The following is a 121,647-nucleotide window of genomic DNA, read 5'->3' on the forward strand; positions in this document are numbered from 1 at the left end:
TGAGGTTGGCATTAACATCTCTGGAGGAGGTGACACTGAGCTAGTGGAGGGAACGATGGAATGAGATTTAATGGAGTTGACCAGCAATGAGGAAGAAGGGGAAACTCCTACACATTGTAAGTAACCAAAACACAGCATCTGATGGCAGAGCAGATGTAGGATTCCTGGAAAAGAGTAAGGCTCTTGTGATTATAGATCTGGATTACCTCTGACAAGGAAAAATATGCAAATTCTATGTACAATATTATTAACACAAAACCTCCAAGGAGCTGTGGGGTTTCAACTCTTTTTTTTCCACTTGTTTGATTTCAAGTACATGGTTTTCATGTGTTTTAGCTGCAGTGTTCAGCGATTTGTCTTGTGGGTCCAAGCAGTCCTCTCTGGACCTGAAGTAGCTTAAGAGTTTGATGCTGAAGGATGATAACTGCAAGTACAAATAGCTCCTTTCACCCCTTGAGAAGTGTCCAGCCTCTTTTAAAGATCAGAGCCTGCCTGGACTCAGCTGTGGTTGTCTATTAACAGATGAGATTGCTGCTCTGAGATGAGATCCTGCATATGCTGCACCAAAAGGTTAGTCTTGGGGTGGTCACAGGTATGTGAGTCTCTGTGCTTGTCTGCCTTGGCACATAAAGCAGCTTCACTGAGTTAGATACTGTGCTACCCTCTCACACATGGTCCCAAGCATCCATTCACAGGTGCTTGCAGGACCACAGTACAGAGAATGAATAGATCTGCCACAAGGGAGCCTTGGCCTTCCCATCGGAGGTAGCACAGACATAGCCTCTTTTTTTTCCTGATGGGATTTAGCTTAAAAACCCTTAAGCCCCTCTCTTTGTGACTCTACTGGGACTTCTTATGGAGTGACCTAGAGGAAGAGAAAATTAATAGACTGCCTGTAAACTCCCTGTGAGGAAAATGAGGCTTGGTGGTGGGATGCCTAACAAAAAGCTTAATGTGACTGTTTTCTTGACGCTTTTATTAGTCTTCAAGTGTTAATGAGCCTTTGAGTTTGGGCAACTCTTAATCAGTTCTCAGTGTATACTGCAGCATAAGGGATCTCCTTTCAAGAACAGAGATGGGTTCATGAGTCGATGTGAAAATCAAACATTCCCTTCCTTATTGTTATAACAGTTCCTCTGTCTTAATAATCCCTCAAAGACCAAAGCAGAAAATGGTTTGCTCCTTGTAGGGGAGCAAAGTTCAGAACCATAACATTCAGATTACTTTGAGGCTTCTGTCTCTCTGACTTTACCAACTGTCTGAAAATGAGATGACATCAAAGAATCACTGGAAAGGGGCTTATTAAATTTTGAAATTTATTGGGAATTGTCACATGGGGTTGTAATGTTAACAGCTGCTTTCATGTCACTTTACCACCGGAGAGAGTGGTGTTACACCTGGATAAGGGTATAAAAGCTAAAGCTATGAATTCTGATAGAGACGTAAGTTGAACCTCCAGGGGTATGCAATCAGTTAATTCTGCTGTCTGTGCTGTGTGTGTTAAGGGCTAAAAAGTGCAGGAGATTGATTTATTATTTTTTAATAGTACTGTTACAATAAACTAAATTAGTTCTTAAATTAAACCAAATAATTTTACTTAAAAACTATTCAAATGAGGTATGCAAATAACAATCTGTCCTAACAAAGAGCTGGAAAAATACCTATTTTTCATGCTTCTTTTTATGAGACCATGACAATACTTCCATTCAATTTTGAGTTTTTTTTCTGTGCAAACTTGGATCTGGGAAAAATACAACCCCTTTTTGGGAACAGAATGGGGAAACACAGTTCTTCAGGTGCTCATTCAGAAACAAGAGACCTAATTGTAAGCTGGCTGAGAGATGACTAAAACATACCCGTTTCCGAAGGCCTTTTATGATGGTGGGTTTGCTCTGCTGCATGAGCTGACCCTGCCGATTGTCTCATCTTCCAGTCAGGTGGCTTTTGTAGGAAATGGAAATGCTTTATAGCAGTCATTTTAGAGTTAAATTCTGCAGGGTACTTGGTTGTAATCTTCCAGTTGAAGTTAACACTGGTGTGAGGATCTGAATAGTGATTTTTTACTGTATTTGTCATATGAGTTATGTATCCTTCGCAGGTTGGATCCCTGGAAAATGATGTGGCAATATTTTAGCAGTTCTTTAAGAATATTTAAAGTAAAAGAAATGCTTTCACAGAATCAGGAACTGACGCAAGGTGAAGGAGCACACAGTAAACCCTGTGGAAGTGTTTAAATGCGTCATGGGAAGCTCAGCTCTTCTGTAATTTCTATAGGTTGATATGGGTCATAGGTTTTTAGGAAAGGAACCCCAAAGAGGGAAACCAGTTGCATTAATAATCAGCTGCAAGCAAACATGCCTGAATTTTGCCCATAAGGTCTACTCCAGTCCGATTTACTGGTCCTTCTCCACTTGGCTTGAGTGGTTACCACACAATTACTGGATGCCTTGAAGGATTTTTGGAAGGCAGACTGAGAAAATACTTCTCTAGTGAAGCAACAAGATTCGATGCTCAATGTGTTTCAGGATTATCAGAGGCCTTGGGCATGCAGTGAGATACAGGCTGTAGGCCAAGTGCTTTCAACCCCTATGAGTGTAATAACCCATGCAAAATGTGCGTTCTTACCCATCTAATTCTACAAATTGAGGAGAAAGAGTAAGAAATCAGAACTAAAACTGTGCAGGGTGTATCAATAACTGGTTTGAAAGGATAAGGTGTTTCCAAATTTTCACACCATGCTATATGAACTAAAAGACAAGCTCCTTTAAAACCACTTTTAAAGTCAAATAAAACTCATGGTGGTTAACAGTTCTCCACAGTAAGACTTTAACAATATCCATGGTCCATAAATCATGTGCATTGGTGGGATCCCTATTAGATTATATCTGAGATGGCACTGGGGATTTGGGTGTTCTGTTTGTTTTAACCACATGTGCACCAAAACTGACGTCCTTATAACAGCACCACAAACTGTGCCCTAGTGAAAAATCATATCATGGTTTATCTGAGAGAGTTTTAAGCCTAGTCATTCAGCATTCATTTAAAGGAGTCCCATTTATAGCAGCAAGTCCTGTCTTGTAAGAGCTGTCACCACCCCCCTAGAGCTGGGACAGTGACAGAGGACAAGATCACTCACCTGATGCCTAGCCTGTCAGGAAAATGGTCTGGGATGTGAGAGAGCAAACACAGGCTGAGGACAGCCTGTGGGAAGACTTCCAGCTGGACAGTACGTTTGCCATGACTTTGAAGGCTTGCCCATCACTTGCCTTTGTGCATAGGATGCTGTTAGTATTACAGCTTCCTCTCAAATTCTTCTGGAATATTCAGTGAAGATGCTGAAAAAGCAGCTTCCCTGAGGGCGTTTTGCAATCTGCTATGTGGAATCAGAGCTCAAAGAGCCTGTCCAGTGGGAATGGGTTTGTTTTGTGTTATCCTTCCAGCAAGGGTTTATCCATGTTTGCTGGAAATTACAATATTAAATGCTCCAGCATGGAAATTTTGTGTGAGGATTATCGGATTTAGTTTTCTCAGTGTACTGCAGCCCAGGCCTCCTGCTGGCACAGGAGTCCTCTGGAGCTTCCTCTGCAAAGGTTTGTGCCTGAAATTAAGAAATCTGAACTCTGCTGAGGAATAACAAACAAGAATGTTTTCTCTGTCTTACTCCTCCTGCGTGACAATGCCTATTGAAAACCTTTGCTCTTCTCTCATTTTCCTCAAGCAATGTTTCCCAGCTGAAACGGAGCTGTAGCATTGTTTCAAGTGGAATTGCTTTGTTTTCTTAAATGCCAGACGTGAACCTTGGAAACAACAACAAAAACATTATTCTATTGCTTTTATTTCTGCTCCAGATTTTCACCTTATATACACGTACAGAGAAGACTGAGGTGTTTCAGGTACTGAGTGTATTGGCACTCTCTCCTGAGTCCGGTCAAGGATGGTTATCTGCAGATGAAGCAGAGGCTGCTGCCTCCTCAAAGCAGAGCTGTAGTTGCTTGCTGTTGCCACCTGTCTCTTGCTGGGGACAGCTTGACACATTCAAGGTCAGTCTTTCCCATTCTCACAACGCGTGTGTGTGTTTGTGAGCACACTCATCGATTCCTTGGGATCAATTTGCTGCTCTAGTGCTGAGACCTGAGGGGATGCCACACATCCAGTTTTAAAACAGACCCTCCAGATGTTTAGTATCTGAGTGCAGTGTGATTATTTAGTCAAGAATATGTTTCTTTGGGTTTTAAACAGCATCACAATTGTGCTGTATTTCTAATTCTCCGGCTGTTTCAGTGCATGCAGCCAGTGCTGCAGCGGTGGAAGGCAGTTGTTTTTGAATCCATGTGATGTATCACTGCCACGTGCTTGGTGCCTTGCTACTGGCCTGATCCTGTGAGGTGTTCATCACAGTCCAAAAATAAAGCTTGCTCACAATGTGATGTATGGAAGGGAGGAGAGCTTTATTGCTTGTATCACTTGACATTGGGACTACATGAAAACTGGAAAATATTGCGCCATAGTAGTAGCCTTTCAAATCATCTCTGGCTTTGCCAACAGCGATTACAAAGATTTATAATCCATTATAAAGCCTTTTTTTCATCCTTCCATTAGCTTTAGTTTGGAGAACTTCATTCTTCTAGTGAATGTCAGGTAGTCCTGAAGGGTAAAGGGTCTGCGTGTGAAATACAGTGGCTCCCGTTTCTGATTCTCATGGTCTGTAAAAAGGTTGTATTTATAAACAAATTAAATTCCATCCCTTGGTTACACAGACCTATCATGTCACTGCAGACAGTCTGAGCAGTAGCTATGCCTCTTCAGCCTTTCTCTGCTGAGGCTGCAATGCTCACACAATAAAACAATTGGTCACACCTCATTATTGAGGTTATTCGTAATAGTGTGCAAAGAACCTAGTAACAGATGTTTTGATATGGCTAATCAATTGCTATAGATTTAATTAAGTTGATGCCTGCACATCTTTCCAATCTGCTTTTTCACCAAAGCTAGGGAATGGATCTTAATTACAGATTCAGGTCTCTGTGAGACTCAAGCTTTAACTTCAGAGCATAGATATTGCCTGCATGCAATGATGATATTCTGTTTTGGCCACGTGCACTGGAGTTCTATGTCTCTAAGCTTCACTCTTAGAAAGCTACATTTGGACTTAGATGTATGACACTTGTTGTTTGGAGTGACACACACAAATCCCCACACACCAGAATGAAAATTCAGCCCTAATCATCAAAGGGAAGTGAGAACTAAATGAATGTGTGTCATGCGTATCCAATTTCCCCACTGATCTATGCAGAGAAAATAAATCACAGTAGATGTCCTTCCATTTCTTCTTTGTTTAAACAGCTAGAAGGAGCTCTGTGTAAAATCACCCTGGGTTTCTCCAGGGAATACTGAAATAAATTAATATTGCTTGATTAGAAGTTTTGACCCATATTAAAGCCACTGGAACATGATAGGCCTATTTTGTCATGGCAACATTCCAGCTTTTTTTGTGTGTACTACTGGGATCAGAGGATGAAACTGGAGGAGCACATCGCAACTAAACTAATGAACGATTTCACCCATTTTTAATGAATACTTTTCCTGTGACTGTACACTATGGGATAGACTTCCTGTGCATCAGTCTCACCATGATGTCTTCTGTCCACTGTGCTAGGACATCTTCCCGTTATGCATCAGAAAAGACAGCAGAAGTCATCCACAGAAGAGAGAAAAATGGGGAAAGACAAAGGTCAGGCTTGGTTAAGGGGAAAGTTTAAAATGGCACAATTACAGATGGGTATGTAAGTCACAGTGGTTTTCAATGAGAACAGGATACAGTCCCTCATCTCTCTGAAATGTTCCCTTACACCCCGAGGCAATTTAATTTGGAAAGAATTGCTGGAAGAAATCTGATAGGTGAATAAAATGAGCAGCATAAAAAGCATGCTGTCACAGCAAGGGCAGTGCCCCAAGACTCAGAACCTGCTCAGAAGTCAATTGAAGTCAATTGGAAAGATTTCTGTTGACTTAAATAAGCTCTAGATGAGCCCTTGGTTTCAATACCCAGGTTTACTGCAAGTTTCTTAACTTGCCCTGAGTCATAACCAGAACAGGGACCAGATATTGTGATGGGATTGCTCAAAGTGGGGAGCACATGAAAGGTTCTTCACAAAGATTCACTCTTTCAGGCTCTTTTCAGAAGTGGATTATGAGCTGCTAATGTAGAACAAGTAATACCTATTTAACCTGTGGGGCTTATAGTTGTAGGATGCTGTCAAGGCAATTGAAAAACATTTTGAAAACGAGGATTAGGCATTTAGGATAATAAGGACAGCATCTGTAGTCAGATTAGCTGGATAAAATGTCAGGGGCCACTAATCCTCCTGTTTCAGAGTATAAACTCACCACCAACTGGAATAATGAAGCAGATTCCTCAGTGGAACAATATGTCACTGTTAACCAATTTCCGGTGTCATTTACTGTGTGCTGTCACCCCGCCATGTGGATGCTCCCTTGAAAAGGGTTCTCACTGCCTGGGGAATGGCAGATCTGTCTGTAACTCATATAACTGGGGCCATTTCCCTGAGGTGATGGAGGCTCCTGGTGAGTGCTGCACCCCCCAGACTCACTGGGCTGGGTCCTTCTGGCTGCTCTGACCTCTCATAAGCTCTAGCAGTGGTCTTGGTGCTGCCAAGAGGGCTCTGCAAGCTACAGGAGATGGAGAGTGTCTTGTGGGATGGAGCTTTATTTGTCTGACCTGGTTTAAGAAACGTAGATGTACACATCCTTATGTTGCTCTGGGGTCCTTGGTTGGAATGGCCCTTCAGAGCACCCAGCAGGGAGGCTGTTCCGTCAGCAGATGGGCTCACAGTCCCTGGGCTTTGCGTGGCCTTAACCAGCAGCAGCAATTGTGGTTTGGGAAGATAGGATGAGCATCAGCAGCTCTGCTGAAGCCACTCAGCACAGGCTGGGTATAGATCACCACCAGCTGAGTCACTGATGGCTCAGCTAAATTCTATGGGGGGAAAAAGGGAGGAGATTATTCAGATGACTCAGAAAAAACTTTTTTACATAGCATTAGTAACTAAGCCAGAAGAATTACCAGAAAAGAAAGTTGGAATTTAAGGAAATTCAACACAGAGATTGCAATTTTTCCAAGTTTTTGTTCATGAAGGATGGAGAAGGAACCACTAATTTCTGAATATTTTTAATCTCCTCTTTAAAGAGATTTTGTTGCTAGGTAAAAGTTTACTGACGTTCTCCTGGGTTGCCTGAGGCTACTCAGTGAGGCTGGTGCCAGCTCTCTTTAGCATATCTAACAAATGTTGTCTTCCAGGCTGTGGTAATGGCTGCAAGCCCAGCATAGCTAAATTAATGAAAGATCAGTCAGAAGTTCACTGGGGCTTTTGGCTTTTCCTATCTACATCAATAACAGAGCAGAAGAGATTTCTTGGAAAATACAGTTGAGGAGGAAGGATAAATACAAGCTATCAGACTGCAATGTTTAATAGTTTGAGCATCATGATCTGTGCCAGCAAAGCAGGATTTCTGGGGAACTCATTGCCTAATACTGATGTACCTCTAGTGATGACCCCACTGAACCTCAGGTAGGAAAAAGACTAAGAGTGGTTGTATCTCCTTACCTCATTCTAGCTCCCTGGGATGGGACACCAAGTGCCTACAGGTTGGTGTGCTGCAGCCAGTGCAAGATGAGCGGCCGTAGTTCCCACTGCCTACAAATCCCATATGCCTTTTGCACTTAACAGCCTTCTAGGAAGGGTCGTGGCTGACTTGTGTGCTTGCTGTTGATGCTGAGGCAGATAGGGTGTGTCAGATAAGCCATGCTGAGCAAACTCACCCATTTGTACTTAAGAGGGCTGCATGTTTGTTCTGTACTGACAACCCCCCAACATTGTTTCTCCTACTCCATCATATGCCCTGGAAAAGCAAACAAGAAGAGCAGTTTTATCTCCTGCCTTCTTCATGTCTCTTCTCCACAGTGTGGAGCTGCTGAATTTCTTGACACAAAGCCTGGGAAGTTGTTTTTTGCATTGTGAACCAAATACTACATTGTCCTTTAATCATGTCCTAGGAAAGGACAGGCATTTTAGGTGGAGACCTTCAAAAAGGTCTAATACTGGGAGCAAATACTGCAGCCCAAGAACTGCTTCTGGTCATGGGCCAAACTCCATTTTCACTCAGCTTGACCCAAAAAACAACTTCTAGGAGAACATTTTGACAACTGAAGGATTTGGTTGACATGTTTATTCCAAACCAAAATAATCTCTAATCTTGTGCAAGCTCCAACAGATGGCAGGCCTAGGGAGAGGTGAGAGGCATATGAATTGAATTCCCGGTGCTTTGTCTTTTGTGTGTTTATTTAGCTAAAGTAGCTTCGATGCAAAACCAAAAAGACCAGTCCCAGAAACTCAGAAGGTGGCTGGTAATTAGGGTATCTTTGGAGAGATGGAAACCTGCAGGTCAAATTCATGCTCTGAAAATGTAGAGGAGTTTGAATTTTCCCAACATTTAAAGTCACAGAATCATATAATAGTTAGGGTTGGAAGGGACCTTAAGATCATCAAGTTCCAGTCACCCTCCCATGGGCAGGGACATCTCACACTAAACCATCTCACCCAAGGCTCTGTCCAACCTGGCCTTGAACACCACCAGGGATGGAGCATTCACAACCTCCCTGGGCAACCCATTCCAGCCTCATCACCCTAACAGGAAAGAACTTCCTCCTTATATCCAATCTAAACTTCCCCTGTTTAAGTTTGAACCCATTACCCCTTGTCCTGTCACTACAGTCTCTAATGAAGAGTCCCTCTTGAGCATCCTTGTAGGCCCCCTTCAGATACTGGAAGGCTGCTATGAGGTCTCCACACAGCCTTCTCTTCTCCAGGCTGAGCAGCCCCAACTTTCTCAGCCTGTCTTCATACAGGAGGTGCTCCAGTCCCCTGATCATCCTCGTGGCCTCCTCTGGACTTGTTCCTATTTTTAATTATTTATAATCTTATCAAACTGGACTATTCAGGATTATTTTTTCCATCAGTGCCTGCCTCACCTTCCCTCTGCCTGTCCTTATCACTGGCTTTTGTTTATACCACAGGGGTCCCGAGAACTTTCCTTGCTTCTCTCATGTGACATTGCCTGTAACGTCTGTGCTGCTGCTCACAGTTTTAGTGTCACTTTTGAAACTCAGAGGGTAAGGACACGATTGTGCCTGGGAGAAAAGCGAAGACGAATGGTGTCATCCTGTCAGTTCTTTCAGGAGTGTTACCTTCCTCATGGGCAGAGTTCAACAGGTGCTGATTGACAAGTTTGCCTGAGGCTGCATTTCTTCAGCAATTGATCTGCTTACTGGGGAAAAGTGTGAAATGTCAAGTTCTCTACAAAAAGACAAGTGGAAAGGGGAAAACAAAGAAGAGGAAAGGTATGGTTATAAAAGCTGCTTTGTTTTTGTTACAGATCTTCATCCTGCAGCTGCCCAGTTAAAGAAAAAAAATGGAAGTCTGTCTGTTGTAGCTACAACCTAATTAATTTCCTTGTAAGCTATTAAAGTAAAGGAGCTCTCAATGCCTAAAATGGATTGTGTATTTCCTGTTTCAAGGAGAGCACTGTGTGTTTTTCCAGTGTTATAACTGAACAGTTGTGGAAATCAGAATTAATTTCATACATGATTTCAGGTAAGGATTGTCCCTCACTGAAGGGTGTTTTTGTTTCTGCTTGAGACTGAACTAATCCAATGGCTTTGCTTCAGTCTGTTTATGGACTGTATGGTGTTGTTGCATTACGGATTAAATGTGTGTAATGTTTGGAAGATTGTAATGATGTGTTTTCACAGCCAAGGGCAGTCCAAGTAAAAGCTTTGTGGACTGTGACTGATGGGTGGGTTTAAGTCGCTTCTTTCACCCCAGGATTACCAGCCACATTCTCATCACATCTTTTTTTAACAGTGGAGGGAAAGGGGCTGGGTTTATGAGTGGATTAAAGCATATGACACTGTTCAGATAGGATTCTTTTTTAAGTGCAGAGTATCCTGACATGACAGTACTTTGTATAGGGAGCTGTGGCTTCTTCAGGGCTCTTGCTTAAACAGATACAGCCTATTAGCTAAAATATGTATAATTCATGCTTAAACAAGCATGAGGTAAACTAAGCTTTCATTAGGCTCTGGATGGAGCTGCATTTAAGGCACATTCTGTGTATGAAATCTTGCTGTCTGTAAAGGGCCTGTGCCTGCGATGACTTCTGCGTCTGGGAGAGGGATGCATTTCTTAAGACACCCCATGATTTACCTTCTTACTAGGTACAAATCCAAATATTCTACATGTTTGTATGATCTCTACTTCTGCCTCTCTCCCACTCTCTCCCATTTTCAAGACTCTCTTTAGGTGTGCGGTTGTGCTGTTTATTAACACAAACTTTTGGCCACCTTAAAACCTCCTGGACCGTGGGCTTGTAAGGACTGTGAAGAATTGCTGGAGCCTGCAAACTACAAAAGTTATATAAACTTTTGCACTTCTTGCTTTCCAAGGGGTCTTGGGTATTTTATTGCCACCCCGGAGTCTGTTTGCTCCTGTAATCATGGAAAATGGGACATTTTGGAGCAATCTAATCTCTCCTCTTGCCTGAAAGGTGGATTGTGGTTAAATCATTCCTGACAGATATTTTATGCAACCTATTTTTACAACTGCTGGTGTCAGGGGCTTCAAAATCCAGCACATTCTCATTTGCTGTGAGGAGGCTTAATCTGAACTTCTGTTGCTGTGATTTAAGCCTGCCTTCTTCCATCTTCTTCACACTGCGTATCCAAAAAATATTCCATTGTTCTTTAAACGTTATTTTTTGCCTTCAGTCTTCTCCTTTCTAGACTAAACAATACCCTTTCATCATCCTTTTTTTGGTTTTGTGGCTCTGCTTTTGTAGGCTTTTGATTGATATTCAGCTCTGACCCCTGTAATATTCCCCACATCCTGTTCAGAACAACTGCTATTTGTCTAGTCATTCCACATCCTGTACTTTCACAGACAATATTTTCCCTTCCTAAGTACAGGACTTAGCACCTGTTCTCACCCAGCTGAATCCTGTGTTTTGCAGACTGTTCCTCTGATCTCTCCAAATCATCCTGAAAACTCTTTCTCTGCTCCAGTTTTCGTCCATAACTTTTCCCCACATGCAGATTTTGGATGTGTGATCTGTTCCGTTACCCAGGCTGTCAAATAACAACATAGGAAAAGGACTTAACTCTTACAGGTTCCCAAATGATACGCTTTTCTAGTTTGACAGCAAACTACTAACACCAGCTGGGAGAGAAGTCTTCCAAGGAGCTGCGCATCCATCTTCTTGTAGCCTCATCTACAGCGTGCCACTGGTTTTCTTTTATGAATGTTATCTGAGACGGTGAAGCTTTTGATGTGTTGTCTGTGACCATAAGTTATTGCTCTTCAACTCATGTTTGGTGTTTGGTTTTATTTGTCCTTGCTGCTCCTTTTCTATGCCCTTTCTATGCTGATAAGGAAAAAGGTAAGCTTGCTACTAAACTGAGAAGTAACAAGGGAGAACCCCTTCAGAGTTCAAGTCAGATGTCTGTAAATTCTGATTGTTTCCCTATCCTAGATGTCGGATATTTCAACAAATGAATCTGTTAACACAGATAATAATGGTTACTTCTTTCCTGCATAAAATAATGTTTTGGGGTTTCTTTCCCCCCATAATTGCCTGTCTCTCGAAACTGCTTTGTCATTTTTCAGTACTTATGATACTTATTTACAAAATCTATTTCTACAATCCAGTGGATGTTCTTCAGATTCCCAGTAGGAATGTGAAGGAAATGTTTAAAAGCCCTTTTAGCTTTTCTGAAGGGGAAGAATCTGATGAAAGATTAGCAGCTGTGATAGCTCAGTCAAACAACAAGAACTGGAGGTTCTGAGTCGAAAAGCTAATGTTAGAAGATGACCTCAACAGGTGAGCAGATCCTTTCAAGTAACTTCAGAGTCCTCTTCTTCTCTGCATTAAGTGTCAATGTGAATCTGTTTGTTGAGTCTTACTCCAAATGTATAGATTTCAGGAGCCAACTTAGATTCCAGGTCAGCAAGATCATGTTTTCCACGGGAAGCATTCCAGATGATGCTAAACATCACCAAATAACTTCAGGCTCCCCACAAATGTTGAAAGCATACCTCACACTTGAGGGGCATACAGTCTCACCTACCTCATCTAAATGCCACACTAGTTGTTTGAAATCACTGTAGCATCTGCACAGCAAATGCTGCATGGATTTAGCACACTTTTGCAAGACATCTCTTTCAACTGCAGAGCTGGCCTTGCTGCTGTAGGCTGCCTCGCATTACACAGCTGCGGGACAGCACGTCAGTGGATTCCCCACTCTTCTGGTTCACCCAGGGCCCACGGTTCCCTCAAGAAGGTTGTCTCAATGTAATGGCTCAGTGCCACTGTCTGGCATGCAGAACATTCCTGGTTTGTCTCTGGAGATCCGCAACGCAAGTGCTGACATGTAACACCACAGCTGTGCAATTTGTCAGCAGACAGGGGGTAAGGAGCTCTGCCTCGCTCCATCAGGAGGCAGTGCAGCTCTGGCGTTGGCGCTGAGTAGGCTTTGCACCTTCCCCCAGTCAGAGCACCTAGGCAGGTCACGCCAGCAGACAGGCCTCGAACAAGTGCCCTGTCAAAAACTCAGCCCTGCAGAGCATCCTTCACAAGTGAGAGGTCCCAGGAATAGATCTGTTTGCCACAGAGCAGATCAGCATGTGTCGGTCATTTTAGTCCAGACCAGCCTTCCTGACATGGATAGGTCTCTCATCCCTGGCTACTTTTGGTGGTGGTTATCTTTTCCTATTGCCCATCACATGCTAGGCTCTCAGGACACCAAAGCAGAGCTTAGGTATGATAACTCCATTGGTCGCCAGATGTTTCAAATATGTGGGTCTGAGAAAGTTTTCATCATAAAAATAATCATTTTGTGTTGGAGGCAGTGCACCAAGAACAAAGCCCCCATGGACTGTACTTCTGAAGGAAATACAAGGTTTTCTCTTCTTTCTTGTTTCAACCCCCAGATGCTTTAAATGGTCATTTAAATAGATTAATAATTTAAATGGACATTTAAATGGGTTATAATTTAAATGGACTTTAAATTAGTCGCCGATGCTGTTCAGCAGCAGTAGCAGTGTACAAGAACTATGGATAACTAAGTTTGTCTCCAAGTGAAGAGGGGTTTGATTTGATACTAAAATGACTTGCAGCAAAATCCACGTGGGACTTTTACAATGAAATTAGTATACTCTACAAGATGATAAAATCACAATGGCCAAACATCAGTTGTAAGTGCATAAGACTGCGCAGTGTTTGGTTCTGTGTTCCTTTGGCATCCTTTTAAAGATCAGTTGTCTTTATATAAAATTTAAGTGGCCCTACTTTGCATTGTAAATTATGTTCAGTTTGTCCTTGAGCGCTGGTAGCATTCATCTCTATCAGTTGGTACTTAGCAGTTTTGCAATAAATCAGCATTGTTCCATGGGGAAAGAAAATATTAGGGTTTAGACTTTGCCTCTAGCTATGCATATATCCATAGAACTTGCATACACATGAAGAGTTAGTATTTAAAAGCTTGATAAATTAAGCTTTCTAAGGGCTGCATATTATTTTTAATCTAATATGCTTAAAACTTAAAGATGACTGAAGTAAAATCTATACTAAATGTGATAATTATGGTTATATTCACTAATAGTAAAGGGGTAGTAGTTACTATCCACAGCTTTGGGGGTGAGAAGAAGTCATCCCCAATATAAGCACACATGCATTAGAAAGTGGCGTGGGGTGGTGTGTGTGGGTAAAAAACCTAAATAAGATATTATTGTAAATTCTCTCGTGCTTCTGGGGTCATGAAGGATGAGAACCAGAAGTGAGGATGACTGGAAACAGACCACTTGTGCCATGATATGAACTTGAAGTATGCAACAGTGAAGGCATGAAAAGATAAGTTGGGCTATTAACATGCACAGTTTGGTTATCTCAAGAGCCAAAAGTAACATCAAGGATTTTTTTAAAGCACAGTTGTTCTTCAGAGTAATTTAACATTCTTTTTTTACTGTGCCTATTATGCTTTCTTTAATTCCTTTTTGCTTTTCTTTAAGCAACTGGCTAATGTAGCTAAAATGGTAAACATTTGCCATTTCTGAAGCTAGAAAGGAGCATGACACAAGCCATTAATGACATAAGGCAGTATTTTGGGATCAAACAGCATGTGTAAACATCCTAGGTATGATCAGTTACACATTCCAATGTTTTCTAAATTTACAATATGTGAATTGAGGATTATACTGTCACCGGCCTGAGGTGCTGAGCTCTTCACAGTAAATGCGGAAGGACAACATTAATTTATTCCACGTTGTTCTGCATCAGGACTAAAATCTTACAGTATTTGTCTTTCATCAGCTGGCCGCCGCCACACATTTGAAAGTCTCAGCTATCCATGGCTGAGTGTCTGCTAGCTTGTCTCCTTTTGCATCTTGATCTGCTAGAATCTCAAAGGTATATGATCGTCACTGCAGCTGTCAGTCCAGCTCCTGAGTTTTGTCTTTCTCCCTTTGCAGATCTGGGACAAGGCTGGTGCATCATCCATAAGCTTCATTTTCTGATTGTTCACGGGGTGGTTATTCTGCTTCCAACCTAAATTTAGTCGAATTCTTCAGGTGATGCTGTTCCCCCACAAAAGCATCAGCTCTATGGACAAACACCTTTTAAAGCACAAGATCTCCCCTGTATTTTCTTTCCAGCCATTAAGAAACTTTCTGGTACTTTCAAATGTCAGGTCATATTTTTGTTGTTTACAAATCAACCTGTTTACCTAGGCTGAGTTTTACCTGGTCCTTTGTAAATGTGCCCTGAGTGTTTCTGAGCACCACCATGCCAACTGGCATGCAGGCATGGGCAGTGGTGCTCGCACAGGTGCAGCAAAAAGCAAAGCAAGAGTAACTGCAGGAAAACCTACCAGTTGTTGCCAAGTGTTTCCACTCACACCCAGTGGAAAGAAAATCACCAAAAAGAGCAAGTGAGAAATGATGCTGACTGAAATATTTCTCAGGAGTAGCTGATACCAAAAGCTCATAAAAGCAAACAGAGACTTACCCAGGAGGCAGATTCCATATACCCAGGCACTGGAAATTTCTGCTTCACTCTCCAGCTTCTCTATCCAAACAATGATCGGAGAGAACAAGCGAACACACAGAGCAAGCTCCAGAAAGAGGGCTCAGCATAACCTGGGAAAAGCTAATGTGTTAATAGCCATGATCTGCCAGGCCTGAAGTGTTTTTTCATCCCTTTTTTCTGTAATTTATAGCTATTTTCCTTCTTTAGTTTTAGAGTCGAGTAAGAGAGCTCTTTCCTGCCTCCCTCCACAGTGTGCTAAGGAGTACAATGTTGCCATTCTTCCTAGATGAAGTCTTTTATTCCTGCAACTGGATACTTATGTTACTTCAATCCTATTTAAGAGCTGACATCTTATTCTTTATGAAATCATTTCTGTATTTTAATGACTATTGCTTCTTGCAAAACCATCACAACACTATCTACATCGCTATCGAGATCACGCTTCATAAACCTGAATTAAAATTCCTGTGCACTGTAGGAACAATAAAACCCAAAGTTTATTCTCCATTATTTCTGGGTGCCTTATCCATTTTGGGAATAAGCCGTATTACACATGCAGTGGTACCTAAGCTGGTTCTGCACTTTGCAGCTTGACCGAGCAGGACAATTATGAAGGGGCACAACACTTAGGAGCAGACCAACCCTGGTCCTGAAGTACTGCTGTTATCCTGGTTTTCTGTCTTTCAGTTTTTCCAGCCCCCTGTTTCCCCTGATAATGGAGAGTTGATTATATATTAATTTCACAGGGGTTTACTTTTAGGGTATTGAATTCACAAGAGATCAAATTTCAGGTTGTAGAGAAACAGGTTCAAGCATGAACCGAAGAAAGGTCTTAGTAACACTAACAGGCACATTGACTTCATATAGTCCTTTATTCTTAGATGTGTTTCCTTGCTACTGTATAACTGTATGGTTAAGTGAGGTCTTAAAGCAATGAAGTTACAGCTATTTTTGTTATCTGATGCTGAACTCTTTGGGAACTCAGTATCCTGTGCATGCTTTTTCTGCTTTACGGTCCCTTTCTTTTTTCCCTGAGTTCTGCCTGTGCCTTTGTTAATCTGCCCTCCTAAAAATTAATATTCTGAATGTGAGGCCCTGTTTACCAGAGATCTGCTGCTGATTTATACCCATGCAAGTTACACCAGCAGTTAGATCAGGAGCTCAGTTTTAGCATGCATACTCCTACAACTGGCGAACCAAAAAAGGCATTGTAAAAGGTGAGGGTCGTTTTTAATTACACTGGAAGATGCAGTATGCATATTCAGCTCAGCTGAAGCTATTAGCTAGGAGTGTTTGTTGCATGAGTGCTTGCTAACACCCATGGCATAGATACCTTGAAAAAATCAACAGTTTTAATCTAAAATTATAGACAATGAATACATTGGACATCAGCAACAGGGAAGTCAGCGTTTTGCCAGGTTCAGTGCCCAAATCACCATTAGCTGACCATTACACTAACAGTATCCCACTGTAGCTGAGGAAAAAACACTACACCTACTATTTCTTCATGTGTGTAAGTAACCACATCCCATCTTAAGAGAACAGGAACTTGTATAGCAGTTTGCACTTGTTCAGTTCTACTGCAAAATCCAGACCCTAAAACTATGCTGTTTGGCCTAGGTACTGTTTGTTCTTTCTTGGGGCATTGCTCCAGAAATACTGTAAGGCTTGGACAGAAACCATTTATGTTGATTTCTTGAAGAAGAGAGCCCATGAACTTTAATCTGTGCGTGTTTACAAGCAGTTATACACCTGTCCATTTATATCCATGTAGGACAACCAGTGAAATACCTTGGCATCTGAATGAGACTTGTTCTGCTGAGTTCAAGTGTTCAAGGCCAGGTTGGATGGGGCTTGGAGCAATCTGGTCTAGTGGAAGGTGTCCCTGCCCATGGTAGGGGAATTGGAACTGGATGAGCTTTAAGGTCCCTCCAACTCAAAGCATTCTGTGATTCTATGGAAAAGGAGACTTGGGGATGAGGACTGTGGCTTTAAAAGGAGTGAATGGCAAAGATCTTTGCAGAGCTTTTAGAGCCCCTGCTGAGGCTGAATGCTGAGTTGTACATTGTATGTATTAAATGCAGAAATAGTGCCTAGTAAAACACGCTTGATCCATTTTTACAAGTGATGTAATATAACTGTCTGTGTGAAGTAACACGTTCTTGTGACTATCCACCTTCTAATCCAGGGCCATGCATTAGTGTCATAGCTGTGCTCTTGCTGCCCTCGGAGCCATGAGTCACCATCTTTCACTTCCTCAAATAATTAAGGCAGCAGAAAGTGGCTGTTGCTTGGTCTCAAGGGCTTTATGTGCTGCTGTAACAGGGAGGAAATTCACACAAAGCTACTTTTTCAGTGGATGATCAGGGGACACCTGAGACTCACTTTAAACTTAAGGCAAAGACAGCACTGCACACTGAACTGCTTGTTACCATGCACTGCCTCACCTGTCTGCCAGATCTTACCTTCCCTTGGCTGGAGGATCAGCCATCTATTCACTATGCAGCACTGACCAGCCCTTGGCTGAACCAGAAACCCATATAGCCCAGTTCTCCAGCACTTGGTTAGTGCTCTCCATCTGCAAAGAGCAAAGGACGTGATAAATGCAAATAGCTTAACATTTTCCGGTCCCTGGTGCTAGTATTTTGTACCCATTTACAAAGCTACATACTTGTAAATGATTACACCAGGTGCAGAGGGGACGAGAACCTGACCCTCGCCAAAATTAATCTTTCCCCTAAATCAGGATTAATTTTTCAAAGACGCCAGGATGTTTCTGCTTTCCTTGGTGCGTGTGTGAGTGTGTGTGTTGGGGGGTGGGTGCACAGCATACAGAGGCAGTGCAGGAGCAAGTACTGAAATTGCCTTTGACTCAGCCTTCTTTAACAGAGCGCATTACAAAGGGTGCAGTAAGACCTGGAAGGAATGTTTTCGTGTTATTTATTTGTTACAAGCAGCACATCTGAAATGTCCTCTCAAAATATGCACAGGTAAAACCCTATCATCGTGCTGCAATGCCAGTCCTCAACCCTGTGTTACTATGGCAGTGGGTAAAGCCTTGCTAGGTAGGGCTCAATCCCGCTCATGCATGTATTTGGAAGAGGGCAGCCTAAAATTGACATCCTTCGTTAAAAGCAGGTTCTCTGGGTGGGCCCAGAGTGGAGATTTGCCTTAGGGATGACTTGGTTACATGAGAAGGTTTATAGGGCTGGCTGCGGCGTACCCTCCTCTCCGTTTTGTACCAGCTGACAGAGCCTATGTCTGACAAATGACTAATTCCATTTCTGCAGAGATGTTACTGATGAGGGATTAAACCAACGCGCACACTTTTTCCCCCCGCCCTTGGGAACGGGAAAGATCCGGTGTTTGTAAATCACTGCCGACAGGTGCCGCTTGCCCTGTACCGCACCGGGCAGGTCCAGGTGCGCCGGGCCGGCACAACCGCTTACAGCGGTGCTTGCGGCGGCAGGGAAGGAGGGAGCGAGCCCAGCGCCTAGGTGGGGCCGGCAGGAGAGGCGAGAAGGGGAGGGCCGTGCCGGACCGGTGCTGGTCCAGGCCGCCCGCCCCGCCAGCGCCGAGGAGGCTCCCGTGCGGCGCCGGCCGCCTCCGGCCGGTAGCGGCTGCCCTCCCGCAGGGCGGGCTCAGGGGGCTGCCTGTCCCGCCGTCGCCAGCCCGGCGAGGGAGGGGGGGGCTGCGGGGGCAGCGTGGTTGCCTCCCGGGCCGGTGCTCTGCCCCCTCCTTCTTTCCCTCCCTCCCGCCCGCCCGCCCGTCCGTCCGTCGCCGCGGCGGAGGGGCTGCGCGGCCGTGCGCGCCTTCCGCCGCTGGGGCCTCCCCGCATGGTCCTCGCCGCTGCCATGAGCCAGACCCCGGCCCCCCGCGGCGCTGACCCGCCGGAGAGCGATGCCCGCAGCGGGGCCCCGAGCCGGGGCGCCGGCCGAGGGATGCCGCCGCCGCCCAGCCTGCCCCAGCTCCTCCACAAGTAAGAGCCGCCCCGCGATCCGCCGGGCCGGGAGGGAGGGAAGGAGGGCGGGCGCGGGTCGCTCTCCCTCCCCGGCGGCGGTGCCCCCCTCCCCTTCCCCCGGGCAGACTGACAGCCGGCGGGGCCGGCCCCGGCCGAGCGGTGCCCCGCGGGGCTGAGCCGAGCCTCTGCCGCCCGGTGCTCCTGCGGGGCACGATCCACCTAAGGACCGGCGTCGGTCCCGCTTCCCGGCCGAAGTTTCCAGCCCGAAGAGCCGCTCGTGTTGGCGTCCCGAGGGCTCTCCCCGGCACCGCGTCTCTTCCGGGCGGGACCCGCTCTGTCCGGAGAGTTTTCCTTGCCTTCCCGCGGCCGCCCTGGCCGCACTGCCTCGCCTTGGCTGGAGGGCTGGGGCAGCGTCTCCGGCCTGGGGGTCGGTGCTCGTCTTGTGCCAGAAGCAATCGCATCGCTGCAGAACTGTCCCAGAAAAAGTAACCTGTGCACGCGTGGAAGGCTGATTAATGAGGGCAGCGGTGCCAAGGGCGTTTCGCTGTTCGGTTTCCTAGCTGAAAAGAGAGGGGAAAACTGTGGTTTTGCTACATAGATGCAGTGGGGTGAGCGATACTTTTCTGGCTAAATGAGAAGCTTGAAGAGAAACTGCAATGCTCCATAGTCGGTACGTGAAGTATGAGTAATGCAGAAGTTGGTCCGTGCCGATTCAAGATGGTTGCATGCACTGTACGTGATTTTTCTCAAGTCGTAACGTGTTAAAAGACATAGGGGCTTATAACGGAGCACTAAATTGACCAGCGAATGCCCAGTTACGGGGCCGTTAGAATTGCTCTCTATTACTTTAAGATCTGCTGCTCGAGATGACGAGCGGGACGCTGGGTAGGTCGAGAATCGCTTTTGACATTGGCCACGAACTGAACGGGGCCCGTGTTTGGCCGCCAAGCAGAGCACGAGTAGGACAAAGCACAGTTGAGCTGCGGCGGCCTCGCTCCTGGGCTTGCGCCGCTCTCCTGCAACACCCCTTTATGGAAGGCACCAGCTTAGGCATCTCCTGTATCAGTTTGTCAACAAAACCCAACAGCGCAGCTAACGGAGGAAACACTTTCAGTTCTCTCACTTGTATTTGCAAAACACATATGTGCACGTATATAAATACTTATGTGTGTATGCTTTAACGTTGCAGCAAGCTCAGAGCACAAACGTTATTTTAAGTCAGGAATAGCGTTATCTTTTATAAACACATATGAAACTGGACTTTTAAAGTTGCTGTGGAGTGTGGCCCATAAATTTCTTGAGGCTTGGTTTTCCTTTTGTCTGTTTGCTTTTAAATCATGGTTTGCAACTTAGTCATGAAAACGTTAATGGTTCTTGTTACCCATGTTTCCTAATTGGAAATGCAGACTTGGGAGTTTGCATTGAAAATGAAACGCTAATGGTCACCTCCTAAATCCACTGGGCAGCTGAAGTGCAACCAAAAGGTAATTTACACTTTAGTCAAAACCAGTCTTAAATTCCAAACTGCCCTCTCAGAGGTTGGTCCTTATTTGTTCATGTTTATAAAGACCTTATATGGACCCGAATTGCGAGTTATATCAGTGAAGCTGTCAAGACTGCTTCATGCTTGCATTCCCAGTGTGGCGCACATTATGTAAAAAGGCATCCTTTCTTTGCCGGTTATGCCTGCTAGGGAACTACATAGGTAGGAAACCTTGAAGCGGTTTCCCTTTGAGCCTATCTTTAGTGGAAACATTTGAGAGAGGTGCCATGTTCTTCTTTGTCATGGTAATATGACGCAGAATGGCAGATGTCAAACAGCTCCATCTACGGTCCTGCAACTTGATCGTGTACTTTTTGCAACAGCGCAGCATAATTTGATGTGGGCCTATGTGTTTATCTGATGGTTAATAAATTTTCACCCTGCGTTTAATTGGAAATGTAGGCAAATTCGGTTTTGCTTTACTGATAATCACTTGGTGGTTTATATAATCTGAATTGAATATTCAGTGACTGTTAGGAAAGGAGATGTTAAGGCAAATCTTCAGTTGCTCTTCTGAGTTTATTTCTAATAGGCTAGAACAGGTGTTATGACTGGCAAAACAGGATGGAAAGGAAAGCAGCGATTGCCCTACAAAATGAAGTTGCAGTTTCGTTACCAGGAAAGAAAACACTGACCTCTTTTCCTGAGCATTTTGATTTTCTTGACTCTCTTTTTCACAACTGCCATCTTTTTGCTTTGGGAGCTGCAGTAAACAAGCATGCAGTTGCAGAATGCTAATTTGGAGCCTGTAGGTCTGAATTTTGCATGGTGCTTTGCTGGATCTCACTGTTTCAACACATCTATTTTTCATTATACCGTTTAAACTTAGGAAGCTCTTTGGATTCCTTGTTTCTCCCCCCACAGTGCTCTTGTTAGAAATCTGTACAGATGTTAGCTGAAGATCAATATGATTTAAAAAATGACCTCCTATACGGGCGGCTGGTAAGCTTTCACTGTGAGCACTGAACAAGCATTCACATATAGTGAAACTGGAGATCTGAAGTGTTTCTGGTAGCAGCTACAATGGCTGAACTTGTGCGACGCAGGTAGCACGTACCAAATGCATTAAATGCTTCTTGGCTTTAATAATTATAACTTTAATATTAAAAAATAATGCCTACGTTGACATTCCATGCTGATATTACCGGAATACAGTAAGACATAAATTGAAATATGCTCTTTATGTGTTGTATTTCCCCCCCCGAGTACCAACATTGTTTTGGTTGATAATAAAGGTCCGATCGTAAGATTTACAGAGCACTTAAAGCTTTCCATCTATTCAGGTTATTGTGATGTTCGATGGCAAAGTACTTATTATTTTCCTAGAGTAAAAGCCTTGTTGCAGTCAAAGCCTGTAAGTTGTAGAGCTGAGAATGAAAAGCAGGGGGGAAGGGAAACGTGAATTTACACACTACAGAGGAGGACTTACAAAAGCATACACTCACATATGAAATAAAGTGAAAGACTGAGAAGAAGGACAGTCGTAATGGTGTTCAGTAGTGTTCACAACCAGTTTCTGCTGCGGTGGTGTGGAAGGAGTGGAAATGCAGGGTAAGGTCTATAGTACCGGCAAGTGAAATATGTATGGGAAATCTCTAAGAAGACCTCAGATACCTGTTTTGCATAGAAAATGAATGCGGTTTTGGAACTGCTAGTTTCTTTTAATTCTCCCCTCCCTCCCCTTTTGGTAAGTCTGCTTTTATAAGAAAGTTTTTATTTGTAATGTAGAGGGTTTGTTTGTAATTTGCGATTACATTGCAAAACCTAACTTTTAGCTGACAGCTTGGTGTGTGACACGTTTTGGCACCTGCTGTTAGGCTGACCGGCATGCTGAAGCGCTGTGAGTGACTACAGACTACTATTAATAATTCCAGGTGTGATTCATTGCAATCTGATGGAGCAACTAGCTGGGAATAACCAAGAGGAAGGACCGAGGGGTGGCTGTGGGCTGACCGTAAAGATGTTGCATGAATAGTGCTTTCTGTGAGAGTTCTTGCTTAAAACGTGCCACAAGTGAACTCCGCAATTACAGGAGACCTGGTTGTATTGAAGTGCAATCTCATTGTATGTTTTAATGGCTGGTTCCATGCTTTTGGTTCTTATGATTTGTCATGGGTAATAACATCTGTCCAGGGGAAATGGAGCAGTTTTTAACTCCCTGTGTCGATACAGGAGTAAACGTTTGGTTTACAAATCAAATAAAGATGTCTTAAAACAGCGGGGGGAAAACCAAAGTTGATGTTCTTTTTTTTTCCTAAGGGGTTGTGCCCTGGAGATTTTGAGCTCCTGGGAAGAAGGTGGAATTTCCAACATCTGCGCCCGGGTCGTCATCAGTTGGTGCCAGTTCTGGGGGCAGACAGGAGTAAGCAGGCTGGTGCTGAATGCTTTGAGCCTTTTATTTCCTATTGCAGCAAGGAGGAAACCTGTTGGGAAAAATAACCTCCAACTTCTTAATTGTTAACTTAAACCCATCACATTAAGCGTTTTCTTTTAATTTGCTTCCTTGTGTGTTTATTTTGTGCAAAGTGTGGGATTTTCTGATTCCTTTTGTTTTCTTTTCATAACTCAAGGTCTCTCAGGAGAGATCAAATATGAAATGTGCTCCCATTATATACATTAGTCATGGCAAATAGTTCGGCGTATATGGCAAAGGCTAAGCTGATACTTCACAAGGGGATGTTAGGAGAAACACTGGTTTTACTGTTCCTCTTCTTACTGTTACTGATCTGGGTTTTCCATATTTATTTGCCTTTTAAAGTACATCTCCAAAATCTGAGTTGCTTCCCTGCCTGACAGAGCCCTGAAAACTCACGGAGTTTGTGTTGTACCAGCTGTATAAGAGCCCTGAATGGAGATGAAATCAAAACAGAAAGCGCTGTAGCTGTCTGAGCTGAGAAGCTTTACCCAAACAAGAGCCAGGAGCTGAAAAAGCAGACTGCATGGTGTGGGACTCAGCACAGAATGTGGGAACTAAACCCGCATTAGTAAACTCCTCCTTCTGTTTCCCATTCATCATCCCTGTATCTTGTGAAACACATGGCAAGGGAACCTCATTTTCCTTAGAATTGTCTGGCTCCTTGCTGTGTAATTATTGAGACTCTTCTTAGACCTCACCTAGCATCAAAATCAGGACTTGCAATGTGTGTGCCACATGTGAGTGTGCGTGGAGGGGTAGGTACATGGATGCCCGTGGGGTGCTTAACTTTCTGTCTAGTTCAGTTGCTCACAAAAATGATCAGCAGTGATCATTACCTTCAAGTCAGGTAACAAAGGTTTCTCTTTTCTCTTAACATTTCCTTCTCTTAACATTCCTCATTTAAAATACTTAAAAAAAACCCCAAACAAACCCAAAACTTATTTTTTTTTATGGAGGCAACTGACCGTTCCTGTATCTCAGGTGTGACCCAAAGCCTAAAGATGAATTAATTGTATGGATGTTCTCTCTTTTAAACAAAAATTACTGAAAATGTGGGTTTCTTTGTCTTGAAATCTTTTGTGTTTGTTTTTATGTTTGTTTGGTTTTTACTCTTATTTAAGACCCAACAGCTTATTAAGAGGGCACAGAGATACAAAGTGGAAAGGGGTCAGAAAAAAGAATTTAGGAGGAATGCCTTGCGTGCAAACATCTCTGTGTAATTTGGCTTGTGTTATCAGATATCAGTCCGTTCTGAGTTGCCCAGAAATGTCAGAATTCCTTCCTATATTTTAGTGGAGAGAGAGGTAACAGCAGTGATATCAGCTTTAGTAAAAAGGCAAGTAATACGTACTTGGTAACAAGCAGAGTACTTAGTGGGTTTTGGAGCATGACACATGGCAGTGGAGTCGTCTTTACAGAAACTGTGTTGCCTGGATGTTGCTTGTTTATTGGAAATTTAATACTCCTGTTCCCATCAATGGGGAGACTGGGAAATGTGGTTTTTTGGTTTTCCTCTTAATTCAGCCCTTGCCCATTCAAAGCTGAGCGTGCTTAACAGTGAGCAGTTACACGTGACCTGCTGAGCTACTGCTCCGCTGTGGTGATGATGCAAACATCTTTCTGACTCTGTTTGGAGGCAAGGAAAATGACGATGTGTAAAATCCTCAGTAAGTTTTAGTTCTGATCCTTTTGGGGGACTGTCAGAATGGGAGGAACAAGATCTTCATGGATATATTTGTACTTCATAGATGACCGCAGAAATTATTTAGGAGGGTAAAAAATGGATTGTTTGCATGAAGTAACAATTTAATCACTTTAAAATACTCCTGCAAATAGAAGCTGCTCTTTCTGAAGAGTAAGCTGTCCTGATTATTATTTTTGGTTATTTAAATGAACTCCTTTGATCTGATTTGCAGCTAGACTTTATCAGACTGACTTTATTCCCTGGAATATACCCTCTCCTTTTTTCCTCCTCTTCATCCTTTGTAGCATTTTATAGTTGATTTAAGGATGTAATCGCTCTGTTGCCCTCTGCCCCTCCATGTCCAGCTGCTTTCTCTTTGTCACGCTAATGACCCGTCACAGTGAAGCTGTCACTTGACACACGGGGTGAAACCAGAAAACTTGCCCCTTTGGGTTTTGGAAACGTTTAATATCTGTCCTGTTCTGACAACTGAAGCCTAGACAGTTTTACAAATGCCTCTTTAGAAAGCATGCCAAATAAAAGCACAGGGTATTCTGTTGCAGGAAGGGGGCAAAAGCTTGTTTTCTCAAAGGATCAGCATTTATGAGTGCACAGGCAATTATTTTGTTGCAGATTCACAGCATTTTTGTGTGCGCATCTGAATTTGTGCAATGCACGTTTAACTGATATTAATTGTACCGGAAGCTGCGTATTTATCTCGTGCATCTGAGGGACTACAAGGAAGATGGATTTGATGTTAGTTTTCTGTGTGTCTGTGTTGGGAGATGAGCTGAGCTGAGAGCGGGATTGCGCTTTGTGGCTGTTGCACTAAATGATGCCGTTCAGAGTTGTCCTCCATCATCTCTGTTAAAGACATTCAGGTCTCTCACCTGCCTTTGCAGAATGCTCCAAAGTTTCCCTGAGTGCTGCCTGACTCTAGGGGTGATACAAATCTGTAGCTACACTGGTTGTGTAGTCTATTTCCTGCATGTTTTTAACTCTGATGTCTGTGTTATATGAGGTCTTGCTGATGGTGACTGCTCTAAGAGGGATGGGAGAATACTCTGGTCATCACTCCTGGATATATTTCTTGCTAGGAAAAGACAGGGACAGAATAAGGAAGTGTTTAACTCCTGTTTCCTTGAGTAATGTCTTCTGCTGGCTAGGATGGACAGAGAAAAAGGTACTATGAGCAAGCTCCCTAGCTTGATTTCTGATCACCTGATCCCTTCCTTTGCTTACTGGCTTTGAGATACCAAGAGCATCCGATGTTATCCTGTATTAGCTTTCCTCAATTTGCTACAGATCTCTTGATTTTCTGTACAGTAGGCTGCAGAATGCTAGAATCCAGTCAATGTAAAATGTCTTGAATTCGGTAGTGTCAAAAGCTACAGCTCTATGTGTTGTGGGGTTTTTTTTCCTGGAGGAGAAGAAATGTGTGAGTTGATGCTGTCTGTGAGCCAGGGCCACGTCTTTGGACGTGTGCATGAGTTGCTCTTGCATCTTTACTTACAGTTGAATCTTTGTCTTAAGAGATAGACTTGAAGGACCTCTGCAGGAAGTGGCTCAATGGTTTCCTTTACTGAGATAGCAAATACTGTTTTGCATATTGTACAGTTGAAAAGCAGCAGTAAATTAACCAGAGTCTGTTTCTGCAGTAGGAAGTATTATTTCTGTCTGTGCTGATTCATGTGTTCTCCTCTTAGTGGAAGATGTGCTAAGTAATTTCATTAGGCTTATGATACATACAGTTCATTTCACTGACCAACTTTTATTGTGCTCTTTTTGACCTTGGTTTTTAAAAAAGCCGTAAAATAAAATTGTTTGCAATTTTACTTTTAGAGTAAAATTTTACTTATTGAGAACAAAATGCCATATTATGCTTTAATAATGTCACCCTGCTTTCTGTTCTGCCTGGGGCTGGAGTGAAAGCAGATTAACTTCTCCTGCAGAGAAGTGTGCTGCAGACGCTGCAGAGCTGTGTATAGCTATGTGTGTTTGAGTGGCTTGAGGTCTGGATGCCACTCCAATGATTGTCAGAGATTCTCTTTGCTCCCCCACATAAAATTCTTTGCCAGAGATTATGCACAATTCAGACTGAGGTTGAGATTTGGAGAAAAGATGTTTCCTGAAGCCATAGGCAGAAATATTAGCAGACTAGGGTGAGAGGTTTTTTTTTTTCAGCCCTAGTCTCCTCTTATCTTTCAAACTCTTCCATTAACACATCTTAACATTCACACTCTGCGCCATCCATTTGTGCCCCACTCATGGCACATTCTTGTAAGGTCACCTACAGCTTTCCACTGTCCTGCCAACAGGCAACCAAACATTGGGCTCTTTGCTTTATTCACTGCTTTATTCAAGGTTGCTATTCTATCCTGCAGCAACACCTTCTCCTGATGGTACAGGCAGGGCTTACACTTTTGCTGGCATCTTTCTGTTGACTCTCTTTGGGATGGCCCAAGAGGTTTGCCTTGGGTTACTCTGACATGCATTACACTTAGGAAAGTGCCCTTGATGTGTTCAGAGGTGAACATGTTTATAGGTAGTGCAGAACAATAGTAGTTGCCTGGGGTGGTGTTCATGGATACCTCTGTTGGTAGCATGGGCAAACAGGTCATGGGTAAAGTGATGTGAACAAAATGTAAGTTCTGTGGTACAGAATCTGAGTCAACTCTTGTGTTCTCTGCACTGGTTTGGATATTATTCGAGCGTGCCTTCTCTTTTCCAGCTCCCGGAGAAGTAAAAAGTGCTAACTGCCTGCTTCAAATTTGACAATAAAATTTAAGTTAATCATGTATCAGCGTATCTTTAGTAGATCAGACTTCTAAAAGATGAAGGCTCATTGCTGTTCAACCTAGGTTTTGAGTTTTCTGCATTACAAAGTATTAAAGGACCGAATTTCCTTCCAAAAAAGGGAGTAAAATGGAAATTTGCAAGGGCTAGAAGTGACCTAATAATTTTGCTTAGATGGTTAAAGTATATTTGTGTAAAGCAACACGTTTTACATATTACATGTTTAACTTAGGTGGCCAAGCCAGTTTGCTTGTCAGTGGTACGTGAGACTTAAATTCCTCTTAGGATATAATGTATATACTGTGACACTGATCTTGCAAAGCCTTCTTCATGCATGTGAGAGTTATTTATGTAAGGCTTTAGGGGATCAGTTCCTATCATCTAAGTGTGCAAGGCTTCATGACTATTTGCTGTGTGGGTTTGTTTGTTTGTTGTTTTTTGCCAGGTCACTGGGAATCCTGGAGGGAAATGTTATCACCAGTAACTGTTGACTAGAGAGACCTGGTACAGTAAAAGCCAAAGAAAACAATAGAAAGATGCCTTGTGTTCCACCATTGAAGCTACTCTTTTAAAAGACAGCATGGAGTTGTGCAGGGAGGAGTAAGGATCCATGCTCCTTTGTGCCTCTTAATAGCATATTAATGGTCTGACATGTTTTAAAGCCAATACTCTGGAGTATTTAAGCCTCACTAGCTACAGGGATTTGCAGAGTCGGAGGTGGAGAGGGGTTTACAAAGAGCCCATCAGCTCCTCTGCACAGCACTGTGCTTGCAGATGACTGTTGCAGATGTCTTCCAGTGTACGCTGACTGTTTGAGAGGAAAAAGGCAATCTTAACCTCTAAGTTGGCCACTTCCTTTGTTTTCTGTGTAAATTCCAGGGTTTTTGTTTGTTTGTTTTTACATTTGCTGCAGGTTTTTGAATGGAATAACATGAAAATAACGGATACAATTTTGTAGTGTTTTCCTTTATATACTAAGCAGCTTTTATAAATCTTACAAAGTTCTAGTTTTATCCTGATCCATATAGCAAGGACATAAAATAGCAGCAACTAACTCTCTGGATTGCTGGCATGATTTCTGCAGGGAATCTGCTTTAAACTGCAGGACAGCCATTTGTAGCCTCATCTGTACCACACTCTGCCTCTTGTGCATCTTGGTAGTACTTGGCACTGCTTTCTTTGTAATCTCCTCTCACTTTCTAGAAATAAGACTCTTTTCCACAAAGAGAAACGTGCAGAAGAGACTCTCGACACGTTTCTTATTGATCTGTTCAGTACGATAGATTTTTCTTCTGCGTGTCCTCCTTTGAAGCATTAAAAGCTACTGTTCTGCTCTGGTGCTTCTACAGTTTCAAGCTGTATTATGTGAAAGTTGGTAGCGGCGTTCCAAAGCTGAAGACTTGATTGGCAAGTTTTAGCTGTGAGTAAATTTTCACAGCTGATCCATAAATCCCCGACAGACCATTAGGAGCTTCAGAGCAGCTCTGGCAAGCTCCCCTACAATAATTGTAGTTTTAAGTTTGTTATATTTAGTTTTCTCACCTCTTAGCTGGCTGCCGGGGGACCTCGCTAGCAGCAAACCAGCTCTGTATCTACTTTTTCCTCCACGCTGTCAGTCAATATGAGTAGCTCGGCATGGCAGGAAGGCTTGCTTGTTGAGTCCCAGTGGACAAGGCTGAGGCTGTCCAAAGGTGTGATTTGTGACAAATGGACCCCAGATCTAGGGTTAGACATTCCAGTAACTCGAGCAGTACATCATTTCTCACTCCCCACCTCCAGCCCTTGCTCTTAAGAAATCAGAGAATCGTCAAGGGAGCCAGAAAGAAAATGCTTCTTCAAGCTGCAACAAGGCAGAGTTGTATATAACTGTGTGAGACAGAGGCAGCGCTTAATTTAAATTCCCTGAGGTAATTGTACTTATTTATCTGGAGGGAAGCTGGCTGAGTGACCGCTGCCCTAAGAACAGAACTGCATGGATGGCAGTGGTGAGAACAGCAGGCATGTCAGGGTGTGCTGGTAATGATGTTGCTGGAGCCCCTGGAAGCCTGGCTGCAAGACCGCATCCCCTTTAGGCTCACTGCTCTGTACACGTGCAGTAAAACCAGTTGCTATAGTGACTATATTGCATCTTTGATAAACCCTGGAGAACACTTCTTAGACACTAGGACCCTACCAGACAGTGTAATAAAGCCAGAGGAGATGTTCCTATTGATTCCTCGATTTGGATCCTGCTGGATGGGCTCTGGAAGTAAACTCAGACTTGGCTGCTTGTTCGAGCAATTGATGAGTATTTTGTATGTTTCCTTCTTAAATCTGAACTGCTTTGCCAACGATGTATTACCACTTGGGGAAGCCTGGTGTATTACCTTGTTGAAAGGACCAGGGGACCACGTAGGAAGAAAGGGTGTGTCTGCATGGTAAACTCTTCCAAAAGGATATTTTTTTCCCCTTCTAGAAGAGGGAAAGATAAATTGAATAATGTTTATCTTTTGCAAATAAAACCAGCCCCTCATACTTGCAACCCTTGAATGATTTCCTTACACAGGAGTGTGATAGAGAAGCTGTTATGAAAAGAAAAGGAAGAAGAATTGGTGGTCTTTTAATTGAATTTTCTCTCTTAGCTTTTAAGAGCAAGAAAAGCAGAAATCTCATTCATATTAAAGCTCCTTCAAATAGAAAGTCCTTCATGTTAATATTTTAATTTAGGAGGATCAGAAGCTTTGTTGATTAGGGTCTTCTTAGGATAAGGATATAGTAAGCAACTATAAATAGTGATACAGTGAGTGATGATCTCACCCTACAAACTTTGTGTTGAACTGAAGCAGGAGAAAGTAAAAATATCAGCTGACAATCGTCTTGCAAGGAGGCACCTCTGATTAAAATAGAGGGTTCTTCAGTAAAAGAAACAGAATTGGTCATCTCTTCAGTCCTTAGTTTCAAGTGCTTTACTTCGTTTGATGCAAGAAGTCAAGTGGAAGGTGTCATTACTGTGGTGGGAATAGTGTGCTGTTGATGCCCAGGCCAGTTTTGGTATCTGATGCTCTAAAGTAGAAATGCTAGGGGTGATAAGAGTAAATGAGCTAATTACATGTGCGCAAACGAAATGCAGAGCATGCTTTAGCTGGAAGAAAAGGTGATCCCTGTCATCTGCTTACCGTAATGGATAAAAGTTTTCAGAACAGTATGGAACTTTTAACATGAATTGGGTTTGGGGTAGGATTGTGGAAAAAAATAGTGATTAAAAATGCAAAACTTAGTTAAGAAACAAAAGGTGTCAGTGATGTGGGTGTAAGCAAACTACATATGTCTTCCTAGGCTCATCTGTGTGAGTGCTGTGCTCTGCTTTATGTCCTCAAGAACTGAATGGATGAGAAGCAGGTCACCCAGAGGACAGCATGGACCTCCTATGCTCCTGGGCAAACAGTTCACCATGGTAGTGGGCTATAGATAAGAACGACAGGGCATCCTCTCCTAGTAATTGCTGACCAGCAGGCTGCTAATGCAAGCATCCACTAACTCACATTTGGCATCCTCGGCAAATAAAATGCAAATGCTTATTTGCTGGAGCTGCTGGAGTGAATCAGTGACCAGTATTTACGCATGTGAGAAGCTTGCAGGTGGAGCCCAAGGTGAATCCAGAGCTAAAGGCTAAACATAAGAGGGTGGATGAATCTAGAGTCTTATTGCTGATTGTTGCTCTAGAATACAAGCGAAGGAACGCAACTGTGGAAGTCAAGGGGGAGTTTAGCAGGCTTGATTTCACCGCAGGGTTAACTAGGGCTCCTGCCAAGGTTTTAACCACTGCCATCCATCAAGCAAAATTAGGTAAAAACGTGCTTTTGAGACAGTGGAGGATTCTGGGGGGAATCTGACCTTCACTTGGATAGCTGACGCTTTGGGAAAAAAATGTTGGAAAAATAATGTGCATGCAGTTATCCTCCTTTTCCACCATTCCCTGAAGGACAGAAACGTTCTCCATGTGGTGCTGTTGAGCAGGAAGGGCTTTAGCCCTGCTCTGCTCTGAGAATTTGACAGACTGAAATGGTGTTGAATGGCCTGGGAGCTGTTATGGGGAAACTTGTGCTTGGGTTAGGTTAATCAGAAATAAGGTGAAGTGTGTGAGGGAGCCATTCCCAGGAGAATAATCAATCTTTGTGTATATGGGGAAAAGCCAATATACTTCTCCCCAGCTTCTTTGGGACAGCCTGGGCATTATGCTGGTGTTAAGTCGACCATCTTTTCTGGGTATTTTTCCATGCTTTCTCCATGTAGTCTTGGTCTAGCTGACATCAATGTTTTCTTTCCCAGCTATTAATAAAAATGAGAATGAAGTTCAGCTTATCTCAAGGTGCAGACTCAGTCATTTGCTTTTCCTTCCTCATGAGAGGGAAAGCGGCTTGTTTACAGCTTTAGTAATTGCAAGAGGTGAATGATGGGAAAGCTCAATAAGTGCCTTTTCCTTTGTGGATGTTATTTACCTGTGCAGTGACTGGGAGGTTCTGTGTACGTCTTTGGGAGTACAAGTGATTTGAAGCAGCAAACCAGGTTTTTTTCCTGGTTGAAAGGGTGCGTAGACTTATCTAGGGCTACAGCAGGGTATTAATAGCACATACTGCGTTTCCTTTGCATAAAAATACGAAGGGCACTTTGCTGAGAAAAAATCCTGCTGTGCCTTTATGTCTTTGGGACCAGCTTATCACCCAGCTAAAATTAAAAGGTGAAGTCAGGCAGTTCTTGCTCTCTATTTTTAAACTGCTTCAGCATCTGAATGTGAGTGTGAAATCTTTCTTTAGGCCTCTCTTAACTTAATTACCTACTTATTTAAAATATTCTCTTCTCAGATTGCTGAACTCTGTCTTCATCTTTTCTGTGGATGCACTTTAGTTACTCGGTGTTTGTTTAACTGGTTGTGTGCTTAATTTGCAGTTCTGTAGTTATTTACAGTGATGGAAGCCTCGTGGTAAGTGTTTAAAATCTATTTTGATCTGTTAAAGAATTAGCAAGTAGATGATGTTCTTGTCTGTCTGCTCTGTGCTTTTCCTCTGGAAAATGTCACAAGGAATCCCACTTAAAAAAAGCAAAACAAAAACCAAACCAAAACCAAATCAGTGAAAAGAATTAAAACGAATAATTTTTATTTGATCTTCATAATAGAAAATGATGTAACAACAGAAAATGTTTTGGTACACTTTCATTTATTGAAGCGTTTTGTTCTGTGCAGGCTTATTCCTATTTTATTTTGTTTCTGTGCCTTCTGTTTGGGTGGAAGGGGTGATGTGGGCGCAGCACAGGAGGTGCAGTGGAACTGCTTATAAGCCATAGATTTGTTCATAGAATTCTTCTATGAATTCTTCTATAGAATTCTTGTTCAAAGAAGCATAGAATTCTTCTTCCTACATTTTGCTGAATCTATGAGAAATCCCTGTCAACCACCTTTGAAATTACATTGAGTCCTCTTTGCTTGCATAGAGAAATAATGTTTTCCAGTCTCGTAGTTTCTTAGCCTGCAGAGGGTGTGCTTTCCTGCTTCAAACCGCCATCTCCCAGTGCGGTGCCCATCACTGTCTGATCACACTGCACTGAGAGCTCAGCACTGCACCCAGAGGTAGGAAAGGAAAAGGGTGTCTGTCTCTGTCCTCTGTGACATCTGTCCATCGATTCCTTTGACTCTCAGCTGAGGCACAGGCTGTGGGACTTCTTCCCCACTGATCCCTTTCACAGTGAAAAGGACACTTGTGAGACAACACAGTGTTTCTCTGCATCCTCCTTTTGGCTATTGATCCTAAACGTACTACAAAGTGTTCTTTTCCTTCTCAGTGTTTTCCTGGTTCCTTTGCTTTTGTCAGTGGGAGCAGCTGTAATACTAGAGATCTCGGGAGTCTTTCCTGCAGTTTCCTATGTCTGGTCAAGCAGTGATTAGGCTCCACTGTGCTGGTTTGTGTTTTGCCAGGTACCTGGAGCTGGGTGAGGTGGTAAGCTTTGAAAGCCTTCAAATGTTCTTGGAGTGTGCAGATGGAATTCTGTATGCAATCCTAGCTTTGACAGCTGGATGAGTAAACCAACTGTCTTTAGGGTGGCTGGTACCTGGGGATGGCAGTGAGTGTGGTTATATCTCCCCAGGCAGATCCCTCATGCTCTTGACCTGACTGTTATATTTCACATACATCCCTCCCCCCCTTACCAGGAATACTGGAGATCTCATAGGTTTGGGTGTTAGATGACAACACATTCATATTGCTGGTGAGAAACATGTTGCTATTCATGGTGTTTAGTGGCAGTATAGTTAGATAGCTAGACAGTGATGTTAAGTAACAAACCTGGAGCCGCAGTCTTTTGGACGCATCTTCCTATGCCAATCTTAGTACCTGGAACAGTTTGTGCGTTAATTTGTTCCAAGCTTCCACCCCCTTCTTGCCCTCTCCAGAAAACCCTTGGCAAACCATCTCTGCTGTAAACCCTCCTGCCTCAGTTGGCCACTGCCCTTTGTTGATGCTGTCCTGTCCTGTCCCACTCCCCTTGATTTCAGATTGAAAACTTTACAGCACAGAGGTTTTTATGTCTTGTAAAGAAATGCACATACCCCTTCTTCTTTCAGAGATGAAAAGTTGTATTTTAAGACTCTAAATATGGACAGGATGTTCATCTAGGTGATGGGGGTTTTTTGTATGGCTAATTATGTTCATAGATTTTCTTTTCTTCAACCAGAGACTGCACTCCAGTATTAGCAATGTTCTACTAACAGTACCCACAGAACTTCTGCTGCTGTCATTTTTGTCTGCATCTTCTGCTGCTTTTTAGCTTTTAAATCTGATTGGTTTTATAAGTTTGCATTTGTAAATGAACATAGATACTGTGCACCAGTGAAACATGTTTGACAAAAGCATCTTGACAGAATCAGTGCGTTTTAACCTTGTTCACATGCTTGTGTGCTTGAAATGGAGCCTGGAGAATTTGTCCTCTGGAATCTTACATTATGTTTTGGCTGGTGGAAATGAAGCACCTGACAGCATTAAGCTATCAGAAGGATTTCCAGTCATGGGCAAACAGCCATTCTGCATATGTTAATCCATGGCAGGAGATTTGGACAGCTCTTGATTTACTAGCGCTCATCTGTTCAACGTAAGCTGGAGATCAGCACAGCAGTTACCTTTAGCATTGATTGAAGAGTACTGAAAGGGATAGGAGAATTTTATGGGTATGGTGCAAATCTAGCAGAATTGCTAATTGTACTTCTGTGTAATCCTATCGGTGCATTTCTCAAGGTGGCCGAAGGAACTGTTTTATAATTGCTATGCTTGTTTAAAACTATCTTGCCAGCTTTGTCTCATTATGAAGCAGACTAACTTCTCTAATGTCCTTTTCTGTAGATTGGATTAAATAATGGGAGAACTAGAAACTGCATCTGGGTTTTAGCAGCTTGAACATTCATACATTGGTTTGAATGCTGCAGAGTTTACATGAACGGATTTATTTGCTGAGATAAATATATGGATTTAAAACTAGACTATAAAAATTCTTATGTTTTCTTCATATTGTGGCTTTGAATAGTTTTAATAATAGACTTTATCTGAAGAATTTGAAGCATCCTCATTTTTATTTCCAAACCGGTACATAGAATCAGAGAATAGTTAGGGTTGGAAAGGACCTTAAGATCATCCAGTTCCAACCCCTCTGCCATGGGCAGGGACACCTCACACTAAACCATGTCACCCAAGGCTCTGTCCAACCTGGCCTTGAACACCACCAGGGATGGAGCATTCACAACCTCCCTGGGCAACCCATTCCAGTGCCTCACCATCCTCACAGTACAGAACTTCCTCCTTATATCCAATCTAAACTTCCTCTGTTTAAGTTTTAACCCATTACCCCTTGCCCTATCACTACAGTCCCTAGTGAAGAGTCCCTCTCCAACATTCTGTAGGCCCCCTTCATGAAATGTATTTGTTTAAGCGGGGAATAAAGCTAAAAAGACAGGTCATAAAGCGGTGTTCACGAAAACATAAAAGTAATACAAAGATTCCTGTCATGTGATCTGGTATCAAAACCAGAGGAAATAACTGTCTTGTGTAGCATAACACTCAGGTGGGATAGAAAACGTCTATCTCAGTATTAATAATAAAGACGTATGCAATGTATCAATGTTTTTATGTATGCATGGGGTTTTTGGTATGTCTGTATTTACACACTTGCATACAGTTTTACTTATTTAAGGACATCATTCACACTTATATGTAGTTTTACTTAATTTAGAGATCATTCACAGTTTTAGCTATTGCTATTGCCAACTTTTCCCACCATATAAATGCTCCATTGTGGTCTCCCAGACAGCTGTTGTGTCCACCAGAAAGACCCACTCTTCTTTTAGCAGGGAATTGTGTGAAAATGGGGCTACGACAGTGATGTATGTGACAACCTATTTTGTTCTAGAGGTCCATTGGTTTCTTACCACATTTCTGGGGCTGTCTGGATGAAAGCATTGGCATGATGGAAACTGTCTTTACATTTCCAAGGCATGATTTTAAAAACAACCAAACAGACCTGAAGTGTTTGAAATTCAGTCCAATGCTTTGGCTTTTCTGTCAGCTGAGATTTCAGATTATTTCATGGCCTGTGGCATGACCTAACTTTTATAGAAGCTTCTATAAGATACTCCTTCTATAGGCTGTACCACACTTGTAATATATGTGTGATGAGGTTAGCCTGGCATGATTTCTTTTGAGGACTGTGGGAGCTGAGAATGTTATTAGAGCATGGGTTTGTATAGAGAATGAGTGTGTATGTATGTAAACATATTAGTGTCTATATACACATGGAATCATAGAATAGTTAGGGTTGGGAAGGACCTTAAGATCATCTAGCTCCAACCCCCCTGCATTACATATGTTTTCATGAGCTGTGGATAATAACCCAGTTGCGTATCTCCTGAGGGATACTGAATATTTGAAAGCAAAATGGGGATGGCTGCCTGGGAAAGCCAGTCCGGAGGTTTCATTTGCTGAGCTCTCTGCAGGTTGCCCTGTCAAAAAATAACACAAGGGGCATGGTGGGATATGTCAGCCCAGGGCTATCTGTAAAGGGGATCTACAGTGAAACTGAACGGCTGTGTGTTGTTGACCTTGTTGGCTTTCAGCCATGGACCAAGTTTCACACAAACGGATCTAAGTGCTGTTGTATAAACTTTGCTCCGTGTGTCAGAAGTGGTGCTAGTCCCTTGCTGGCAAGGAGCATGTCCAGCTTCTTCTGCAGCGAAAGCAAGAACTGCAGCACATGCATCATGGGCCAGAAATAAGACAGGATCCTCATGGGAAAAGTGGGTGATACTAAAGGCAACTGTGACTATACAAAACACAGTATTTGGCTGCTGAATTGTTCTTGGTGCATTCTTTGGGCAGCATTTCTCTTCAGCAGCTGACCATGAGCAGTATTTTCTGCCCCTGCCTGCACAGGAATAATATATAGCCCCCATGACTGCAGTGGCTCTGCCTCCTGCCAGCCTATTCCACCCTATTCACTGAGCTGTTTGGGGCAGCGACCTTAAATTTCTGTGTTGCTGCTGTCAAATGCCAAATCACACTCTGAATCTCACTGCATATCTAGCAGAAGTTGCTAACCAGTCACTGGAAAATCTTCAAATCACCTTGCTGGTTCTGGAGAGCTGTATCCTAGTGTGGTTTCTCTGAGCTAACTAATCCACTGCAAGACAATTTATCAGTGGAGAATTGCATTGGTGTGTAAATCAGTTAAGGATATAAGCTGAGCTTCAGATTTGTACTCTAGGTATGTTTTTTATTAAACACAGTACTCTACTTAGGGTTTCAGTAACATATTTTACAAATCACTGTTCAGATGCTCTTTCTGCAGCTTGAATGGTTACGTTATAAATGAAGAACGGATTCACAGTATTAGTGATTACCTTGTAATGTTTTCCAGATGGCAGAACGTGATGTATTCCGTACTGCCCAGTTTGTTTCACTGCACTCTATGCTCTAGCATACTCGGTAACTAACCAAGAGACTTCAAGAAGCTCATCAGGCTGTTACGACAATAGCTGGTTAATCCACACGTTGTTTTATTGTGTTATGAAAACTGCAGATTAAAAGCCACTTGGTGAATGCAGGAATATTGGCTGGTACTCAGAGCTCTGCAAGAACTAGATCTGCAACTCGGGTTAGCTTATTCACCCAAATGTAGTTTGAGATAAATGCCACTTTACTCAGGGCTGTGATGTAGTTTACATCTGCTCGGTTGTAAGTTTCTCCAGCAGCGCTGGGCCACGTTGATTGCTTTTCTATGGAGAAGTGATGGGAATGTTTGTTTGTTGTTGATTGTGTTGTTGTGAAATAAAACTGCAGCACTAGCATCACTGGTTGTGTGGGCACGGTGGCTAAGGTCACAGTAATTGCGGCTTGCAGTTGCTCATAATTCTGCCAGAGTTCGTGCAATAATGTTGTTTACTAACTGGAGCTTTTATTAGGCCGACAGACCATCATTTGAAAGGCAAACCCATCAAATTTAAGTAGGCACTTAGCTCAGGATTTTCTCAGCATTAATTGAAGGCGCCAGGGGTACTGCGCTGGGACAGGTGCAGTCTTGCTGTGCAGAGGCAGGATTTGAGGAGAACATGGGGAATGAAAGCTCCCTGTGCATCCTGACATCCAGCCGTGTACGGTTTCTCACTTGAACACACATCGAAGAAGGCTGCAGGGGAGATTAGGGCTGGGGAAGAAGGTTTCCCTCTACTGGCAATTATCCTGTAGAGTAGACACTTCTTTGGGTTATCTTACCCGTTTGTTAAGCACACAATAATGGGCTGGAGAGAAGAATAACAAGAGAGACATAAATACACAGTGTTAACTAGCTTCTGGGAAGGAGGAGAAAATGTCTTGAAGTGGGTTTAGTATCTTGTGATAGCTCATCATTTGTGGGGCAGCTGTCCCTAGGTTGCCAGTGATAGGACACAGATTACTGGGCTGGTTGATCTGATCTGGCTTGGCACTTCCTGCCCTGTCTGTGTGTGTTTGGATGAGGAAGGTTGGAACAGGAGTGGGATGCACTGTAAAGAAGAGCAGTTTCCAACACAGTTGTCATTTTGAGAGTTGTGCCATGTTTGCCTGTGTTGCTGTTTCACCCAGTGACTTCCTCATCTGGTTTCTATCATGCATGGCATTGCCTGGCTGATAGCTGTTGTTGTTTTTCCTTTATCATGTGTGGGGAATTCCACAGTTCAGTGTCAAAACATCCCCTGGTAGGGGAGGCGGGAGGAGGAGAGGTTTACATGATGCACATGTCTCCTTTTACAGTTTCCTGATGATCTTCGCTTTGGCTGCTTGTAGGGAGCATTTGTTGCTCATAGTCACTCAGTCCTGGCTTGTTTACTGACTCAAGCTGTCTGTGCTCACTGCGGTATTGCTGGTGATTAATGGGTTTTGCCGTTCTGATTTCTACAGCTTGTCCCATGGAACAAAATTAATGACAGTGGCTTTTGGAAATTGAGGAGTAGCAGAGACCTGATTACGTTTTCATTAAATACTCATCCGAGTCCAGGGCAGGGCTGTGTTGCTCAGTTTTACACAGCCTCTTTGCCGCTTTCTCTGTGTCTTTTGAAAGAGTACGTGCAAAATGGGATCACCAGTGAAATAAGGGCTGAGAGAGAGGACAGAGGAGGGCTAGAAGTCCTGACAGGATGGAGTTTTCATGCCTTTCCACTACAGCTCTTCTCCCTATCTTCCCCTATTCTTTAGCAGCTTTTCCTTCAGGTTTTGTGCTACACAAAACCTTTCCAGTCATCCCGATGTCCTGTCATGTCCTGATCTGCCAGATCCCTAGTTTCTTCTCCACAGAACTTTCACTAGTTTTAACTGCTTTTGTGTAAGAATTGGCTGCTTCTTCCTCAACAGCTAAACCTTGTGTATAAAAGCACAAAGAAGAAATATCCATTGCTATTTCCCATTGGCAAGAAATGCCACATAGAATCACAGCAGAGTGACACCGGGAAAGGATTTGTTCAGAAATCCAGCCCGCTGACCTGGTTTAAGATGATGGGAATGGAATTGCACCACTTGTTTGTGTGAGAGAGACCAGAGATTTTCAGAGGTGACAGAAATAGAAAACTTTATGTACTGGAAATGTAACATTTATCAAAGGCCAGGAAGTGCTCCATTAACAGCGCCTTTCTGGCACTACGGGGTCTGTACTCCAAAAACGTTTGACTTTGTGGATGGAGGGATCAACCGTAAAAGACATTACCTTCCTGGGGAGGAGTAGGGAGCCCTTTCCTGTATTTTAAAGAGACTATAAACCAAGTCTAAATCCTACCTCGAAGGGCAGAGTGTTGCTGTAAGCATAGATTTTGTGTTGGCTCAGCACACAGAGCGTATCTCTCATAGCCGTAAACACGAAAGATCAGGGTTGCATTTAGCCTATAAAAATCAACCCCGTGATATGTTATAGAAACTTGAGAAATTTGTGAAGATATTTTGAGTTTCATTTTGATACATTGGGACAGCTTTTAACATTCCATCGCTGTTTAAAGTGGTGCTGCCAGTGGGAAAGTCAGTTCATTGAAATACAGTGTCTGAAAAGATTTTCTTCGTCTTATGCTTTTTGTGAATGTACAGTCACCTTCTCATTTTAAGAGAAAGAAGTTATCTGTAAGCTCTCTGTCTAGAAGTGCATTCTGTTTCCACTTTATGGCTGAAATACTCCCATGTCACTTTTCAGTTGCAGTGGTACAAGACCATTTTAACAGTAATAAGTTAAAAAATGATACAAGTGAGATTTTTTTGCAAATACTCCTTTAAAATTCTTAATTTTAAACTGTTCCTGCTGTCCGTCTGTCAATCGGCTGTGATTAACGTTTTTCTTTCTACCTCAGCCCCCAATTTCTAATTAATCCCAATTAGGCAATTTTTGTTCACGAGTAGTGTGGTACCATATTTTGTTGTTGTTTCCTAGGAGCTGTGTTTATCTGAACCAGCAATGTCAGATTTTAACGTTTGTAGGAAAGCTGCAGAGCAAACCATAAACCACTTCAACATAAATCACTTCTTCTAGTCTTTAAATGTCAGGTTGTGCGTATTCAATTACGCTTTTTCTGTTTGAAGGTGGAGGTTTTATGAAGCAGCCGCATGGCATGGTCTGGTCAGTCTTTTGTTCCACTTAGAGAAAAAAGAACAATTTTGGCAGGAATTGTAGAGCAAGGATATCAAACTGTGTTGCTAATTTCACCCCACTGAGAATAGATAAGCTGATAACCATGCAGGCATCTTGTTCTGTGCAGAGACTCTTTGGGGTCAGTTCGGGGAGTGTGATGGAACACCCCAGTGTGGATGGGACAAGCAAAATGAATAATCACTGCAGCGATTCAATGAGTCAACAGTAACGTTTTGTGCCACATCAGACAATTTTACTGTAATTAAATATTTCCTAGTTAGATACGTTAAACAAAAGTTGTCTCACAATTGTTTATGTTACAGCTCATTCTTGCTCAGCGTATCAGTGCAGTTCTGCTCTCAGAGATGATTGCAAAAATGCCCCATTTTTGTGCTTATTCTCTAGATAATTTGAGCACAGAAACATAAATCATTAGCTCAAGAAGCTATTACTTTCCAAGAGATACTGGCTAATTTTTACTTTAAATTGTTTCACATTCTTGTATATATATGTTGTGCAGAAGGAAAAGACATGGTTTTGTCTGTATTCTATTAGGAAGATTTTATAATTGAGAAAACTGTCTTCCAAAAAGCAGGAGTTAATTTTTCTGGCAGAGGAAGTCCGTTTGGGGCTAGAATCCCAGATTGGATTGGCAGATCAAATTCTTTATCGCTTCTAAACTAAACATATATAATGTGAAAGCTATTTAGAGATGTCTGAATCTCCATGGTGCTATTTTGAATGATTTTTCAGAGCACATATAGGAAAAACCTTGAAATTTTTCTTACGTACGGTGATTTTTGCATATTTTCTTTATCACACTGGAAATAGCTACTTTGTTTAATTATGTGACTACAAATCTTTTAAATAAGAAGCAGTGCACATTCAGGTACAAATTTTAGGGATTAATGCTAATTTCATTTGGTTTAGTAGGGATATTTGTCTTGTTCTCTACACTGATACTTTATCAAATGAGAACAGTTAAGTACTACCCAATAATACCTGTCCTTTCGCTTACTATATACAGATGATTCCCCCCCTTGACTGAAATTTCTGTTCTCTCTGCAACTGTTCAAATCCCACTATACCTGAAAGTCTTGAAAGTCAAATACTAATTATTTCCTAAAGCTTTCTTTTAAATATCAAGGCTATTGGTAAAGTTTTCTTTTAGTAAAAATGTTGAGTGAAATGCAAATGGAAGATTATTTTCTTGTACAACATTAAAAATCACTTTTCCATACTTCTTATAGTGAAAATACCTTCATGCAACAATGTGACTTAGTCACGATGCAGAATTCCTAAGCTATTACAACTTTGAAGGTGTTTTTAAAACTTGGTTTCTGATCTTGAATTTTGAAAACACAGAAATTCACGTTATTTTATAGTTCTGAAAGAATCTCCCAGCTCTCAGTTTATGGTGTCTAGAATGTCCTGGTTTTAAATAGAAGCAGATTTTCCTTTAAAGAAAAAAAAAAAGCTTTGTTCTGCTGATTTGCAAAGGAGCCTGTGTGTCTCGGCTAGAACACGCACCCCATTTTTATTAATTTCTAATATCTCAGAAACTGGTTTATTTAATGTTGTCAGGAAGTTATAAAATTGTGCAGTGGAGAAAGTGTGAGTCCGATACCTGCCCATTCGTAATAGATCAAATGAGTTGATTAATAACGTCTAGTGGAACCTGGCAGATGATCCTGTCCATGCTTGTACGTGATCATTAATCTACGTACTGTAACGTAACATTAACTTAACAGGCTGTCGTGGCCTTAAGTTCTTTTTCAAGCACCCTGTTCCCTTTCAAAAGATAAACCTTCCATAGGCCACTGCTTACCTGTGTGGCTTCCGTGGTGGCTGAGATTTCAGTGGGCAACGTGTGCAGTTGAACCTTGCTCGCTTATGTGCTGAGCAAGAACATGGGGAATTACTGAACTTTTTTCTGTAAGAGGAAGAGCTCAAAAGCAAAGATAATGAATCAAAAAAGGTAGTGTATCCATTTAACTTGATGATACCCATTTGTTTTAATGACTTAGAATAACGTTTAATAGTTAATGCTATTTTTTTCCTAGGTCCATGAAAAGGAAGACAGCATAGGGTCTCTTACTGCTTTGCGTGCCTATGCGATCTTTTTGTTAGAAGCATTTGTGCCTCCAATGTGTAGTATCATTGTGTGGAGTAGCAAAGGCAGATGAAGGTCTGTGTTTTAAATCTTACTCTGAATGGGGTGGTGGTGTTTGGGGATTTTGTGAAGAAGACAACTACTTCTATTGAAAGCATAATGCACAGACACAAGAGAAGGGTCTTCAAGGGTAGCAGTTGTTTTTCTTAATTGATGCTGTTGCCATTGACAAACACGCTTTGCCTCAACCACAGTTCAGAGCTGTTCCCAAATGAGTTACAGCAGATACGGCTGGCGTTATATGTGAAGAGCTTAATGTGTTTTGCAAAAACAACTAACAATGAGATAACCATGGAAATGTTCTCTGCTGCTTTCAGATGCAGACAGTCTATTTTTGACCTGGAGACCTATATCAAGCTCTGGATTTTGTCAGGTCAGGGGGTGGGCATCAAAGACCTTATCTCTTTTTTTCCTATTTTGACAACATACCCTTATCCTTCCAGGGTCCTGCGGTGACTGCTTGATAGTGCTGGTATTTGAATCGCCTAGATAGGGGAAGTCATGAACCTTTTCTATTTTTAAGGATACTAGTTTCTAGCAAGGCTTAGTGAGCCGCAGGGGTGCAGGATGAAACTGGGGGAGAAGCCTGCTACTGAGCCCAGGGGCCATAGAAAAGTACGTTGCCTTCAACAGTGCTTTGTTAAATAGAGCTGTGTTAAAAGTATAAACTAGTGTTACATAAGCAAAAGCAATTTGGAAGTATTAAATATGTTATTGTGCGCTTCAGTTATTCAATTGTTTTTGTTTAATAGTTGCGAAAAGTGCATTTTTCTGGTGCATTTGGAGAATTTTCAATTAAATATTTTGCTTGTTTGTTTTTAAGGAGCACCACAGCAACTACATAGTGTTAAGGAAAAGCTATTTTTTGTGCTTTCTAAAAGATTTACAGTTTGATAAGCATATTAAGTTAGATAAACTCAATTATATACCTTCATAAAGGTAAGGAATTGAAGGAATCTTCAAAATAGCAAATAGAAGGAACATTAAACTCTGTGCAAACCATTAGAACACATAGAGTGCTTGGTCCATGTTGGAGTCTGGTAGTAGCCAGGTTGACTCACATTATGTTAAATGGGTTTTTTTTTTTTGTTTAACCATTTAGTATCTTGGCTTGACATCACTTCGCTGCCCCAAATTCTTGGACCCTGCAGTGTTGAAAAGCAGAGCAGTTTAAACTGCTTTTTAGTAACTGCAAAGTTACTCCTCTGTCTCTCTTGGTGGGTTAATAATGAAGCATTACATAACTAAGAAACTAGCTGTTTTCTTTGCCTTTATTTAGGATGGGATTTAAAAGTACAACAAAATACTGTAACCAAACTGTAGCTGTGAACATTTAAGAAATCTGAAGTTATAAATAAGGCACAGTTTTCTGGAAGAAATGATGAATTATCTACTCAAAAAATCTCGTAAGAGGTTGTGCATAACTTACCATTATAACAGTGTCATTATGGATAAATACTGGTGGTTTTGGCAAAATGATAGTTTCTTCTCTGTTCTCAGTCTCTCATGTCATAACTCTACTGAAGGGGAAGGGGCAAGGAGAAAGAGAAGGAACAATTTACTCACTATAGGCATTTAATTGATAAATGGTTCCTTGTCTAAAGACATATTTGTAAAATTTAAGCAGGAATTTGAAAGAGGAAGTGAAAATGTGTGAATTTCTGTGCTAACAAAAATGAATGCTCTTTCTTTTAGTCAGGTTGTATAAAAATGTGTTTATTAATAACCATTTAGTTGCCTCTGTCTCTTCAACTTAACCAGACCATGAAAAATGTATTGCAGGAAAATATTTTCCTTAGGGAAAATATGGAATTTTCTCTCTTCACAGCGGTTACTGAGAGTTTTTTGTGCCATTTGTTTGCATGCCTACCGACACGAACAATCGTTGTGTAATCGGCAGCGGTGGTGAATTATACCTCAAAACAACATTCAGGTCACAAATAATATGTATTTGAATTTGTGTTAGAGAAGCCTGTCGATAACTAGTATTTAACACCTGCATCTATATAATCTTATTAGGCAATGGATGCAAATCTCTGTATGAGGAGGAAATACTGCTTTGAACAAAGGAAAACTGAAATTCTTTCATCTTCCAGTATAAATTCTTAATCAGAGAGAGCATGGTCATCACAGTGACAGTTCACACAGTCCAGTAACTCATTTGTAAGGTCTTCCCTGGACATCTTCACTGTGTTAACTGCTGTATGTCTAGATGTTTGTTATCTGCTATATTAGTCTCATGGGGTTTTGTGTGAACTGATTTAAAATGACTGGAAAGAGTTTATGAAATCTGACTAACAATAACCTGACTTGGAATATTTCCGTGATGAATGGAAAGAAGTGCTATGTGTTGGTAATGAGTAAGATGAAAAAGTAGAAGAGCTGAACAGATATTCCTTGGTATCGTACTTCTTATTTCTATCAGAATAATTTCTCAGTTACAGTCTCAGGTGAAAAACAGGAATTAACTTACAACACAGAATGAATCATAGTTTAATTATGCCAGTTTTTTCCTGCAGTGACAAAGATCTTCATATTCTTTCAGAAAATATTGACAGTGTATCATCCTTATTACTAATTTGATAAATTCTTTCTGTTGCAGTCATTCCCACGAGTGTCACTCCTGTGTTAAATACATGTGCTCATAGTTGTTGTGTTAACTAAAAAATCCAAAGTCACTCTTTGTCCTAGGAGTTCGTAATTCCAGCTACATAGACATGTTAAATTGTTCTATAAAAAACATAAATTTAGCTGCTCTGAAGAGGATCTTGTGGATTTTAAGTGTAGATTAATCCCCAGTTACTCCTAGGACTAGAGGGGTAGATATGGAAATGTTTACCTGTTAAAAAGTGTACAATCCGTTTTATAGTTAATTGTATGTGGTTTCTGGTTAGAGGTCTGTAAAGCTGCCATATGGAAGTGTTTGTCTTTTTTAGTTTCATTCACCTGTCTTGAAATTGTCACAAAAAAAAGAAAGGGAAAAAGCTTACAGAGGAAAAAAAGAAGGAAAAAGAACTACAGTGCAGAATGAGCTACTTTGGTCCCAACCAGATCCACTCAATCTCTCCAGTTAGAGAGTTGGGATTTCTTCTTTAAGCCATTGATGTTCAAGGGTTTAAAAAGCCAAAATGTTCTACCTGGTAGTAGAAATGGCTTAACATCTGCAACATGTTGGTATTTCCTCTGCTAATATTTGTCATGGGGACTTCCTAAATTTCCCCAAATCCAGCTTGCAGGCTCTTCACATATCAAACAGGTAATACAGGTCATTGTATCAGGCAGGTAATACAGGTCAGTGCTGAACGTTATAGATTCCTTCAGTTGCATTTTGCTGTCCTTTCACTTGGAGTTTTCCAAACCAGTGACACGTATTTTTCTACGTGTGTTTTAGCTGGATTGAGAGCTATGGAAATTGCTTTTCAGCGGATTTTACCGCTGATCTTCAATATGGTTTGAGTATAACGTTTCTCAGTAAATGGAGCAGCAAAGAAAATCTGATAATCTCATTGCTGATGCAGTGTTGTATGTCCGAAGATTGGAGTTGCTAAACCACGAGCTAAACTCTTCAGTGCTGGCAGCGACCTGGTGTGTACAGCACTGAAAGCAAACCTATGAAAGAATTTAAGCTGCAAATTACTCATTTGCACAATATATCAGGAAGGAATTATCTTCCTTAAGAATAATTAGCTCTGGAGCAGTTCTTCACATGTATGTTTTTTACTCAGTGCCTATACATTACAGGTATAAAACTAATCTATTGTTTTTAGAAATCCTTTTATACCAATAAATACATTCCATTTTAATATGCCCAAAGAGCAGCAGCGAGCATGAACTCTTCCAGGAACATGTGAATACATTTTCTATTCCTTTCTGTATCTTCATCATTTATCACAGTGAGTTTGTACCCAAAATTAATATTTTAGAGACTCCTGTTTGATGCTTTTTGAACTGCAGTTGCATGCAAAGTTGACAAAGGCATCGTTTTGGGGGTTTCTGTTTGTTATTCGTTGATCCTGCTGGAGCTTGAAAATTTCCTTTTTAGAATTAGCTCTTTTCTTCGCCTTTCCTTAAGGAAACATGCCAGGGAATCCTCCACATGCTTTCTGGCATCGAAGCAAACTAGATGCTAAAGTCTAGTGTTAACCTTTGTTAAACAGCCCAAAGAATGTATAAATACTGTATTTCTCAATAAAATGACTGACGAAAGAATAGGAATCTTGGCTTTGCTGAGCAGGAAAATAATCTTATTGTGTTCAGTTAGTGATTTCAAGTACTGTGTTATGAATAACTGATGTGGAACAATTTGAAGCCCAAGCCTGATTAATTCTCATCGATGGGTGTTAAATCTTAGAGCTGTTACATTCATGGACATTTGTTCACATATATTTTGGGGCTTGAGAGAAAAAGCAAACCAAAAATAACCTTAAAATAAACCAACTGATGGACCTGTGGAGGTGCTGATAATCTTGGCCACTGTCATTGAAAAGTGCCTCCTAAAAAGCCCATGGAATTAGGGATTTTTTTCCTTCGTAGCACAACTGGGACACAGAAACCCCGTTTTCTGTAGCGAGAATGCTTGGACGCTCTCCAGTCGAGTGGGAACAAAGAGTTGTCTGTCAGGGTCCCAGGGAGCCCCCGCATCTGCTTTTTGAAACAGGATGTGGGGAAGGGTAGAAATCCTCTCCATCTGTGACGCTAGCATGACTTTGAGAACACCTGGAATGACTATACCCGGTATTGGAAGCTTATCGCTGGAGCTGATTTCTGATAGATTAAATGCCTTTAGGGACCGAGTTCCCGTGTTGTGTGAGAGCTTAGTGCTGGGGCAGATTTTCCACTGGAGGATCTGGACCCTAAAATCTGAACCCAGGACTCCTTTGGGAAAATGTACAATTAATTCAACAAATAAATTCTGGGCGATATTTGGTTTGTTTCACAAACAACAAAATAACAACAACAAAAAAACCCCTTTGAGTAGTTTTAGTGTATTTCACTATCCACTCAGAATTCTGTAAGCAAATGCATCAAATTTATGCCTTTATTTTCGTTAATTGCTTTTTGTTTAACTTGATTTCACTTGGGTGAATATCCAACAAGCACACAGCCAGGTTTGTTAAGGGAAATGCCTTCTGTGCTCAAAAGAGTCTTAAAAAAATACTTGTGCATTTTTAGTAGAGCCTGAACGTGTTTCCTCTGATCTATATGCAGTGAAACCAGCCTGAGTACATCATGTCATCAGTCAGCTTTTAACAGAATGTAATTCAGCAGTTACTCAGATAATTGGCTAGCTAATAAAAAGAAATACTTGGGTGGACAGTTTGTGAAGGGAAAATTGTTTCTATTTTTCTTCATATTAATTATTTCTCTGTCTCCCTTTTCAGTTAAAGATGCTGTTGGTGAATGCTGTTGACAATTTCAAATGAGTAGTGAGTTTAAGTTGATCAAAGCTGTCTTAGGTTTCTGTATCACGTTGAAAAGATTTGTTGGGTTTCTACTGTTTGTTTCATTTGCAGTAAGGAAGCAATAACAGGTTACCATGTCCCGGCTCTAACACTTCCAGATTTCAGGAATAACAATAACAAATCTTGTCTGGGCAACTAATAAAAACTTTGCTTTCTATTTCAAAGATTGTTTGTTTAAATCAGTGGCATAATTAGCTGCAGATTAATAAGTGTAGAATGAATATAAAAATAAAGAATCTGCTTCAGAATGGATGTTACAATATCGCTTAGAAAGCAGTGCTAATAAAAAATATTGTTACAGTCATCTTTATTTCTGGAATTTCAGAGTTTGCCGGAAAACTCTGAAATGTGGAAAGTTTGCCAACCGTATTTGTAGTAATGTGTTCTTGAAACTAGTAGGTGAGTAGATGACTGCGTTTTGTATTCACCCCTCATCATTTATGATAGCACATAATCTTAACAATTTGTCAACTTGTGTTTAATGCTTTTAATATTGGAAAAACCCCTGCATATTGAGGATATGCAGTACAGATTGAGAGGAAACTGAGCATGTTGTTTTGTTGTTATGGTAAATCTCCAATGTTAACGATGCTGATGGCTTTTTCGATCAGCTGAGATTTTGCTGTGTTTCTCAAGTACAAGACTGAATGATGTGCTCTGAGTTATAAAATCTGATTGTTTTGGAAGTCATCTTCAGTTACTAAGGATGAATGTTTAATTTAATCTCTTGTATATATATAGTCTTAAAAGAAAATCTTTAAATTACCACAAACTACGCTAAAGTGTCAGCTGAGTTGGTGACGTGCTTCGTAACAGAGAAGTCTGAGGAATACTGAAATTATAGCACTGGGCATATCTACTTCATAAGTTCGAATAAAGGCAACGATAGGTTTGTTTGAAATATTGCTCTTAAATTTAAAGAATAGAGGATATTTTAAATGAGGAAAACTTATGAAATTGGGAGGAAAATTCTGGCAACAGAGCATTTGTGTTAATCTGGCTCAAAGTTTGCCTTCGCTCTTACTTCTGAGGGTCTTAACGCTGTGTAATCCCCCATAACCTAAAACCAGGAATACACTGCTTGTTCTGTGAAATAATGTATCAGCTAGCAAGGAAAAAAGGAAAGAAAAAAGAAAGAGTAACAGTTATAACTAAAAAAACCCTATATATAACAGAGGTTTTTCTAAGTATGTGGGAGAAAGTCTCCTAGTTGCTGTAACTTTTAGAATAATACTACATTCCTGACACTGCTGACAATCTCTTCAGCAGTAGTATTGGTGTTTCTGTATTGGTGTTCCGAGAGGCTTGAGTTGCTGCGACACTGTAGGCTTGTAGGAAAAAAAGGACAGTGAAGATCCCCTCAATGTTGGTTGTTACAGTAAAAACATCTTCTTTAAAAGCCTTCTTTCTGTGTGAATGCTCTAAAAGTAAGTCACTTTTTAAAAATAGTAACACCTGGCTTAAATTGATGCTTTTTAAATCCTTTTCAGTCAAATCTTTTCAAAGTCATTTTAAAGTGTATTTCTGTATGTTTCTAAGAGGTACAGTCTAACAAAAGTACAGCAAAAATGAGGGACCACTGGATGGTGGTAAGGATAAAACAATCTCTTGAGCAAGGCATTTAGTCAATATGTGTGAGCAGTTGAAGTGTTAAATAATTGCTGTTCCTTTGAAGTGAGTATATTCAGATTAATGCTGGCAATGAAGTAAATTTTCTTGTAATTGCCGCTGAGCTCAGCAGCATTCTGTGCTGTCCAGGGAAGGAATGCAAAGGCATTTTGATGTTATAATTAAATGTCAGGACTGCAACGGTTGAACAATATGAGCATTTCATGTCAGTCAGACAGTTCTTTGGTGTGTTTTGCATTAGATTTTGGGGGGGTTCTGTAAAAGGTGTATTACATAAAGATCATTAATTACCGTTAATCCAGATATCATAATTCAGAAGCCACTTAATGATTCTGTTTATAGTGTTTTTAATGTTGCATTTTAAAATTGTAAGGGATAGAAACATTTTCTTTTGCATGCATTTAAATACTATAAAATAAAATATCTTAGTTTAATTTTCCTTCAGTTGTATAGCTGTACCTACCCCTTGTGGAGCCAGTTTTGTTCTTCTAGTTTAGGGAAAAGTGCCACACAAAACCACTGCAGTGTGTTACTTGTACCCTTTAAAATGGAATGGAAATACAGAGCAGTCGCATACATCGTAAATTTACTCTTTAAACACATACATCTCATATAATCTCTTCTTTCTTTATGTGGTGATTTTTTTGTTGTTTTTGGAGATGAATTTAGGAGGCTTGAACCTAGCTGGCTTTTTTTTAAAGGTAGAGTTTGTATTAGTTTTGATATTTATATCCAAACTTATTCTTAGTGCTTTGTTTTCAAGTACTTTTAAGGGACTTGCAAAACAAAAATACCTGGAAAATATCTGGTAAGTCCTGTAAGATCTGTTGAAGAGTAAAAACTGGAATATAAAGAGGATGAAATTACAGACAAGGCAATAATCTACCATTCTACTGCAATAACTAATTAAAAATGTAATAGCTAAGTAAAAGCATGAGGATGTTGACTTTCCCCCAGTATTTCGGGCAGGAACAGCCCAAACAGTCGGAACAGCAGAAGCAGTCAGTGCTAGGAAAGGAGTGAGCAATTGCACTAAACCTCTTGAATTACCCACCTGGCCACAGGCTGGGGACTTCATGCGTGAGGACTCTGTGGTGGCTGCGCCGATAGCCTCAGAGCCGGAGTTCTTGCCCTTGGTATCGCTAGGGCTTGGATTGCGCCGAGCTGAGAGATCCCTGTGTTGTTCCCATAGGCGCTGTGCAGATCTAGCAGGAGTGGTCGCCTCTACCTCAAAGACTTTGTTAAGGATTAGAGGGCTTTAGCAAGGATTGTGTGGTTTCGTTGCTCCGAGCGTTGGAAAATGCAGTGGTGGATTACGCTTACAGTCCGGTTTGAAAGCTGAGCTACAAGAGGTTCCCATAATACTGTGAATTAAATAATGGGAGTTGAAGCACAACCGAGAAGATAATAAACATGGAGAGAGTGAACAAGAAGAATAACACCAACAAGTGAACAGGGCACACAGACTAGTTCTGGGAATACTTGGGTTGCCTTGATAATAATAAACAATGTAAGAGTAATTTGCTAATATATATTTGGCTACTGGTAAGGCTTTACAATGTCTTACATCCTTTTTCATTTACATATGGATTAAAAATAGAACATGTTACTCTCTCTTATGTAAATGAACCAGGATATTCCCTAGGTGCAGTTTAAAAGATCAGTATTATCATTTCAACCATAGAAAACACAGGTGCAGAGAACATAAATAAGACTGCACATGCTTTAGCGATTCCATATCATGAAGTGCTTAATTACCCTTCTTTGCTTGTAATTGAATATAGCCAAACCAGGCTTGTGTTTATGAACAGCAATGGGTGATATTTCTTATGAGATTCCTTGATGAGGTTGCCATGTTATCTGACACTCTTGACAAAAAGTCATTTTATTACCTCCTAGCCTGTTAAGACCAGTAGACTTTTTCTTTCACAGCTTGATGACAGATGAGACTAGTGTGCTGCACATTGGAATCTTCTTTGTGCTAATATGTAAATGAATGAGTTTTATAGCAAGAGAGTTAAGAAGGCTTGCTCTATGGGTTTCTTAAATGAGCATGAAGAGTATTGATCTGGGTCATTAATGGTAATAGTCAACTGTAAGGAAGAGGCACCTGCCTGGCTCCTTCATGGGGATAGGGAAAGGCTGTCTGTTCAGGCCGTGCTTTTAAGTGTAAACCCTGGTTGGAAGTCACTAAGTTTGGGCTGTTTTGGTGACTCCTGCACAGCAAACTGAGAGGTCTGATTTGGATACCCAGTTAATAAACCTCTGTGTCACAACTCCTGGTTATTGATCTTGGCAAAGGGAGACTGTGTTACTTTAACCTCTTGAAGGAGTCAACGTTCTTGGTTGTGTGGGAGCTACTTGGTTTTACTTTACCCATTCCTGGCTGTGTTGCTGCTGTTTGATACATCATTAGAAACCTGGTGGCCAGGCTGGTTGTGTTTCCCAGTAGACTGAGGACCTCTTTTCTTCATCTTTCTGGACAACCAGGATTTACGTGTGGGTTTCAGTGGCCTTCTCAAGATGCTGAAATAGCCATATTTTTGTCTGATTTTACCCATCTTGGCCAGTTGCAATTGAAAGTTCTCCATAACTTGTGTAAAAGTGTTAGAGAGAAAGGAAATATGAAAGAGGGATGAAACCCCTGCTGAAACAACTGGACTTCTGAAGTCAGTGTTAGAATTGCAGTCAGTTTGCTTATGAGTAATGAAGAGTGTCATTTGAGAAGTAACCCACCCAAAACCTGAGCTGCCATCCCAAACAGGAAGAGAAGCATCTCATTTGGTGGAAGTTCAATATGTGGAAGTAACTCATAGGCTTTTATTTACCTATTTCAATTTTGGGAGGCACAGGGTTTATTGAGGCTGGTGTTAGGCTGGAGAGAGGTTTGCAAAGAGGTCACCAAGCTGTTGGTGGAATTACTCTGCCATCACTCCAGTCAGTGGGTTTGTCACTTTGGGGCACTGGAGTGACAATGTGGCTGCTTGATCACTTCCAGAAACCGTTGGACTCCAAGAATAAGTTTAAAGGTTGTATCATTTTATGTTGTATCATTTACATAACTTACCTGTCAGTAACACTTCCCATATAGTCAAATGCGTGGGTGTCTATATATATTCCTGCTGAAAGGATCAGGTTCAAAGGATAAACTCTGACAGTGATGTGGACTCAGTCTGACCTTGTAAAAAGGTAAGTGCTTCCTCCTTGGTTGTGCTGCTTTCCATAAAGAAAACACAAGCACCTACATCAGCCAGTTCTTCTTCCCCTACACAGGCTATGCAGGGCTTCTTGTAAGAAAAAGAGCAAATCTGATAATAGCCCTTGCCTTAAGCTTGTAACAACAATCTGGTTTGAGTTTTATTTGTAAGCATTTTCTGTTTTGAAAGACTTGACTCACAATCAGGATAAACAGCTGGAATAACAAGGATTTGGGTCACTGTTCGTAGCAGTGTCCCTAAGTGTGGCTTTTCACTAGGCTTCATGCCGTATTAATCACAAAGTCTGAGAGCAGTGGTGGGATCTGTCTCCTCGCTGTCATTCCGTGCAGCCTGTGCGCAGGATGTATCAGCACAATGCCCCTGGCAGATGGAAGAGTTGCAGTAAATACGCACCGTTATGGTTTAAGTGAAAAAGCTGTGGGAAAGGAAATACATGAATCCATTGCGGCTGTTTGTTCTTTCAAGTAAGCCTCTGTAATAAATTGCAAGTTTTCCCTGGACTTACCCTTTGTATTTCTAAATTCCTTTCTTGGGTAGGGGAGGGAACAGAAATGGAAATGAAGCATAAAAAATACAAAAATACAGAAGCAACTGAAAATTAAATTAGGTGCTGCATGTGGAAAGATATCCTCTTCCCTACAGTCTCTTCATGAACACACTTCAGGAAATTCTGGTCTAGCAGACCATAAGATGCACATTATGCATACAAGTGCATCATTTGTTTAGGGGATGGTGTAGAGGGGATGTTTAGGAAGGGCTTTAAAGCCGCAAGGAAATGAATCCCTGAATCTGGGAAGAACTAAACTTGGTGAATGATTGAATACAGGCTTGGTCCTTGGAAGTGTATTGAACATTTTGTCTTCTAACTCTAAGGGGTTTAAATACTTTCTTCTTACACAATCATGTGTGATCCTCTTTCTTTGATTTTTGCAGTTTTAAGAACATTTGGTGCCAATGGCCAAAAAGGAGAGGGTGTTGGATATTTTACAAACCTTTTTTTTTTATTTTATTTTAATTTAAAATTATTAGACTAATTTGTAAATCCTTTTGTTTCTCAGGTGCCCGATTTTCGTTGTTCCATAGGCCATCATTTGGTTGTGTTTCCAGTTGTTAAAATTTTTCTATCTAGCAGGACCAGGCATCCTAAGAAGGCATTTTCCTGTGCCATACAGATGCAGAGAAAAAGCATGTGTTTTTTCTCTTCCGTTTCACCTTCTCCCTTAGTTGTAAATCATCTTTTAGGTGCTTGAAAACTTTATTCTTTACTTTTAAAGATCCTATGCCCCCTGCTCAATGTGGCAGTAGTGCAGGATGCCTACTGTGTCTCCATAGGGTTACAAGAGAGGGATTTAAGCTCCTGCTCTCCGCGGATGCCCCAGCTGCTGTTGCGGTATGTGGCACAGCTCATTTGCCTGTTTGATGTTGTTGTGGGTGTTGCTGCAAGGGCTGGTGACAAGAGGCTGTGCAGTGAGGATAGGGGTAGCAGGCGTCTAAGCTTCCTCTGTGGAAGCACTATTAAAATGGAATAAAATTCCTGCTCAAAGATGGAATGATGCTCAAAGAGCCTGCACACAAATCTGAGCTCAGAGGTGGGCACTGATCCCAGCCTAACATATCAGCAAGCTGTGCAATTGCTTTTGGTCCTTGCTGGGACAGATGAAGCTATGGCAGAGCTCTGTGTTGTTACATCTAGACCCATTTCTTGTGCTCAAGCGAGTTTATTTTAAGCTAGCTTGAAATACCTCTATGCTGCACTGTAGTGGGTAGTGTATGCAAAGACATGTATTTCAGGATCAGTTGCAAATGACTCTTCTGTCACATGGAAACCTTACAGGGGAAGAAAAGATAAACAGAAGTAAATAGTGTGAAACTGTAACTAAACTGTTGCTGACTCTTAAATATTGGTCTCTTGCTTTCCAGAAATCTTGTGGAAGCTGGAAAGGCTCTAGGAAGGTGGGCAGCTAAGGACACTTGGCTGAATTAAGCCATGGCTTATGTGGGTTCAGTTGTGTCAGTAATTTCATATCCTCCTAAGAGCTCGTTGATCTTCTTACAAGGGTTTGATGTGAACAAAGTCGGGGCAGAAGCTGATATAAAATATGTATTACACAGCCAAGTCATGCACGGCAAAATGGGTAAACCCACATGCATACGTCCTGCGGGTGCCTGTGTGTTGGTTCAGTGTTATTTTTGTCAGGTCTGTCATGCATATATGTATGATCAGGTTTGTTCGCCTTCTGGTGGCTTTCCAACATGGAAAAGTCATGGAAAACTGGCAAATATTAAATTAATAAGCTAACACTCAGAAAAACTGCAGCAGAGCTGATTTTTATTTCTGTTTTTAATGTCACTGAAGTACACTGCAAGCAGAATAGCTTCACGTTCAGCTCTCAAAGCAGTTTTTGTCCTTGGAGAAAACTCTCTTCCAGAGGAAAAGTGTGTGCTGGCTAGCGTTTGCTGTAATGCGGATGGGGCACCTAATTCCCTTGTGAAGGAGAAATTGTAGCCATGTAAACAGGAGGAGATGCAGATGTTTTCCATGTTCAGATCCACTCCTCAGATAATGCTGCACTGTGCACCATGTGTGCACCGCGCCATGTGGAAACTGCAATTCTCAGAGGGGCTTGCTTTAAGCATACACTGCAGCATTCCAGAGCTATGGCGGCATGGATGCCCATCCCAGCCCTTAGCCTTCATGCGTCATTTCTGGTGCTTGACCAGTGCCAAATACATAAGTATCTTAGGAATGAAGCCTTTACAGACTAACTTCCTCTGCTGCTTATTTTCTCATGTAGATTTTATTCCTTTTCTTGCGTGAGTTGCAGTTGTTTATTGCTACAGAAAAGGTGCAGTTTCTTGTTCACAACCGAGGGACTGCAATCTGAAGTTTCATTAATGTTTGTGCAACTTTCTGTCCCCCCATTGCATTTTGAGGTGGAAAATGTGATTCTCTTCTCCTCCACAAGCCGATGGGTTACTTTTTAAGTGTTTAATTTTTCTGTTGCTTGTTAAAGTGAGATACCTCAGATGTTTCAGCCCTAGCAGAGACGGGGAGAAGCTTCCTCAACCTCAAGAATGCAAACTCCTGTTTCTTGAAAGACACAGCCTAATATTTTAGTGGGGCAGTAAACCATGATTCTGGTGTCTTGTCTGGGTGCTTTGAGAGCAGTCTATCTAATGGAAATACCTGCTGGCACATGCGGAGACTGAAACGGAGGACAATGCTGCCTCTGATGCTGTTTCATCAACAACTTCATCAGCTGGGGGAATGAAATCCTCATTCTGTTGTATTTTGGAAAATAAGCTTCAGCTTAATTACTTGAAAACATTGTTGAAGCCCCTTTTGTTGCATCAGGGGATGAGAACACAGATATCTTACACCAGCTGTCTCTTTGATAAATGTCCCTACATAGACTAGCAGAAGCTGTGACATTCCTCTTACCCCCTCTTGACAAATCTGTGCTGGAGCATCTGCTCCGGGGCAGTACTGTAGGAACGTCAGATAAAGTCTGTGTTTCATTCCCTGGTGGATACATTAGCCGGGAAGCTCTGCAACAAGCCTGTGTGGGAAAAAGGGCTTACACCAAAACCTAATGAGCTGTCTTCCCAGAAAATTAGGTATATATTAATGGCAGTGCAGAAAGATATTGATGACTAGATGAAATGGGACTCATGGCATTACTACATTATCTAAGAAGGAAATCTTATACTAATCTTCAGAAGGAGTATTGTAAGCCCACTGTATAATCCCTATATATTATGCCCGAGCCCTGCTGCACATGAGCTGGAGAACTCCACTTTGCTGGGTGTTTAGTTTTCTGAGGACTCTAAAATCAGTAGTTTTTCTTGTGCTGCCCCAAAATTTGGGGCCTCATTGCACTACAGAATAAACCTTCTGAGTTTGGGGATCTTCTGCTACCCTGTTACAGCACATGGTGTTGTACCCAAAATACAGCATCCCTGTGCTATGGAAGCTTTTATTTCAGCAGATTTCACTGTTGGTTTGGATTTTTTATATGAACTTGTAGGTCTAGCAGTACTGTTCTCATCACATCCCAAAAGCAGCAGGAGCTCTATGTGTTCACCTGCACAGAGTGGGACCCCCTTCACCCTTAGTAAAGCAAAACTGAAAGCACGAAAATGAGTTTAGGGGACAACAGAGACAGGAATCTGATGTTCAGGAGATACAAATTACCCTACACATACAGAGATCTTACTGCCAAAAGGGGTTTTAGTCTCCCAGGCATCCTGAGTGCTGGGTAGTCAAAAAGACGAATAGCAGCCAGTTTCAGTTTCTTACTATTGGTTGTCTTGATGTGTTTTACCTTGTTGATGAGAGGGCTGTGAGGCTTTTAGCCTCCCTCTGAAGAACTGGCCGTTGTTCACAAATACAACAGAAGGTTTGTTCATCAGAAAGTGAATATTCATTGTAATGAATGAAATTAATTATGTTGATTAAATAGTGGTTGCAGCAATCAGTAAGTTCTAGCAAAATTAGCTTCAAATGCCCTATTTTTTCTCTTGATGAATCAGATCTCTGAGAGCCTGTTACCTCTCAGTCTTTCCAATGAGTTAGCCTGCTCTTTCATAAAGATGTGCCTCCAGGTGTCAGTGACATCTTGCCCTTGTTCACCTCTCCTGTGCTCTCTTAGTATTCAGAAGCTCTCCAGAGCTCATGGCATTGCTCTTCAGCCAGTTATTCAAGTGTGCTGGAATGCAAAATGACCTTCGCTCAACTAATGCTATGGAGATCAGTGGAAATGCAGCAGTGTATCCCAGCAGTAAATCTGGCATCCTTAATTTCAGTTACATGTATTTTTCTAAATCACTTGTGCAACCAGGCTGAAGTTTGGGATCTGTGTGGCCCAGGAGTATAAGTTAATTCTAGAACTGTGAATAAATCTTACTTTTCAAAGTCTTCTTCGGTTGAAGAAGAACATGGATTTTGTAGATACTTAACTGTGTCAATAAGCAATTGGATGCAACAGTCTAAAACTTCACTTAAAAGGTGGGGTTTTTTTTAAACAAACTTAACACCTGGCATAAGACCTCCACAGCACAAAAGTATGTGAGAATGGTGCATTATGATGTTGTTGCACAATCCAAAGTGCTTGCCAAGGAGCAGAGAACTGGAATCTTCATAGAAGAGGCAAGACAGTGAGCTGGTAATGTATTTATTGTCCAAGCTAATATGTGTAAATATCAGATTATTTTGAGAGGTACATACGTATGTGAATATATGTAATAAATGCTTTCTCATGTGTTCCATTGCAGGAGAAGATTATTATAACATGCTGGTTTTAGCACAGAAATGAAATCATTTAGAAGAAAAAAAACAGTGCAGAATGCGTCAGCTTGCTATTCAAAGCAGTGTGCCTCTATGAAAAAGCACAGCCTATGTTGTGTGATCTGAACTAATGGGCTTTTTCTTGCAGGCATTTAAGATATGAAGTTTCTGACTGGTCATTTTTCCTCTCAAATGATGCAGGCAGGAGCTCCCTGCTTGAGAGAGGCACTGCCTCTGCATCCATCGCTGTGTTGCAGCTGAGATCTTTGAATTGCTTTGGCCCTATATAGCTCAGGAGGCTGTGGGAGGAGGAGCTCTCTGCAGAATGAACATGAAATTCCTTCCTCCGTCCTTTCTATGATTACTAGACTGAGCTGTAGAGCAGCTTTTCTGGGCTGAAATGCAGTCACCGTTTAATAGAGAAGGAAAGAACCATCATAGAGCAATTGAGTCCTGATCCTGTAAATCACTACCTGTGATCAAATTCTTGTGGCTGCCCAAGCCTATTGAATTGAGATCTTGTTGTCCCTTACAGCTTCCTTCAGCATCCTACCCAAAGCAGTCAGCAAGGGAGAGGTGGGCCAGGAGACTTCGCTAGAAGTTCTTCATGAGTTTGCAGTATAGAGATGATGACAGACAACAGGAAACTGATTCAAACGGAATAGGTAATAAAAGCAGTAGAAGAGAAACATGAAAATGCTGGGCAAAATAAATGGCTTTGCATTTTCTATCTGAATATTCCACAGGGACTGAGAATTATTTGCAGGGTTAATTTAAGGTGAAATTATAGTGAAATTGATAAACGTGCAGTGGTGGATATTCAGTAACGTATCCAGTTCTCAGGTCTGGCTTCTTGGCTTCGTTCCACCATCTTCTGCAGATGGGCTTGTTTGATTTTCCAGATACATTATCTGCTGTCTCTGGGAGGTTTCCTGGGGGGGGTTGGCTCTGCATGTCTAATTCGCACTTCCCACTGGAAGACCTGAGCAGCATGGAAAGCTTGTAACTCTGATGTCAGCAATTCCCCTCTATGTTTCTGTCGGCACAAGGATTAAAAGACATTCCTGAGAGGCACCACAAAGGTCACTGCTGTAGTGTTTGCTCAGGACTTTTATGACTGATAGGGAAGGGTTAAATTTATTTGCCTGTTGGACACTAATAAACAGTTGCTGCTGATAATAAATTATCTAAACTGCAGGTGGTCTTTGGTAATGACAAATGCAGACTTTATGACCTATGTTCAAGCTAGTAAACACTTCAGTGCATCTCTGGGCTAAAAATAGCCCCTAACCCCTGTGAAATCTACTTTAAGGATTTCTATGCTTAAATAGCATTTGTGTTTTACTTTCTGAACTGCAAGAGAGAATAAGAGGGGAAGATCAAAATAGGTAAAGTCATTATGAAAAATAAGAAAAGTCTGAGAGAAGAGTGATTACAGCAGCCGCATGTGAAGGCTGATGGGTGACACTAAAGATTTGTTTATATTTGTATCCTAGAATTATGGCAATGCTAGAAGCAAGGAAGCAATTTCTCTGCAACATCTGTAATATCTCAATCAGCAAGATTGCTGTTTGCTGTCAATCGCTTCTCAGTGTTTAGATTATTTTTATGCTGCAGGACAGTTATTTTTATGTGATCATGAGTCCAATTAACTATTAGAAATCTTAGAACTTATGCATATGGTTTCTGGAAGTCGCAGTTATTTGCCTTGTGCATCGTTTCAGTCAATATCTAGATAAGCTTAATGAACAATGAAAACCTTTGCTTCTGAGCACTATTTATTTAACTTGGGGGAGGTGGATGAAGAACTGGCTGGATGGCCGCACGCAAAGAGTTGTGGTCAATGGCTCAATGTCCAGTTGGAGACCAGTAACGAGTGGTGTCCCTCACGGATCGGTGTTTGGACCGGTCTTGTTCAACGTGTTTGTTGGTGACATGGACAGTGGGATTGAGTGTGCCCTCAGCAAGTTTGCCAATGACACCAAGCTGTGTGGTTCATTGATACCCTGGAGGGAAGGAATGCCATCCAGAGGGACCTCGACACACTTGTGAGGTGGGCTGATGCCAACCTCATGAAGTTTAACCAGGCCAAGTGCAAGGTCCTACACCTGGCTCGAAGCAATCCCAGGCACAGCTACAGGTTGGGCAGAGAAGAGATTCAGAGCAGCCCTGTGGAGAAGGACTTGGGGGTGTTGGTCAATGAGAAACTGAACATGAGCTGGCTTCAGTGTGCGCTCACAGCCCAGAAAGCCAACCGTATCCTGGGCTGCATCAAAAGTAGCGTGACCAGCAGGTCGAAGGAGGTGATCCTGCCCCTCTACTCTGCTCTTGTGAGACCTCACCTGGAGTACTGTGGAGTGGAACAGGAAGAATTAGTTCTGTGTAGTACTGACCAAAACCTCTGTGCTTTGTCATAGCTGGTGGGCACTAAGGCAGGATGTATTTATTATTTCACTGGAAAGTCCGCTATCTCCATGCAAGCAAGGAAGTTTGCAGAAGGGGTTCGGTGAGACTCAGTCTCATCTTTCTTCAGGAGCACACTGAGGCTGATGCTTATCCCCTGGTGGGAGTGGGAAGAGAGAAGGAAAGTTTCTAAACCTCAGTGTGGGGAAGTGCTGGGAGTATTTTCAAACAGTGATTTTGTTTCATTTACATTCTCTATTATAAATTAATATTCACCAAAGTGTTTGGCCTAACAGACAGGTTGGTCTATTCACACTTCCTTATTCTGAAGACTCTGTAGCTGCTAGGTTGATGCTGTGTTCATTCCAGTGCCCAAGAGAAAGGCATCCATGCTCTCTCTTTTACCAAATGGTAGAGGTTGCCAGTAGTTGTTGACAGGAGTATGGTCCAATGCCCTGCGGATCTTGGTAATCCACGCCTGTCTTTATCCACAGAGCTAAGACATTATGTTATAAAAGCAGAAGACACAATAGATGTTTGTTTGTATAGAATCAATATAATTTGGGTCACACATGCTCCACTGTGAAGCAGTGAAAAGCATGATTGCACATCTGCTGCAACAAGGGCATGTAAGACAGTTTGTGGAATAAAACTATTCCTATGCTTTTACCTCTGCAGGATTGGGATGTAGGTGTTGAGCTACTCACAAATAGGTTTAAAATAACCCAAAAGGAAGGGGTATACTGTTTCTATCGTAAGGTTGGCCACAGAGAATTTTTGATGAGATTTACCTATCCTCTTACAGCACTCAGAATTATTTATCTTCCTATAATTACTTTGAATGGGGAACTGGAGAGAAAGACACAAGTTCCTTACATTTTCTTGGATTTGTGCTATTTCAGTGTACCAGTTTAACTCCTTTGCTATGCTCTGCAGCTTGTAACAATCACCTGCTGCCCTTCTTGTGGGAATGTGCTATCCAGTTCTGCTAGGTCTGTCTTGACTCCTGGGAAGCTAAAAACAGCTTGCCCATCAGCGCGTAAATGTTACACGCTGCGAATTGCCCACGGGCAAGTGAATCCCTTTTTGCATCTATATCTGTGAAAGGTTTGATGTTCCAGGTTATTTATATCCCGCAGTTATTGCCAAATATATGATGTAATTTCCTAACTTGCGGCCTCATGACTACTTGCTGATGTTATTCCATTTCACAAATAGCATGAATGAAATACAAACTTCATACACCTAAAAGAAAACTTGTCTCGTCTGCTTCTCCCACCTGTTGTCTCTCTGTACCCACAGACGATGCTGCTGCCATTGCTGGCTATAGAGATCACACGGTGAACTGCTCCTCCAAGGGCAGTTCTTGTATATATCACCCTCTGAGATATACAAAATGCCTTTTCTCTTCTGTGCTTTTCTATATGTTGTAGGTTCAGGGTCGGGTACATCCCAAGATGCTGGTGCTCATAGTTTTATCTGTTTACATATGTATTTCTCTCTTTCCGATAGCCTTGTGTTTCTTGAAATGGTGGAGTCAGGCAATTTTAAATCCACGGCCCTTGTAAAAACAATGATTTTATGGTTCATTGCCGCATGGCGTGTGCACAGTAGGCTAAGCTGATTGGTAACACCAGGGTTTCCCGTGAAGCTGGTGGGATTGACAGCCACAGCTTGATGATGAAGACAGATGGAAATCTGCTGTGTCTGCAGGCGGTCATGCCCAGCAGGTTTTAAGGCTGCAGCTATGTGAACACCAGTCACACAGCAAAGTCAAGGCCCCAAACCTCTGGTCCCTGGAACTGGTGGGATATGGAAGAATGAAAACAGCTTTCCCTTGATGCTTCTTATCATTAGGCTTGCTGCTCTGGAGAGCTGATGTAAGATGGTTATATTAAGACAGAGCTCAATTAGTGCAGCAACTGCATTGAGGTGAGGAGTGAAGCCTGGATGTATTTCTCCTTTTTTCCCCAGTGAAGATCTAACCTACACCTACTTCACTTCTGTTGTTGATGCATTTGCTGAGCACATGTCAGGAAAAATTGCCATCACTTGATATGGCTTGTCCGGAACGATTGTTGCCTCCCCCTGTGAACCAGGGCAGGCAGTGGCTGGGATTAGTTGTTGTGTGTGGTGGTGTATCAAGGTTGTCTCTTCTGGGGCACTGGGACCTGAATACCAGGTTTAGTCAATGCAAAGGAAGTTTCCTTTATTCCTCAGTGTCTTTAAGTCTTTTAGGCTGAGAAAGTTGGGGCTGTTCAGCCTGGAGAAGAGAAGGCTGCGTGGAGACCTCATAGCAGCCTTCCGGTATCTGAAGGGGGCCTATAGGGATGCTGGGGAGGGACTCTTCATTAGGGACTGTAGTGATAGGACAAGGGGTAATGGGTTAAAACTTAAACAGGGGAAGTTTAGATTGGATATAAGGAGGAAATTCTTTCCTGTTAGGGTGATGAGGCACTGGAATGGGTTGCCCAGGGAGGTTGTGAATGCTCCATCCCTGGCAGTGTTCAAGACCAGGTTGGATGAGGCCTTGGGTGATATGGTTTAGTGTGAGGTGTCACTGTCCATGGCAGAGGGGTTGGAACTTGATGATCTTAAGGTCCTTTCCAACCCTAACTATTCTATGATTCTGTGATTCTAGGTAACCAGAAGTGACACTTTTTTTCCAGCCAAGAACAGGAAAGATTTTGTTTCATACCCATCTCTCATCTGCAGGAACGTTTAAAAAAAAAAAAAAAAGTACATTATGCTCATTTTCCTTTGCATTTCACATATTTTATTTGATTTTTCCTCTCCACCAATTTTAAATCAAAATATGAATCATGTGAATAGGAAAATGGATGTTTAATTTCTTTATATTTGCCTCCTTTTTAACTTAGAGATGCTGTCACTGTAAGTATGTGACCCTGTAATACAATTATTTACCTTTACATATTAACATCCATCCCTTAGTTCTGGAAGATGGCTTTAGTCCCTCTATCATCATCTAATTTTAGGTTTGCAGATTTGACCCTCTTAGCTGTCTACTCTTATCTGCACAAGATGTCTCTAGGTGTAGCTAAGAAAAAAATCCTGTTCTTAGTTCTGCTCTGTAACCAAAAGAGAAAGGAAGAAAAATACGCAGCAGCTTATAAACTGTATCTTAGAAACTGGAAGGCAAAGCCTGTCTGGACATTAGAAGAAACCAATATGAAGGCATCGATCTAACATTTAGTTTACAAGACTGTGTTCTATCGCTAAGCCAAATGCACAAACTAAGCTCAGCTTGCTGCAACCAAATTGATCCCCTATTGCAATATATGAGAGAGAGAAATTGCTCGCATAGCACTGATGGGCTGCGGGGGAGCAGCAGGAGGGAACTGATATTGTCAATGATTTTCAGAAACGTGTCTTGCTGAAATCTTGGGGAACTATTTGCGTGACTAGGGTCGTAAAGCCCATGGAATACTTCAGTGGTTGAACCAGGCCCAAGTAACGTTATCTCCACTGAACGATGGCTTTGCGCACTAGACGCAGCTCTTGCAACAAAGCTCACCCGGCCCCAAGGGAAGCAAAGTATCATCTGCCCAAGAGAGGGCTCTGTCACCGTGCTTTCTGCTCCTTGCCTTGCTGTAGGGTGCCCATTCGTTTCTCATGCTTTCAAATGCACTGCTTGTTTATGTGTGTCTGGTGTAATGCAGTATACTGTGGGGTATGCTCTACTCGTGTGGTAATCCATACTCTTAGAAAGGACAAGCATAAAAAAAGAAATGATGCTGTATGCTACAGTATTAAAGAACTAATGAGTAACTCATATCCACTGAGTTTTGACTGCATAAGGATTAATTTGATAACAAATTCTGGAAAAGAATCCATTAAATAAAACCAGAGACTGGTGGGAACCAGTCAGTTGCATGGCAGCATGTGGGAGGAGAAGGAGAACAGATCTGGAGTATTTTAAAATGGGCCATTCAACAGAGCAGAGATCTGATGCAGGCAATAGTAGCACACTTGGCAACACTAAAACCAGATAATAATTTCTTCATACAAAAACCACAGCACACAATGCCAGCTGAATCCATTACAGACATCATGAACAGGGATGCAGATGAATTGATCAAGGGAATGAGATTTGGTGGTTGCCTAGGGACTAGCGAACATGACCTACTTCCCAATGAAGAGGCATATGCTGGTTTGTATGGTAACATGCTCATTTGGTGTTTGGGAAAGGTTGAATTTCATCACTGGGGAAAAATCTTAGAGCAAAGTTGCTTGAGAAGAACAAATTAGATTTTGTTAAGAAGCACTTGCAAAATCTCTGCTGCACTCCTCCCACTCAAGAACCAAAAACCAACAGGGACATTTAACTCTGGGAAGTTAAAAATAAAGCAGTAAAATCCATGGTTGGTGGAAGAATTTAGATGTTTCAGGAAAATGATGCTAGAAAGCAGAGAGGCCCAGTACCAGATAACGACTGTAAAGGGACTAGAATTGATGCAAGAAAAGCAATATTGATGCTGTGCTATCAATAAATATCTCACTTTCCAGTAAATACTTCATTATCTCTTTGGAAATGAGCAGGATAACCTATGTATATCAAATGAGGCTGATACAGTACGCTGGCATCAGTTTGTAATGAAGATATGGTAATGTTTATCCTAGTAGAACTGCACTAAAAATCGACCCATCTGGTTAGGTGCACCGAAGAATCCAAAGAGCGGGATCTGGAAGTCCCCTGTGACTTTTGGCCTTAGAGTTTAAAAGATCAGGGATTATGGGAATAAATCTAGACTGATGAAGAAGGGGTAACCATTGAAAAATGATGATCAGGGTGGTTGGTGTAGCTGTAGTGGGGTTAGTCTGATACAAGTAAGGGACAATATAACAGGAATTTTTAAGGTGAATACAATTGATGAAGACTAAACCAACAAAAGCTTAGAGGATAGAAGTATAATTATGTCGATCAACTCCTGTTAGAAGTTAGTTTCCTTCACATAGGGAGTGTCATACCATAGAGGCTTGGAAACAGTCTTATTCAGCATTTTCACCAGCAGTTTGGAGTAAACCTAGACGCTGTTCAGCAAAGGCATAAAGGTTACTGCAGTTTTAAAGAGCAATAAGACTGTGACCTCAGTGTGTGTAGCAAGCTGGGCCCTTGTTAACAAGACATGTTTTAATGCCAAATCCAAAGCAGTAAGGTCAAAACCAGGTATTTAAATTGGAATAAAAATTACATCTTAATAGTAATTGTAATTAGCCACTGCAACATATCAAAAAGACACAAGCCCAATCGATTCTTCCTCTCTCAACTCATTTATATCAAGACTCCGGTGTTCTTCAGGAAGTCTTGCTTTCAGGCAAATGCATGTTATAGGGGTAGCTGGGTGAAGCATCCCAGGCTGTGTCACACAAGGTAGCTCAGGATGACTCAGTGGCCTGACCAGGTTTAAACATTACAAAACTGATTTTGTGCAGCGTTATGAAAGGATGAGTGGACAAAGCAGATGAGGGAGAGGGTCAGGACTGGAGCTTGAAAAGGAGGAAAAGCTTAAGCAAGCAGTTTCCAGTTAGAGACAGGAAACTTGAATTGTATTTATTCAGCAGGGAGGCAGTGAAAGGATTAGAAAGGGAGAAGTGGTAAAAAGGTATAAATCTCTCATCACCCCAACTGCTTTGCTCCCTCCTCTACTTTGATTTCTGGCTCACGAGCAATGATTTTCACTAAGGTCCTGTTTCTGTTCCTTTTAGAGTCATGGGAACAGCTCCATCACCAGTTGTCAACACTGCGTACTGGCTCCTCATGCTGTGGCATCAAACCCTGTTGTGTTGCTCATACCTGTGTGATAACTAAAGTCAGGATGTTTTGGGGATGACCCCAGTCTGTCTGTCTCGCTCGAGCAAAGCAAGTGGTGCATGAGGAATGCTGAGATATTTGACAGTTCAGGTATGCTGGTCTCCAGGCTCTCGCAGAGGGGCTAACTTGCAGTGATTTGTGGTTGCCATAAATAGGGCTGTCCACACACTAATGTGCTGCCTGCGATGGGATGTAATTATAAAGGTCATAGGTCTGGGAGTCTGTCTGGATCTTGTGTGTTCACTGTCGCAGTGTCAGAGACTTGTCTGTAGTTTCCCCTGACACCAAAGATCTTTAGGTTCTGTAAGGGCATTTATATAGGACAAGTGGCCATCACATAAATATTGTATACGATAACTCAGCTGTCGTACGTTGTCTTTGATATGGCCGAGGCTCATAACTCAATGAAGTGTGAAGAGATGCTTAACTAGCCCATTTTGCTCATACTGAAAGATTACAAGGATGCCAGAGAAGGAACTCTCTGGGGTTGAAACTAAATGATCTTAAGGTCCTTGCAAGCCCTAACCATTCTATGATTCTATGATTAGCTCCTCTAAAGTAAAGAGTGTGTACATGTCACTGCTCGTATTTTTGCTTTCTTTTCCTGAGCACTTTATCCTACAGTAAGGGTGGAGCAAATGCTGCTCTGGAGTAAGGATGTAAATATAATACCATACTGCAGAGCTTTGTTGACTTGTAGTCACCAGGGCCTAAATCCACTGAAGAATTTCACTACTGCTTATACTGGAAGAAGCAGAAGTGGTTATTTGAGTTACTCCACTAGCTTAAACTCATCAGTAGCCCACTGAACGTTAAACACATGCTTCAGTGGCCTGAAAGAATTATTGGGTTAGCAAATAACCACTTGATTTTTTAAATTAAAGTGTTTTATGGCTTTTTCTTTGACAAGTTTTCAGCTCTTTTCATGGGTGGTAATGCTGCTTCAAAGATACTGGAATGTTTTGTGCAGGGATTTTATGAGCATTTGACAATGAAATCTTAAGTTTGTGGCCTATTAGGGAGTTCAATTCAGCATTTGGGAGGGGAGATACGTGTTTGTAAGCTGTGAAACATCAGATCACAATTATCAAGTTTCCTCTGTGCTTCACCTAAAGTTACATGGAGCTGAATGGAAGTCTAGGGCTGAAATAGCTCCAGTGGTGTAAAGGAACCTTGTGCTTTTGCTGAGGATGTAGATACTGTGAAACAGTGGGAAGCCAGTGGGCTTTGCGCAGGGGCTGGGAGGTGAAGCATTTGCTACTGGTAGACCAAACAGGTAAGTCATAATTCAGAGCTCTAAGACCTTTCACAGGTACAACCTCCATATTCTTGTTAGGCTTCTTGAAAACATTGAGATCTTTTGCACACCCTGCTTCTCAAAAAGGACTTAACTTGTAGGCTTCAGATAAGCTCTTCTCTTTCTTCTTTGGACAATACTATGTACAGGTGAAGGAAGAAAAGAAGCCCTCTTCAAATAACTTCCAGTATTTTAAACTTTGTCTATATAGATCGTTTACAGAGTTTGCTTTATCTGCACACATACTACTAGTACTGACTTTTGAGTGGGCTCAGGTCTTTCACTGCTCATGCTATGACAACTGAAGCATCAGGTGGGTTGTCAAAATGCACAATTTTATCCTGTAACTTTTTTATTTCCTTTTAACTTTTGTCTTGGGTTCAAGCAAATGAAGCTTGACCAGATACTACATTACATCCAGCTCATCTGCATCTAATATTCTAGTGTTCACAGACAGCTTTTTCTTTCTCCTCTGTTTCTGCAGTAAATGGCTGCTAGGCCTCCCTATTGGGTCTTTTAAAGAAGAAGAAAAGGTCAAATATGTGTACAGAGTACTTCAAAATCACAAAAGAAATGAATCCACAACATTACCCAGTTGAAGAGAAGTTGTATTGTTCATAAACGCTTCCACTCGCTGCATGCAAGTCCCACATTGGAAAGGGAAAGCACAAGGGCAGTATTGTTCTTATGTTCTTAGCATAAATCTCTGCCCTTGCAGCCCCAACACCCTGGAGCAATGCAGAGGCAATTGCAATGCAGGCAAATTACTTTTTGCAAGCATTTCAACTGCTACTCGTAGGAAACGAAACTGCAGAAGCGGTTTGATTTTCTTTCTTATAAATGAAGCACACTCAGAAGGCATTTCTGGTGGGGTTTTGAGTCCCGGTGATTTCACACTTCCGCACCTCCCTGTACAGATGCCAGGGTACTGATCTTGAATGCTGGCCCAGAATTCCCATGGGGCCAGTGCTCTAGTGCTGGATGTGAGTTACGAGGCTTCTGCAGATGGTTGCAAGGTGGTTTTTAAGGCACTTTTGGGAACGTGAGAGCTGGCACCAAAATTATTTTGGAATGCAGTCTGTCAGAAAGATGTGATACGAAACAGATTTCTGTGTGCTCTTGCAAGTTAGTGCAATATTAATCTGGTTTAATTAGTATCATCCAAAGAGAGATTGTTTTGTGGTTTCTCAGTGCTTCCTATGAACGTCTCTGAAACACAAGAAGCCATAACAATACGTTTGGAGATGAGCTTCATTTGTATGCTGGTGATAGTCTGGGAAGAAAAAGCACATTTAAAGGCTGCCTTCCTCCCTGCCGTGAATGGTACAGTTTCACTGGAATTATGGGCACTTAGCTGATGGTAAACTTAATCAAAAAGCTGGTCTGGCAAACCTGTGTTCATTTCTGGCCTGATCCAAGGATCAGACAGGGAATGGGAAATGCTTTTAGTAATTGGTGTTCTGGGTCAAACCCTCTGTGAAAGCCATTTTCTCAGCTCAATTTTTCTGGTTTTGTGTAAATTACATGTATCCCGTAAATTACTAGGAGCTGACATCCATAGATGGAAAATGATTCAGCAGATGTGCCTTTAGAAAACTGGGACATGGAGCATTTTAAAGTTTGAAATGGCATCTTTGGTAGAAGAGGTTAAATGATGATCATTTGAGAACTTAAGTGAGATTCAGAGCTTTACAAAGGCTTGGCAGGAAGAGATTGCTTTTCTGTGGCAGAAAATCTATATCAAGATATAATTCTGTGTCCCAAAATGTCATCCAAATCCCATGCTGCAGCTTGCTTCTCTTTCTGGTAATGCTATTTGACATACTGTCAGCAACACCAAGTATATTTTTTCCCTTCCTCACTCTGTATATGTCAACACATTTACAGCTGTGATTAAGAATTCTCTGTTTTATGTTTCATACGTTTTTGGATTACATTACACTGAAATAAGCCAGTCTTCATCCGACAGTGCCAAACTTTGAGCACATCCCATTGCTTTCCCATAATGACAGAGCTCTGAGAATGAGCCATGTGTGAAATGATAGAATCATGTATGTGCACGCCTAGGGAAAAGGTTGATGAGGAAGACTGAAGATGAGTGTAGCTGAGCAGGAATTTACTCCTACATTATGTTGGAAAATGTCATAAATGTATTCACAAATTCCTTCAATTCTGGAGGGAGGCTGGAGGGAATGGAATGGGACAAGTGAAGATTTACTGCCATCTACTGTGCAGCTGAACACTGGTTATGCATAGCACAATAAAAAATAATAAATTGGGTCAGTGTATGTTGTTCTGAAGGGGGATATGGGTTAGGTTTTAAGTTATTATCTCAAACAGGCAGTGGGGTTTGAAGTTCTGCTTCAGCAATGGCAGGGCAGAGACCGATGCATTGACTTTTGGACCATGTGTGTGACCAAGTGTCTGGGTCCAGCCCTGGGCTCTTCCACAGGGGTTACATCTACAGATGCCAAGGGGTTTCCTTAAAGATGTCATCCTTCCAGTGCTAGAAGAACTTGCAGCTGTTTGTAATGGATCTGACTTCAATTGTCTTCATAAAGTAGGTAACTAATCTTAAACCCCCTCCTTCCCAGAGGCAGGGATTCCTTGAAATTTGTCCTTGTTTGTTAAGGTAAAAGGCAAAGCACTGAGTGGGAAGTAGTTAAAAAGTGTCACAATGCCATGGTAGGGAGGGGAAACCTAGAAAGTAGATTCCTGTTAGCTACTATCCTCCTACATGTAATGGGGAGCCTTTTGAACTTCTCTCACACACATTTCCCAGGGTATGTTACTTGTTACTGCATCAACAGGCTCCACTTAGTTCATAACTCACCAGGCTTCTGAGCACTCACATCCTCCAACTGGGGTTGCCGGTGCCTTCACGCAGGCCAGGAGCACAGCCCTTTGGATTACTGAGTTCCTGTGTCATTCCCAGGCCAGCTGCCTCTCTCCTTAAACCTGCTTCAGGTTCATCTCTGCCTCCTGTCAGTGCAGGCTTGTTCCTAAATCTGGGAGGTGCAGCGGCAGGTTCAGGTGCCTGTGCAAGTGCTGACTCCGAACCAGCTTGCTGCAGTGGCTGGCTTGCTGGCCATTCAGGCTTTCCTTTCGGGATCTATATTGTGCTTCAGACTTTTGCTACACAGGCCTTTGTAATCTAAGAGAGAATCACAGAATGGCTTGGGTTGGAAAGGACCTAAAGATGATCTAGTTACAACCCTCCTGCTATGGGCAGGGACACCTCCCACTAGACCATGGTGAAATGGTCCTCCAGTATTAATGCATCTTTTCTTTACATTACAACTAGGCAATTCTTGTGAGAATTGGCTTTAAGGCAGTTCTAGGCAATGGGGGAGTTGCAGTGAAATGATCAAGCAACTCAGGCTGTTGTGAAATCCTTTTCTCTCCCAGTCTTCTTTATATCTCTTCATCTATTTGGGTGTAATATTGTTTGAGATCAAAACTTAAAACCTAGTTTAATATATAGGGAAAAAAAACTAACCCCATGGATTTATATTCTTGCAGTAGAAGGGAAAGAATCATTTAGGGAAGAGTCAAGAAGGCTTCTTCTGCCTTTTGCTTCTTACAAGATTGTAATTTCTTCTGAAAACTTCTTATATGCAGGCTTGCAAATGACTTGATTTGGTGCTTTGCAGGGTTTTGACAGAGTGAGGAGTTCTACTTTTATGGTCTTTAAAAGCCTTCTGCTGTGTAGGATCTGTGGTACTGGTCTTACTACAGCTGTGTACTACTACAGCTCTATTGCAGCTAGTTTTACGTCTTTTACCGTAAAGCTGCAGTAAATTCTGATAGTAATGATGCTAATTATATCAGGAAGGAAAACAAACAGTGCTGGCATTAGAGGAGTCCTTTTTCACACTTGCAAGACACCACTGCAGACAGGTGAAATTTCTCATTAAATTGTCTGAAACAAATTGCATGTTGTGCAATCATCTCTTTAAAATAATTTGTGTAATAGTGTGCTACAGTTAGAGATTTCCACAAGGATACAATGTCTGGATTCTAACCCATGGGAACTGTTCCCATCTCCTGTAGAGTGTAGTATGATGCGGGTATGCTGGTTGGAGTCTGGATAGAATCACTCACTGCAGCTCTGATGGGTACTTGTGTGTGAATGGCAGTTGTTAGTTTAATTTCCCCTATCACATTTCTTGATAGGTTGTTCCTGAGGTCTGTACATAAAGCATGTTAAAAATCCCACTGTTTCTAGAATACAGATCTTTGGGGATTAATGAAGGATTCACATCGTCATGAATGATGGTGTGGAAAGATAGATTTCCTGGCTTGCTTTTGAGAGTTCTGCTTAGTTTTATTACACTTGAGGCTTTTCATTGAGTTGTTGGAGTTCAGTGTGAAACTATAAAGTAACTATTATGTTATGAGTACAGCTTGCTCCTCATTTGTCAAAGGAACATCTCAGGGTGCCAACTGTAAATGAGTTCCTAAGATAATAGTAGGGCTTGTGCATTTTCAGGTTATAGATGAATGAGATGTATTCAATGCCACTGTGTAATCTTTGCTGGACTACTTAAAATTGATGGATATTTTCAATGGCATTTGGGGTTTTCACATTTGAAACACAGTACTGTGGAATTCACTCATTTTGGGGAGAGGGATCTTATAGCATCTGCTCATCTTCTCTCCCTAGCTGTGCACCCTGCTGATGGAAAACCTGCAGTTCCCTGGGCCATATCGGGGTTGCAAGATCCAGATGTAGAAGAGGGACAAGGATTCTTTCCCCAGTGGAATTTGGCTTTTTGGCAGGCGCTTATAGGCAGACAGGTGTGGGCAACTTTGGAGCTGGCTTTAGGTCTGTCACTCGATAGGGCTGCTAATGAGCTGTTTTATGCTTCCTTGCTGTAGTGGATGATGTTATAATTCCAAGGATGGTCTCGGGTTTCCTTTTGGGAGTATTGTCCACAGCTCCTCAAGAGATCTCTGCGCTGGATCTTTCATGGAGCTGTAGTTAAAGTCTTTTCTGATGATCACATATAGTTATTCTTTTAATAAATCGGAGTGCCCACCCAGATACTGGTATGCTCAAGCATAATGCGCTGAATTATATTCTTCATGCTTGATAGGAGGGAATTCCACAGCCTAATAGGCTACACAGAGCACTGAGCAGGACCAGAGCACGGGACAATGCTGTGCCTTGCAAATGGTGAAGTGCCCCTTCATAGGCAGATGCTGCAGAGTGTGTGAGTCTGTAATGATCCTGTCTGAACCTTCGTCAGTACAGATGTTGGATCCAGATGATCTTAAGGTCCTTTCCAACCCTAACTATTCTATGATTCTATGTGTGGAGGTTTTCAATTGTAGCCAGTGCCTGTAGTTGAAAACAAGGTAGGGGAACACTTTAAGACACCCCAGCGAGGTCTTGATCGGTTTGTAGAGTGACCTTGTCTTGCAGTTAATTTTGAATAGGTGTTTGAAAAGCAGATTAAAATGTGGTCTTCATGTAAGTCTATTTTTAATTATATCGAGAATCTTTATTCCATCACTGTGGTATGGCACATTAATGTGCAAATTTTGGACTAATCTTGTATTGTAAATGCTCTGAGACTCCCATGTGAACGTTAACAGCATCTTCTCAGATCTCAAATATGTTACACCAACTTCCCAGCAGAGGCTGTGTCTACAATGCTGACATCAATAAATATTTTCTCTTTGGCCAAGACGAACGGTAGTTCAAGAACACAGCCTGCAGTGCCTTCTGTATTTATCTTTGCTTTCCAGTAAGTTGAAAGACGTGACAAAACACATTGAACAAGAATTGCTTCTCTTTTGTTTTCTCAAAGTTTGAAAACCTGACCAGCGTCACCTCTGAAAAGCAGCTTTAGAAATAAATCAAAGATTTGGCACATTAAGTTGAAGGAAACTTTTTTACAACCATTTTCCTTACTTTTTTATCACTTTTCACTCTTATGCAATGGTGTTCGAAAGGAGATGCCCAGCTACTTTCAAAGCAATAAACAGTGGTGCTTTGTTTATAATCTTTTACCTTGGGACAAAGAAAAACAGTCACTGAAAGGTTTAAATGATTTGATGTCTGTTTTAGTGCTTACAAATATTGGTTAGAAGGCTTTCATGTGAGTAAATAGTCTTCAGCTGAGGCAAAAAAGGAAGATCCAGTTTGCTTGAAATAGCCTCAGATCCGTCTGTATCCTAACAGGGTTCCCCAGGTAGTTTTTGTGGCTATGAAAAGCTGGTGTGAACTTCTCACATGCTCATTCAAAGAAAGTCATTACATTCAGATATGTATTGTTCCTGCATAGGATTGTCTGCAGCTATGGGAAGGTGTAATCAGATTCTCTTGCAATGACAAGCTAAGACCAACAAACGAAAGGTGAGCACACAGAAAGAGTCTTGCGCACATCCTTCTCTTGATACAGACTAGCATTTTTAAATGATGTATGAAATATTTGAAGTACCTTTGAGTAGTTCCTCACTGCTCCACGTGTCTGGGATTATTTGCCCACTTGCTTTCAGGCACTGCGGAAAAGGGAAATATTAGAAGAGGAGGTTTGAAGATAGAGGGAAAAGGGGCTTTAGATTTCAATACAGAGGGCATTTCACTCATAAGGAGGAAGAGGGGCAAGTGAGCAAATGGACTCCAAAGCTGGTGAAGTGGGTAGGAGAAGAGCATTGCCAGTGAGTGCTGTGAAGAGTCTGAAGGTGAGGACTGGTAATACAGCCTTCATGCCCTGGGACCTGTGGAACCATTTGAAGAGGGGGAACGTATGCTCACGAGCTCTGTCATGGGACATGCAAACGTTAGGAAAGGATGGGTGACCTGTTAACTGAGACAGGAGAGATGCATGTTGAACTTTTAGCTCTAACCTGAAAGGAAAAAGGCACGGATTGAGAAGCAGCAAAATTTGACCACCAAATGCTGGAGGGAGAGGACCATAAGGTTAGCAGGGTGGAAAAGAGGACCCTGCTCTTGGGCTGGCAAGACAAGAGGAGGACCAAGAGCAGATGAAGCCACAAAAGGTACCTTGTCAGAAAAAAAGAGATGGTCAGAAGTGTGACAACCTGCCAGGGGGTCAGAGGAGGTGCACTGCCATCAGGTCAGCTTGGGAATATGCACATTGGCCTGTTTCTGGTTGTTTTTTTTCTCATACTGTTTATCCCTTTAACCATGCCAATCAATTTGTTGATCTTTCACTCAATCAGAGAAAGACAAAGAGAAGGCAAGTGCATGGACTTTCTCTCCCCCCTCTCTTTCTCTCCCCCTCTCTTTCTTTCCCCCTCTCTTTCTCTCCGCCTCTCTTTCTCCCCCCCTCTCTTTCTTTCCCCCCTCTTTCCCCCTCTCCTCCCCCCTCTTTTCCCCACTCTTTTTTCTAATACTCTGAAAAAGCTACCTCAGGCTGACTGAGGCTCCTCTTGGGTTTGTTACATCCTGAAGCCAGACATCCCCATCTAGTGGTTGTTCCGCTTTCACCCTTCAAGTACCAGTCTGGGGAGAAGGATGCCTTGCACACGTGCACGGCAGTAAGACCAGTTGTAGCCCCCCTGTTATCTCAGTGTTTTCCTGTGGATGTCTTAAACTGCTGTGAGTACAGAATAAAGTGCTCAAACATCTTTTTATGAGAGAAAAAAGTTTTTACTGCTGATAATTTGCGTGTGGAAAATAATTTGCTGCTATATTGAAGGGAACTGGTTTACTCTTATTATTGCATTGTTACTTCTGACACAGCAAATGCACATGAAAATGCTTGTTAATAATCATATGTAGAGTGAGAAAATAACGCAGGATGAGATTTGTTTGTTAACAACAAAACGACAGAAGGAATTGGTTGTTAGTCAGTACCTTCTTAATTGAATTGTGCATTAAAATAGGATCTTTGGAGATCTTATTGCACGTACAATAATGCACAATCTTATTCCTGCTGCATGTGGCCTTTTGTGGCCTTTCAGAGAAAAACAGTCGCTTGTTCTTCTTGTTGGAGTCCTTCTCCCTGCAAGTTTCACTGTAACTCGGTGGGGTTTGCCCCATGTTGTTGTGGGTGTTAGTGTTTGGCTGTCGGTCAGGAGCAGTTTGAGGCTGGTGTTTGTCTGAGCTCTGTCTGGTAAGGGCCATACAGCTCCAGTATGGTCCTCCCTGGCTGCAGGGGAAATGGTGCTCACAAATGTGGTCAGGCTGTTCACTGGGGAGATGTTTTTAGGACTGCTAAGATGGGGAGACATTTTTAGGCCTAAGATGGGGATGCATTTTTAGGACTGCTTGGGATTGGAGAGGGAAATGAAAGGAAACCCCCATTATGCAGAAGCAAGCTCAAAGCGTGCACCAGGTTGGCAGTGACAAGCCCTCGGTTCCTTCCTTGCAGGAAGCTTTGTAGTGCTTTCTCCACTGTGAGGTTCTCCATGGGCAAAGCAATCTCTTGTAGACTTGAGTGCAGGAATGAAGCTAGAGTTTTCTGTTTCTCCTCAATCTTGGCCTTTTATTTCCTTTTGCTTCTCTTCTTAAAGGCCCTTTTGCTTTATCTCTCTGTTCAGAGATTGCAAGGTAATTTACTGGATCCTTCTCCCCACCCCGAATTAAAAACTCCTGAGGGCCATTTGCTTTATGTCAGGTAGGGCTAAAGTGTAGCCAGGCTTTCAGGGGGTGCTACCAATCCACACAACTTCCCCTGTCCTATACCCAGTACCGGTCACAGCGCCTAGGAATAAGTATTTTATTGCTGTGTAAACTGAGCGCTCAGTTTCTCCCTTTGGAAATCTGGGTTGGATCTTAAATGTCTGGGAAGAAAACTGCCCAGAGGCAGCTCCTGTTACTGATGAGGGACTCATGTGCAAGGGGAAGGAGGAAGCTGGTGTTTATCGCTTCTTGTGCAGTGGGGGAACATCTTCAGAAGGGCCTGCCCGAGTACTGGGTGCAGGACGTGATGTCCATGCGAGCTGAATTGCTCACCCGTGTTTATTGCTGGAGATGATAGTAAGAGCAATCAGCTGAAATTCTGAGGACTTTCTTCCTCTGCACCTTCATCAAATGAGTATTTTTAACGTGTATTTTATAGGGTCATTTTTCATAGGATCTCTTTAGTGGAAGTGTGCTATGCGGACACTTTCTGTTCCTATAGCAGAAGCAGAACTGGTTCACATTACATCTACTTGAATTTTATTATATATTTTATGCTGCTGATGACTAAAAAGCCATTGGGTGGCAGCATCCACCAGCGAGCATCTCAGTTCTGAGCTAAATGTGAAAGTCTAGCTGGGAAAAATTAGAAATGAGAAATGGAAATAGAAATAGATGGAAAACATGCATTGTTTTGTATCTGAAGAGGCTGTGTTTAACTTCACATCATGTATGTTTAGAAAATCTTTTAAAAAGCAATTGTAACTAATGAAAAGATGTCATGCATAACAATAGGTTTGTAGTTGCCTCTTCTGTGCATAAGTTCAATCAGCAAGTGAGAGGGCTTCCTCTGACTTTATGGTCTAAATGCAGTGACATGATCCCCACAAAAAAAGCTCCAAACAAACAAAAAAACCCCAAACCAAATAAACCACTAATGAGAAAATAATTAACTTTATGATTATTAGCTGAGATAATTGAGATAATAATTCTGATTATAAAATGAGATTATACTGATTGTAAGATAAGAGAGCTGGGCTTGATCACCCTCGAGAAGAGAAGGCTCTGGGGAGACCTTATTGGAGCTTCCAGGGCCTAAAAGGGCTGACAAGAAATCTAGAGAAAGGCTTTTTACCTGTAGTGACAGGGCAAGGGGAAATGGCTTTAAACTGAAAGAGGGTGGATTTAGACTAGATATAAGGAAGAAGTTCTTCTCTGTGAGGATGCTGAGGCCCTGGCACAGGTTGCCCAGGGAAGATGTGGCTGCCCCATCCCTGGCAGTGTTCAAGGCCAAGTTGGATGGGGCTTGGAGTAACCTGGTCTAGTGGATGGTGTCCCTGCCCATGGCAGGGGATTGGAACTGGGTCATTTTTAAGGTCCCTTCCAACCCAAACCAGTCTGGGGTTATTTCAGATTTAGGAAGGTGGTTACCACCTCAGCAATTGTTACTGAGACAGGTGAGCTTTTTGAAGAACTGGGCAATAAAAAGTCAGCTGCTGCCATTTCTTGTTGTTAAAGGAATTATTCTGATGCCCAGAGATCAGCCCTGACCTTGTGGTTTTAACCAGGCTGGTTAAACCTTTTTGCTCTGATTTCTTCAAAAGTAGAAGTCTTAAAAATAATCTCAAGATTATTATTTTTTTTTTAAGTCCCTGTGAATGTAGAACAAAATTAATCCCATAAGAGAAATTGCCATGCAGGAGCCCTGGGTAGTGCACTGTGTGCCTTTAGGCTGGGCTTGCATGGGGGCTTAGGTGCTATTTGGGCTTTGTGTTCCTGAGCTGTGCACACATATCAGGGTATCAGCATCTGGGCTTCTCATCAGACATTTATTTTCAGTTCCTTTTTATTCACTTTTCAGTTAACACAAAGCTCACTTGCATGTTCAGCTTCACAACTGGAAGAGTATTTGTGCAGACCCACTATTTAATCCTACGTTTGGAAGTAGCACGCTTTAGATATCAGCGTATTTGTAATGATGTAAAACTTCTAAAACTGACTAAGACTGCCCACTTCAGGCTCTATTTCTAGCTAAGGTTGTGTTTTCTGTAATAGGAATCGTAGTTATTTTGGTTGTGGTATCTGGTGTCAGCTCAATTATAGGCATTTTCACACAACTGCTGTTCTTTACGTTCATGTTATTAACTCTCAGCACTCTCAGTTCAGGCTGGCAAGACTATAAAAGCCACAGGCAAATTTAAACTTGTTTGTAATATCCCTCACTTCACAAACCCCATCCAAACCAGAACATTTTGTGATGTTGTTCACATCTTGCTTTCAAATACACCAGATAATGCCACTTGTTTAAGCTTAGTCACGGCTGGGGGAATGTCAGAAGTCTGCATCACATGAGCTGCTCCTCAGATTTCCCAGCCCGTATCAGCATGTTTTCCTGGGGAGCAGCAGAACGGAGATGTTATTAGAATGGCTCATCCTATATGTCAGTGTTGATATTTAAATCTCAGGCTTATTCCTGTGATTTTCATGCAGCGTTTCACATTTGCATTCAGCTGCTTTATTTGAAAATACTTCAGTATCGTGGTTTTTTATTTAAGTTGTAGGTATCAGATGGAAGAACCCCCATTTAACTGTCCATCCTGCTTGCATTCTTGTTGACATTTTCATTTTCTGCTCCGCCCCTAGGCTTACTGCCTTAGGGCAGCTTTGAGCCTGCCTTTAACTTCATTTTAAACACTTCTATCCTCTCCACTGCATGATCCATTTGTAGACTTGGTGTTGCTTGTCCTCCTTCCCTCTTTGGAGGCCAAGAGGGCCATTGGCATGTCACTGCTTGTGCTCAGCAGCCATCTCTGTAACAAAAATAATGTGTGACGGACAGGGGAAGCACTGGACACAATCTGAATTTATGTCCTATTGTCTTCTGCTTTCATGGTGGTGCATACACCACATAGAGAAACTGGAGATCCTCCAGACTGGGCAGATCATTGAGCCTTTCCTCCTCAGCATCATTGTCAGATGCTCAAGTGCCACTGTACTCATTGCACCAGCTGTGCAAACCCCAGAGAGGACAAGTGATGAGGAACCAAGAAGGCTGGCAGCACTGAAGCGCTGGGCTGTCCCGCACCTTGCTATCAGGAGACTTCTACTCAGAGCAGAATCTGCTCAGTGTGTTCGCTCCGCCCCAGGGGAAGGTGCTGGCTCTGTTTCAAGGAACTCTGATGCTGTTTCAAGAGTCAGAACTTGACTGGCATTTCTTCCCAGGGCCTTGAGCATGTGCTTTGTCCGTCCCGTCCTCCCAGTCCCTACCCGTGGTGTGTGTGGAGTTGTACGCCCCGCATGTGTCCATGTAGGGAAGGGTGTAACTCTCTTGTTGACATCGGCTAATCCAGCCAGGCATGCAAAGGGGCAGCAGAATGTGATGCTCACATGTAGCTTGGCACAGGGCACTTGGGACTGGCTGTCTTCATCACACCCCCCAAGACTGATATATAAGACAAGGAAAGACATTTTTTGCGTACCGTACTGCACGTTCCCGACAAAGCTATTGAAGAGCTGGGTTGTGGTGGCCCCACGTATTTGAGCCACACTCATTGCTAGAGGAGAAAATTAACAAACCCTTACTGTGCTGAAAATTGATGGCAGCTCTGCAGGGTTTGCAGTTTGTACAAAAATCTGTGTTGCATTAGGTGAGAATAACTGAGCAGGACAAGAAGTCTTGCACTAAACACCATTCTGTAGTGGTAAAAGCCTAGCTGGTCGTGTCTTCCTTTTCCAGGTCTATGGCCAAATGGGACAAAACCCCAACTAAATGATTTGTTACTGAGTTTTCATCAGTGACATCTGGGTAGCCCTCTTTGAATTATCCATATACTAATGCTGGAGTGTGCAGCAGAGCTTATTGTGTGTATTATTCCCTTTCAAACTCCAATTATGAAGGAGGATTTGACTTCAATAGACAAATTAGGTGGCATCTGACGGTATTAGTGACACAGAGACTACAGGCCAGAAAACACCCAGAAGACCCAACTGAAGGCTTACTAAATGTGATGACAGAGAAAGACTTCAAGACTGATCTGTTGTGCTGGAGGATTTTAGTAATGCAAGTAGGTAATTCAAAAACAAGGCACTTACGGAAACAGCTTAAGATCTCTTTATAAAATAGTGCTTAACATTTACACCATCTTCAGCTGCTGTCCCAGTCCAGATTGTTTCCCTGTGTGGTAATGAGCCCCTGCATTCACTGTGAACTACAACACAAAACACAGCAGAAATGACAAAAGAGAGGAATAACATCATTAAAGCAGGTAACCATTCTCTGGCTGTAGATGGGAACCTGCCAGCAGTAGTGCAGAAGGCTGGCGCTTCTCTACAGTGAAATGCTTTCAGCCCACATTGCACACGTGGGTGACTGGTCCTATTTAATATCTAACTATTTTCTCTGCTAAATTGTATTTTCTGTGGAGCTAATATATTTGTGTTAAAGTACTTGATTAGCACTGTAGTTGAACCAACTGCAGAATAAGCCTCGATAGGAATAAACACAGGCAAATCCTGTGTGCTTCCTTCTGGGCATTTGGAGGTTCATGTTTGTCATCTCAGCTTGGTAGAGGTTTTCTTGACTGGAAAGGGTCACTGACCTTAAGTGTAACATGTATGTCTCATGCCATGACACTCAGAGGGTGGTTTGACCCTCTCAAAACCAGGTTTTACAGCTCATCCCAACTGGTCTGATGCTGGGGAGTAGGCATGACCCTGACCCTAACCCTGACAGCAGCACTGCCCTGTATTCTGGATTGTTTACATCAGCAGTTAGATTTGATGCTGCTGAACTCTGTAGCCTTAGTCTCTGTGGACACTTGATCAACTAAAACAAAGGTTAGAAATGCTGATATGGGCCTGTTTTAATGTCTAACAGCAGTAGCACTCATAATCCTAAAAGACAATGACAAAGTTTGTCACTGTTTCTTGATGCCATGTTAAAAAGTACTTACGAACTTTGACTGGCTTAGCTAGTGGTCCTCCAAGACTGTTGATGCCCAGGAATGCAAACATTTTGGAATAGCTGTCCTGTGGAGTATTTCTGGTCTTTAATTTGTTACTTGAGATACAGACATGTAAGACAGATGTTCGGTTTTCCTGTCTGTCATAAGCTGTTGATGAAGTTGTCCGATTCCAGTCCCAATAAGGAAGCTGGTTTCCTGTCCTGGACAAATCAGGCTGTAATGCAGCTGCAGAAAGTTGTAGCTGGATTTTTTAAAACCATTTGTTTGAATATTACTCTGCACAGCAGGATGAGAGCTCAGGAGGAGAGGCTGACTGTGAGTAAAGGCAGAAAAATACATGTGAAGGTTTCTGCATGAGCTGTGCAGACAGCTTCTTCTTCTTTCTTGAGGGAAGAAAACACTGCTCTGTTTTACTGCATACGTCATCGTAAAAGTCGAGATGGATGTAACAAACTCCTATAAAATAACTTATTTGATTGTTACAGAAATTCTTACAGCAGATCCAACCACAATTCTGTCTGCCTGCCAGTGTCTTATTTCTTAGGGTATTATAAAAGGCTTGGCTATGATGCTGATTTTTTGTGGAACATGGAGATAAGCTTCTTCCACCCCCCACCCTGTAGATGATAGCTTATGCCAAGGGATTTTCAGGCTCATATTCCATCGGACATCAGGATGTGTTGTTTACTCAGTAATCTCCTTTGAGTGGGGATGCTCCCATATCTGGAGATGGCTGCGCATTTATTTTCTTTTTAATTCTGCTGTTTAAATATTCAAATTGATCCGTCACATCCCTGCTTGGCTTGCACCGATGCATCTGACTTTTCAGGATGTTTCCCAAATGACGTACTGATGGGTTTTGTAACAGTAATACTATGATCCAGGAACTCCGGAGATAGGGGCAGGATCTGAAATTGTTTGTGCTTGCTGTCATAGAGAAAGTTTTTTAAATGCAGTAAGAGATATAGGAGTCCAGATATTATGGTGGACAATTGATAAGAAAACACTGACATGTCAATTAGAAAGCCATGCAGAAACAGTCCCCAAGTAGAGTGTTAGAGAGCAAAATTTCCTGAAGAGCTGTACCACAGGACTTACAGCTGCTCATCAGATATGTTATTGCCATCGACTGAGTTATTTCTCTCCACGTGTGCCAACTGCTCAGTTAAGGTTTGTTCTCAGCTGCATTACTTCATCTTTGAGGATGTTTTTTTCTTGGTGATACAAGTGGTCTGAATGTATTTTTCATCTTTACCCCCACTAATACTCCAAAGACTGCAATGAGCTGTTCTAGTTTCACCAGCCCCTGGAAGCATCATATTACCTTAGCAGAGAGAGTCAGGAATTTGAGAGACCTGCATGAGCCTACAAGGTGGATATTGAGACTAGCACATCATTGCTATCTGAAAACTATGAGGAGGCTCCCAGCTGAAATTTAACCAGTTGAGAGGCTTCACCGTCTCCCTCTGAGGTAGATTCACTTTCAAAAGTGATGTTTGTTTTTTTACTTTTTACTACTTTATTTTTATGATTTATTTTTACTTTTAATTACATTTATGACTTTCAATTGAGGTAGCAGAAAAGACTGGAAAGGTTCATTATAGCAAATGGTAACCCATCTATTCTGAATGGCAGGTCTTTCCTTGGGGGGTGGGAGGAGGACTAGCTGCTGGTTTCTTTCTTTTCTTCTTCTTTCTCTTTTTTTTATCCTATCTTAGCAAACAGAGGAGGCAAGGACATGCCACAGGGATGAGACTTGCCAGATTGCCTGGAACGCTGTCGTTTTGGGGCAAGTTGTTTCCTGGGTGTGAAGGGAAACACGAGTATCTGATGACAGATGCAAATGCAAGTTAGGGGGAACCGTGGAGCTGGGAGAGTGAATCTTTTTCCCTCTCTAAAGAGATCAGCGAGCATGCAGCCTGCGCGCTAGGTAGCAAGTTCTGAAATCAAATCACCCCTGTTACTCGCCTTGCTTCCCTTCGTTACTAGCCTGTTCCGACTCGATGGAAAAAATGCAAGTCCATCTGCTGACACAATCCAGTTGGCCCTGCTCGTGCTGCCCATTGGGCCAGCAGCTGCAGGCAGGGAGGAACCTGCGGCGCTCAGTCACAAGCCATATGCGGGCAGCGGTGAGGATTAGCTCTGCTCCTGGCCGGAAAGGTCCCAGCGCAGTTCCCAGGCTGAGTTCGCCATATGTGATTCATGTGATTGTCCTGAGGGTGACATGGAGAGGAGAGTTCATGCTCAAGTGAAAGTTGGTTTGTGTTTCTTCATCCTGTTTAATGCAGTGCAGATGCAGAGGAGAGCGTGAGGTTGCCTGTGCTGGGGTATGATGTGACAGGCTGCAGAAAAGCCCCATAAGTTTTGCTAATTCCTTCTCCTTCCCCTGAATTTTCCGCTGTTTCCTGATGAGAGTTGCATGTGTGAAGGAACACACTTGGACCACCTGTTAGGCGCCTTTCCCTGTTCAGTCACAGTTTTTGCCATCTCTTAAAGGCTTTTTCATTTAGAGAAAAGCCAGAAACTTGAACAGTAGTTTTCTCCTTTGGAGAGGTGGGGAGAGCTCTCTGGCGTGGCAGAGGAAGGAAGAAAGAAGGCAAGAAAGAAAGAAAAACACGGATGGAGACCCCTCTGGACTCCAGTCTGAGCAAGTGTGAAGTATTACAGGATTATAAGTTTTTATTTAAAGGTAAGAGGTGTGTATTAACAAGCTGATTTAGCTTGTGGTTTGCCTTACTGCAAAGTGATTTTGGGAATGGCATCTTCCGTAGAAGGATCATGTCACATATAGAATTGCCACTGCTACTGTAAAAGGTTTCCAGACTAATGCTGTTAATTGCAAGGAGAAAGTTTAACAAGCTCTTGTGTGTCCCAGGAGGTTAGCAGCGTGGCCAACTAAACAGCCGTAAGGAGAGTGGTCTGATGGGCTGAAGGGGCTAATGTACCACAGGCAAAAATAGAAATATTTGGCTTATTTTGATCTTTGGATATAGGAGAACAGCTCATTTATTTCTTATTTGGATTACATATGTTAGAGGCAGGGACAAGAAAATAGCTTTTTTGTGTCTGTGGTCATTTTTGAATAATATGAAATATCAGAAAGATCAATAATTTTGCCATCTAAATGTAAAGCACACAAACTTTTGGCTTAGGAAGGTGCAAAACTTGCTATTGAAAAGCTTTGGTTTAACAAAGATGGATCAGGAATGGGAAGAGACCTGCTAACTCCTCAAATACTACACTAAGGATGTGGAGTTTTCGCGTTGCTTTTGCCCTTGCATTGGGAGTCCCAGCAGAGTCCGTGGCACAGGTCAGCGCTCATATACATTTGGAGCATTGATTTAGCGCTGAATTATGAATCTCATTTCTATTGACTGTTTTTGAGCAGGCAGATAGCTGACTTGAGCAATAATATTAGCCCAAATAGCAACAGTGTTTTGCCTCAAAATCTCAACTGTCCTCAAGAGGCAGATCATTTGAACATGGACAAATTTCTCAGGGACTAAAACGCGATGTATTTGAGTGTGCATTTTAGGAAATTGTTAAAACTTCACTGGGTAATGCTCGTTGCCTTCCAGAGCAAGGGTTCGCTTTGTAAATGTCAGTTCCTCTTGGTCTTCTTTAGCATGCCATGTGTATTCTTCAGTTTGCCTTATTAGACCGTAACCCTCTCTGGTAGGATCCCATGGCGATACGCTGTGCAGAAACAGGATTTTGGTGCTGATACGTGAAAAGACTGAGAACATGTGGCATAAACATCAACCGATATTGTTTGCCATCCACACTTGCTGTGTGTAATGCAACAAGACCAGCGCCTGGCGGCCACGTGATCTGCCTTCCAGTCCTCCATTTGGGCTGGGCTGGAGTGAGGGTTTTTTTTCACTCCCGAAGTTGTGACTTTGTGAAAGGAAGCTTGTGAATAGCCAGGGTGCAGAGAGCAGGTAGAATGTCAGCGGGATGTTACCGGGCAGTATGTGCGCAACGCTGACATCGGCTCCTAGCTGCACTTCCTCCGCACCAACTCGTTGCTCCCGGCAGCCATACGCGTTGCAAGAAGGTAAGATGTCACCCACCGCCTCGCCAAAACGCCTGTCAGCCCCATCTCCAGCAAGGACGGGTGCTAATCTGCCAAGCAGAATATCTTAGCAATCTTTAGAACATAATCTTGAGGCACAGCTCTTTCCGTAGCGAAGGGAAAAGGCAGGCGTGTGCAGCGCAGGAGGAAACCGCTAACGGGAATCTCAAATCAACGGTACGATCTGGTGTGTGCTCTAGCTCCTTATAGTGTTTAGCTTTTTGTAATACCAGGGCTTTTCTACTTTAAAAGGCATTCCACGTCATATTGTATCCTATTGATTTGCCATGGTTAACCACCCTGTAATAACCCTCATCGTCTGTGTGAGTAGATACAAAGCAGAATTACATTAATGTCATTTATAACCAGTGGGCAGGGAGTTATTTGAAAATGTGAAATAAGTCAAAATAACAAAATATTTCAAAGGCAGTTCGATTTGGAAATTTTGTCATTAGAGTTTGAATAGAGTTCCTTGGAATAAAATAAATTAGAAAGAATCAGAGCAACATTATTAATGGGGGTATTTTGTTTGTATTTTTGGTTTTAGTGAGACTTTATACTTCAAGACAGCTTTCTAATTTTTTTTCCTTAGAAGTAAAGCTTAGGAAATAAATAAGATAATTTTAAAGAAAATAATTATATATTTAAAAAATATAGTGGTCATAACTCTTAAGACATCTTTTCACACAAAGAATTCTGGGCCCCAGAGTGGTACTTTGCGATTATAAGATACATCAGTAACATAAGGTGTAGCATCTACTATGCAGGCCAGTGGAATGAATTAAAACCTGTTCTTCCTTCATTGTACAAGCTGTTTAGATATACAGATTGTGGCTACTGAGCAGTGTACATTACAGTAAACACGGACAAGCCAGCAAGCAAAGATTAAGAGGAAATAATGCACTGCTTAACCAAAGAGTAGTGGCCGGCAGTCTGCCTTGACAGATTGGTCAGGAGGACTGGGCAAATGCCCAGCTGAGTGTTGTGGATGGGTTAATATCTTCACACTTTTTGCTTCCTCACAGCTGCCCCATGCAGTGCTCTGAAACCTGATATTTTTCATCAAAAACTGATTTGTATTTTCCATCTTAGTATACTAATCAATTTTACCGTGCAGAGCTTGGAGCGTATTAACTGTCAGTTACTCCTAATTAATACTGAAGGCAGACAAAAAGGGAGAACAAAATAATTGACGTTATTTAATCTAAAATGCCTCTCCCAATTTTGCTTCCTTTGTGGAAAACTCTTTTGGTCCCTGTTCAAGATTTAAGCCCCGTCCTGTTTCATGTTTTGTTTCACAAGGTTGATTGAATGGCAGTTTATTATTCAAGACACTAAATTAAACTTCTCAAAGGCAGAGAGTTCCAGCAGTTCTGGCATGGGCTGTTTTCTGCCAGAAGGAACATGCTCAGGTCTGATTCATACCAACTGTTGCCCTTTAACATAAGAAAAATAAAAACCTCCTATATGTCTTTCAAAATTCACACTAAAATTTCTTTAGCGTAGAATTTGGGGTGCATTAAAGAAAAAAATGGGCAACATTCATTACAAAATAGATAATGAAAGCTTCTAGGCTAAAATACTCTATGTCTTACTTCCATGTAACAGTATGAATATTATGACCTAGTATTAAAAGCTGATTTCAAAGAGATCATGAAAAGAGAGCAATCTTCTTTGATGTTTTATGTTTAAATTAAATATAAGCGAAAAGGGATACAGGAGCACTGCTCTTGCTACACTGAAATCAGGAAAGGCTTTGCAGCACGTTTCAGTAACAGCTGAATTAGATCTGGGCTTCATAAGATTCATATATAATTTATGTACACCAGTAATGCATGTGGGTATGTAAACAATAGGAATTTATAACGCTGACATGCTTTTAAAATATACATTAAAAGGAAAACTGAAAAATAGGCCTAAGTATACAGTTATGTAATATATAGCATGAGAAATCCACAGAGGTTCTGGTTTTTGAATCAGAAATCTGATTTAAAAAATAAGTGAAGCTTTGTTTTCTTTTTTCTTTTTTAACTTAAAATATTCCTTTAAATTGCCTACTTTTAGATACTAGCAGTAAAGAGAAAGTAAATCATGTTGGCCGCTTTGGATAGGCGCAGTTCCAGCGTCTCTCCTTGTGCGCTCCTGTGCTATGGTGGTTAGTAACACATGGCATTTAAACAGCTTTTAGTGGAGGTGGTGGTACTAGATTGATTATGAAATGATTGCGATGCTCCTGGGTGACTTTTAGTCCCAAGCTGTTGCTTTTCAGCTGACCTAAGGGTACAAACAGGAGAGCTCAGGTTTGCGTGCAATTGCTGCAGCCTGTGCCATTACTGCTATGAATGCCGACTCGTGGTCTCCTAGAAACTTAATTTACCAATACACTTTTTCATCAAGCTTTGAAAATATATCATTGGGACAAATATTTGAAAATAAAAAGATAAAAAAGGTGAGTTTAGTATTTTTGCTGTTTTTCTTTTTTCCCCCCACACAAATGGCAACCCTTTCTTTGAGCACAAATGGAAGCTACTTAGAAATAAAACCCCTTCTTAGCACTTTACCCTTTCCACAATTATATGTCATTTTCCTGTCTACAAAGTGAAGATACTACCTTTCGAAAAGGGCTTTTATATTGTCTTATATGGCTGTGAAATAAAAATGGCTTATTCAAATGAGGAATTATCTGCCTGCCGCATTACGCTTCCTACTTTCAGTGCACAATTGAAAATGGCTGTGCCTCCAGGCAGCGTGAGATATTGATACACTCAAACTTATTATTTTTGTAGTTGTTAACAGCACCATGCAGAAAACACATTAGCAGAAGGTGCAGTGAGATATAACTGTAATATCTTTTCTAGTAAGTACTATATGCTGAGGATTATTTTTCAGTTGAGCATTCGCGTGTTTGTGTAAAAAGCCTTAGAAGGGTTTCTGACTTTTGCTATTTTTTTGAAGGCTGCATTTTTTACTTAAAATATAAGCTTTCCAGATCATTTCTCTGTAGATTTCTTTTGGTTTTGAGGGAAGGTTGGGAGCAGCATGGAGCCTTGTAACAGAGTGGCAACCACAGCTCCTGAAGCAGGGGTGCATTTGCTGGAGCCGCTCGCCCCATTCCCGCCAAGGTTACCTATCTCTGCCAACGTTAATCTCTGTCCTGACCTCTTTGGTCACCCTATGGATTTGCAGTACTCTCCATACTGCCTTCTATCCTGCTTTTTCCCTCCCAAAAGGCCTCCTGTGCCCCTCAGCCTCTAGGCAAACCCCCAAGGGTGTGCTATTTGCTGCCAGGGGCTTGAGGCATGACTGCATGGCACCCTGGCACTATTGTCTGTCAGGGCGATGAGGTTATTGGGGACCCCCAGTACCTCTTCTTACAGGATCCCAGTTGGGATACTAGTTGGCAGGGATGATCTAGCTTGAGGACTTCGTACCATAAAGGGTATTGGAAGGCTAAATGATGAGAGCTGTTGCAGGAAGTGTGCTGGGAGGCAGGCACAGGCAGCATGGCACTGCCAGGCTGTCGCAGATTGTTCTGAAAGCTCCTTAAAACTGTGACACGATTTCTCTGTTAATTTAGGTCTTTGCAACATGTTACAGAGGGCACTGCTCTGGTGCTACAGCTATTTCCAACAGTTTTTAGCATACATTTAAGATACAGTTTTAAAAATGCGTTTCTTAGTAAATAAAGGGTGACATTTCCTTGGGAAGCAGTTGCAGATAGGTGATCGCGGTATAGTGAAAGGGATTTGTATGGCTGCCTGTTGAAATTTAAAATGTAGACCAGTGTACCCATGTGCACACTAAAACTCAGACACATGCCTGTCATACTGTGGCACATTGTCAAAACCAAGCAACATTTAAATTTCATGAAACAAAGTGATAACTGTCCCAGCATCTGAAAAGTGTTACCTATAACCTTGGGTTTAGGTGGTACATTTACTATAGTACATCCCTTACTTGAAAGGAGTTGAATTTTGCCTAATTATGGAGATGTGCTGCATGAAGGAAAGCAGAAATAAGGCCAGTATACAATCTGGAGTTCCACACAACATAAGAAACATATTTCCAGGGTAAAATACATACTGAATAACAGGGAAGAACGTGTGATGGCCAGTGAAGGCTTTGGTGATAACCTGCTTTTGTTGTTGTCGCAGTGTAAATACGAACTGCTGTCTATGGCTTTGGGTTCAGCAGTTGAAAGCAGCTTAATCAAATGGAAGCAAATGTTGCTGTAAAGAAACCAGAACATATAGTAGACTTTAAGTAACAATCCAAACACACTTCTCCCAGAGCTATAGAGCAGGATTTGGTAATAAGAAATCAGTCTCATCAGAGATGATCCACGATTTTATCCTTGTAACTGCAAATAAGACACTTGTGTTTTTTTTTAATTTTTAGCAAAATTGACTGTCAGGGAGTAAAGAGTGTGGTCTCTTGAGCACACAAAGCAGAGTTGAAAGGTATCTGAGATGTCTTTGAATTACTGGTGTTTGGAAAGAATTTGGAATGGTCCATCACAGTTCCCTTCTTGAGAACAGTCTTTAGTCTATTTGACACTCATTGATGAACAAAGCATCCGTTAAATCTGCAGCTAGTGCCAAGAGGAGAGGATTTACAAGTGCTCTGGAGGCAGCACTGGAGTCCAGAGTAATCCTGACAAACCAGATCTGGTGTAACCTGGGTGTTATATTAATGAGGACAATATGAAAGGGTGATATGATAAACCCATTGGACAGTTGAAAGGACTGAGCTAGCCTTTTCAGTGTGGGAAGTCAGATCAACTGAGCTCCAGAGATCCCTCCCAACCAATGTCTCTGGGCAGTAGCTCTTCAGGAAAGGATCTGGGTGTAATGGGACCACGGGCTGTGCTATTATGACGAAAAGCAAGCATACTGGGCATTATAAACAAATGTAACATAAAATGTGCAGAGAAGGGAGCTGGGAAGGTTGTAGAGAAGATCTTATAGCAGCTCCAGGAAGGTAAGAGAAGCCCTTCTCAGAATACATGGGAAGACACGTTATGCTGTCAGCAAAGAGCCACTGTAGGCCTTGAGAGGAGCTTTTTTAAGACTAAAGAAAGTTGAGCCTCGGAGGTCATGAAATCTCAATGAAAGAAGGTTCCTAAGAGCAGATTAAATAAATACGTCAGGGGTGGTTGAGTTCAGGTTGGTGATCCTTGGGAGCTGGTATAACCATCCTCCTAAGAGCTGATTTTATCTCTGTGATCACGACTGTACCCAAGACACAGCCGCTGTTTGCCCCTTTATCTTGTCCCTTTCCCACTACAAATTGCTTGACTGCTCTACATATAAACAAAGGCAGAGAACATTTTAGCTGAAAGTTTCAATGGAGCAAAAAGGATTCTCAGTCAGAGGCAGCACTTAACTCCTATCAAGTCTGGGAACTTTGAGTGTAACAGCTCTGTGATAATGTTTTATATTTCATCTTCCAGCTAACTGTTAAGTCAGATGATTGTCCAGATAATATATTTGGCAGTGGTCAACTCTATGCAAAACTCACTTGGCAAAGCACGTGTATACATTGGCCGATGTTTTAATTTACTCTCTCAATAGTATAATGGAGGGCTTTATAAATTGTTATTTGGGATAAGAAGGGTCTTACTTGCAGCTTATAAAAGTATTAGAGTAGCTTAAGGTTTTTAGTGCTCCCCATCATTAGCTGAACTCACTGTGAAACATGATCTCTTTTTTTATCATTTCTAACCAAAACTCAGCAAAATAAAAGTTCGGCAGCAGATAAGTTCAGAGCTTAAATTATAAAGGTGGAGGGGTTTCTCCTTTCAGCAGACTTTCCAAGCTTTTATGACCAAGGATGTAACTTGACTAAATCCCAAAGAAAATACTCCTTGTGGAGCTGTAGAGAAAGTAAACAGTCATTTAGTGTCAGCCAGATGCAGTCTAGAGTATAGGAAAAAGCTCCTGTGACCGTTTTTTATCCAGTGCTCTAGTTTTTATTGACATAAGTGGTGGGGTTATTTATTCAACAAGGAAAAATGAACATAAACCCTGTATTCTTAATGGAATCTGCAAAATAGCGTAACATAAAATATTGTTGTAGTAATTAATTAATCTCATATTTAACATATGTTGCCAAGATTGTTGAACTTTGTCTTTACTTCTGCCAGTGTTTGAAATACAGCTTTTGAAGTTCCCTTGAATTCAAGAGGCCGAATTCTGTCCTCACATACAAATGTATAACCTCAGTTTTAACTACTGTTGGTGCATTTTTATTTGAAGGATAGGTTTATCCCTAATATCTTTTTACTTTCATCTATATAACAACTGAACTGTGTTTTTTTTAAGGGGGCTTTATTTGCTCTTTTAATACAGCAGCAATTGTTTTGGATGAGTTTAGAGAAGGCAGCCCCATGTGTTTGGAACAAATGAGACATTACAGGGAAGGGATGCTCACACTTCTCCATAACAGAACATAATTGATTTTGTGCTTGGATAATTAGGAAATGGTTCTCTTTGATGCATTCAGGAGTCCTGAATTAAAAATTTAAAGTTTCATAACTGTTAGAAAAATGGATTCAGAAGCAGCTTTAATGGATGAAAACCCATCATGCTATTGCAAACAGGGTCTCAAATCTAATACTGTCCTAACGCAGAGTCATACATCTGGGATACTTTGGTCTCTTAACATCCTTGGCCATTTTACTTCTGAAAGGAGCACAATGATATAGACAGCTCGGAAAGAAAGTGCAGCTTTTGGAACAAAAAACATCTAAAAATTATCTTTCAAAGGTTTTGACAGGTAGATGTAATTATATGTAAAAGCAAATGTGTCATAGGGGAGGGAATGGAAAAATCTTAAAAGATGTGCAGGATTATGCCAAATGCAAGAAAATGAACTTTTCACTGCTATGAGTTAGTCTTTTTTTAAAGTATTCAAATTCATACTCTGTGCAGCATTTCAAGTATTTGAGAAAAAATAATTCTTAACTAAATAGTTGCAGCCAAGATCATCGCTTCAGTACTTCAGACTCTTAATTTCATTTCTTCATTTTGAAAGGTGTTGGGGAGCATTTCAGACTTCTTAATTTTGCAATTTGAAAATCAAGCTCCAGGTTGTCAGTCTGCTCTGATAGACATGTTTTGTGTTCAGCCTTTTCATCACTCTTGTAGACAGGATTACTCAAATAATCCAGCCATCTAGAAACTTTACCTCTGGCAACGTGTGTCGCTCGCTGTTCTTGGATGCTAGCAGCATAATAAGGATTACAGGGGTAGCAGATGGGCTGAATTGATTTATAGCAATATTGCCTGACCAATGTTTGCAATCTCACTGTGAGTATTGCGATAATTGATGCACATCTTCAACTCCTATCTCCCAGAGCTGTGTGAAAACTTGCCTGGTTTATGGATTTCTTCCTGGAACGGTAGGGCAGAGCTCTTGCCTGTCATTATTTCAGTAAAGAAAGACCATTTCTGGCTTTCCTAGTTGTGCAAAGACTGCAGCTGTACAACCGATGTTAAGTAAATAAACGAAGAGGACAACTTCTGTTTACTTTTTACATCTCTGACCTTATAATCGGGAATGTTTTGCATGGGATAGAGCTAACTTGGGCTGACGCAGGCTAATTCCCTGGGTGCTCAATAGAGCATGAAAGGCTCATTCAGCTGCTTTGAAACATCTCCCAGCAGAGACCCCCCACGAGCATATGGGGGCTGCTTTTTGGTAACCTGAGGATGAGCCGGGGTGGGAAGTGTGTGTATATGAGTGTGAATGGCCTCCATTAAATGCCTTAGATGAGTGCTGTCTTCACTTTGTGTTCGCAGTTTCCAATAGCTTAGTAAATCTGCAGCAGGATTATTTACAAAATGATGTTATCAAATACATAAATATTATAATTGCAGAACAGAAGGAGGGAAAGAAAATTCCAAAGCTCTGCACACTGGTCTCCTGCATCTCTTAGACCCTGTATTTCATAACAGAACAGAAATCCTCAAATCTGGGTGTCCACCATCCAGTTGTGCAAGCCTTCCCCATGCCCATCTGCAGAGCCCAGAAGTGACTGCAGAGCTGAGGAGAAGCAAATGCCCTGGCATGCCCAGGCAGTGGGCTCTCTGGCAGGGCACTACTCATGTGCTGGGGGGTTCTTAGAGACAGTGCTCCAAAGCTGGTCAAAATATGAGGAGCTGAGGGAGCTTCAGGGCTTGCATTGAGTTAGATGGTTTCACTGGAGAGAGGGATCCTGTGCCCACATCCAGCAGGTAGCCGTCACAGTTGGGAAAAGACTGCAGCTGTCAGGGTATGCATGCTGCTGCGTAGGCTTGTGGCACGGTGGAATTAGATTGCTGGGAATAGGAGTCATCTGTAGCTCGTGAGCCTGAAAGCATCATATGCTGGCTGCTGGCTTTTCTTTTTATTTTAAGACCACCAGGCAGCTCTTATTTGCCTGCTCTATAAAACTTGTAAGGGAGTTTTACAGCCTATTTAGCCTACAAAAGATATAACAAGCTATAAAACTAAATAATTGGCTGGACTGTGGCAACTACCACATGCCACATCATAAGCCAGGACACTCCAGGTGCTGGTGGCACAATATAGCCTAGGCACAGGGTTGTGCCACATCCAGCAACAGTGATAAGTGTGTGTGCGCCAGCATGGGACCTCCTGCTTGCTGAGTCCCTTGTACCCCTTTAGCTTTTATGGGTCCTCAGGATCTCATGGGATGGGGTTTCCGAAAGCTTCCGTGTTGTCTTGGCTGTACTTGGGCCCTGACTCTCATCCATAATCAAATTTACAGCAAACTGTGCGGTAAGTGCAAGTCAGAGAGTAAGAGATAGAAATCACAGTGGAAAACAAAGGGCACCTCAGCTCTGAAGCACAGTGGTGTCAGCTTGTGCTGGCAGGGAGTCTTGTCATTACATAATGATGCACTTATCCAAACGGCGTTTTGGATTTTGGGAGACAGATGTGCCTCGCAGTTGCTAGTGGAAGTTAAACGTTAAATATGAAACCCATTCATTTTCTCTTAGTCATACTTTGGATTTAAGCAGATGTTTTCCTAATTCGTGGTTTTCAAATGTAGCATGCTGACAAGACATTTATCATTAACTACAGCTTCATCCATGCAGTTTAGCAAATTGGCCAATTATTAACAGTGAGGGTTGCGTGGCAGTTGATGCATAGCTCCTGCTGCTTTAAAAGGCCTAAATTGAAACTCAATACATTTTTACAATATAAATTAATTGAACTTTGGACCACGTCCCTGTTATTCAAGTGCTCTCTACTCATTTTCAGAATGATCAGCCATTTGTAATGTGCTGAGTAGCTTTGCAGTCTGTGAGCACAGGCTCTTGGTGATGGAAACGGTGATGGCTAACATGTTTCTAGTAGGGGCATGATGATGGTACCCATGTGTAGACAGCATGGCATACAGTGGGAGCGTGGCCATGGAACAGTGCATGTACACATGGACCAGCCTGTCTCTGCCACAGATGATGCTGGAGGCATCCTGAAATGGTGCAAGGGGAGCAGCAGGGTGACTGCAGCTGCCTGGAAGCTAGTGCTGCCTAATACTTTCCATTATAACGTTTTGTTTGCTTATAACTTTGCTATACTTTACCCATTTTGATTTATTTTTTCCTGGTTTATGGTTGCAGATGTGGGGAGGAAGGGTTGGTGGTGGTGCTGTGAACTGGTGAGATGTCCCAAAGGTGCTTCCCAATGCCTGAAAATATCATCTCCTATTTTCCTAGCTCTGGAATTCACACAATTTAGTCATCATTTATTCATTTCATGTATGAGACTTGAAGGAGAATACTCAATGCACCTCTAATTTCTAGGCAGTATAAAGACCTTGATTTTCACCAGCTGGCACTGCAGAAATTTTGCATTACATTCCAACCGAACTGGGAAAACTCTTCAGGATGGTTTGTAGTTGCTCCAGCTTCTGGCACATCATTCCCTTTTATTCCCACTATATTTGCATCTGCACAACAGGGAAACAATATACTTGGTTACAGAGCAGGCTGCCATGCAGATTAATTAAATGAGAACTGTAAACAATTAAAATAAATACATGTGCTATATTTCATCTTGCTTTGTGCAGCCAGATGTGCTAGGTGTGACATACCTACGGGGCTGGTTTTACAGTACCATTTGATGTCCTTTTCTTCACATCCCCATGCTCTGAGGGGAAAAGGGAGAAAAGGTAATGTCACAAAATCAGGATGGCTCAGCAGGGAGGATGGAGGTTGCATCAAGCGCAGAAAAGAGGAGAGATTGTAGATTCGTGGACGGTGTGGGAGGACTTGTGTTGCCTTTGTTCTTGGTCTGCATTAGAGGTGTGACTTCTATGGGTACTTAAAATGATCAGAAGGCCTGATCTGGAGGTTGATGAGGGATGCAGTGTGGATTTTAAAGCAAGATCTTTGGAACAGTTATCTCCCTGGTAGCATTTTGATTGAGAGGGATGCAGCCGCAGATGTGGAAGGGAGGATGTTGTCTTACGGCTGTGTTCTCAGTCCGGCTGCATTCTCAATCACCACCTTGCTTTCCCTGTGTTTAGATAAGCTAGATCTCCAGAAGCAGCTATGCATTCCGTCCTGGGGAGGCGAGTGCAGGTAGATGCTGTGTGAATCCGGCTAACCCAGCTCCTGATCCTTTGCAGTGCTGCCAAGCTCCTGGAGAAGAGTCCATTCAACGTGGGCACCCCGAACCCACTGCTCCCCTCGCCGGCCAGCCTGCAGCTGGCGCAGCTCCAGGCGCAGCTCACGCTCCACCGGCTGAAGTTGGCTCAGACCGCCGTCAACAACAACCCGGCCGCCGCCACCGTCCTCAACCAGGTGCTCTCCAAAGTGGCCATGTCCCAGCCGCTCTTCAACCAGCTGCGGCACCCCTCGGTGATGAACGCCCCGCAGGGCCACGCCGCGGGGCCGCCGCAGGGGCCCGCCATGGCTGGCACGAGGTTCCCCTCCGGCGGCATTGCCTTCCCCGCACAGAGCCCAGCGTTGGCCGCGCCGGGGGGCGGGCTGGGGCCTGTTCAGGCGCAGGGCCCCAACGCCATCATCATGAGTCCCTTTGGAGGTGTCATGGCTCCGACCTCGGGCCAGCAACCCGTGGTGGTGGGTCTCAACAAGGCAGGGACCTCCAGCTCCGCGGCTGCGGGGGGGTTTTATGAGTACAACAAGCAAAACGCCACCGCTGCCGCCCCTCAGGTGTACGGCCCGGAGGGGGACCAGCACAGCTTCCTCAGCGGTGGGACCCATGCAGCCTCCTCGCCGGCAGGGCCACGCTACGAGGGTCACTTTGGGGCTCCCGGTCAACTGCAGCATGAGGCGGCAGTGGCAGCCTTTCCTAAGGAAGCCTATGGGGCAGCGGCACAGCACGGCACGGCACGGGCCTTCCCCGGCGACCCGCACGCGGGCTCCCATCCGAAAGGAGATCCCGGCGCTGTGTTGCATGGCAGCGGGACAAGCAACCAGTGGGAAAACATCCCTAACTTCCCCAGCCAAAACAAGCCTGACCTCGCGCCTGGCGACAGCAGCCTGTGGCCGACAGCGAGTCAGCAGCAGTATGAAATAAGAAACGAGCTCTACAACCCCGAAGAGCCAACACCTGACACGAAGTTCAGCGCCGCCACCCCCCCCGCCTTCGGCCGCCTCAACCACAGCAAGCAGAGCTTCGGCAGCCCGCGCATGAGGCAGAAGGAGGAGCGGGGCGGCGGCGCTCCCGACCTGCCCGCACGCCCGCTGCCGCAGCACCAGCTGGGTGACCTCCGTGGGGTGGCCCCCCTCCACTTCCCACACGTCTGCGCCCTGTGCGACAAGAAGGTCTTCGATCTGAAGGTGAGTGGGTTTAGGGCACCCCCAGTGCGTGGTTTGGACCCTTAAACAGGCTGGCTGGTGATTGATACGGCTGCTGGCTCCTGTGGCCTCTTGCCCCATGGAGGTGCACTGGGAGGAGTGGAAACAAAGGGCCATAGTTCTGCATAGGGTGTCGTACATCTGTTCTGTGGTGATTACTGGGGTTTCAAGATCTGGGTTTGTTCCGCTGTGAAAGACAGTGAGATTACAGCGCTGGTGTGAGGAATGCGAGTCCAGGCTGCGGTGGCAGATCATCTCATGGGCCCAAAGCGAGGGGAGGAGGAGCTCCAAGCCGATCTTCCCCTTCTCAAGCTGGTATTGCAACCATACATCCACAGTTTTATCTGCCTGTCCCTTTCTTTTTGTGGTTCTGATCCCAAAGGCTTCCCCCTAACAGCTCTGTGGAAGCAGCTTGCATAGACAAAACAGTGCATTTTGATAAATTTATTTTAATAATAGTTACATTTGATAATCCTTTATTGGGCTCTCCTCCTCCTCCTCTTATCAGTAAGGAAAATTTAAGACACAGGGTCCCCAGGGACTTTGGTCTGGAAGCAAGAAGCTGCTCAGCACGTGCGGTGCAGACCACACTCCCACTTCTGTCTTCATACTGCCAAGGGAGCTCCAAATTCACCCTCAGGAAGCAGCTTCCCGGTGGCGCAGAAAGCCCATGTCCCAGGTCACATTATATAGGTCAGGTCTGAAGAAGGCCACTTATGTGGCCCTCTGAGCCCCACAGCCATTTGTGGGCTCTGCTGGGGTTGCGCTGGCCCCCTGGTAAGCCCTGCTCAACAACTCCTCATGGCCTTTTCCACCACAGCACAGGACCAGCACCTAACAGCAAAGGCACGTGCTCATGCTGATGGTGGCCTGATAACATTAGAACATGTATACAGGAAGGAAGATGGCCAGCAAATGAAGTAGTACCTGGTGCTTACACACAGCAGGGCTTTGGAGTATTTGAATGTATTTGCTTGTTCATGTTTCCTTTTTAATCTCTGAGCACCTGCTTGGAAAAGGGTTTGCTGTGCTTATTGCAGCTACGGGGCTGGTCTGAAGCAGCCCCCACGTGGGCCATGCTGGGCATTTCTTTTTATTCATTAAACTTTTCAAAAGGTCAGGGAAATGTCATCATGGGGAGTTTCATTTGATCTGTTTGTCAGTGTTTAATGCACTGCCTCATTTGGATGACAGAAGTGTAAATAGCTAAATGGACTTTGACAAAGTTTGCCTGATCTATTGCAAGGAATAAGCACTGTCCTGGCTGCCCTGCCTGCTGAGCACCTTCCTGTGGGCATTGCAGGAGTTGAAGGTGCTCAGCACTCTCATGGAAGAGCTGAAGAGCTCTTGAGCTAGAGTGAAGTAACTGAATTAATAGAAATATACTGGATTTCAAAACTAATACAGAGAAGCTCTCCATTTGTAAAGTACCTGATAATTTAACCTACAAATAACAAATTAGTAAATGCATTGGATGAAGGTGCACTTGGCTCTGCATCACACAGTTTAATCTTCAGCATCTCAGTATTGGTTTTAGACTAAGGTAAACTGAATGGAGAAGCAATCTCTTGTAAATTTGTTTCAGGATTTTTCCTGTTCTCATCATCTCTTTGTTTCAACATAGGACTGGGATCAGCACGTTAAGGGAAGTCTTCACATCCAAAAATGTATGGCTTTTTCAGATAAGTAAGTATTATTTTGATGACACTCTTCCAACTGAGTTTCTAGCAGAGCATCCCTTATTCAGTGGCTTTACACCAGGAATTTACTATCTAATTATTATGCTTTAATATTTATGTCACATTATGCATGCTCCTAAAGATCTTTTCTTTTCTTTTCCAGCACTGGTATCCGGTGTGTGTTAAGCTCAGCAGATGGAACATTGCATTTATCCCCAAATAATGCAGCAGTTTTCAATCCATCTAGTATCGAAGGTGAATGGTTGTATGTGCAATAGTTAAAACCACTTGTTTTAAAGGGAAGTTAGTCTCTGGGGGAAAGTGGACATTTAAAATGAAATGTGATACAAGTTTCCAAGGAAAACTTTTTAGAGGCTGTGCACAGAAAAGCTAAAAGCCAAAAATGTGCCTTTCAAAGTATGAATTTATTTTCCTTTCAAGCAATGACTTGTTTTCACAGTACAACTGAACAGTGTATAATTTGGTGTAGACACTATGAAATTAGTTATTATGTAAATGGGGCATTGCTTACTGAGCACACTAATGCACTTAATGTGAGTCAAGATTTTCATGCAATGTGTATAATCCATTATTCAGATTATCCACCAAATGTCGGTGCATCTTTTATCACCACGTCAGCAAGATCCTTTGGCCAGCCAGGTCCTACATTTCCTTCTCCTCCATCAGGGGTAAGCGTGAGTACCTAAGCAAATTGATCTCCGTGTCGGGAATCTTGTAGACGCCACTTCTATTTGTTGGAATTAAAACCATGAAGGCTTCTTTTTAAACAATAATCTGAATAGTCAGTATGTTAGTTCAACTTCCCTGCAGATCTTTTATGCTTTTGATTTGGCCAAACCAGAACTTGATTGTAGGGGTTTAAAAGTTGTTTGCTTGTTAGATTTTTTGAGGGGGGTAAGTGGTTTTGTGTGTATCCCGTTGACTTTTTTTTCCCCATTTTCTGAGTCTCTTCAACTCAGAAAGGTCAGCTTCAGTTTGAAATGAAGATTTGGGTTAGTTTTTACTTACTTTGAGTAACTGATCCAAGCAAATAGACTTCCATCTCTCTGGTTATTTACTGGTAGCAATTGTTCTCTGCCCTTCCCATGCTGAGGTGCTTCTCCCAGGTGGCAGTAGTGGCAAAAGCAGTGGCTGCAGTTCCACTGTTACTCACCTAGAGGTCTCAGATCAATTCATTATGTTGGACTTTTTCTTAGTTTATTTTAGGGTACTGTTCATATCATCTACTGCTCCCAGTAGCCTTCGAGCAAGTTTGGTTTGGTGTGCATCCTTCCATGGCTTAGGTTTATTCTCCCCTCCCCTGCATTCAACACAGGTCCCCAGTGCTACTGCTGTAATGCACACATTAATTCATCACCAAATAATGAAAAAAATGCCAAAAAAAAAAAAAGATAACATTAAAAGCAGTTCTTACATTGACAAAGCAGTAAGATTTTAAAAGGAAAAAAAATGTGGAGAGAAAAAATGCAACTAAAAGCAAATCATCTACATGATGGAAGTGCAAAGTTGTTAGGGTTAAAATGAAGCACATGTATCGGAAAGCTATGATTAAAGCTGGAGACATCAAGGGTTAGTGTTAGGGCATTCATGGAATAGCAGTAGTATTCCAGGGATTCAAGTTTTCACCTTGTTAGCTTTTGTGTATATATCCTGATGTGTCCTCAGACACTCTGGAAAGCCAGGCTGAGTTGCGTCCGTGCGCTACTCCAGTTCACATGAGGCATTGCCTACAGAAACATCACCCAGATTTGTTTAATTCAACCCATTTTCTATGTGTGGTTTTGCTGGGCAAGAGGTTATTTGGAGGGGTTTTATCTTCTGCCTGCCTGGAACAGACACTGTGTGTGCAGGGGAGCAGAGAGCAGAGCTGCTTGTGACAGCTGCCTCCAAGGTCAGAGGTGGAGTAGCAGCGGGTGTAGAGGAATGTTCCTTTTCATCATGTCTGTCAACCTTGCAACAAATGAAATTAGTGCTAATACCAGGATCATTTCTCCTTAGAATCTGTCACTATTTATCATTTAAGCTGCGGGCAGAAGTCCTGCTTCTCAATGCCCTGCAGTACTATGAAAGATAAAAGAAACAATAATTGATTCTGATTTAATAATAATTTGAATAATAATTTCATTAATTATAATAATGCAAGACAGTAACAAAATGATGAAATTAATGAATTATTAATTGAATAATTTGATTTTCCCAGAGCCTGTAAATACTCTTCTTCAGAAGCTCATTGTGTGGGCAGGGAGCTATAGTAGAGGTGTTAAGATGGAGTTTGCCATCTGTCATTCACCCTGCAACCAGGTGGCTTATAATTTATTACACCTTTGCACGGTAGTATTCACTTTCATCTAAGCTGCTGCCATTTAACTGAGCAATGGAAGATTATACTTGACCCTGCATGTAATCATAAACAAAGTGTTCAGATTTCTGGAAGAGCTTGCTCTCTGCTATCCATCTGCAAATAACTCTCCCCCTCTTTAAAAGGCAGATGCAGTGCTACAAGTGTTCGTTCGGGCATGGAGAGCCATTAGCACTGGAGGGATGGGACTGACAGCTTCTTCTTTAGAAAAGATTCAGGCAAAGCTCGAGGAATTTGAAAAGCAAGAAACAGGAAATGAAAAAGCTGCAATAGGAAAAATGTGCTGGGGAATGCATATCACTGCTGTGCATCAAATTATTTTTGTAGCAGTTGTGCAACTGCATTGGTAAACCCCTGTAGACACCAGCTGCAAAGAAAATTAACTTAGAATCTCATTGAAAATTACATTCAACACCACACAACAGCTCCTCTAACTTCCTGTCTGTGGATATGGAAGGTGTTTATTCGTTTTCTGGCTATGATTTACAGCTCTCTTTAATGAATGGACCCAATTTAACTTCAATCAGCTGACAAGATTATTGCTTGGTACAGCCCATTGACTTCTGGTATGAGCACATGACCACTTCTTAATCATGAATTACAGCAGATTTATGGCATAGCCTTTAGATTTAAGCTATTGCCAATTGTGGGGAGGTGGTAACATTTTACAGTTGTTTTGATTTAAGGTACTGCTGTGCAGGTGTCAGAACATGGACTCTGGAGCCTCCATCGGGAGCACCTAAGTCTTTCTAATCCCACAGACTCCTAACATACCATCCTTAACTGATCTGACAAAAGAAACAGAAGGGTGTTCCTACACTGGGAACTGCATTTGCTGTCAGGAAAGTTTCATTTTCCTCTGCTAGCTGTAGTTGTATTCTTCTGTTGTGCACTACATGTTTCCTTGCCAGATGCAGACAGCCATCACTGCCTTTTCTATTCATTTATGTTCAAGTGGAGTTGAGTTGCTTCATCTTTTCAGGATCAGGCCTTTGTTATTTTTCTGCCACAGAAAATGTAATTCTGGATTTCTGCATTTATTTGACTTACCTTTTGCACCTGGACAAGCTCTGTAAGATGTAAGCTAAATAGCAGACTACTGTATAATATATTGTCTTGCAGCAAAACCACACAAATGGTTAAGTGGTGAAGCCTGGAGGGAGAGTAATGGGATAAAGGTGTAAATAAGATAACATTAGCTCTGTAACTTGTGAACTTGCTGACAAGCCAAACATTTGTGATGGCTCTGGTGAACTTGATCCTGCAAGATTACACGATTTGCATCTCCCCTTGAATGACACAATTTTAACTGAAGGTAGAGTTACTTCTTCAGTAAAATCCTAACAGCAGAGGTCATAGACAGGGAAGTGGTCTGGGAAGACTTAATCCTGTGTGAGCAATGTTTTGCGTGTCATTAGCTGGGGTAAATTATGTTCCTCTCTGAGTATACCCTGGTGCCTCTTTGCACAGGGAGTGTAGAGCCTGCTTTCCATGTCAGGCAGATGGGCGTCTCTTTGGGAACTGCCCCAGCACTCCAAAATAGACTAACACCCTTGGGAAGTGATTACTGCACCTCCACTGCCTGCCTGTGCCAGCCCAATTTGGTAGCTCCGCCTGTCTGCCTGTCCAGTGATCACTATGTCCCCAGGGGAGAAGTCCCTCCTACTGTGTGTTGTAATGAGAGGGGAAAGTAGTAGGTTTTCCAACCTGAGGCACAGTGTGTGTCTTCTTACAAGATAAACGAGGTCACTTTTACACCAGGCCCAGTCTGTTTCACCAGTGCAGAAGGAGGATTGAAGTTCAGCCTCTGCTATCCTGAACACCTCTACAATCCCTAAACTGATTTCTGACATCTATATGAATTTATACATGGGGACTGCAGTGAGCATCTGGTTTAATTTCCAGGAACCATAAGCACCACGTGAATGGATATTTTATAGAATACTTGAAAATATTAATTTCTCATGCTTTGCTTGCAAACTGTCTGCTGAGGGCACTCAGCAGGTAGTGCACGGTGTCTTCATGTGCAGGGAAGGCACAGACCCCCCAGTGGGACCAATAGATGCAGACAGGCTCAGGAAAGCTGTCTGATTTGGCAGAGAAGCCATAGGGATTTTGCTGGGGTACCAGATGGGGACTGGCCATGCAGAGACCTAGTCAGGAGGAGCAGAGACCTCCCAGTGACAAGGGCACCCTCCATTTCCAGACACCAAGGGGCATCCAAACTCTCTCTGATCCTGAGTACAGTGGCCTGTGCCTATGGCAGCCCAGCCCTCTGCTGTGACATGCAAGGGAGCTGAAGCCCCTATGACTTATGAAGTCCATCAGGTTTGAGGTGGCAACTTAGCTTTTGTAGTAGTATCATTAATCCTGTTTGAACAAGAGCATCTCTTCTAGAAATCTTCTCTGGACGTTGTCGTTTCCAGGGCTGGAGATTCCATTGCATACTGCGCTACAGTTACACATTTCCCTTCCCATTTCTATTTCTAAAGAAGGATGTTAAAATGCAAGGTTTTAAAGAAGAGTATTTGTCCTTTAATAACAGAGCAGAACATTTCATTTTTTACAGAACTGTAGGTCTGATTTAGTGGATGGAATATCTAAGACAAAAACATGGGTTTGATTTGTTTTTTTCCCCCCCAGTTTCCCCAGAGGAAATCTACACTGGGTCGAGTTGTTCACATCTGCAACCTCCCTGAGGGAAGCTGCACAGAGAATGATGTCATTAACCTGGGGCTCCCATTTGGGAAGGTCACCAACTATATCCTCATGAAATCCACTAACCAGGTACTGTACGTTTGGGGTCACTGGTATTGACGTCTACTGGTATAAAGATATATTGATGTGAAGACAGAGTCTTTGGGGGGAAACCTTTTGTTTTGTAATAGGAACTTCAATATATGAAGCCTGCTGTTAGAGTAGAAGAAAAAACTTGGTGTTCATAGGATGAGATGATGGCCTAAATATGACCACTGCCTCACAATTCTTGTTAAAACCCCCCAGACATATCAATGAAGAAGTATTGTAAAATTGTACTTTAATAAATAATAATAATGTTTTTTAAAAGTAAATAACTTGGCCTTCTCTCAGCCATTTGTTAGGCTCACTTTCAGACTCCTGTTGTTCTGTTTGGGAGGGTTTTATTGCTTCCTTAGCCATGCTAATAAAGCTGAACTGGACATTGAAGAATGACTTGCACTCTAGTCTGAGTCAGCTATCCTACACTGCTGAACTGTTGTTACAGCAGAGGCAAACCCCTCAATGGTGTGATTACAGTTACAGGCTGGTGGCAGAGCCCCCAGGCCATGGCTGCACCGGGTGATCTGGTGCACACATGCTAAAGGAAGGCTGTGCCCTTACAGGGGGCACTGACACCTCCCTCACTCCACTTTAATCTGCACTGGATTGTAGTAGAGCTCTTTCTTCAATGTAGTTTAAGCCTACTGTAAGTAGTTTAAGTCTACCAGTAGTGGTAGGCTGGGAAGAGTAGAAAATCTTCTCTCACATACCTGCAGCAGACAGTATGGATGGATGTAGAATACACACCAGTGGGTAGTGTGATGTTTCGAAATGCAGTCCTTACCCAGTTGTGAGTATGTTCCTAGACCAGTTAAACTACAATCACATCAAATGCTATTTTGGTGTAAATAAAAGTGCTAGTTAACATCATTCAGGCTTTTTTAATTCTTTTTTGGCTTTATTCTGGCTGTTCATGCTCTGATCTGCTTTTATCTGGATCCCTTGCAATTATGCCAGACACAGCTGACAGTCTTGGGAGCAGTGCATGCTGCATCATTACAGTTCTGCATCCTGTCAGTGGCTGACCTTGGTGTAGAAGCACCAGTAAGGAAGAGAGGGAAAGGTGATAATTTCATATATTGAGAAAAATTAGATTCCAGGCATTTAATTTTTCAACTAAACTGGCTTCTAAAGTTGCCTATTGGCTTTAACAGCTGGATTGAAACCATTATTTGCAGTTAAAAGGAGACTGAGAAATGGACTGAGTGTTACTGTTTCAGGTCCAGGGCTGGAAAGGCACCTAGTTCTGTACTGTCAAGACATTTTGCATAAGAAGTATCCAAACAAAAATGATTGTGCTGCCTTTTGTCTCTGTATCTCTAATTATGTAATAGATTTTAAAGCTCTCCCCATTTGTGCTAGGCCTTTCTGGAAATGGCTTACAGTGAAGCAGCCCAAGCCATGGTACAGTACTACAAAGAAAAGCCTGCTATGATAAATGATGACAAGTTACTTATTAGGATGTCTAAAAGATACAAGGAATTGCAGCTGAAGGTAAGATAGTTATTCCTGATCAGATTTCCTGAGTTTCCATGGCATGATCTGGAGAATGCATATAAAAATTCTTGCTGGTTACTGACTTCCAATTAATGCATTATTATTATGGAAAAAGAAAGGTAAATTAATGAATAACAATCCAATAGTGATAACAATCCTTTATACTTAGCTGCTTGCTCTTGCTCTAAATTTTAACTCTTGGAAGAGATCCCATTTTCTCTGATTCTCTCATACCATTACTTCAAAAACCCCTTCTGAGCTTCCTTCTCAGTGGGCTCCCCACATTTCTTGGTCTAACAAAGGTCTAAAACACAGCTACGTGCAATATGCAACATGTCAACAAAATTAAGATCCTCCTATCCTTTTAGTCAGGCATTAAGCCTGAAGCAATGCTTTTCACTGCTTGGCATGCTTGAGCCAATAGTACAATCTCTATATCAAACAGTGATGGCAGGGCTGAACATCACACTGATTTCTTTTTCTTTCCTGGAAATGAACTAAATTAAAGAGCAAATTTTGTTTTAATTATATTTTTTTTTACCACACTTCTGATATGGACACTTGAGTGATGTCCAAAAATCCATGCTCTTATGAGGATTAAAACTTAAACAGGGTTAAAACTTAAACAGGGGAAGTTTAGATTGGATATAAGGAAGAAGTTCTTTACTGTAAGGGTGCTGAGGCACTGAAATGGGTTGCCCAGGGAAGTTGTGAATGCTCCATCCCTGGCAGTGTTCAAGGCCAGGCTGGAGCCTTGGCTGACATGGTTTAGTGTGAGGTGTCCCTGCTCATGGCATGGGGGTTGGAACTTGATGATCTTAAGGTCTTTTCAACCCTAACTATTCTATGATTCTATGATATTTGTGGAAGCTTATGTACTGCCATGTGTAATGTTAAAAGAGTATTACTTTTTTTCATGGAGACTTGGACTGGAACTGGCAATAGAGAGCTGAAAAGCTTCATAGTATATTATCTAATACAGCACAAAGTTACTTTATAAAATAACTCTGTAATGTTCCAAGTTAAGAGGTTAAGGGGCCTTTTATGAGCCTTGAGTTAAAAACAAGTAATTCAGATGGCTTAGTTTGACCTTTGGAAAAGTCTCTTTCTCCCCTGTATGTGTATAATAGTTAAAGGAGACTTAAAAGAGTTGCCTGAAGTTCATGAACCAGGCAGTGTTCCTCAGTGCGGCACAGTGAGGGGTTCAGATGTAAGGTGGCAGAGACTCTGCATCTTAACACAGAGGTGGAATGGAGAGTGTGGCAGTTTGCCTACATTTCAGGCAGATTTTCAGCTTTCTCACTGGCAGTTTTTTGGGGTCATGGGATAATTTTTCTCTGCAGGAGAAAAAGCCCTTTTCCTTTGTTAAAAACAAACATAAAACCAAAAGTACAGAATGGAGGGGGGAATATGCATGAGCTACTCACCACAACAAACTGCTGGGTTCCTGCATGATTAAGTTGCTCAGTTTGGTGCATGCACCAAGTGTTTGGCAGACTGTGTGCACTCCAGCCTGGAGTAGTGCATCTTTTGTAAATGATCTCGAACCTCGAGTAATCAGCACTTCCAATACGCATCTTTCTTGCACTTAGCTTTTCTGAAGCTCTCTTCTAAGCATAGTCTGTTAGAGCTATACTCCAGAATGAGCTAAACTCTGAGATGAAAAGAAGGCAGATCCTAGAGGATCAGAGATAGGCTGCAATAGGGATCGAATTCAGATATTGGAGAGATTGTCTGGGTTGTTTCCTCTTACGTTCAATTCCTAGAAATAGTGAATATGTAACAGGGCAAGCCAATTTTTTTAAAGCCTGTTACAGCAGCCAAGTACGAGGAGGCAGTGCTACAACGTAATGGAGCAAACTTTCCATTTGTATCATTTTACTGCTGTGATCGTGCTGTTGAGATACTAGCTGCAGAAAAGAGGGTAACCACAACGCTGAAAAACCAGTATTCTCAGCAGTAGTATAATGGAATGATGCATGGGTGCTGTTTCTTGAAGGACAAATCACCTGTGTTAGCTTGGAGAGTTGTGCAGCATGCTAAACCGTGTCTTGTCTTCTTTAGAAACCAGGTAAGAATGTGGCTGCTATCATCCAGGACATCCACTCGCAGAGGGAAAGGGACCTGCTGCGTGAAGTGGACAGGTAAAGTTTCTCCGTAGTTTGGAATTGGGACCTGGATAATTGTGTAAACCTGCGGGTAGAAAAAGCATATTCTGTGTGCTTCCCTCTCCTATCTCATTTGCTTTCTTAATCTGGATTTCACTTCAAATCACAGTAAAAATATAAGTGGATACAATAGTAGGTACAGGGCATGTATAATAAGATCAGATTGAAACTGTGCAGGTTGTGAAAACAAATAAGCTCTTTCCTACTGATGATGACTCAAAAAAAATGCACCTGACATGTGAAGGACACACTCTCCCTTAAATGAAAAGCATAAAGGCAGGGATGCTGCAAGACCTAGCAGGGAGGAGTCAGTTCAGATTACATGTATTTGGGTGTATTTCCCATTTATCTGACTTCTGGGACTTCCAGCAAAAATGGAGAGGAATCACAGTCCTAAAACTTCTCTTTTAAACAGGTGACCTTTGTCAGTTTTGTCTCAGAGATGCCCTAGATGACTTGAGTATTAAGGGTACAGTCATCATGGTCATTGTAAAGGTATCAACATATTGTAGGCTTTTAATGCTGGCCTCCTATGTGACGCTTTTAAAAATGAATGAATATATTCTTGACAGTTCTGTGGGGATTAGTTGAGCTCTGTGGATATGACACTGCCTTTTCTCTTGCTCACTGTGTCTGCAGCTGTGCAGTGCATGTCTGTGACAGGCCTGGGGTCTCAGGTTCACAGTCCCCAGGGCACTCCTCATGTGTTTCCAATGTACAAGGTCTTGGTAGACAGCAGTGGATGAGCTGGATTAGTTACAGCTGCTTTTCCCCTCTACAGCAGGTATGGCACGGAGAGGCCCCGCTCTCGCAGCCCCATAAGCCGCTCCCTGTCACCCCGATCCCATACTCCCAGCTTTACTTCCTGCAGTTCACCCCACAGCCCAATGGGGACGGGCAGGACCGACTGGGGAAATGGGAGAGAGTCGTGGGATCAGTCACCATATTCTCGCCGGGAAGAGGAAAGAGACGGCAGAGAATGGCGAGAGAATGGGGATGAGAAGAGGGACAGGACTGACATGTGGGTACATGAGAGGAAACATTATTCCCGACAGCTGGACAAGTTTGATTTGGATGAACGGATTGAAGGAGGCAGAGGGCACAGAGAAAAATACTTAAGGAGTGGTTCCCCTGGCTCCCTTCACCCTTTATCAGGGTACAAAACCAGAGAAGATGACTATTACCGAAAAACCTCCAAGTCAAAGTCTGACAAGTTTCAGAGGCAGCTGCAGGATTTACCTGGGAGATCCAAGAGAAAGGAAGAGGCAAAGTTAAGGGAACGCAGGCATTCTTACAGCGAGGACACTGCCAGGGAGGAGGCTGCTGAACAGAAGCACAGCAAAGCATCTGAGGGCTCCAGGCAAAAACAAAGTGATAAGAATAAGGTGAAGAAAGCCGAAAAAGACCAAGAGGAAGATGCTGCTGCTGAAGGCAGTGATGTGAAGGAAACCAAAGCTCCTGAGAATGAGGTAAATAAAGATCTCGAGCTGTATTTAAGAAGGCAGCTGCTGAAGTAATGCATTTTTTTAACTATTTTAGATCAGTTCTTGTGGGTGTGGCGCTGGTGACTTGCAATGTTTTGTCATTATCTAGGTGTTCCTGCTCCGGCAGGGGGATTGGACTAGATGATCTTTTGAGATCCCTTCCAATCTCTAGCATACTGTGTAACTGTGTGTGTGTGTCATGATAAAATCAGGGAACATAGGCCTAGAAGAAACCTTAGGAGTTCATCTTGTCCACCTCTTTCCCAGATCTATGACAGTACATGGACATTGTCTTTCTGTGCGTGAGGGGAAAGGGACAGACAACTGGAAACAAAAGCAAGCAACAACCTGCTGTCTGCATGCAAGTTGTGTGTGCAGGGGCAATTGTCCTACTGCTCTCTCTTCGAAGTCGTGCAGAATACCCCATAGCTCCTCTCTTTGCATCCATCACCTCCTTCCACTGCCTGTGATGTGGGTTGAGTTATCTGGGAATTAAGTGGTATTTTACAGGGATGCACAATACTTGCAGGACAGTAATTCCCAGGACATTACAGGGAACTGGTGGATATACTGCTAAAATGGCGAATGAACGTTTAGTGAGGAACATTTTAGTTTTGGTCAACACAACAGAACAGTTACTTTCTGTTGATCATATGTCCCTACCCTCAGCTGCGGCAGGGATAATTCACACCACTCCTTTCAGTGTGCTGGCAGGAATCTCTTCCCATGGCAGAACCACTGAGTCAACTCACCTGTAAAATTATGGGATCTCAGGAGAAATAATCCCAGTTTGTAAAGCAGCAGTGTTTGTGGGCTTGATTCTCCACTGGGAAAAATGCATGGGAACAGATCAAGATGCCTCATTTGCTCAGTCTCAGTAGAGCCCATGCTCATATCCCCACCCCATGGGGATCTTGTTACTGGCTCTTGGCCACCTTTCCTCCCCCAGCCCCCCCAGTGATAGACTGCTGCCATCCACCCCCGCGGATGCTGGCACAGGAGGCTGCAGAGCTGCTTTGCTGAGCAGGGGTCCATCTCTAGCTTGTGGCTTTGTGCCGCCAGGGCCATCTTTAGTTGTTTTTAATTGACCTTGTGTTTGCTCTTCTCATGTAGGAGCCAGGTTTGTGGAAATCTCTAGTCTTGTAACTCAGCTGGTCTCTGTAGCAGGCAGCAGCACTACCTCATGCCATAGATATGTGTGTCTGCACCACCTTTTGTCATCTTTCTCCTTTGGCTGGTATTTCACTGTGATGGATGGTTTCTTGGGGGGAGATGTCAGGGAGAAATGTCAGACAGCATCCTAAATCACCAGTGCTGCACACTCCTCTGCATGTTTTTCAAGTTAAAAATGGCTTTGCTAAAGGCATACTTCTCCAGGGACTGCTGCTAATAATCTATTTTAAAAGGAAGAAATATGTTTGAATGTTTTGAAGTCACACTTCAGTTTCACCTCTCTTTTACCAAATGCCAGGTAGTTCTGTGGTTTTGTTCTTCCAAAGTATGAACAGTGCAACCAGTTGCATTTTTGGCTGATCTTACCTCAACAGACAAAACAGTTGAGATCTTCTGCAGGGTTTTAATGCTACTGCTCTCCTTACCGGGTCTGAGCCAACATAACAGATGTGGGTAGAGAACAGAGGAGTGGAGGCTGGAAATTTTAACTAATTCACATTCTCCCCGACCTGTCCTCCAGCCAGTTCTATGATATAAATTACATCTAATTTTGTTTAAATGTCTTTTTGTTCATTCTCATTCTCTGCAGCTTTGCAAATAGAATCCAATTGCTGGGTCTTTTCCCACAACTCAGTTGACTTGCATAAACTTTAGAAATAAAGAATGTGACCTTGTGAGTGACTTTGCGTCCCTAAACCCAGAATAGAAACACACTAGAGCACCACTGTGTGTTGCTATACGTGTGTATGTTGTATTTGTTTTAGCTCGGAAAAGAGGAGCAAGTTCCAGAGAAGAGCTCACCTTCAACTAATAAACAAGGAAAAGAATCTGGAGAAATCCTGGAAAACACAAGACAAGAGAAGGTTGGTGACACATTGTTGGTGCAGCTTCCCTGACAAAAGGAGTGAAAACTCAGGTTTGGTAGCACATTCTCCCCACTGAAATATTAAACTTCCATGAAAGGCATGTAAAAGGGTTGTAGAAGGGGGTTGTCTAAATTAACTTGCCTTATCTTGACCTCTGCTTTAAGGGATAGCTTTTCCTGAAGTCTCCAGAACTCTTTTTTTAGTTGCTCTTTGCCCATGTACATTGCTTCACATGCATAGCCCTTGGCACTGGCAACTGTAGGTAATGTATGCCCAAGTGAAGTGCAGAACTTTGTGACACATGCCCCAGAATAGGAGATATGGTCAGTTAGTGGAGAAGGAGGAGATGAATGGTGACAACTTTGGCCTTAGATGAACTATAGAGAGTAGCCTCTTCTGATTGTTTCTGGTTTTAATTAAAAATGTCTTTACAGCACCCCTGCTGCAGCATTGCAGTCAGGGACAGCAATGTCCTTGGAATTCCTCCAGCTTCATATCTGTAGGGTCATGGGTTGATAGTCAGATATGGAAGCTATTGATATCTCTTGCTGTAGAAAACTGATCTCCTGGCAAGAACAGTGTCAACTCCTGGAGTTTTTGTGCTGTTTTAGGATTCTAGGAGGGGAAGTGTAGGAATGGCCAAATAGGAGGAGAATACAGATTATTAATAGGTTATGTGTGCACAATGAGTCTGGGAGCTGAAATCTAAGCTACAAATGTGTCTTAAAAGTAACATTTACCATCTAATTCTAATACTTCTGAGGCAAAATATCAGTGCCTGAGTCCTGTAACTGCATGTATGAGGTATTTCAGATTATGTACCTTGGAGTGTAACTGTAAAACTGAGTTTTCCTAAGGTCTAGGCCAATTTCTACAAACACAGTCCCTGGCAGAGGGCTCTTGCTAATGGAAGGAAATGACTGCAGAAGGTAGCCATGTTTCCTGAGTCACAACAGGGATTTAAAGGAAAAAGTGAAAGCCACAGGGTCTAGATTGGGGTTCAGTATATTCTCATTGTGCTGCCTATTTCTTGCCACCCTCGGGTGGAGGCAGTGGAAGTGGTAGATCATCACCTTGGGGATCACACAGTAGTATCAGTTGCATAATAAAGTAGAAGAGGTTGCACCTTGTTCTACTGCTTACAGAAAAGTGAGAAGCAGGAGGCTGGAGAGGCTATAAACCCCAAGGCTGTTACAGAATCTCCACAAAGTGAGGTTTATGTGATAATTTAAAAGAGATTGCTTGTCCTTGTGCATAAGGCTTGAAACCACAACACCAAGACATATCGGTCTTTGAAACGAAAATACAAGAGGGGTTAGGCATGGCCAGATCCAAGTTCTTCCTGGCTACTGATGTTCAAAGCCTACTGTTTGACAGTAATGGTACCTATAATCACCGATCTCTTAACTGTTTTATGTCTTTGTGACAGGACCGAGATTGGGAGAGTGAAAGTGAGATAGAAGGTGAGACCTGGTATCCTACTAACATGGAGGAATTGGTGACAGTGGATGAAGTGGGAGAAGATGATTTAATTATGGAGCCTGATATAACTGAGCTTGAAGAAATAGTGCCGGTTGATCAGAAAAATAAAACTGCTTCAGAGATGTGTCCCTGTATGTCAACCATGTTAGAACTGAAAAATGATCACAGCCACCTAACCAGGAGTGAAGACAAATTTGCCCGTAAAGCTTTAGAAGCAAACTTTAGATCGGCTAAGGGCAGTGTGGCTTCTAGCGGCTGCCAGGACGATGATGAGGATGATGATGCTGTAACAGAAGCATCAAGCCTAAATCTGGACCCTGAGCAGAAGCCAGAGGAATTGCAGGAAGACCAATCTGCTAAGGAGTCTGATCCCCAGCAGAAGGAAGGAAAAATTGATAAGAGCTCTGACACTCGTTTACAGCCCGAAGATCATATACCTTCTGTTCATCTGAAAGAAGAGACTCTCCAGCTCCCTGATACATTTATAGATGATTACAAACAGATGGGATCACAAGGAGCTGAGAGTAGAGAAGTTATGGAAATGCTTGTTAAAAACGCTAGCGAAGAAACAAGACACGGAAGCCAAGAGTGTCCAGAGGCCAAGGGTAAATACTGTTTCTTTCTCTTCAGCCCGCAGAGAGCCTTGCATGTTTTCTCTTGACAGTAATCTGAAATTTATTGCTAACAAGAATAAATGTTGCTAATAGCATCAAGACTTGTCCTTGGAGCAGCTCAGTAAAAGAACCCCAGTGCCTTTTGCCAAGCTAAACCATTAGAGCCTTTTAGCTGAATAGTGTAAAGGAAATATGATAAGCAGGTTGCAAGCTTTCTGAAAGGCATAAGCTGCTATAATTGTCATGTCAAGGTTCACATGAGTTTAGCTGGACTCTTTCAGTGCCCTGCTAAATTTACTTTGAATTGTCAATGAAATGAGTGACAGTCTCTGAAGGTCAACAGAAAAGTATCTGTAATGTCTGGCTGGCTCCTGGACAAGGTAGGTATTCTTACACACTGTACTGAAGCATTACTAACATGGAAATCATCCGTAGATTGTTACTTCTTAGTCACTGTTCACGCAAATACATGCCTTTTGGTAGGAATTGCCTGATCATCTGTTATCTACCACATGCTGCCTTTAATATAACTGATAGGACATGCTGTGAGATAGTGCCAATAAATGTAATCATAGCTGCCTATTAATATGTTAGCTGTCAGGAAAAAGAAAAGGATCTTGAATGTCTGAAAGTGAGTTTAGTTCCTCATCACACTTGCAAATGAAACTTGAGAGAATGGGCTGTGTATAATGAGGTGAAATGGAAAACAGCATAGACCATGTTGGCCAGGAATGCCCTTTCTTGCTGTTACCAGAGCTCGTGTGATGGAGAAGGGGTTGTGAACACAAGCTGCTGGAAGATTTCTGAGGGGAAAATGCTGCAACATTTAATGTGAATGTCTGATTTTGAACTAACTTCTTCCCTCAGGACAGATCTGAAACATCCTCATTTTTCAGTACTTACCTGTTTGTCCGGAACACACCAGGCCTTTTATATTTGGAGATAACACTGCTGTGCAACCCCCCTGGGACTGGGGATGGCAAGGTTGGCTCCCCTGGGCAGCCAGCTGATGAAAGAACTAGGTATCCCAAGAGCATAGTTACTTCCATGTTTTCAGGATCTCACCTTCCAGCTTGCCAGCAGCGAGCCTGAAAACTCCAGGGCAGCTTGTGTTTCCCGGATTTCTATCATGGGCTTGATATCTGGGATCTGCAGTGCAAGGCTTTAGGCTCTCTGCAAATGTAGCTGCTAGCTTAGAAGCCCAGAAATCAACTTCAGTGGGACTTAAGTTGCCACAAAGGCCCTGGGTGCCTCAAGAAGAGCTAGCTGAAGCTTGCGGGTTTTCCCAGGATCTCTGCTGCAGATTAGGGAACCTGGAATGGGCTTAAAGTTAACTCGAAAACAAACCAGCCAGGAGTTGGGATTATTTTCTTTTAAATCATGTAATAGATGTATTTAAAACAATGAAGAAAAATTCATTCTCATAGCCAGAGATTGCAGATCTTTGAACTACAGACTTGAAAGGCAGGAAGGATTTGGTTTGGGCAAAAATGTATTTGTTTTATGAGAGAATATATCCCTTATCTAGGTGAACTTTGCAATGCAATAGAAATCCTGTCAGGGTAAGGGAACCAATTCTTTGATGCAGGAACTGAAGAATAAGAATCAAACCAGTTTATCTGTAATCCTGTTGTTCTCTGATAACAAATTCCTCTTTTTTTTTTTAAATAAAAGCAATTTGCATGTTGGTAAGGGAGAATACCTGTTCTTTTGACTGGCTTTATTGACCCCAGCAAAGGAAAACACTGTTTTCCGCAACTTGAATCTCCTGCCTATGTCTGTTATTGTCCGTAAGCGGGGACCAACCAGCCATCCCAAGTGGCCAGGAGCCATAAAGCAGAAACTACTCCTTGGAGAGCTGAGGATGGGAGAAGGGTGGCTCCAGGGAGCAGATGATGATGATGATGCAGGGTTCCTACAAGAGGAAGGTTTGCTCTGCCCACACAGCTCCTTTGGCAGTTTGGGAATTAGTTCTCAGCAGGTCCTGGTGGCCCTCCTTTCTCTATGTTAGTGCAGCTCCATCACTGGTCATGCAGTACCATCTGTGATTGTGGAGCGGTGGTCAGACCATGCTTGGGCCAGTATAATGTTATAGATCTGTGTAAAGATTAAAATATGAAAAGAAAGAACATTACAAATGTGAAACTAGAAATAGAAGAATGGTTTGCTAGGAGAAACAGGGCTGGCTGCCCAGTGTAGTACAGCTGTTGGAGTTACACTGAACAAAGCTCTGATTTGTATGGAAAAGCATTTTTTTCCAGATTTTACTGCATTTATAGATCCACCCAGCATTTCCAAGAAGTTTACAAATGTCTCTTTAAACTAATAAACTGTTTTCATTCAATATGTTCATTCATTTGTTAAGCAAATTCTAGGTACCTGGAAACGAGATCTCTGGAATACCCGGAGGTAGAATCTAAAAGAAGGCACCCTCCACCAGGCTGGGAACAAGAGGATGTCTTCACCGAACTCAGCATTCCACTGGGTACGTTTGGACGCCCAGGCCACACTCAGCCTTCAACGCTGCCCACTGCAATACCTACAGCTTCAACAAGATGTCACTTTAAGGCTACTTGCTATAGTTATTTTCCATAACAGATGTGAGGAGAGTGAAGGAACAGGGTTTATGACAGAAGGGTAGCTGTTGAAAGACACAGGCTTTTGATTATAGATCATTGCTAATTTCATTCCAGATGAATGGCAGATGATAGCAATTAATGTTGCTGATGAGATGAAGTAAGTTCCCTTGGACTATAGATGAATTCCATATGAAAAATACTTAGTAATTTAAAAGTCTTTGTTATAAAACTGTTGCTTATACTTTCAGTATAAACAAAAGTATTAGTTTTACTGTGTAAGCACTGATCATGAGTAAAACACCCATAAGAAGTGTTAAACCACAACAGCATCCTAAAGACCAATTTGTGTATCTTAAGCATGAATTTACTTCTAAGTACTATCGCTATTCTAGCCCTTGAGGTTACAAAGTGAAGTTTCCAGTCAATTTTATTCTTAAGATGGTACATTTTTAAATATGTGTAATATGTAAGAGAGAAGTGGAAGGTGTATTTGCAATGCACAGTTAAACAGCAGCTCAGTATTGCGAAACTAGGGACATCAGAGGGGTGAATCCAAGATTCAGCCTTCATACCTATGTCATTTCACTGAACAGTGACTTTTCTTTGAAAGCAAGTTTATTGTGGAGGGGAAGGGTTTCAACTGACATTTTAATGTAATTCAGAATTTCTCACTAGGTGTGGAATTTGTGGTGCCTAGAACTGGGTTTTACTGCAAGCTCTGTGGACTCTTCTACACAAATGAAGAGACAGCAAAGACGAGTCACTGCAGAAGTACTGTTCACTACAAAAATCTTCAGGTAAAAGCACGCTTGTGGATTGCGCATAAGATAGATGATGCTACAAAAAATAGGTTTTTATTCTGTGGGTAGAATTCAGATGAAGTGGAATTCAGAGAAGCCAAACTTTTCAGTAGTTCCAACGTTAGCGCACCAATTTCTCACTCTCAGATCCTAGAAATCAACTTCTGGATCACAAATACAATGGGGCCAGGTGATAATTTGATCTTCTCACCTTATCACTAGCACAGCATGCAACTCACATCTTTAATTCTCTGCTCTTGATGGTCCCAGACATTTCTATCACTGGGAGTGAGCCCACCAGCAGCCTTTCTTATTTCTTCATTTCGGGAGCATTAAACATGCCACTTGCTGAATAATGCTACCAGGCTTATTTTTGCATCAGCAGGGATTTGTGCAGCATGTTTCAGCACGCAGAACTTTGTGACGCACAGGCTCTCCCAAGCATTTCCTGTGACCCATTGAAATCACCTCCCTCTGCTGCACAACAGCACGCAAAACACTACTGCTGAATAATTTCTATGAGGATATGCAGAAGCATGCCATTACTTGTATGGATTCCATAAGAATACACTGTAAGCATATCAGCCCTTGATAAGAGCACACAGCGATCATGGGTGCTTGCAGTTCAACCAGAAGACCCCACCTTTATCACTTTTCAGATGATAATATCAGTCATGATAGCATGAACATCAACTGCCCTGTGCTGAGGTCTCCTCAGAGGAGGTAGCCTTGCCTCTCATATCCTTGAGTGCAGGGTGTGTACACTGCAGAAGACACTTCTGCTGGCATTGCATACTCTCAGCAAAAGCCATGGAAGAGAAAAGCAAAGCTCTCCTCCTTTCTCTGGTCCTTCCCTCTGACCACAGTAAATGCTGAAACACTGCTTCTTGTCAAGGAATAGCTATGTTCCTCACTAGCTGGTAGCCATTAGCTTTTCCAGTGACACTCAGAGTCAAATAATTTCTCTGGGAGAATTTTCTTGCTGGCTTTCCTGAAGGTATGTAACTGTGATCACACAGAGGCTTTCAAAGACTGTGCCTGCAGAGCTGCTGTGCTTGCTCATAATGGATCCTCCAAGTGTAAGCTTGAAAAACAGGTGCCCAGTTTGCATGCCTTTTTGGCTTCACACATTAAAATCCAGAGGGATCCATCAGAGGTGGCACCGCTCAGCACAGGCTGCCCATCCCATGCACATCTGTTCCAAAGAAACTTGTGCTAATGCAAAGCCCCTGCCCCTGGCAACTGGTCCCATGGGAAGAAGAGGGATTTTGTTAAAGTCATAGAAAAAAAGGCCTAACTAAAACTGAATCAGTGTGAACCCTCCCCCCTTTTTTTTCTCCCCATTAAGACATCCCCATAAGTGCTGTGATAGATCTATAACACTGACTTGAGGTAGAAGAAAAAAAGACCACAAAAGCTGTTATAATTAAATCTGTCAAATATGGCAATGAAAACAGACTTCTGTTGAACTGTCCTTCTTACCTTACTAAATGGAGGAGGTGTCTTGTCCAGCTTTTGCTCCCTCAGGTGGAAACTCAGCAAATTTTAAGTAATTGTTCTGTATTACTAGAACTCTTTTTATTTGCAATAATGCTTATTTATGCACTCTGCAAGAAATATCACTCTTCTATGATGAATTAATGGCGTATCCACCAGCATAAGAACTGTGGACTCTTGCTGTATGTGAAGCTATGGCACTGCTGCTGCAGACTCTGTGTTGTCTTGCCTGCATGACAAATACCAATGTCCAGTGACAGTGACACTGTCATGGCCAGGAGTCTTTTAGAGTTGGTTTGCGATTTGTTATCATTTGCTCTTTTCATGTGGTGCTCTTGGAGCCACATCCAAAATACATGTTCAATGTTTGGGTTTGAATGCAAAACCAAGCAGTCTTTTTTACCAGTTTTCTTCCAAAAGCCTTTCTTAGATGATGGTGATTTTGTCTTTGAAGTCAAACAGTCAACTTCATCTGAGTCCGGTGCCCCTTTCAGCAGTCACTGAAAAAACCTCAACTGGTTCTTTGTCAGCCTTGCAAACTTCTTTAATTTTCCCTTCTCTTCAGCTTAACAGATTAATTCCCCAGGTGCTGTTTGCATTTACAGATCCACTGCGTTCTCCATGTCCAAAAAATCCATCATTTGGCCATCTCTCCCACCACTACCACAAAAAGTAGTCAGATTCATCTGGTGTAAGCTACCTTGGCAGCTCAGTGCAGCACTTTATTGGGTTTTCCACTGGCTTTATGCACCGTTTGTCAAAACTTGTATTTAAATTAAAAAAATAGTTTTCCTTGATTGTCATTTTTCTGTAAATGAATCTGAATGTCTGGCCTGTGAACTTCAAGACTAGTGTTTGTGGTACTCATGATAAAGGTCAGCTAAAGGTGGCGGATAAACCTCAGTCTTATTTTGATGGGTAATCATTAAAAACCGAAAATGCATGGCTTATCTGAGCCAATGACAAGCATTAGTGATTTACTACAGTTCATGGTGTACAGATCACTTTTCCCAGCCTCCATGGAGGTTGTATGCCTGTATACTACTGTAGCATTTACTCTGGCTTTCTGCCACATGGAGTTTTGGACCTGGGGATAAAGACATGTGAGACGTGTAATTTCCACAGCCAAATCTCAATATTCAGAGTATATTCTATATACTCTATATTCAGTCATCATTTTGTCACAGGTATGCCCATTCATTAGCATTACTGAGTCCCTTTCAGGTGTACCTTTTACATCCGAAACTTGTATTTGCATGAGACAACTTGGCAGTCCTAACACAGCCCTTAGTTTTTGTACATCCATTTCTCATCTCACCTCTTCCCTATGGATGCCAAAGAGCAAACTGTACTCTGGGGGAATCCTGCAAGTAGATAGATTTTTGCAGTGATGTGAGATGGCCTTTTCAAAACAAATCAGAATGAATACTCAGCTAGAAAAGAGAGATTAATGATCCTAATAATGTGCACATCAGTTATTCTTGCATGTGGTGTAAGTCATGAATAAAAACATCTCTCCATTATTATGTGGGAATTTCCCATGTGAGTCTGCACTAGCTGCTGCTGAAGAAGCTTCTTTCCATCCAATTCTAGGTTTGTTGACCTTGAATAAATATTTTGAGCACCATTTTCAGACCCACACCAGTTTATCGCCCCTTTTGTGTGCATCTCTGCCAACTAAGAGCCCTGCCAAAAGGCTGAAAGCCTCACTGGCCGTGTCTGTGTTTTTAAATCACACTGAGTACTTAACGTTCTGAAAGGCTTTATCTTAGAGAAACACCATAAATGTAAATACTTGATGTGTGCTGCTCAATCGTGTTGATTATTACCTCCCTAAAAAGAAATGTTCTGGAGCAAAAGGTATATCTCTGAACCGGACATTCTGAAAATGTAACATATGTGCTTTAAATTACGATTCAGGAACTGCATCTGTTTTCTGACACACTGGTCTTATACTAGCATAATTCAGTTGTCTCAGTGGACTTAGTTCCTGCCCTATATCACGTGGGAGTAGAGAGTTTGTAAGGAGAAAAGATGATGTCTAGTTACACAGACTGATGGGGAGTCACTTCACTCCTTGTTCTGTCACCAGTTCCCTTCGTGGCACAGAGTAAATCATTGAACTTCTCAGACCCTCCATGTATTCAGGTAGTTTGCCTGACACAGGTATATTTCCTGGCTTGAACTTTCACCAAAAATGTGGCTTCTATGTGCTTTCTTCCCTTTCGAGATGCTGGGAGAATGTGAGATGCATTCGATGTGTTGAGTGTGTTCAGTTTTGGTAATGATGCTTTGTTTTTGATGTGATTGCAGAAGTATCTCTCCCAGCTTGCAGAAGAGAGCCTGAAAATGAAGGAAGAAGGCAGCCCTCTGCCTCAGGACGATACTGGCATTGTTCCTCACTTTGCAAAGAAAAAACTATGATGTGGATGAACTGGAAGAACCATAAATGAGTGAATGCTGATACTTTATTTTTTTTTATTTCTATGATATATCTGTCAATTTGCACTGTACAGAGGAGGGGAAATAAAGAGCATGGAACATGCATCTATGCCCAGAGTGCCATTAAAAACCAAAATGCCTGAAACTGTTTCCCACGGTGAAGCAATGCTGGCATATCTGTAAGAAGTGGAGCAATTCTTTCTCACACTCTGCGTGCTGGGAGTGGTTTCCTAGATTAAATCAGAATTCTCAGGGATTCTTGAAGTTTTAATTCTGATGTGACACATCAGGTCAGGCAGAGTATTTAGAAGCACTCAGCATCCTCCAGTGGACGCTGGAAGGAAAGGAGATGTGACTATAAATAGGCTTTAATGTTGCTTAAAATATCTTCAGCCATTTCACTCATTGCCCCTGTGAGAAGTAGGATTTGCATAGGACATCTAAAGCCATTGTGCTAATACTAGTCAGTAGATGGCATAACATAAACCCCATCAGCATCCACCTCCATGTGTCTTAGAGCTTGGTGAATTGATGAAATGTTTGTGTTGTTAAGCACTGTGTTGTGCCAATGCCAAGGGAGCCACAGTCTGTCCCAGGGACCTCATAGCCTGAGCCCAGGATGGCGAGAGCAATTTCAATGTGCTGACAGCTGACTTCTGCTCTTCAGCATTGTCCATGCTGCGATCAGGATGTTCTCCAGGTACC

General features: G+C 42.3%; 1 protein-coding gene and 1 long non-coding RNA gene across 9 annotated transcripts; one reads left to right on the plus strand and one right to left on the minus strand.

The window, feature by feature from the left end:
• Positions 1-9,094: 9,094 nt before the first annotated feature.
• Positions 9,095-121,047, plus strand: RBM20 (RNA binding motif protein 20). 8 transcript variants are annotated; one of them, XM_062607848.1, is made up of 14 exons: positions 9,095-9,418; positions 96,288-97,464; positions 99,107-99,168; positions 99,325-99,416; positions 99,759-99,856; positions 104,185-104,328; positions 105,703-105,834; positions 107,902-107,981; positions 108,787-109,474; positions 111,427-111,525; positions 112,958-113,615; positions 115,990-116,109; positions 116,879-117,000; positions 120,814-121,047. In XM_062607848.1, the coding sequence occupies exons 1-14, from the start codon at positions 9,363-9,365 to the stop codon at positions 120,922-120,924; spliced, it is 3,639 nt and encodes a 1,212-aa protein (XP_062463832.1). In that variant the 5' UTR covers positions 9,095-9,362; the 3' UTR covers positions 120,925-121,047. The 8 variants fall into 8 exon arrangements, with proteins under 8 accessions (XP_062463832.1, XP_062463829.1, XP_062463830.1 ...); XM_062607845.1 differs by lacking the exon at positions 9,095-9,418 and adding an exon at positions 18,915-19,132; XM_062607846.1 differs by lacking the exon at positions 9,095-9,418 and adding an exon at positions 18,915-19,132 and having other exon boundaries at positions 108,790-109,474.
• Positions 49,780-51,283, minus strand: LOC134158150 (uncharacterized). Its single transcript, XR_009962611.1, has 3 exons — positions 51,024-51,283; positions 50,433-50,509; positions 49,780-50,224 (listed from the first exon to the last, which is right to left on the minus strand). It is a non-coding gene; the product is annotated as an uncharacterized LOC134158150 (long non-coding RNA).
• Positions 121,048-121,647: the final 600 nt, after the last annotated feature.

This window comes from Pezoporus occidentalis, unplaced genomic scaffold (genome assembly GCF_034315485.1).
Source record: "Pezoporus occidentalis ecotype Australia unplaced genomic scaffold, CSIRO_AGI_Poc_V1 ctg127, whole genome shotgun sequence".
Taxonomy (NCBI): Eukaryota; Metazoa; Chordata; class Aves; order Psittaciformes; family Psittacidae; genus Pezoporus; species Pezoporus occidentalis.

What these genes read in the sequence shown, in the direction of transcription:
- RBM20 (XM_062607845.1), top strand. Translation starts at nt 18,990, where the DNA reads ATGGTCCTCGCCGCTGCCATGAGCCAGACCCCGGCCCCCCGCGGCGCT. An exon ending in TGTATGGCTTTTTCAGATAA is followed by an intron (nt 99,169 to 99,324) that starts GTAAGTATTATT and finishes TTTCTTTTCCAG; the next exon opens with CACTGGTATCCGGTGTGTGT. An exon ending in AGAGTGTCCAGAGGCCAAGG is followed by an intron (nt 113,616 to 115,989) that starts GTAAATACTGTT and finishes TCATTTGTTAAG; the next exon opens with CAAATTCTAGGTACCTGGAA.